General features: G+C 31.1%; 12 protein-coding genes, 1 long non-coding RNA gene and 1 pseudogene across 17 annotated transcripts; 12 read left to right on the forward strand and 2 right to left on the reverse strand.

Annotated features, from left to right (window-relative positions):
* Nucleotides 1-6,822: 6,822 nt before the first annotated feature.
* LOC126682260 (bZIP transcription factor 44-like) lies at nucleotides 6,823-8,319 on the forward strand. Its single transcript, XM_050377866.1, has one exon. The coding sequence runs from the start codon at nucleotides 7,535-7,537 to the stop codon at nucleotides 8,003-8,005; it is 471 nt and encodes a 156-aa protein (XP_050233823.1). The 5' UTR covers nucleotides 6,823-7,534; the 3' UTR covers nucleotides 8,006-8,319.
* A 17,049-nt stretch (nucleotides 8,320-25,368) lies between these two features.
* Nucleotides 25,369-30,683, forward strand: LOC126682478 (chaperone protein dnaJ 10). Of its 2 annotated transcripts, none has more exons than XM_050378193.2 (10): nucleotides 25,369-25,485; nucleotides 25,822-25,924; nucleotides 26,529-26,588; nucleotides 26,922-27,004; nucleotides 27,438-27,603; nucleotides 27,721-27,850; nucleotides 29,013-29,171; nucleotides 29,595-29,767; nucleotides 30,243-30,333; nucleotides 30,434-30,683. In XM_050378193.2, the coding sequence occupies exons 2-10, from the start codon at nucleotides 25,838-25,840 to the stop codon at nucleotides 30,439-30,441; spliced, it is 957 nt and encodes a 318-aa protein (XP_050234150.1). In that variant the 5' UTR covers nucleotides 25,369-25,485; nucleotides 25,822-25,837; the 3' UTR covers nucleotides 30,442-30,683. The 2 variants fall into 2 exon arrangements, with proteins under 2 accessions (XP_050234150.1, XP_050234149.1); XM_050378192.2 differs by having other exon boundaries at nucleotides 30,243-30,323.
* A 3,101-nt stretch (nucleotides 30,684-33,784) lies between these two features.
* Nucleotides 33,785-35,346, forward strand: LOC126680284 (protein CASPARIAN STRIP INTEGRITY FACTOR 1-like). The gene is made up of 3 exons (XM_050375384.2): nucleotides 33,785-33,894; nucleotides 34,468-34,523; nucleotides 34,921-35,346. The coding sequence occupies exons 1-3, from the start codon at nucleotides 33,816-33,818 to the stop codon at nucleotides 35,059-35,061; spliced, it is 276 nt and encodes a 91-aa protein (XP_050231341.1). The 5' UTR covers nucleotides 33,785-33,815; the 3' UTR covers nucleotides 35,062-35,346.
* An 18,935-nt stretch (nucleotides 35,347-54,281) lies between these two features.
* Nucleotides 54,282-60,550, forward strand: LOC126681157 (uncharacterized). Of its 3 annotated transcripts, none has more exons than XM_050376581.2 (6): nucleotides 54,282-54,408; nucleotides 54,856-54,918; nucleotides 55,382-55,829; nucleotides 58,125-58,174; nucleotides 58,286-59,254; nucleotides 60,289-60,550. In XM_050376581.2, exons 3-5 carry the CDS (start codon nucleotides 55,514-55,516, stop codon nucleotides 59,231-59,233), a joined length of 1,314 nt encoding a protein of 437 aa, XP_050232538.1. In that variant the 5' UTR covers nucleotides 54,282-54,408; nucleotides 54,856-54,918; nucleotides 55,382-55,513; the 3' UTR covers nucleotides 59,234-59,254; nucleotides 60,289-60,550. The 3 variants fall into 3 exon arrangements, with proteins under 3 accessions (XP_050232538.1, XP_050232541.1, XP_050232539.1); XM_050376584.2 differs by having other exon boundaries at nucleotides 54,283-54,408; nucleotides 58,128-58,174; XM_050376582.2 differs by lacking the exon at nucleotides 54,856-54,918 and having other exon boundaries at nucleotides 54,285-54,408.
* Nucleotides 60,551-62,318: 1,768 nt separating this feature from the next.
* On the forward strand, nucleotides 62,319-63,553 carry LOC126680660 (late embryogenesis abundant protein-like). Its single transcript, XM_050375817.1, has 2 exons — nucleotides 62,319-62,675; nucleotides 63,248-63,553. The coding sequence occupies exons 1-2, from the start codon at nucleotides 62,319-62,321 to the stop codon at nucleotides 63,464-63,466; spliced, it is 576 nt and encodes a 191-aa protein (XP_050231774.1). The 3' UTR covers nucleotides 63,467-63,553.
* A 978-nt stretch (nucleotides 63,554-64,531) lies between these two features.
* LOC126683361 (embryogenic cell protein 40-like) lies at nucleotides 64,532-65,565 on the forward strand. Its single transcript, XM_050379229.2, has 2 exons — nucleotides 64,532-64,919; nucleotides 65,368-65,565. Exons 1-2 carry the CDS (start codon nucleotides 64,629-64,631, stop codon nucleotides 65,557-65,559), a joined length of 483 nt encoding a protein of 160 aa, XP_050235186.1. The 5' UTR covers nucleotides 64,532-64,628; the 3' UTR covers nucleotides 65,560-65,565.
* A 768-nt stretch (nucleotides 65,566-66,333) lies between these two features.
* On the forward strand, nucleotides 66,334-70,024 carry LOC126683119 (bifunctional phosphatase IMPL2, chloroplastic). Of its 2 annotated transcripts, none has more exons than XM_050378952.2 (9): nucleotides 66,334-66,872; nucleotides 66,971-67,049; nucleotides 67,251-67,345; nucleotides 67,447-67,496; nucleotides 68,345-68,481; nucleotides 68,626-68,692; nucleotides 69,074-69,163; nucleotides 69,579-69,690; nucleotides 69,791-70,024. In XM_050378952.2, the coding sequence occupies exons 1-9, from the start codon at nucleotides 66,506-66,508 to the stop codon at nucleotides 69,859-69,861; spliced, it is 1,068 nt and encodes a 355-aa protein (XP_050234909.1). In that variant the 5' UTR covers nucleotides 66,334-66,505; the 3' UTR covers nucleotides 69,862-70,024. The 2 variants fall into 2 exon arrangements, with proteins under 2 accessions (XP_050234909.1, XP_050234910.1); XM_050378953.2 differs by having other exon boundaries at nucleotides 66,339-66,872; nucleotides 68,345-68,469.
* Nucleotides 70,025-72,406: 2,382 nt separating this feature from the next.
* Nucleotides 72,407-76,090, forward strand: LOC126682180 (pentatricopeptide repeat-containing protein At1g05600-like; annotated as a pseudogene).
* Nucleotides 76,091-80,162: 4,072 nt separating this feature from the next.
* LOC126682181 (uncharacterized) lies at nucleotides 80,163-81,040 on the forward strand. Its single transcript, XR_007641417.2, has 3 exons — nucleotides 80,163-80,288; nucleotides 80,373-80,695; nucleotides 80,844-81,040. It is a non-coding gene; the product is annotated as an uncharacterized LOC126682181 (long non-coding RNA).
* A 1,395-nt stretch (nucleotides 81,041-82,435) lies between these two features.
* LOC126682179 (probable receptor-like protein kinase At4g39110) lies at nucleotides 82,436-85,564 on the forward strand. Its single transcript, XM_050377772.2, has one exon. It carries the CDS (start codon nucleotides 82,570-82,572, stop codon nucleotides 85,132-85,134), a length of 2,565 nt encoding a protein of 854 aa, XP_050233729.1. The 5' UTR covers nucleotides 82,436-82,569; the 3' UTR covers nucleotides 85,135-85,564.
* A 1,190-nt stretch (nucleotides 85,565-86,754) lies between these two features.
* Nucleotides 86,755-87,726, forward strand: LOC126682949 (protein OXIDATIVE STRESS 3-like). The gene is made up of 2 exons (XM_050378738.2): nucleotides 86,755-86,904; nucleotides 87,283-87,726. Exons 1-2 carry the CDS (start codon nucleotides 86,840-86,842, stop codon nucleotides 87,491-87,493), a joined length of 276 nt encoding a protein of 91 aa, XP_050234695.1. The 5' UTR covers nucleotides 86,755-86,839; the 3' UTR covers nucleotides 87,494-87,726.
* A 594-nt stretch (nucleotides 87,727-88,320) lies between these two features.
* LOC126681863 (SUMO-activating enzyme subunit 2) lies at nucleotides 88,321-94,220 on the reverse strand. The gene is made up of 11 exons (XM_050377416.2): nucleotides 94,021-94,220; nucleotides 93,846-93,935; nucleotides 92,417-92,500; nucleotides 92,110-92,328; nucleotides 91,726-91,827; nucleotides 90,752-91,210; nucleotides 90,396-90,625; nucleotides 90,055-90,148; nucleotides 89,795-89,977; nucleotides 89,589-89,686; nucleotides 88,321-88,791 (listed from the first exon to the last, which is right to left on the reverse strand). Exons 1-11 carry the CDS (start codon nucleotides 94,051-94,053, stop codon nucleotides 88,500-88,502), a joined length of 1,884 nt encoding a protein of 627 aa, XP_050233373.1. The 5' UTR covers nucleotides 94,054-94,220; the 3' UTR covers nucleotides 88,321-88,499.
* Nucleotides 94,221-96,086: 1,866 nt separating this feature from the next.
* LOC126681860 (protein CHROMATIN REMODELING 35-like) lies at nucleotides 96,087-101,817 on the forward strand. Its single transcript, XM_050377414.1, has 7 exons — nucleotides 96,087-96,242; nucleotides 96,336-96,399; nucleotides 96,587-97,092; nucleotides 97,303-97,521; nucleotides 98,202-98,360; nucleotides 99,698-101,445; nucleotides 101,540-101,817. The coding sequence occupies exons 2-7, from the start codon at nucleotides 96,348-96,350 to the stop codon at nucleotides 101,541-101,543; spliced, it is 2,688 nt and encodes an 895-aa protein (XP_050233371.1). The 5' UTR covers nucleotides 96,087-96,242; nucleotides 96,336-96,347; the 3' UTR covers nucleotides 101,544-101,817.
* Nucleotides 101,818-103,602: 1,785 nt separating this feature from the next.
* LOC126681861 (BEL1-like homeodomain protein 7) lies at nucleotides 103,603-109,097 on the reverse strand. Its single transcript, XM_050377415.2, has 5 exons — nucleotides 108,254-109,097; nucleotides 106,774-107,735; nucleotides 105,315-105,694; nucleotides 105,153-105,213; nucleotides 103,603-104,455 (listed from the first exon to the last, which is right to left on the reverse strand). The coding sequence occupies exons 2-5, from the start codon at nucleotides 107,665-107,667 to the stop codon at nucleotides 103,754-103,756; spliced, it is 2,037 nt and encodes a 678-aa protein (XP_050233372.1). The 5' UTR covers nucleotides 107,668-107,735; nucleotides 108,254-109,097; the 3' UTR covers nucleotides 103,603-103,753.
* Nucleotides 109,098-110,384: the final 1,287 nt, after the last annotated feature.

A 110,384-nucleotide genomic window follows, 5' to 3' on the forward strand; every position in this document is an offset into this window, starting at 1 on the left:
AAAATAATTAAATAGAAGGATTATATCATCGTTTTTCTGTTTGAAAAAATACAAATAAGTCCTTCAACTTTAAAAATGTTTAAATAAATCCAACAAATCAATTATATTTAAATTTTTATTAAAAAAACTAAATAAATTAAAAAAACATTTCCGACAAACCACCGTACTCTTTCAATTTATACATCGCTACAGAATTTTTTACAAAAAAAATTATTTTTTTATTTTTTTCTGGGTCGCTCGAAAGGAGGAGCGAGCCGCTCTTCCTCCATGGAGGAGGAGCACAGATCTGCTCCTCCTTCATGGAAGGAAGAGCAGATCGCTCCTCCTTCCATGTCAGGGAGGAGCAGATCGCTCCTCCTTGGCAGGTAAGGAGGAGCGATCTGCTCCTCCTTGACAGCAAGGAGGAGCGATCTGCTCCTCCTTGCTGTCAAGGAGGAGCAGCTCCTCCTCCATGGAGGAGGAGCCGCGGGCTCCTCCTCCTCCGAACGGAGAATTCGATTGTTTTTTTTTAAAAAAAAAATTATATAATTTTACGGTTTTATGTTTAAAAATTATTTATAGATAATACAAATTTAATAATTATTATAATTTTAATTTTATAAAGAAGAAGGTATTTTTGTATTAATAATAACATTAAAGTCTAATTAGAATATAGGTTAAAAAACGAAGGACTATTTTAAACTTTTTTTTAAAGAAAAAAAGTTCAATTTAGTGCTTTAGGGTAGAGTTGAAAACGAAAAATCAAAAAAAGGGTACAAATGAATTTTTTCCTAGGTCGGGGTATAAACGAAAAAATGTTACAAGGTGGGGGTTTTTTAAATAATTAGGCCTAAATTAAACTATAAGGATGTATGATTAAATTTTAAATTGAACTTTTTTTCATTGATATAAAGAATAAGAGGTAAGATGCAAACCCTACCAGCTAACTCACATCACATCCAAAGGTAAAACAAAAAGGATTGCCGTGTGATGAAATACCTTAAAACTTGAGTTAGTGTTGTAAAATATGAATCATTAAGCCACCCTTTTGACCCAACATCATAAAATCATCTTCCATCACCTACCACTACCAATTTTCACCTTTTTTTTCCTTTCAATTGAACATAATATCAATAATGAGCTATGTAACACAAATAATTAAACGCCGAATTAACAAACCTTTCATAAAAATTTCATAAAAGTTCAAATTTTTTAATTTTATACAATTTATTTTAAAACGCATGATTTCGTTTCAATTTTGTCTAATTATATAATTTTACTCATGTGACGTATACGTGGCGCTGATGTGACATATATCACACATCAGCGCCATATAAATAAAATTGTGTAATTGGATAAAATTGAAATAAAATCATGCATTTTGAGACAAATTGGATAAAATTAGAAGATTTTAACTTTTGTGAAATTTTTATAAAAGGATTAGCCTTTTTTAATCATTTGGCCATAATTAAACTATAGCATAATTAAAACTCTAGCATGCGATGATTTATTCATCGCAAAGTCTAATCTTAAAAAATATTTCTTACATTCTATTTTTATTTTACTTTTAAATTTTAAGAAACATATTGGACAGGTCCGTTTAACCAAGTCCATCACAAATCGAAGGTCAATTTGGTTCAACATTTTTTCCTAACAATTAAAAATATTTTGATTTATTTAACCCAGAAAAACTGTAAAAATGAAAACAATTAACCATAGAAATCATATTATTTTTAGTTTTCAAACCAGATCTTTTGTATTACTTTTTTAAATTGTTTAGTAGTTACAATTTTTTATATAAAAATACTTAAATTTAGTTTTAAAATATATAAAAAATAATATCGTTTTGAATGTTGATGAACAGAAAGGGCAGCTCTGACGCATTCCGTGCAATAGTGAGAAGTGGCACCATCATGGCCTAAAAAAAGAGTACCATACAGTTGTCCATTAAAATAATACAATACCAGTTCTACTAAAACTCCCTTTTTTTATGCTAACAATGCAAAATCACATTCCATTTTAGAGATTTGATTTTGATATTTATAAGAAAATAATAATTGCTCAACTCTTTTTTAAAATTATCAATTAAATATTTATATTTTTTATATATATAAAGTTGAGCTATAAAATATCTTAATTGATAAAAACATTGGGTTCCATAACATTTTAGATATAAAATTTGGTTTCATTCTAAATATTCCACCTTTGAAATCCAATTAAACCACTTTAGAATTTAGTTTTGCATGGTAGTATTTTATGAGTTTAAGATCGGGTAAAAACTCTATTTGAATAAAAAGAACTCGCATATTGGAATGGTGTGAAACTTGTAGTACTAATTTATCATTTGGTATGGCAGTAAAACAAATTAAATTACTTTTTAAATTTTAGAGACGAAGAGAAAAAACATAAATTAAATGGCATCTAATTTCTTTTTAAGAGAATTGTTGCCATGTTTTTTTTTCTTTCAAATTCCATACATTAATATAAAGATATAAAAATGATTCTAATATCACTGAAGCATAAAAATGACACTAAAATTTTTGGAGCGGAGAAATAATCCTAATTTAACGATATGATAAAATATTGTCCAACATAAAGGTCTAAATCTCAGTCTTAACGACAGTGGAGTCTTTATAAATATACTTGTAAATTTCTATACCTCGAAAATCATTAAAATAATTTTGCACTTCAATGGCAAAATTAGAGTCATTCCATACATTTTCCCAATTCACAATAACATATTAAAGAGATTGATATTTCGAGAAAATTAATTGTTCAACTCTTTTAAATATTGCCAGCTTAATATTTTGATTATTTAATACAAACTCTTTAAAAGTTTTGCATACAATTCAAAATTAAAAATTCTATATTAAAAGTCGTAAAAGTTTAAATTTAAAAAGTGATTGTGTATACTTTTACTTAAATTTGATTATGCTTTCTTTTATCTTTAGCATTTTACTACTTATGCTGTTTTCATATTTAAACAAAATAATCATAATCATTATTAATCGGTATACTTTTACTGAAGTTTGTGTATCATTAATTAACTTTATTCTTTTATAGAATGCATACAATTCAGTATCTAAAATTAAATTACATAGCACAGATTGCAAGAGTTTGTGCAAGAGTGGGCACATTTATGTCTGTAAATTTTGCATTTTACTATGCAACTCTCTGGTGCCAGCCAATATTTTGGGATGTGGATTCTGAATTTCTGATTACTTTTCGTACTCATGTCTTCAAAGTTCAAACTACTCCACTTACAATACGACGCCGTCTCATAATTTTAGTGGATGGAGATTTCCAATTTGGTTTGATTTGATGCTCTTCTCTAACCATTGGATTACATGATTAGGAAATTCTGCTTATTACGTTTATGTTCGGTTCATGTTTGTTCAAACTTTGAACGCGATAAGTGTTTATATTCGGTTTATATTCAACTCGTATATGTTCGTTTAGCTATTAAATAAACTGAGCTCATGAAGGAATATACGAACTAGTTCAAACTAAAGCTCATTTAATACGAAGAACGATTACAAACTCGACTCGTTTAATAACTAAACAAACACGAGCCCAATTAGTTTAATTAGTAACATGTATAAAGCTGACCACAAACTAAATTAAGTAAGCTAAAAATATTATATTAAATTAAAAATAGTAATTAATATAAGTATGAGACAGATTACAAACCTATAACTAAATTTATATATGAAATAGTTTGCGATAATTTTATCGAACTCTTATACGAGTCAGTTTGTGAACTCCTTTTCAAATTTATATATGAGCCATTTTATTAATTTCTAATTGAGCTCAAAGCTCTTTGAATAATAATTTATATATGAGGTATTTGTAAACATAAGCAAGTCGAACACTTGTTTATTCATGATCGGCTCGTTTAAACCAATAAACATAAAATCAAGTGAAAAATCGGCAAATCTAGAATATAAACGAATACAAATCAAACTTTCTATCGCAGAAAGCCGAACTGCTCGGTTCACTTACAGCTTTATACGTTTCTAAAATTATTCAACTTACAATACAACGCCGTCTTAAAACTTTGATAGATAAAGATTGATTTAAGTAGCGATTTGTAATCAATTTGTAAACAATGGACAATTAACACATAAATTAACTTTGTTAGCAAATCAGTACACGAATTTGGTGACTATGGACAATTAGCCCATTTTGGCAAATTAACTTATAAATTAAGAGGACAAATTGCCAATTTAGTAGACATTTAACTTACAAATTGAGGGGGCAAATTGCCAAAATAGGACAAACTGCCCATAATCATTAAATTCGTGTACTAATTTGTCCATAAAATTAATTTATGTGTTAATTGTCCATTATTTACAAGTTGAGGTGGCATATTGCAACTTATATCGATAAAAATTTTCAATTTGGTTTGATGTGATTTTTTATTCATTTTTTTGGAAACCCGATGAGACCATGGGATTAGATGATACATTAAGAAAAGGTAAGCTTTTGGGAATAGTCTTTTTACTTTGCACAGACCACCGACTTTGATGGAGGAGAAGCCGTCTGATTCTTCCTCCGAGATAGGAATGGCAGATCCACGGAAAAAAAGTGAAATTTCAACCTCGAATTGAGTTTTTAATTTTATATTTCAACAAGGAGATTCATTCTGCTTCACTATTTAATTCTTTAATTTTATTATAAAGTCCGATTCTCCATATTTGTATTAGTATAATTATGTATAGTTATTAGCAGTTGAAGCATTTACTATTAAGGGAAATTCTGAGTGTTTTAAAATCTGTGTGCTCGTCCGCCGGTTTAAATCGGTTTAATATTCATTTCACAAATTTAAATTTCAAAATCACTATTACTATGAATTTGAAAATATAACTTTTTTATTTTAATTTTTTATTCATCTAATTTCATAAAATTAAAAACAAAATTTATCTATCGATTTAGTTTTTTTTCTTTCAAATCTATCGATTTAGTAAATAGACCAAATTTCAATTAATAAATAAAATATTAAATAACTTTTTACGATATAATCAATTCAATAATTTTTATGTTTAAAAAATTTCTTATTAGAAAAAGATCAAGTTAAATTGATCTCTAATCCACAATTGAACTGATCACTTTAATTTAATCTTTAAAATACTGACACGGCAATTATTTTATTTATAATCTATATTATTGTTAATTGTTTGATATGAATAATTACATTTTATGATAAGTTGACCATACAAATATTGTATTTTATAAAAAAATAAAATACATTAAATGTGTCTAATTTTAAAATAATATTTATTTTGTTTAAATTAATAAAACAGTTTTTAATTATAACTGTTGTTTTAGTTTTATCATTTTATTTATTTAACTTTAATTATAAGTTTATCATATGCTTCAATTTTTTAAAAAAAATATTATCTGCATATTTTAAAATTAATTTCAACTTCAATGTTTTGAAACTTTAGTTACTATTCTTTTTACTATCAGTCAGAATCTGGTAGTTTTTTTCTTTAGTATATTAATGAGAGATTAGATCATTAACCTACCCCAATTGATCCAAAAGGACCAAGACAATTTATTTCTGCCGCCAGGAGAAAAACTTGAGTAAAATAGCGTCACCGTAAATAAAAGAAATTCGCTGCTGTCAGCATGTATCAAAGCCTTAATAAATTGAATTAAAAAAAAGGAAAAGTAAATATTTAGATTCCTATATTGTTACACTTTTCTAAATTAGACCCTTCTACTTTTAATTGTTAATAATATACACTTTTAATTTTATAGTCGGTAGGTCCCTTCTTTACTACTAAAATGAAGTGCTTGATCTCCACGAGACATTAATGCAAATGGAATTTCTATATTTAATTCATTTTTTATATTGATTTTTTTAAATTAGGTCCTTATGTTTGTCTTTAATTAAAGGTAAACGGTTTTTTATACAACTTAACACCGTTAGCACTTTTTATAATTTGAAGAAAAGGCAAAAATAAATAAAAAAATTGATGCGCTGTCATAGTTTTATGAATTAAATCCCTCTATTTTTATTTATCTATAAACATTAAATCCCTCTTTATTGACATGAAGCCCATGTACTTTATGCATTGTTAACGCGAATAAATTTATTCGTTTTGTAGAATTAACTTTTTGTATTTTAATATCGTTCCTTTTTGAATTGAGATGCTATCAAGTTTTAATGGAAATAAAAATCGGTTCACTTAATTTATATCCTTCATTTAAAATGAATGGTACAAATTACTTTAATTTACATATTTTTGATATACATCAATTATATATTTTTATGATAGGTCTAAATTATATGAATTTGAAATTTAATCTTTTTCCGGTATGACTTGACATTGTTTAATACTTTTATAACAAAAAGAGCTAACATCTATAAATATAAAAGTATAAAAATCTAATTTATCTAAATTATAGTAAAGGAACCTATTTAAAAAAAAAGTATAATAATTTAAGGATCCAAATAGCTACATAAACAAAAAAAAATACTTTGCTTCACAGTCCACAGTGAATGAAGGGTATAAAATAAAAGTAAATTTAAAGAAGCCAACAATATGACCACCCTTTTTGATGTTAACCTAAAAAAACAATAGTTGGTTACCAGCTGGATCTTGGACACTTGTGGACTCCTCTTCTTCTCCCCTACCTCACATGTCCTAATCACCTTTTTCTTTTTTAAAATTTTTAAATTTTCCCTTTTCCTCTCTGAAGAGATTCCAATTTTTTTTTATTTTTTCCCCCACTTTTTCAGATTTTTATTTTATTTTCCCATAATCTTTTTCTTTTTGACATCAACTTGTTGTTGGGTTGTCTCCTTTTTTTTACCCTATAAATCACTCCTCTTTCATGCTCTTAATCCCTCTTCTCTTTTCCCCTCTCCTCCTCTCTTCCTTTTTTTTGTTAGCTTTATTCTCAAGCTAGGTTTATTTCTAGCAATTCTTGGTTCTTTATCCTTAGTTTTTGTTTCTTGATCCCAAAATCAAGAACCCATTTCTTGAATCTTAAGAAATTTGTTCTCAAACCACCTTATTTTCTTGCAATTCTTGAATCTTGAATCTTGAGTTTTAGTTTCTTGAATCCAAAATCAAGGACTTTCACAAGCCACCTTCTTGAATCTTGAATCTTGATCTTGAGTTTTAGTTTCTTGAATCTCAAGAAATCAAGAACCCTAGTTCTTGTTTTTATCTCTCTAGATCTTGATTAATTTTTAAAGATTAATCTTGATGCTAAATATCTTGTTCTTGATGTTTGAGATTCATGTCTCCAATTCTGAGTGAAATTTTTTGTTCTGGGTGTATGATAAATTCCACTTATAGGCGCAGGACCCATCTTGTTCAATCTTTTTCAGTTGTTTTTCTTTACTTTTTATACTACGTTTCATGATTTTTCCTCTTTAATTAATTACCCTATACTAATATAATTAGTCTTATATAATAAGATCTACAATAATAATAATAATAATCTTGAGTCAATCTTAATTAGTATTACTATTAGTATAAAAAATCTGTCGCTAAAAAGCTGTTTTCTAGTAGTGAATTAACTCTCTCGTCTCTTAATAATGGCGTCCTCCAGCGGAACAACAACAACATCATCAAATTCGAGCCTGTTACAAAACTCCGGGTCCGAGGGCGATTTACAGGCCGTAATGGATCAAAGAAAGCGAAAAAGAATGATTTCGAACCGGGAATCAGCAAGAAGATCAAGAATGCGAAAACAGAAGCATTTAGATGATTTAATGACTCAAGTTTCTCAATTAAGAAAAGAAAATCAGCAGATAATCACCAGTATTAATATCACATCTCAACATTTCTTGAATGTTGAGTCTGATAACTCAATTCTTAGAGCTCAAGTTGGTGAATTAAGCCACAGATTAGATTCTTTAAATGAGATTATCAGCTTCTTGACCACTGCCAGCAATGGAGATTATGATTTTAATGAACCAGCTGCTGATAATTTTTTTAGTCCATTGAATATGTCATATTTGAATCAGCCTATAATGGCATCTGCAAATAATATTTTTCAATATTAGATCACCGGTCGGACTGCAGGACCGAGCCAGCGCTGGACTATAGACTGAGCCTTGGATCGGAGTTGGAATCAGATTTGAATGAATGGTGAAGAGATGAAGAGAGATATTTAAGAGATTATGGTGTTTTTATTTTTGTGTTTAGTGTTTAATTAAGGTTAAGAAATTATTAATTAAGGAATAAGGTGATTTTGTTTTTTTTAAGAACAAAATGGGATTTGTAATGGGATTTTGGTCTGTAAATTGTGGTTTATGCTATATGTAATATCATGAATTATTGATGCAGTTATATAATATTATATATTTTTTTACTGTTTCGAACATGTGTAAATACTTTTTATAAGCTTTTTGAGGTTGCGGAATCAAATTTTCATACAAACGCTAAAATTAAATGATGAATGTTATTTATAAAAAATAGAATTATTATTTGGTGATATGATGACAATTATTTGGTTTATTTGTATTTTAACAAAAAAGTTTAATTTTTTTAAGAAATTAATTAGGTAAAGTGACCTCTAATAAAAATGATAAAGTAGACTTTCAGCACTGATGTTGATTCCACCGTAATTATTCAATTAAGAGCGCAGTAGAAATATTAAAAATCAATATCTTATGAGATCATCTGCCCACAAGTTGATCAGTACACCAAGTTGCATACAAAAATAAACAAAATCAGCAGCCTTTTTGTGAGTGTTGTAAGTAAAAAAGATCCTTGCAGTCATTTAGAAATGAAAATTGCTTTATAACCCACTATTTTAACACAACTCTTTTAATCCACCTTACGTGCCAAGGTTTTATTCGTCCAATTCCCCTCCAAAAGTGTATATCTCAATTTTCCTCTTTAAATTGATACACTCTTTTATTGCCACGTAAGGTGGTACAATAAGGAGGGACAAAATTGGTGGGTTAAATAGCACCACTCGATAGAAATACTACATAAAAGTTTTTAGTTTTTTTAGACCATCCTTAATATTTTTAAATAGTGTGAATAATTAGCATGCTAAAAAAACCACAAAAATTATTAAAAATATGAAGAATACAATATAAAAAAAATAAAATGAACGAGTTAAGTACGTAAGTGCTCTCGGAGTATCCTTCTAAAAGAAAAAATAATGTGTCTATCAAGTTCAGTTTTTTTGTTGGATTGGGCGGGTTCAACCAAAAACCAATTTTTAAAAAAAAATTACAATGTTAAGAAACATTAAAGACTCGGTGGAATAAAAAAAGGTATCCATATGCTTTTTATAAATAACTTAAAGAATCTATCTATACTTTTAATCTATCAAATGATTTGGCAAACTTTGTAAATATTTGTATCTAAATTTGATTGATGAATAATTCATGAAACTATCCAATTAAATGTTAAAAATGAGAAGAGTTAGCGAGAAGAGAAAACTGTGTTAGATTTTTTAATATTTGATTGAATATATTCCGAATTTTTTATGAATTAGATTTAAGTAAGAAATTATTTCAATATTAATTGGTATTATCTAAAATTATGGGCATTTGAAATTAAAAAATTACTTTCTTTAATACAAATTGACAGATAATATTCTGTTTATTTATTTTAAGTTATAAACAATTATTTATTAATTAAAAATAAGATATTAAATCTGAAATACAAAAAATTACTTTATCATATTTATAAATAAATTTTATTTTATTAATTTACATTTATTAATTTATAGTGTAAATTAATACTATTGACTACCGTGGCAATTGCCGTTTTGGCATAGGAAACATTGAAACAATAGCTAATCTGTTTTTGTCTCAATATGAAAGGAAAAATGAAGCCATATTTCCATCCAATCAATTATTATAAAATACAAAATATGGAATCAAAATGAGCGATCCATATTAAATTAAATTAAATTAAAAAATAAAACAGATACTTGAAAATGCACAGTATTCTATTTATTCAATTATGTCCTTTAACGATAGGAATTTAATCGAGCTATTTGTCTAATTAAAAAAATTGACAATGCACAATACTTGAAAAATATTACTCCTAGTTTAATTATTTATTATCCCCATTGCAGAAAGATAGGTAAATTTTTGTTATGCACATGAATTAAAAATATAAGAATTTATTTTTAAAAAATTTGTTAACACTTCTAGTTTAATTATTTATATCTTTAAATTATCATTAATCCATATTTTGAAAATATCAATATCCTTTTGAAATAAAAAAAAAACTGAAAACATAAATGTATTAGTATTAATTTATATGTTAAATTAAATAGTAATTAATGATGATTAATATAATAGTATATATGTTGAATAAATATAGATTAATTATAAATTAAATCACGAACTATAGTATATATGTCGAATAAATAAGAGTTAATTGTAAATTAAATTACAAATTTTAGCGTAATTACAATTACAACACGAAATTTAAAATTTGACAACGCCAGTAACCAACTTTTATTTTTTTGCAAATTTGTACATCGACCAATTATGCAGTAACACATGGCTGGATATTACAATGTCCACACTAGTATTTTTTAAACTCGGTGTACTAAGAGCATCTCTAATGCAATGCTAAAATTGAGTGTTAATGCCATAATTTAGCATTAATTCTTAAAATGCAACTCCAATGCAATACTATAGTGTGTGTTAAATTTAGCATATGCTATATCAGAGCATCTCTAATGGGATGCTACTTTTTATACTAAATTTAGCATGAAAAAGTGGTAAAATGCTATATATAGCATAGCATTTCAAATTTTACTCCAATGCATAAAGTTAAAAAGAAATATTATAATTATTTATTAAGATAATTATCTCTTAATTTTATTAATTGATAATTATTTAATAATTCTTTTAATTAAATATTTTAAACTAAAATTTATATAATATTTTTTTTTAATTTAATAATGAGCTTTTCAAAAGATATAATTAAAAGAATCGATGAATTATATAAAAATAAATTATTTAATCTTTTTATTATATTGATGTATGGTCTATATTAAAAAAATCAAATCGATGTTGTAAAATTAAATAAAAGCACAAAATTTAAGATGAAAATAAAAAAGTAGGTTAAAATAATAAATGTAAAAAATGACCATGGTAAAATTGTAATTAATAGTGAATTGCTATTGGTTGTTGAATTTTAGCATATGCTATAGTCTGTGCTAAATTTAGCACGTGATATAGCACATGCTAAATTTAGCACAAACTATAGCATTGCATTGGAGATGCATTTTAAGATTAAATACTAAATTATGGCATTAACACTTCATTTTAGCATTGCATTGGAGATGCTCTCACATGCTAAATTTAGCATAGACTATAGCATATGCTAAACTACAACAACCAATAGTAATTTATTATTAATTATAATTTTATCACGGTTATTTTTGGCATTTATTATTTCAACATATTTTTTTTACTTTTTTATTTTCCTCATTTACATTTCTTTGCTTTTTTTTAATTTTACAATTTCGATTTGATTTTTTAATAGTAGACCATACATCAATATAATAAAAAAACTTAAATAATTTATTTTTATATAATTCATCGATTCTCTTAATTATTTCTTTTGAAAATCTCATTATTATAATTTTATATTAATTTTTACTTAAAATATCTAATTAAAGAAATTATTAAATAATTAAAAATTAATAAAATTAAAAGATAATTATCATAATACATAATTATAACATTTATTTTCAACTTTGTGCATCGGAGAAAAAATTAAAATGCTATGCTATTTATAGCATTTTAGCATTTTTTTTTTAAGCTAAATTTAGCACAAAAAATAGCACTCCATTTGAGATACTCTAATTTGCCAAAAAATAAAAATTGGTTACTGGTTGCCAAGTTTTAAAGTTCGTGTAGTGATTGCAGATCATAATAAAGTTCGTAATTTAATTTACAATCAACCCAATAAATAAAGGATAAATACACCTTTAGTTGAAAAAAAATTATTGCACACAACTATTGCGCCATGTCATTTGTGCAACAAATCAATGCTCATTGGCTTATTGTAAATACGACATGACACAAATAATGTATGGAATAAACACTCTTAGTTGAAATGATAATTTTAAATGAGTTTATGATTAATTAATTTTATCGTAAAACAATTAATTCACGTTGCATTTTAATTTCACATTTAGCTGTTTTCATTTTTGCTTAACTTTAGTTTTCAATTTTACTTTCATAAAAAGCTAACAAAAGTAATGTAAAATCAAGGACTATTTAAGTATATTATTTAATAGTTGGCATAAAAAATTTAAATTATTAATTTTTCTACATAAAAAAGCCCAACCTTTTATATTTTGGCATTTTATAGGCAAATGTCGTCAGATGTCATTTTAGTCATTCAAAATGGCCAAGACAACATCGTTTCAGGCGGAAAAACGCCTAAAATAGCACTAGATTATCAGATAAAAAATTTGTAAAGACTAAAATATGGAGTTGTACATTTTAAATAATATACTTAAATCGTAAAAACGTGAAAGTTGAAATTTTTTTATATAACACTATTTTTATTGCTTTTTTTATATTCTTTGATGTATATATTTTTAATTGTTTCACCCTACATTGTTATTTTGATTAATTTAATTCAAAAGCTAGATAAAAATGGATGAATATTAACATATGATTAAATAATATTTTTTCTTTTCCATAAGTTTCATTTTTCTATGCATAAAAATTAAACGAATATTTATTGTAATACCATTCTTTTATATTTTATCTTTAATAATGGTACTAGAATTTTCTATTTTTTTTTGCTTAAAATAACTCTAAATAAAATAAAATAAAGTAATATACTCCCTCCGTCTTAATAGAATTGTCCATTTTGAAGAAAAAAAATTGTCCTAAAATTTTTGTCCACTTTTAAAAAGTAACTAATTTTTACACTTAGTTTTTCTATATTATCCCTATTTAAAATCCACTAATGACTAAATTGAAAGTAAATAGTCAGTGGGCCCTATATTAAATAGGAGTATGACAAGAAAAGTAAGTAATATTTCACAAAACGCACAAACGATAATTTTTTTCTTAAACTGTGTGATAAAGGCAAAGTGGACAACTCTATTAAGACGGAGGGAGTAATTCTTTTCAACTGATACATATTTTAAAATAGAAAATGGGATTGGAATTCTTTCAAGTTTATTTTGAACTTGAGAGCGTCATGTTTACGATCTACACCATTTATTATAAAACAATGTAGATTAAAAAAGTACAATTTTAATCAAATTAATCTACACCGTTTATTTCAAGTTCATTTGAACTTGAGAGAATCTCAATCCTAAAAAAATGAGATTTTTGAAATTGTACGAAAAGAGTATAAGATGGAATTAAAAGTAGATCAAAGAAAAGAAACTTTAATAATTTTAATTAATGATTAAAGGGTTTGTTTTGTAGTCCCTTGAAATTTGTGGAACAAACCTCACGTGCAGGGAACATTGAACAATGTCATCAGCGCAAGTACTTAAGGTCACATGATCCTTAATTTTAATTAAAGCTACGATTTCAACTCTTATTGCTCAATTTAATACACAAAACTTTTAGATTCATGTCTACCTGTACTTTTTTTCTTTTATTTTGGAAATAGATTAAAGAGCTACAAACATTAGAATATTACAAATGAAATTGGAGAAATATTGATTTTAAAATATTAAATTATATATAGAATATGATGATCCGGCTAATAAATAAGTCTCGTTCGGGAGTGAAACTATCTCTAGATTAAGGTTGGCTACAACTCTTGCTTCCGCTGAAATTAATTTTTTTAAATAGAGATAGATTTATAATGAATTTTGAGTTAGAGAAAAGTTAAAAGGCTATCAAAAATTCAAAAGTAATTAAAAATCAAATTTGAACTAAAGGGAAAAAAATATCAAATTCGTTGATCTATAAGTAAAAATCAAATTGACATTTACAAATTCATTAAGATGAGATTTATTGTCTTGAATTAGAAAGTAATAAAGATCCCAATTTTTGTTTCTCATTGAATTGACAACATCCAACGAATCCTAATGTTTTTGTAGGTTTAATTTATGAGAGTATTGTTCAAATTCTAACATTTTAAATCAATGTTTTCTCCTATTGCGCTAAGCTATACAAAAATCATAGTAAACTGAATCACAAATTTTAACGTATTCCGAAATATCAATATAAAAATTTAATCTATCAAGATAAATCACAAACTATCAACTCCAATTCACAACATCAACATGATGATAATGCAAACGATGTTTATTTATCCATATTTATTGAAAAAGTACCTGAGTTGTGAATTATCGATAATCCGTATTTCAAATTGCCAAAATGAATTAAAATTAAAAAACACGTCAAAACTTACATATTAATTTATAGTTAATTCTATTAAAAATATCATCTTTATTAATATGTTTTTTTTAAAATTACGTATTTAAACATCAGCTCAAATGTGTAGATCTTGCAGTTGTTGATTTTTATTTCTCCTTATGGCCTAAAATATAGTTAAGTTTATTTAAATTGTTTTTTATCTATTTTTTTATTTTTAACATTATAATTTTATAAATAGTATATTAATAACTAATTATTCTATTGGTACATCCTGTATCAAATAAATTGACTATTCTAATTTATTATGCATTAGTATAAAAAATAATATTCGTTTCATATCAAATTATAAAGTACAAGTTTTTTTGCCAAAGACAACGTACAATTATTTTTTGCCATAAAAATAATTAATTCATTTGGAGATATTGAGGATAAATAAGATTTTAATTTTTAAATAATTTATCAAAAATAAAAAACTAGTATGATTTAAAACATAAAAATTAATAAAATTATCTACCAATTTAAAACATAAAAAGTATGTTATCATGATCGGCTTTCAACTAAAGTGGAAGGCCAATTTTTTTTAATCAAAGATGGAAATCGACTATTTCGAGTCTCATTTGTTAGTTGTTAGTTACCGAGATTTGTTTCGAACCCACAACCTCTTGATGCATTTAGAGGTGCCTTAGCCAATTAAGCTAGACCCACATTGGCCAATGCCAATTTCATAATAATGTAATTGCAAAATCTATTAAAAGAACACTCGTTGATTATTTTTTTGAGCAAAAACACATTGGTTGATTGATAACAATATTAGCTAAAATTAGGTAAAAGTTACAGAAAAGTATTGGTGGCCACGGTTTATAACCGGCGGTTTCGGTTTGGAACCGCCGGGTCACGGTTCAAGAAAAAATGGAACTGGCCCGGAACCGTCTAAGAGACGGTTCCGGTTCCGGGTTAGAAAAAAATTAAAAATAAAATTAATATTTAATTACTAAAAAATATAATGTAACAATAAAATAACTCACGGAGATAGTATTACAAGAAAATAACGATTTTTTTTAAAATTAAAATATTAACCAAAAATTTAACTAAAGCAAATATAACATATATTTTATTGTAAAAGTAAATATATTATATGATAAAAATATAATATATATTTTAAATATATAATATATATTTTTTATCAACGGGTTCGACTCTTAAACCGCCGGTTCACGGTTCAACAAATCTGGAACTAGCCCGAAACCGCCTTTTATACAATTTCGGGCCGGTTTTAGTCCGGTTCCGAATTTGACCGGTTCCGAGCCGGGTTTGACCGGCCCGGTTCACGAGCTGACCCGGCCATGGCCACCTCTACATAAAAGAGTTAATGCAATTCCCTTTAATTTTCGTTACAAGACAAATGGACAATTTTTTTTTATTTTTTCAATTGTAGTTCAAAGAAAATGCCAAGAGATCATCATAGACGTTAAGGTTTCTCAAAGATTCCCATTTACTTTTGCAGTATTTTGTTTTCTTCAAACAATAGAACAAACAAGTAAAGAAATATAAACATGGTTGAGTTCCCACTTTCTACTTTTAAACTATGCACATGAGTTTTCAACCATTAGTTAAAAAAAAAAGTTAATCCAATGATTAATTTAAATTTGTAAAATTACCAACGAGCTGCAGCTCAAATGGTATAAACGCTGGACATAAAATGTTAAGATCGTGGGTTCAATTCCTCCCACAAGCGTTCCCTCCAATTATAAAAAAAAAGTTGTAAAATCAATTGAAATACTAGTTTCTGCAATACATTTAATATCAATGATACAAATGAAAAATAAAAAGTGAAAAGTGAAAAAAGAATCAAAAATTACATTAAAATAAATATAAATGTTAAAAAACGATAAAAAAAATATAATTATATATAGGTCTAGTTACTTAAAAAAAATCCACCTTATAATATTTTTCGTTTATACCATGACCTAGGAAAAAATTCATTTATACCGTTAGAGGTATTAAAATGAAAATAATAATACTTTCTTTATAGAGTTATTAAATTTGAAATTAGTTTGTAGAGCCTCTAATAAATTGTAAGCATCTTGAAAATAAAATTTGAAGCAACATTTAATATTGCAAGGATACAATATAAACATGGATATTTTTTATATTTCTTTTGTATATTTGTTTTTAGAACTCTTGCCTGTTTCTATAAATAATAATATTTATTTTTTTATTTGAAATTTATTAATGAGCTATTCCTTCCTTTCCATTTAAACAATCTCATTTTTCATTTTAAAATATCCCATTCTAAAATCCTGTTTATATTTTAAGTCATTTTTCATTAAATTTCCATTTTTCCTCTAGTCATTTTAAAAAAAATTGTATAAAAACTTTCACTACGATTAATAAGATAAATCAATAATAAGTCATATTTTTAAAATGGCACATAGAGGAAATAATTTATATTTTTAACCACATAAAATACATACATATTCTCCTTCTCTATATATAGTTGTCCACTTTTTTTCCCTAAAACTCTCATTTATTTTTGATAAATTTTTAAACTTTATTATCATATATTATTTTTATTTAAAATTCATTAACAAACTATTGTTTATTATAACATATCGAAATATGTAAGTAAATAAAAATTAGTAATTACATTAAATAAGTTCAGTAAGAAAAGAAATGTGTAATAATGAAAAAAATTACAAATTTACAGAAATATATGGAGCATGATAGAATAATAAATATGGTTTATTCACATCTCTATTTGTCCTATACTGACTTTTTGCTTTCAAATGAACATAATACATTGTAAGGAGACATAAACTGTCATATTTTAGTCACAATCTTATGTACTAAATCAAATTAATATATTCTCAAAAAAAAAATCAAATTAATATGGTTTATGTAACTTATATTCATCAACCATCAATTCTCTTGTGAAACATACACATTAAGTAAATAATTAATAGACTTCTAGAACATCAAGCAACAAACAAAAAGAAAATCAGGCAAATTGGTCAATAATTATGAGGCAGGTGGAGCAGTATCAAGCCAAGAAAATGGCAAAAATTCTATTTCCAATTATTTACAATGTATTATTACTAACAAATATTGTCCCCAACATATATAATAATCTAATATTGTTAGGAACTCGTCTTCAAAGCACAATTGATTAGCAAAATAAAAATATTATTCTTTATTTTTTTTAATATATATAAAGAATAATAATGGAACTTACTAAATGAGACGGAAGGAGTATATAATAATCAATAATCAATGAGATTTTATTACATGCAATTAAAACATTAGTTATTTATTTGGTGCAAGTGGTAAACGGTTTATTATTGCTTAAGTAAGCTCTCGGGTTCGAGTCTTGTGAATGCAGAAAATCTCCACGAATAGACTCGCCCACCATGCTAACTGGGCGACGCAGGTCGGATCCGGATTAGTCAGAGCAAACCTTGGCAACCAGATGAGCTTACAAAAAAAAAAAGACATTAGCTTAAAATATATTTAGGTAATACAAGCAAATACTTTTTTTAGAAACTTAAATACTTCTTTTTTACTGGTATATCATTACATTATGGAAAGTTAACATGGAATTACTTTCTTTAATTATAAATATGATTCTTGTCATCATATAAGTTAAGTGATCAATTTATCCGACTTATTTTATTATCTTAAGCTATTTTGATTTGATAAATTTGAGTAATTCGGTTCGATCAACAAAAAAAATTTAGCTATACTACGGCAAAAAATTTAAAACTATTTAACCGAATTGACTAATATATTACATATTTCATTTTATATTTCATTTTATATATTATTTCTAAAATACTTGTTTGGACCAAATTAGCAGACCAATTCATCCGATTCGATTTTATATTTTTATAGATTTGGCTAAATTAATGTCGATTAAAATTAATAATTCAACCCAATTAATTTTAAAAGTAAATTAGTTCACTTAATTTTAATTGATTTAATTATTTTTAATCGAATATACCGTTTTCTCACTTTTTTATATACCCCCTCTGTCCCATTCTGATTAACCAATTTTTTTATTTTAGGTGTCTCATTCTATTTGAAAACTTCTATTTATAAAATATTTTTCACACTACTTTTTTTTTTTTACCCTATAAGTTAATATATTTTAAAAGCATTTTTTAAAAAATTTGGAAAGCATTTAATGTAATATGAGAATATAAAAGACAAATTACTAAAAAAATTTAAATAATGTGCAATGAGAACTTTTTCAATTATAATGAGACAGAGACAGTAATTGAACCCACGGTTTAACAGATGTCTAACTAGACTTGATCGTTACTGTTTCCTCATTTATATAGACAAATAACTAGCTCAAGTATCAAACTCAGGGTTATCATTGGGAAATTGTAAACCTAACAAGTAAAAGATCCCATACGATATTAAGAACTATAGTGCAATGGACCCATGATTGAAATGGGTAGGTCCATGAGTTGATGTATTCATAGAACTTTGTATTATAAAACGACATTAAATCTATTAAGACAAATTACCATAATGGCAAGCCGGATTAAATATTGCTACTACGCATGCTTGTAAAATATTTTTTAGGATTTTTGTCTCTCAACTTACTTTTCCACCTTAATTAATCCAGTATTTTATATACATTTCAACTATCCACTATTTGAATAATAGCTTAGTCAATTTAGAGTTTGATATGCTAAATTTAAAAAAGACAGAGACAAAAATTATATATAAATTTTTTATGAATTACATATAACTTCATTTTTTAATATGTTAGTTGTGTAAGTACAAAATTGTAAGTTTAAATTAGTTTAAAAGGTTAATTATTTTTATTTATACCATTTTCTTTTAAAAAAATTCTAAAAGGGAGCATATGATATCTGCAATTTATTTGAAGTATAACAGTTATTAATATTAAATTTTATTAATTTCATTAAATACTTATAAAATAATATATATTTACTATAAATTGGATCAAATGAACATTTATTTAATTGATCCTACACACAGTAAAAATACTACACTATTTTAATTCTTGTTTTGACATAAACACCTTTCATATGAGTGGAATTTACATTTTAATACATAAAAAGATTGAAGATAAATGGATGGCGGCGTTTACTATTTCCATGCAAACAATTTTACTTTTGCACGAAAATATCAGGAAATTTTTCATATAAAATTGTTTCTTTTACAGATAATCACCGTAAAAACAAATCAGGAGAATTCCTTATATACACAAAAATATTAGGAAATTTTTTGCACGAAAATTTCCTTATATACAGATAATCACCGTTAGCATATCAGGAAATTTCGTTTGAGACAATAAGCAAAAACAATGCTGTTTTGATCGTTATAAAAATTATTGGTCTTATGTCTTAGGGTTTATTAAATGCAAATATGAAAATTTTAATCAACGATATTTTTCATATCAGTAACGACGGACTTCAATTTCTACAAGAAATGCATTTCTGACTAAGGCAAGCACTCAAACCGTCGTTGTGTAAATTAATACATTTGCTCAATTTTATTCCCTGATCATCAAATGTTTAATTTTTCAAATTATAATTCGCGAAAAATACAACATAGATACAAGAGTTTGTTTTCTTTGTAAAAATAATGCAGGAGATAAATACATTTTTTCTTTTTTAATATGAAGTGTAATTTTTCCAAAAGATTCATCAATATTTTTTCAGAAAATTAGGTATTTTTTAAAGAAATGAAGAACTGTACTTGGATCTTAAAATCGACAAATATAATGCAAGAAAAAAGGAATAAAGATGTTGAAATCTCCCGTCTGACCTTTTTCCTTTTAAAATTGTTGCATGTTACAAAAGAAATAAATACTTAATAAAAATATTTAAATTGGTCCAAGAGATGTTGATTGCATGTGGCCAACCATGCTAATTTTATGATTCACATGAATATAGAAAAAGATGTTCCATATACAATAATTAGTGGCAAAATCGTAAACTTTTCATAATTAAATCAGCAAAATTTAAAATACTATAAACTTTATAATTCTATAAAAGTGTAAATTTTATTTTTTTAAAAGCTGTGTACAGTTATATTATTAAACTTCATATTAGTAATTAATAAGATAAAAAATTATCATGATAAGTTCTATATAGATCCATCCATGTATATTGTTTTGTTTATAGTAACAAATATCTCATTAATGAATAATTAAGAGTACAACTAAATTAACAATTACATAGAAAAATAAATTCAAGAAATACCAAATAAAAATCTCAATTAAATAACAATTTTTTTATAAATATTTTTCAATCGCGTTGACAAATTTAATTCCCATCTGTACGCTCTACTCAATAGTTATCTAAATTGCAAACCTACTCTTGGATTTTCGAACGAATCTAATTAGAAAAACATAATGTTCATCAATAATAATTCAAATATTGGTTCCATCAAATTATATTCAGAAAGAAAATAATAAAATATACTAGAGATATATAACATCCACAGAGAAAATTTTTATAAATAAAAAAAAGCAGATTTAAGATATGTTTTTATAAAAATACTAGACTGCATGGAAAAATTGGTCCACCGCCGATGAATATTACTAGTCACCGGTGGCCAAATTTTGTCCATGTATTTTTTCAGTCTTATGATAAGTGGAAGATTGGATTAATTAAAATAATTGATTTGCTACCTTAAATGGGTTTATTTGTAAGCAACTTAATGGTTGGATGATGTTAGGTTTTGGCTTTTGTTGGCCCTTAAAAGTATAATTATATGATTTGCATTAATGAAAAGTGAAATTCTCAATTAATTAAATACTTAATCACCTTTAATTAACAATTTGATGCCTTCTTAGTTGAGTACAGATGGTAGTTGTTCGTGACGTGTAGCTACAAAAAATAATTAGGAAAGTGATTAACAATAATAAAGTTTGTTTTGTATCTACATCTTTGATGTGAAATCCCACCCTAATGATTTGTAATTAGAATAAAGGAACAACACAATTAATTAGTGTGTTCAGTTTTTTTTTAAGTTATCATCTAATATGAAATGAAATTTGATACCTTTTTATTAAATCTTAAAACTTCTTATTTTCATAATATTTTAATTTCACTTATAATATTTGAAATTTTAAAAAATATAAATTAATCAGAAAACATTAATTTTTACTATTTTTATGAGATTTGAATTCAAAATTCATACAAATTTTTATAAAACAAAAATATGTCTCATTTAACTTTGTCTAGTGATTAATTTATTAAGCTTAGACAATCAGAATCAAGCAACTCAATTATTGTGAGTATTTACTAAATTATTTTATGTCAAGATCATCTTGCCAACATTTTCATAACTTAAGATGTTGTTGTACGTATCCTTTAAATTAAGGATTAATGCTTACATTTGTCTATGTGAAGTGAACGTTCATTCTAATTTCACTAGGCATCTAGAACACTTTATATTTTTTTTTTCAGTTTTAGATAAATAATTAGTATCCAACATATGATATATATACTTTATATTTTTAAAGAGTCTTGAATTTAATCACTTTATGATACAAGTGAAGTGATATATTTACGTATTTTGTTTATCGTGGTATAACATTTTTAGGCTTTAGTCCATGTTAAAGAACAAAACGTTAATACTATTAAATATTCAAATTAAATAATTAATTTAAAGTACATATAAAGAGCAGAGTTAACCATAAAAATTTACATATCAAATTTTAATCTAAACTTTTACACCGATTAATCATATTGTTTGATTTAATTTTTTGATTTTAGTTAATTCGGTTTTCTTGCTCAGTCCTAATTAGGGGTGCATGTAAACGTGTTATGTTGCACATTTTTGAATGACCATGGGCTTAAGTTAAAAAGTGGCCCATGGATTGTGGTCAGTGTTCTTGTGCTCTGCATGTCCCAGCCCAATGCTATAAGCAACAACATCCCAAACAATTAATTAAATTATTTTAAGAATTGAAAATAAATGAGTTAAATAAGATTTTAAAGATATTTTATTTAAAATCGATTATGATCATATCCTTTGACAATACCATACCTTTTTTTAATAAACGAGGAGGAAAAGCGCTAGTAAAATTGAATCCACGACTTTAGTAGAATATTGCTCGCTTATATCATATAAAGTCTTTTTCTTTTGAATACTACCAATGTTTTTAAAAGTGGACCGGAATGGAAACCGGTTTCGTGAATTTATCAATTTAAAAGAGTAGGTGTTTCGTGAATTTATCGGTCCATTTGTAGAAGGCTTCCCGGTCTTGGTCTCCATTAATGTATTCATCGTCAACTGCTCCTCTCTCAAGAACATGCCCTATCTTAAATTTCATGCTCTCGTACATGTCCTGTGCCAAATCATACCAATTCATAATGTTCATTATGCATTTGATTCTCTAGACCTTTGTTAAGACTATTATTTTTGTTATTGGCTTAACCACCAAAAAAACCCTTACCTTTTAGCCCATTTTCAATTGCACCCTGACGTTATAATTTTGTGAGTTATTATTAGAGAGAAAAAAGTGTGTATATGAGAGATAAAAAGTAAAATAAAGTGTGGGTAAAAGTAAAATGTGTGTAAGAGAGAGAAAAATAAACACAGGAGATGTAGACATGTGTAAAATGGGACCACAAATATTCTTTGGACAAAAAAGAAACTTTTTAATCTAATATTTCTGAAAACCGGGTTTGGCCGGTTTTCGTTAAAATCCAGATTTTTCCGGTTCAATCCGGTTTTTGACCGATTTTTGAAAAGGTTGACTTTTACATTTAACCGGGAACCGGACTCTGTCCGGTTCCCGGTTAACCATGTCGGACCGCCCGGTCCGGCCCGGTTTTGATAACATTGAATAATGAGGAATTTGCACAAAACACTCCTTTTTTTAACTTATTTGTTCTAAATACCTCAATTTCAAAAATTTACTTTTTTACTCTATTTTTCTATTGTTTTTAGTTGTACCTCAATTAGCAAAATAACTTATTTGTATTTTTACTCTCCTACTTTTAAACACATGCATATCTCATTTTTTTTTTCTCTCCTTTTTCTCTTTCCTCTTTCTTTTTTTTTTCTCTCCTTTTTCTCTTTCCTCTTTCTCCTTTTTTTCGTTTTTTTTCTTTTCTCTCTCCTTTTCTCTCTCCTTTTTCTCTTTCTTCCTTCTCATTTTTCCTTTTTTTCTATCTCTTCCTTTTCTCTCTTTTCTTCTTCTTCTTCTTCTTCTTTCATCTACAATTTTTTTCTTCTTCGTTTTTTTCGAATCTGCTTTTTCTATTTTCCACATTATATAAATGAACTCTAAGACAAATAAATTCGAATAAAAAAAGAGTTTAAGAGATAATATGATGGTGATAGATGAGAAAGTTCTTCTTCTTCTTCTTCTTCTACTTTTTTCTTTCTATGTTGTTTTAAATTATTGTAGCATCGTTTTTTTGAAATTTTTTACAATTTTTTTTGAAAAAATCGTAATGTTCTTCATTAATGATATTTTGATCTGGCTTTCAAATGTTTTAAATTAATTTTAGAAATCGTTTGAAACTGTTTTCTCGAAACTGTTTTATACTGTTCGAAACCTTTGTAAACTGTTTGAAACTGTTTTATACTGTTTGAAACTGTTATTTTTTAAACTGTTTGAAAGTATTTTTTAGAAACTGTTTTAGACTGCTTGAGATCTTTGGAAACTGTTTGCAATTGTTTTATACTGTTTGAAACCTTTGTAAACGGTTTGAAACTATTACTTTTTATGTAAACGGTTTGAAACTGTTTGATACTATTTGAAACTGTTATTTTATAAACTATTGGAAAGTATTTTTTAGAATCTGTTTTAGACAGTTTGAGACCTTTGTAAACGGTTTGAAACTGTTTTATACTGTTCGAAACTGTTTTTTGAAACTGTTTGAAACTGTTATTTTTAGATTCTTTAAAAGCGTTTTTTCGAAACTGTTTTACACTGTTTGAAACCTTTGTAAACGGTTTGAAACCGTAATTGAAACTGTATTTGAAACCGTAATTGAATTTAAGCGAATGAAACAGTTTGCAACTGTTATATAATTTTTATTACGTTTTAAACTATTTAAACATCTCGAAAATCTTTAAAACCTAATTAAACATACTAAAACTGTAAAATAATTCGATTGAACAATTCTATATCCTTTTTTTTCACTGAATCCACAGTTTTTATTGATCTATGAATTTGAATAATGAAGCATTAATTCGAAAATATCTGACAGAATATTGAAGAAAAAATAGTGAAATTTGAGAAAATTTGAGATCTGAAAAAGAAAAGAAAAGATGAGATGAAAATTTTGAGGAGAAAGAAGAAATTTGTTATGATAAAAACAGGTGGAGTAATTTTTAGGTATAAAAACAAATAGGATAGGGTATAAAAATAAATGGCTGACACAGATAGGTATGTAAATCAAGTCCAAACTTTATGGTAGGTAATTGCTAATACTTTTCTTATTTAGGTAATTCTCTAATTCTCTCTTGAATAATACCATATGAAGTTATAAACTATAATTCACTGGTTTTACAATCTATTTTATCTTTACGATTCATGCGAATTATACACTTTAAAATCTTTTTGTACTAAGAACATTCTTAATAGGATGTTTTTGAAGATTTATTCTTCGGTTGATCGTTATATTCTTCATAAAATGTTGTAGATTTTTAATTTAATTTCGTCGGTATAGAATTTTAAACATCAAAAATATAAAAGGGACGTTATATTTGCAATGTATCTCATTTTCATTTAAATTATATAGTTATTTAATGTAATAAAATTTGAATAACTAATGAGTTACTCAAATGGTATAAGCAGGGGCAGTAATCTGCTAGTTTACGGGATCGATTCCTCCCACAAAAACGCTCTCTCTCCCTCTAATTATAAAAATAAAAATAAAAATTTAAATATTATTTTATATTTGGAACCTTTGTTCGGACAAACCACGTGAGATGGCAATTTGCATCTCACGGTTAAAGTTAGTTACTTACGGTTACGGACACATTTCACCTCATTACCGCGAAGCATCGTTCTAAACAAAACAAAACGGCACCGTATACTAATGCCTTAAACCATGCTTTAATCAGCCAAACTTTTAAGATAAGCTCAGGTCACAACATTTTAATCAATCAATAGCTAACAATTTGTGAATTGTGAGTGTAATTTTCTTACAGTTCAAAAAACAATATTAAATCCTAAATCTTGATTTTATAAGGTAGTAACTCTAATCTTTAGTTTGTTTGTTATTTTAATTTTATAATGTAAGTTTATTGAATCTTGATTCTTAATTCTGTTATTTTAATTGCTGTTATTTCTGTTTTGTTTTAAATTTTTCATTACCTGTTTAAATTAATTGTTTGAATTGGTTGATATTGGTTTAAGATCTAGGTATTCCATTTTTTGGAAGCTAAAAAAATTGATTCTCATTTTTAATTTTTTCCTCTGTGTTTTGTTCTTTGTTCTTATTTATTTCAATGTTTAGTTAATGTTGTTTTATAATGAGGTTGTTCTTGTGTCCTGGTTTTTCTAACCCTAAACACTCTGATTTTAGAGAAGCGCCACCAAAAATGGTGAAAGATACCACCTACTATGACATTTTGGGTGTTAATGTGGATGTCTCTCCAGCTGATATCAAAAAAGCTTACTACATCAAGGTTAATTTCCCTTTCAACCTTAAATTTGCCTCTATTTAACGGGTTCATCGCACAGTTTGTCCGCGATGGCTCACGTTCAACATATTTATCGTTGTTAGTTGCGTATAGACCCGCGTTCTAAAATATAGGCTGTAGAGATTGTAATATAACTTTTCTTAGCCACGTCTGTTGTATCATAACTCGCTTAATGTATAGTTAGCTTACTGATTTAAGTATTGGAGTGAATATTGAATATGAGAACTCTATTTTATCTATTTTTCTACAAAATCAAATTGCTTTCTGTCTCAACTAGTTTAACGAATTGTATGCATAAAGGAGACGTTGATTATTCGTCTTGTGCATTTTACTCTCAAGATCATAATGATTGAGATACTAGCTTAATGCATCTCTTGTTATCTATCGTGAATAAACTTCAGGCTGTTCAATAGTAATGTTGATATACATGTAGCTAAGTCGTCGTCATTTTTGAAGTTGATCTTTTGCGAAATTCATATTCAAAAGAATAAATGTTAATTACCTAAAATAAAGTGATGGAGAAGTAGTGATGATGATTATGCTAGTATCTGTTGCATTTATAATGAAGGTTCTATGTATTTGTGTACAGGCAAGGGTAGTTCATCCTGATAAAAATGTTGGTGACCCAAAAGCTGCAGAAAATTTTCAGGTTAGATGATATATCTGATTCTGAGGTAAAGATTATGTTTTTTTTTTCATGTCAAGTTACTATGATAGACTTGTTGTAGTTTCTTGCACTCAAGGATGAGGACTCCTCTTGTTATAAGATGTAACTTTTGGTTGTTAATTTATTACTTAGAATGCTTTTTCTTAGTTTTCTCTTCTTTTTTTTCATTGTCTTTATTTCGCTTTCCTTGATTGCTTATTAATCTAAAAAGCTGTGCTTAGAAATGAATGATTCGACGCCTCTCTTTCTTTGTTTTATGAATTTTCTTTTTCCTTTCCATGTTCTTATTGTCTTCTTTATGGAATATGTGTGAAGAAACTTGGTGAGGCATACCAGGTCTTAAGTGACCCTGACAAGCGGGAAGCATATGACAAGCATGGGAAGGAAGGAATCCCTCAGTAAGTTTATATGTTAAAGAGCTGTTTCAGAATTCCTTTTTATTTTTACCCAAGTTGATTTCTGTTATATTGTTATTAAAATTCCTTGGAATTTTTGGAACACCATTTCAAAATAATTACTTCTAGCTCGTGAAAATCACCTTATATAGTAACTTATAATCACCTTTGGTTACCTTGGGGACTCCGTTGTGTGTTTCGATCAAACAAGAAAGCTCGCAGCAGAGACCTTTTTGTCATTGCCAAAACATATAAAAGAACTTTAATTGCAGGACATGAATTAGAAAATTATCTTTGGAGCCTTTATATAAGGACAGTATCTTCTTTGCATACCTTTTGTTTTACTCGTAAGCTCCATTTCGTTTTCTTTATTTGCTTGTATCTTCAAATCCTGTCTGCTGCTGAAGAAATTTTGGGAATACCGGTTCTTCTTCAGGGACTCAATGGTGGATCCTTCCGCTGTCTTTGGGATGTTATTTGGGAGCGAGTTCTTTGAAGATTATGTTGGTCAACTTGCTCTTGCTACATTAGCATCTATTGAGATTGAAGAAGACAGTGCAGACGCTGAATCTCGCAAGCAGAGAATTCAGGAGAAGATGAAGGTATTCCCCTCCCACAATGCACTCATAACTTTGGCGTCTTTCTTTTTTCCAAACTGCATAATAGCTTTTTGGTTCATTTGATTGAAGCTCGTGGCTATATGTTTTTTTATATTGCAGGAAATACAGAAAGAAAGGGAAGCAAAACTCATCACACTTCTGAAAAATCGCCTTGAACCATTTGTTGAAGGTCAAGTGGATGAGTTTGTGAACTGGGCAAGTTCAGAAGCACGAAGCCTCTCTGCAGCAGGTATGGTTTCTTTTCTTCCTCTAATAGCATGGTATATAAGTTTAAAATCATAACTCTAATCAGTTTTGACTATGGAGTACTTAATGATGAAAATTATGTTTACTTATATTAATGTCAACTTCATACTGGGAAACAACTTTTGTGGACACTGTAACCAAAATTAATGATGTATCAACTGCTAAGGTCAGAACGATACTCTCTAACGAAGATTAAGGTAGAGATTCTAGTTTCAAAGGGCCTATTTTCTTTTCACTTGATTGTTCTTTTTATTGCTTATTAAGGAGTATTCATAAAAAAAGTAGTATTTAGCGAGAGATCTTCTTTTATACTTGGACAGTCGGACTTGGTTCAAGTGTTGAATGATGAGGTGCTTGTAAGAGTTATGTTTGGTTTGATTCCCACCAATCAATTTAAATTCTAAGTAGTACATAATACATATTGTAATCTGAAAAGGATATCATACAATTCTTATTGCTTATGAGCAATCAGATAATAATATACACTTAACACTTTGCATATGCTAGATTCATGAAAAAACTGCAGTAGAATTTTGCACTAAATCCTTCTTCAACTTTTTAAAGTCTTTTTTTTATTTGTTTCAAGAGATGTCGTGCTTTGGCTGGTGATTTCTTCTTGAACACGACTGTAATCGAGAAATTTTGGAGAAAATCGTTCTATGAAATAGTTTTCACTTTTCCTGCCACTAAGTCTTATCCTATCCCTTCATTTCATTTCATTTCTTTAAATTTTATTTTTATCTAGCCCATGTAAACTCTAAGGAATAGTAACTAGTAATTCTGATACCCGAAATTGTTCATTTTCCTTTCAGAGACAATTTACTGAACCCTATATGTATCAAATGGAAAGAAGTCAAAACAGTTATCTTGTATGTTAAATATTCTCTACTTTTAATGAAAAACGAAACATAAGAGGTGGAAAATATCTGAAAAAATCTCCAATTTGACATTTTTTTTGAAGCAGAAGCTCTCCATTTACGACCTTTTATTTTCAAATTTAAATCTGGTAGTTTTACTTAATTTTCAATGTGACAGAAGATCTGAAGTATGTTTTGGGTCATATCTTGTTTTGTATCGCCATCTGTTAGTGCTTAGTGGCTTAAAACAATGATCATTACTTCTTTACTCATTTCTACGATCTTCAGCATTTGGTGAGGCCATGTTGCATACCATTGGCTATAATTACACAAGGAAAGCTTCTAAAGAGCTTGGAAAAGATAAAAGATACATGAAGGTGCCATTTTTAGCCGAATGGGTGCGCGATAAAGGACACCAGATTAAATCACAAGTCATGGCAGCTTCAGGTACAATATGTTAATTTTCTAGGCTAAACCCACCCAAGAGTCCATGTACTTTTAACTTTTCTTTTACTTGGCTGTTACTAAACTTTTTAGTTTTAAAGAGTCTCTTTATTGTTAGTTTTTTGTACACGTGGTCCTTCTTTGGACGGGATTACAGAAGACGGTGTCGTCTCATGCAAATCAAAATGACGGCGTTTCGTGCATAAAAAGGACCGCGAGTATACAAAATTAACAGTAAATGGACTCCTTGCAACAGAAAGTTTTTTGGCAAGGACTAAATTAAATTAAATCTAATATACATGGACTTTTTGATAGGTTAAGCCTATTTTCTATAGTTAAGTTATACATGGTAAGACATTGTGTCAGGTTATCCGATTTAAGTGTACCTCGAGTGGAATCTATAAATACATCTCTTTTTTTCCGCAGGTGCTGTTTCTTTAATTCAAATACAGGAGGATCTGAAGAAGTTGAACCAAACTGAAAACAAAGAGGAGAATTTACTAAAAGCCTTGGAGTTAAGGAAGGATGCTATGCTTCAATCTCTTTGGCAGATCAATGTGGTTGATATTGAATCGACTTTATCGCGCGTCTGCCAAGCAGTAAGTTGCTATTTTTAGCCTTTTCTAGCTTATCAAATCAATTTTTTTTGCTGCAAGCTCTCACATGTAAAAGTAACAAATGAATTTGGGTTATTTTCAAGTATATGGACACTTTATGGTGATAGTGTAAGTATTAGATCACCCTTCGTCGTGTACTAAGACCTGAAGAGAATCGTATACTAATTCTTTAGTTTTCATGTTTTAAACTTTTAATGGCCTTTGTTAAAGAAACTCGAACTGTCCCGTGTTGTTACCATGAAAAGAAATAAAGCAAAGGAACCTATGTAGCATGGACACGGATACGGAAAAACAAGACACTTGGACACGAACACAGCAAAACAGTGTTATTTTAAGGTTTCGTTTGTTAAAATGAAGTTTCCTGTCTGAAACGCCAGGTTTCCGACACGTTTGCGAAACGGGATACGTTGATTGAATGAAGTATCCGTGCAATATTTAACTACATATTCAATTTCAGGTACTTAAAGACCCTAGTGTATCGAAAGATGTTCTGAGATTGCGAGCCAAGGGATTGAAAAAACTCGGAACAATTTTTCAAGTGAGTCGTGGTATTTTTTTAGTCTTTAAAATTGCTATATCCTTGTGGAATTTCTTTTTATCATGCATTGAATACACACCTCACAGCGTCGAACTTTAACCGCTTCTCAGGGTGCTAAGTCTGCCTACAGTAGAGAAAACAGTCTGCGCCATGAAAGCGACAAGATAGTTGCGGGTTCGTCGTCATAGTCATAATAATTTTTATTCTTTTCAATCTCCTCTTTGTAGATGCATATTTATAGTGTTTGAAATGATTGCTTTTGTATCTGTAGCTTCATATTCTTGTGTGGACCTGTGAACATTTTATGAGGTGACTATTGTGTACTTCGTATTGTGTTAAGAATGAAATGTTGATTCATTATGTGCAAAAGTGATTAGATTGAAGTTGGAAATGACTTCTCTAAGACTTTCGAACCGAGCTGAATAATCGTACTAATAATGTTATCCAAACTGAATTTGTATTTAGTATATGTCAGGTCCGATAACGATTCTAAAAATTTAAAATTCATGAATTTACTTCAGTTTTAGAAGTTTGTTTATTTTTGTTATTATCTCGAACCATGCTCAAGTTGGTGTGCTTCACCTATGATGGGATTACGAGAAATTTTTACATAAATCTACTTCGCTACGTAGGATTACGAGTCATTTCAGTGAACTGTAGTTTAGGAAATATTTTTGTGAGTGATTATTGTACTGGATAATATCGATTTGCTTTCTCGTTTGTTTAATTAATGCACTAATGATAATGCAATTATTGAACAGTTAGTGGCTATGAGGTATGCTTTTTAGAGTGGCAGACACTGAAATTCTGAAATTACAAACCAAGCATGCCATAATAGAGATTTAATTATTCTTTATCTTCTACTAATCATATACTACACTTTATAACTGTTGTTTTTTTGGGGATTAATGTAAAGCCATCGAAAATTTGTTGTTTCGGTTTTTATTTTATCCCCAATTATAATTTTTTACTGTCTCATTTCTACAAAAATTATCTAAGTCTAAACAAACCAACTTTGGCTTGTATAACCAAACAACACAAGTCTTAGAAAAACTAAGTTATAATTAACTGGAGATAACATCATAATATAAATAATTAAGCTAAGAATAAGTTCAAGATAAATGCAAATCAAAACACAAGCCAAGATATAGCTGGAATTATTGTAAATTGAGACTCGAGCTAGGGATATCTTCGATCAAGATAAAACAAAGATCGGAACAAGGAACAGGTCGCACCAAAGCTAAAGAACCCGCGTCGCGTTTTGCACATTCTTCTAAGCACAATTGAAAAATACAACTCTACATCAGTATACAAATTAGTAAGAAGAGTCTTTTTTAGTCACTCGGCCTCATATTTATGCTATTATACAAAATTTCAAATATTCTTTTTCTAGCTAAATATTTTTTTTATATTACCATGAGCATTGAAATGAAATATCAATTATTTTATGTGTTCTCTTGACGTTTAAAATTTGATCAATAAATACTCTCCAGTCATATATAAACATTGAGCATACATGAAAGTAGCTTTGCTTGGTATATAAAAAAAGAGGCATGTCAAGTGATTAAGTAGAAAGATAGTTGAAGTTGAAGAAGGGGAAAATTACAGAAATCAGGGAGATTTGTCATCATATCAAACTTTTTATTTTATTTTATTTTAATTTAAAGAGAAAGCAAAATTAATTAAAAAGAAGAAGGATAAGGGTTTATTTTAATATAATTAAAAAAAAAGGCTAAAAAGGCTTGTTTGCTTTATTCCCCACCACACCACTGTCTTCTCATAAGTTGTATTTGGTGGGTTGTCCTTGTCTTTTAGGATAATTGGAAGCACTAGTCATCCATTAATCCTATTTTATGCTAACCTAATTCTTCTTTTTTGCTTAACTAAATGACAAACATCCATCTATTCACTGAGCAATCTTTCCTTTGTTTCCATTGCTACCCCTTCAGAGCTGCAAACATAACTTGAAAACCATGACGCACAATTCTGCATGAAGTTATTTTTTTTATAACTGGCGAGCGTGAGCGTTTGTGGAAGGATTTAAACTCACGACCTACCAGTTTGCTTTGCTGCATGAAGTCATTCATATATATATTGATAATCATTGTGAGATTTTTTAATCCTTTCTGCAAATTTAACATTAGGCAACATTAAATATTAAATTCATATGGCGTACCGAGTGGCCGAATCAAAAGAAAAAGAAATACCACCGGAGATTAAAAAGAAATATATAATGAGACAGTTAAAAGACGATTAAAGAGATAAGAGACAACCGATCCGATCCCTCTGGTTCAGTTGGATTTATAGTAAGATCTATATATTCAAAAAATGTATATAACTATAATTGCATGACAAAGAATATAGTGTAACTATCTCATGCAATACATTTGTCATGCCATTTTATAATGCTCATTTTCAATATTGATAAATTTTTATTTTTTCTTTAAATAATCAACATAAACCTAAAATTTGACTCATATATTTGTAAGTTGTAATATGGAAGATGTGTTGTAAAATAACGTGACACGTCAGTTGCATTGAATAGTTTTTTGACTTATTTAATGCCTTAAAAAATTCCGACCTTTCATCCCTTTTTCAATCCTATCCTGACGTTGAAAATTTGTCAATTTTATCCCATTTTATATTTTTTCATTTCAATTGTACCCTAAAACATAAAATTGACCTTTATATATTTGACAAAAATTCAAAAGAATTCTTCAAAAATGGTTAATTTAATATAAAAATTTAATCTAATGCAAAAAATATCAATTTAGAGAATTTTTGTCAAATAAAAAAAAATCATTTTTATACTTTATTGTACAATTGAAATGAAAAAAATACAAAATAGAGTAAAATTGACTGATTTGCAACATCAGGATAGGATTGAAAAAGGGATGAAAGGTCAGGGTTTTTTTTAAGACATTAGGCCTAGTTTTTCAAACATCATAATTCATAGTATTCTCTAGGCAATGTATTGTCTGTGCATTGAAGATTATTAATTCAACCCATCATAACTATATAACCTCAAGATTTTGGTTTTGATCTTAAATTAAGCAAAATTATTTGATATTTACTAACTGGTTAATTATATCTTAATTTTGGACACATATTGATATTTTCCAGTAAAATGCATGTCTAGGAATGAAGTGAGCTTTGAGTTAAGGGAGATTTTGATAATTTCCACTCTATGGTCATGCTCAAAACTGTTAGCTTAATAAATTACTAATTATATGAATCCACTAACTTCATAGACTTATTAGTGCACCAACAACAGAAAAGTGGTCTTCTTTGCCTTTTCTATTTTATATAATAATCTATTAAAAAAAACTAAAATTATTCAATCTCTTTAATTTTCGACAAAAAAAAAATCTCTTTAATTATTTTCCAATTTAATTAGTTCTTTAATTGGTGACTTGAGTGTACTTTACTTTGAAATATGAGTCCACAACGCAATTATATATAGATACAAAAAGCTTCAGTTAGGGCACAAAAATGGGTCTCAATCTCATCAACAAGTTCAGTCTTCTCTTTCTCCTCATTTCAGCATCATTCATTTCTACTTCTTTTGCAGGTTTGGCTCTTTCCATGCACCATTTCTTCCATACATATAACAAAAAAAGGAAAATTATTATTATTATTATTATCATTATTATTATTATTATTATTATTATTATTATTATTATTATTATTATTATTATTATATATAAAACATTGATATTCATGGTTACCATATCATATAATTGGTGATTTGTATGATTGTATCTAAATACACAAATCATTATTCACAAATTGCAAAGTATATATGCATTCATGCTTGCTAGGGTTTAATATATATAATCTAATAACTTATATTTACTCGCATTTTTTATTTATGTTGCATGAAAAGTTTATCAGAATCTTATGGTTTGGCGTTTGGTTTCTATAAAAAATACTTCTGAAACTTTGAAACTATATATTATGCATATTTTTCAAAAGCAATTAATTATTTTATCGTTTTCTATTCAATTTTTTTCGTTTCATCGTTTTTGTAACAGATACATGCTTCTTAATTATAACTAAAATATCAACCCTTAATTTCTTTGTAATGTTTTAAATATCAATCAGGAAACACAATTTTCAAGTTTTAATTTTATTTTCTTTGTAGGTCGACGATCCAAGTTCGCTGAAAAGTTAGCTATCCAAGTGGATGATGCTTATGAGGTTTGTAGTTGATGATCATATACAACACGAGAAGCAAATATTTAGGGTTAACTTTTATACGGTTATTAACTTTAATTTTTTATAAAACGGTTATCATTTTCATTTGTTATATTTTTGTTACTAAATTTCTAAAAAATGTTACGGTAGCAATTCAGGTTAAAAGGCGTTTATGTACAACGAACACTTGGATATATAACCACACAAATTTCCGTTGTCAAATAGCGATTTATTTTGTTTTTGATGTGAAATCTATCATATTTTCACAATTTTTTTTATCTTTATTTTTTTTGATAATTTGGGGAAGGGGGAGTGCTTGTGGGAGGAATCAAACCCACGACCTGGCAGTTTGCTGCTTAGCGCTTATACCATTTGATAATTCTAGCTAATTATTTGGCAGGAAAATTCAAGCAAGCCATCACATAATGAAGAAGCAGAAATCGTTCGAGAAAGGGTTTTAAGAGCTAACACCAAAGATTATGGAAATTATGATCCTGCTCCTGCTCTTGTTAGGCCACCTTTCAAGCTCATACCAAACTGAAACATGTAGCCATGCATGCAATTAAGTTCTTAATGAAGTCCAATTAGTATATGCACATATATATAAATAATTATTATATATATACACATAATAAATAAATTATGAAAGTGCTCTACCAGATGTAATATATAGTTATATATGTGGTGTATGGAATATGCCCTAGCTAGTATATTCTCAAGTTTTGAATCCTAATTATACATATAATTAAGCTTGTTTTTAGAGAGAATTAAGTATGTATAATTAATTGTTTAAGTTTTGTTACATAATAAACTTTGATTATCTATATATTTTGAGATTCTCATATATTTACATACATGTTATATAATGATGCAAAAATTTAAACGTTTGCCGCTTTTATTGATTTTAACCAAATCTTTTAATTTTATTAATTATAGTATAAATAAAAGGATTTTATTTTAATTATAGATAAATAATCCGCTCAAGTGATTCATGTTGAGTTTGATTTTTTTTGTCAATCGCCAAAAATGTAATTATATTTTTATTTCTGGTAAGCCAAATTTGATAAACAGCTGCATCGAACCATAACTTCCTCACCACATATAGATTTGATGGATCATCCTTCGGTTCTTCTGGATATATAGTAAACAAATCTCTTTTTCTCCACCCGAATTTAGTTTGATTTTATTGCAGCATATCAGTAAAGCCTTCAGCATTGAAGACTTTGTAATTCAGCAGCAAGTTTGGTATTTTGATTACTTCCTCAAGAAGCAACTTCATCCAACTGGATCCAGCTCATAATCCAGCTCATGCCAGCTCATGCCAGCTCACCTATCTCAGTAAAGCAAGCAACATGAGGATAGTGTGCTTTCTTAGGAAGAGTTTGTTACAAAACGGTTATTTTGTAATGTCTATAAATAGAGAGTTTACTCTCAAAACAATGTAATCTGTTTTTTACAAGATTAATAAAATTCTCTCTTTCACTTTTCTTCATGGTATCAGAGCCTTGAGTTTCTTTTCCTTTCTTAGCATCCAAACAGATTTCTATCATTTTTCTTAGCATCCAAACAGATTTCTTTTCTTTTCTTTCTTCGATAAGCAGTAATCTTTTTCACAGATTCTTTCAAAGTTCAACCATGGCAATTAGACCAGAGGAAACAATGTCAAGTCCTTTCTTTCTACATCCTAATGAAAATCCTTCATTAATTTTAGTTTCTAATCTTTTAAATGGTAGTAATTACCATCCATGGTTTAAGTCTATGAGAATGGCTTTAATCTCCAAGAACAAGTACAAATTTGTTGATGGAACAATTCAGATTCCAGATATTAATGATCCTCTATATCCTGCGTGGGAAAGGTGTAATACTATGGTAATGTCATGGTTATACAGATCATGTACTTCTACTATTGCTGATAGTATTTCTTGCATGGATTCTGCTTTTGAAATATGGATTGATCTGAAGGATCGCTTCTCTCAAGGAGATGCTTACAGAATTGGTGATATTCAAGAGGAAATTTATGCTTTTAGGCAGAATACAATGTCTGTCACTGAGTATTTCACACATTTGAAATCACTTTGGGATGAACTGGTTAGTTTGAGACCATTCCCTGTTTGTATGTGTATTCCAAAGTGTATTTGCAATGCCTTACCTCTGGTAAGAAAGAATCAATCCAATGATCAGGTTATAAAATTTTTGAAAGGACTGAATGATCAGTTTAGTACTGTGAGGCAACAAATCTTGATGACAGAACCACTCCCTCCTATCAACAAGGTTTTTTCAATGGTTATTCAAAATGAAAGGCAGTTTGCTGGTAATATCAGCATGAGAAACATGATTGATTCAAATATCATGTTTACTAAAGGAGAGTGTGATGAAACTGCAGAATCTTATGATCCTAACTATGAGGCCAATGTTTGTTATGCACGAGGGAGAGGCTATTTTAGAGGAAATAGCAATTTCAAGAAGTTTGCTCCTATGCCTGGGTTCAAACAAAAGCTATGTTCCTATTGTGGATTGACTGGACATACTGTAGACATCTGCTACAGGAAGCATGGTTACCCTCCAGGTTATCAATCCAGTTCTCAAACAAGGTTAAAGACTGATGGATCATATGCAAATCAAGTAGACTTTGAAGGTTTTCATTCAACCAATGATAACACTGATAAAGGAGCCTCTACTACTCCACCAGGAACAGTCTTTCCATTCACAGCAGAGCAATGCCAGAAACTGATGGCTTTAATTCAAAATGAGTCAACTGGATCTAGTTCTCAAAATCCATTTGCTCATGCCAATGCATTATCTGCTACTTTTCAACCCAATTCTGAGACAACAGAAGGTATTCCTCATTGCCTTTTTTCATCTGTGTCTTATAAGAATAAGTGGATATTGGACACAGGAGCTACAGATCACATAGTCTGTGATTCAGCTCTTTTCAAAACATACAATGTTGTTAAGAATGTCCATGTGAAGTTACCTAATGGTCATCTAGTACCTGTTACACATATTGGAAAGATTCACATTTCTGATAAGTTGATTCTAGAAAATGTGCTTCATGTTCCTGAATTTTCCTTTAACTTGATATCAGCAAGCAAGTTAACCGATAATCCACAGATATCATTGATTCTTCATCATGATTCTTGTTTTATCCAGGAATTGACTTCATGGACAATGATTGGCTTAGCTAAAAAGCAAGGGGGTCTTTACATTTTGCTAGAAAAACAAGCTGGACAAGCAAAATGTAATAGTTTAGCCAAAATAAAAGAGCCAAGATCAATTTCTGATCTCTGGCACTATAGACTTGGTCATTTGTCTCATAATAGACTACAAATGATTAAACAATTTGATTCAAATGTCAATGTATCAAAATTAGAAGTCTGTGATGTATGTCATTTGGCAAAACAAAAAAGATCTCCTTTTCCTGTCAGTACATCTAGTACTAAGTCAATTTTTGATTTGGTGCATATAGACATATGGGGCCCTGTTTCTGTTTCTTCAATTCAAGGGTACAGGTACTTTGTTACTATAGTAGATGATTATTCAAGGTACACTTGGATTTTTCTCATGAAGCACAAGTCAGAAACTAGAGGAATTTTGCAGAATTTTGTGGTTCATGTTCAAACTCAGTTTGACAAGACTATTAAAATAATGAGGACAGACAATGGCATGGAATTTACTTTCCCTGAGTTTTACAGCAGATATGGGATAGTACATCAGACCAGTTGTGTGCATACTCCTCAGCAGAATGGAGTGGTTGAGAGAAAACACCAACACATTTTGAATGTTGCCAGGGCATTAAGATTTCAGTCAAGTTTGTCTATGACTTTTTGGGCTCACTGTGTTCTGCATGCCATACATTTGATCAACAGAATTCCATCCCCTGTGATTAAAAACAAAACTCCATTTCAATTACTACATGATAAAGTTCCTACTTATGATCATTTGAAGGTGTTTGGTTGTTTGGCCTTTGCTGCTGTCACTGAATCACATAGATTAAAGTTTGATGCAAGAGCCATGAAATGTCTATTTCTTGGATATCCTTTACATACCAAAGGATACATCATGTATAACCTGTCAACCAAGAAACTGTTCTATTCTAGAGATGTCACTTTCTATGAGAACATTTTTCCATTAAAAACAGTTTCTACTGAGAACCAAACCACAAAAATTCATTCTGATCTAGATTATCCTTTCCTTGTTCACTCTTATCCTTCTACAAATCTAGATCCCTCAGAATCACCTACTCAAATATCCCAACCATCACCAACCCCTTCTTCACCTTGGAATGTTGTTGCATCAGCAGACCCTTTACCTGCAGTTCCTGTTTTTCAGGATACTGAATTTCCTGAGCTTAGAAGATCTCAGAGGACTAGTCATTTACCTACTCACCTGAATGATTATCAGGTTACTTTACCACATACTACCTCACCTCACTCTCTTTCTTCTGTTCTCAGTTATGACAGGCTCTCTCCAGCTCATAAGAAATTCTGTTGCTCAGCAGCTTCTATTACTGAGCCTAAAACCTATAATCAAGCTTTGCAGTTTCCTTGTTGGACTGAAGCAATGAATAATGAAATCAATGCTCTACAGGCCAATGATACTTGGCTACTAACAGATTTACCTCCTGGAAAAAGGGCAATTGGTTGTAAGTGGGTCTATAAAGTCAAGTACAAGTCAAATGGTGAAATTGAGAGATGCAAAGCAAGACTTGTTGCAAAGGGCTACACACAGCAAGAAGGCCTAGATTATCTTGAAACTTTTTCTCCAGTGGCAAAGATGACAACTATCAGGTTATTGCTTTCTTTATCAGCTATCAACAAATGGCATTTACATCAATTGGACATTAATAATGCATTTCTGCATGGAGACTTAGAGGAGGAGGTTTATATGCAGTTACCACCTGGATTTAAGAATCCATCATCCACAGCAAAGGTGTGCAAATTACAAAAATCTCTATATGGTCTTAAGCAGGCTAGCAGGCAATGGCATGCCAAATTAACATGTGCTTTACATAGCCATGGTTTCAAAACTGCAGCTGCAGATCCTTCTTTGTTTATAAAACAAACTGCAGATGTTTTTCTTGCTCTATTGATATATGTGGATGATGTCATTATTGCAAGTCCTTCCTTAACTGCAATTCAAGAGATTAAACATGTTCTGCATACTGAATTCAGTATAAAGGACCTTGGTTCCCTCAAATTCTTCTTAGGATTGGAGGTAGCTAGATCAGACACAGGAATAAATCTCTCTCAAAGGAAGTATGTTCTGGATCTTTTGACTGAGACACACATGCTTGACTGCAAACCAGCTCCTACACCTATGCTTGCTTCACAGAAACTAGTAAAGGATTCCACAGACTTGTTACCTGATAACTCAGAATACAGAAGGCTTGTTGGTAAACTTCTCTATCTATGTCATACCAGGCCTGATATATCCTTTGCAGTTCAGCAGCTGAGCCAGTTTCTTGATTGTCCTACAAGCACACATCTGCATGCTGCTCATAGAGTGCTGAAATATTTGAAAGCTTCTCCAGGCAAGGGTCTATTTTTATCTGCAGCATCATCAGCTAAGATACAGGCTTTTACTGACTCTGACTGGGCAACTTGTCCAGAAACCAGAAGATCTATTTCTGGACACTGTGTTTTTCTAGGACACTCTTTAATTTCCTGGAGATCAAAGAAGCAAACTACTGTTTCTCGTTCTAGTGCTGAGGCTGAGTATAGAGCTTTGGCCAGTCTGACTTGTGAGTTACAATGGCTCTCTTTTCTTCTCACTGACTTAAAGCAAAGTTTTGCTATGCCTTTCTCAGTTTATTGTGATAATAGCTCAGCAATTCAACTGGCTCATAATCCAGTTTATCATGAAAGGTCAAAACACATTGAAATAGATTGTCATATCATTCGAGAAAAGATTCATTCTGGTCTCATTCATCTTCTGCCTGTCAGCAGTACTAATCAAGTGGCAGATACCTTCACCAAACCATTAGCTCCCCTGGTTTTTCATAGTGCTATTTCCAAGCTGCATCTACAAGACCTGTATGATCCAGCTTGAGGGGGTGTATTGCAGCATATCAGTAAAGCCTTCAGCATTGAAGACTTTGTAATTCAGCAGCAAGTTTGGTATTTTGATTACTTCCTCAAGAAGCAACTTCATCCAACTGGATCCAGCTCATAATCCAGCTCATGCCAGCTCATGCCAGCTCACCTATCTCAGTAAAGCAAGCAACATGAGGATAGTGTGCTTTCTTAGGAAGAGTTTGTTACAAAACGGTTATTTTGTAATGTCTATAAATAGAGAGTTTACTCTCAAAACAATGTAATCTGTTTTTTACAAGATTAATAAAATTCTCTCTTTCACTTTTCTTCAGATTTTGCTCACGTGACAGTCGATAAATAATGGTATTTTGTTTGTTTGTCTTGTTAGATTTGTTTTGATGGATTTAACTTTAATAGATCATCACATATTCAATGACCGCCGCGTGACTAAATTCATGTTTAATTTATTTACTAGAAATATCTGGTTCTAGTTGAAGAAGAAAAAAAATTCTTAAATTAAGTTATAATTATAATTACAAAATTTAGTTATATTTGATAAAAGTGATAACTTTTATTATTATTATTAGGCCTATATGTTCTTCTATTCAACGTAATTGAATAATTTAATGATGAGTATACATTGGGTTCCTTTAGTAACTTTAATGATGAATTATATATGCTACGAAAATATATAATTATTTATGTATAGCATATAAAGGTTTTAATGATTAAAACAAAAAAAATAATTATTTACTCTCCCATAACAATTAATCAAACTTATTTGACAACAAAACATGATGATTTGATCTGCTTTTGGAGTATGATAATTGATATATAGTTTATATTTCAAAAGCAATCACAATAACTAATTAAAGTATTGTTGCTACTTTATTTTCTTTTTCCCTCTATTATCATATGGAAAATAATTATTTAAGAGTTTATGATGGGATTAATTATAGACACTACTTATATGAAGTATAAATATCCACAAAAGCAAAATTAAAGGGCATGATTGACCTTTAAAAGAGATTGGGAAGTTAAAATATCCCACATATATAGGAAAGCAAATTTTGCAGTTGATCATCTAGCGTCCCTGGGTGATGATTATCTAATTGGTTTCTCCGTCCACGAGCATCCGCCGCATAGTCTGCTGCAATGGCTGACGCATGATTTAGATGGCACCCCATATTATAGAAATATTCAAATGTAATTGTGTTTAGGCTTTACCTCATCCCTTATGATTGGCCGTCATTTTTTAATCACCGATTATTTTTAACTTTTTGTATTATTTTATCTTCATACAATCTAAATTGATTTACATGTTTTATTTGCTAGGTATTAATGAAACATTACTCATGTACTTTGCTTTAATTCATTCAACTTAGATCGTAAATTTAAAGTTTGTATATTCAACTTTTCAACAATTCACGATATTCTAATGTATATTTTTCTTATTTTATCTAGGCTTAAGGTCTGAAAAACTACCGACCTTTTAAATTTTTTTCAATAGCACCCTCACCTTATAATTTTTTCAATATCACCCTATTTTGTATTTTTGGCTTTCAATAACACTCTAAATTAAAAAAATTAGATGATTTGATTATCATAAGGATGGAAATTTTCAAAAAAAGTAAATTTAAAGGTGAAATCATACTTTTTTCTACTTGGACACTTTTAAACAAGTCCTTTAACTTAAAAAAAATCAAATAAGTCCTCGATAAATGAGTTTAATTTGATGATTTATGGTGCTATTGAAAGTCAAAAATACAAAATAGGGTAAAATTGACTGTTTTACAAGGTCGGGGTGCTATTGAAAGCCAAAAATACGAAATAGGGTGCTATTGAAGAAATTATAAGGTGAGGGTGCAATTGAAAAAAAATTAAAAGGTCGGTAGTTTTTCAGACCTTAAGCCTTTTATCTATCATATTTTTTTGTCAAGGTGTAGCCAGTAGAAAATTAACTTGGATTTAGGCCCACGAGTCGAGCAGACCATGGTTATTTGGATTATAAATAAAGCCCATTATATAATTGGCCACTGCAATGGGCTACAACAAACATCAAATGACTATTTACACACTTTGCCCATCTTATTCCCAATAACACAGGCCTAATTTTCAAACTTAAATATTACGGATTTGTTTTTCTGATTTTGAATTTTAACTTTTTTTTTTGCCAATGTGGGCCTAGCTTGAATGGCTAAAGGCACCTCTAAGTACATCAAAAAGTTGTGGGTTCGAACCACGCCTCGGTAACTAACAACTGAGACTCGAAAGAGTCGATCACCATCTCTGACAAAAAAAACATTTTAACTTTTTTCTTATTAAAAATATACTTTTCAAAGCTTGCTGTCAGATTACTATTTATTCCTAACCTAATTTTCTTTTTTTATTTCAAACCTCTTTTCCATTTCTATTTTTGTTTCTATTTCTATGTAGGATAAATCACAAGTTTAAATTTCTGAAAAAAGAATAATGACGGCGGAAGAGTTTTGCTTTTCTAATTGAGGCGGCGGCGTTATTCTTCAATGGAGACGGAGGATCGCTGAAATTGACAGAGACAGATGACGATGGAAGAAGAGGATTAATGGAGGCGGCTGTTCTGTTTTTCCAATTAGACCGGCGACGCAGATCCACCGTGTCCGGTGGTGCTTCAATTTCATCTTCTTCGCTCTTGAAAAAATGGCAGCAACATCATCGTCGGCAGAAGCAGCAAAAGATCGAAGAATCAATCTCAATTCGAAATTATTAATGGTTTTCCTTTTTTTGGCTAGTGGTTAAGGTAGGGTTTGGAGTCTAATAAAATTCAACAATTTGAAATTATTAATGAGTTGCAAGAGGTGTCTATAAAAAAAGAAGCTTGCTTCTAAACTAGTAGATGAATTTGATTATTTTTATAATGGTTTTATTGTAGGTTAACCAATGGTTTACTAATGGTAAATCAATAATTTTATTTTTAGTACACTGTTTGTAAACGTTGGGTTAACCGTTGATAAACTTGTAATAATTTTTATTTTGAATATATGGTTAATAAATCAATGGTAAACTTGAATTGTGTATTTTAAACAAACTATACTTTTTAAAAAAATTAATAATTTTATTTTTAAAAAACTGTTAGTGAACCGTGAGTAAACCACTGATAAATTTATAATTAATTAATTTTTAGCATATCGTTAATAAATTTTTAGTAAACTTAAATTATGCATTTAAAACATAAATTATTTTTAATATACCGTTAGTAATGTGTTAGTATACCGCTGGTTAACCAAAATTATATTTTTGAGATTAAAAAAAATATTTTCGAGAATAACAAAAGTTATTTTTGCAAAAATAAAAGTATAAATTGTATTTTGTAAATACAAACTTTGACGTTGTATTTTTTAGAATATTTTATCTTTATATAGGTACTTATCTAATGAGGCCACATCAAATTTGAGACAGTTTTGAAACAGAATCCGCCAGATCCCTCCGGATCATGACTATCTTATCGAACCAACTTGACCCAGATATAGTTTTATGTTTAAACAATAAAAGATCATTTCACCCTCTAATTTGGCACAAAAGATCAATGTAGTTCAATAATATAATTTTAAACAAAAAAACTAAAGTTAATCTCATGTCAGTATTGATAAAAGTATAATAGATCTAAAATTAACAAACTGTAACAAATTGTAACAAATTGTGATTTATTTTTGACACAAAACAAACAAAAATCACACCGAACTAAAAAAATAGAAGCAAGTTGCCAGATTTGATTTGGAATATTAGAAAATTAGTTTGATTCAAGTAAAAATAAACATCTTATAAAACTACAGTTTAAAATTTTAAGTTAAAATATAGAATTAATTTCATACCAACATGAAGTTGTATTTCAAAGAATTGGACTTCCCAGATCCTAGGCTAATAATCACCGACGGTCCTCGACTTTTACCCCAAACTTCCCTAAACCCTCTATATTTTTAAAAACTTCCCTAAACCCCCCAATTTTTATGGCGGCGCTCATTCATTGTCCTTATGGACAAAAATACCCCTCAGCGACGTCATTTTTTGGCGGCTGTCATTTAAAAAAAATAAAAAAATGGGCGGCGCCATGTCAGCTGACACGTCACCAAAATACACTAAAAAATTGAAAAACCCAAAATACCCCCAAATTAATATTTGAAAAAAAAATCTACCCTAACCAAAATCATCAACCCAACACCCAACCCACCCGACCCATTCCATCCGACCTCTCTGGTCGTCTTCTCAGGTGAGAAGACGACCCAGCTGGGTCGTCTTCTCGTCTTCTCAGACAAGCTGAGAAGACCAACCGGTCTTCTCAGCTCGTATGAGAAGACGCTTGAAGGAACGACTGTTCCTTCAAGATCTGTTGCTGAGAAGACGCTTGAAGGAACGACTGTTCCTTCAAGATCTGTTTTTGAAGGAAGAGATCGTTCCTTCAAGAACAGCTTGAAAGAACGATCTGTTTCTTCAAGAACAGATGCCCGGAGGGCGGCGGCCGACGGTGGTGGACCGTGGCGGCGGGTTACGGTGATTGAAAAATTGACCGGGTGGGTTGGGTTCGATTGGTATGGTTCGATTTGATTGAGTGTTTAGGGGTATTTTGGATGTTTTTTATTGAGATATTTAATAACGTGTCAGTGGACACCTGGCACCGTTTTTTTTTCATATATATATATATTTACAGCCGTAAAAAAATAACGGCGCTGAGGGGTATTTTCGTCTATAAGGGCCGTGAATGGCGCCGCCACAAAAGTTGGGGGGTTTAGGGAAGTTTTTGAAAATATAGGGAGTTTAAGGAACCTTGGGGTAAAAGTCGAGGACCGTCGGTGATTATCAGCCCAGATCCTAACATAAACAAATACTATATTGTTAGCAATGAGTCACTAAAATTAATGATTTATAATGAATAAACTAAAAAATATGACTTGACCTAACATTATTAAACTGTAAAATAAAATTGATAAAGTACAAGATAAAATAGTTTAATAATGTTGAGATGTTAATTTAGTTAAAGATGGTCACTTTAATCATACTTTAATACTATATATTAAGAAATTACACTCGGCTGCCAAATGTCTTTATTTTAGGTGCAAATTATTATACCCCTCACATTTGACATAATTTATAGTTTAGTCCCTCTTATTTGAAAATCGAACAATATAGCCTCTCACTTTTGGTTTTGTCAACGATTTCGTCTTTCCGTACGTTTTGAATGTTAGTTAACAAAGTTAACAAAACTATTTGGTCTCTACTTTTATTTTTTGTAACGATTTCATCCTTCATTTTTATTTTTGTAAACGATTTCGTCCAGAGACGAAGTCATAAATTTATTTTTGGGGGTAAAAAAATTATATCTAGCATTCATAAATTATTATAAAAAATAAAAAAATTAAATTTAACTCCATTAATAAAAATGATTGAATCTAATTTGATATTAATTAAATTATAAAAATATTAAATATTAGTCGTGAAATTGGCTAGCTTTAATTGCAAAACTTTCCATTTTAGAGTAACATCCCTAGAGTTTAATATGTATCTGGTAAATTGTCTTTAAAAATTGGCAGCTTTTACTTTTGGAGTACACTAGATTTAATTTTTTTGTTTTGATTTTTTGGGGGAGGCACATGACATATTGCATGCCTCCATGTATATCCGTCCATAATTTTGTCTTTCAAATTTAAAAATTAATTTATTTTTAAATTTTTTTATTTTATTGACTAATATTAAAAATAGATAAATGGATTAAATTGTTGATAGAAGTAAAAATAAAAGTTATATAATTTAATTTTTAAATATAAAAAATTAAAGTGTGAATTATGTTAAATATGAGAAATTTTATAGTAATTTGCTCTTGTTTAGTAGGAGCAGAAGTAATCTCTGCACTAACGGTGACGTACAATCCGATCAGAGTGGCAAACTCTCTAATATAAATTATTTAAATTTTATGAGACATTATACTAAGATTTTATTATTGATAAAATTGTAGCATTTACGTGTACACTTCAAAGTTTGATATAAAATAAAAATAAATTTTCATTTGGTAGCATTTGGCTCAACTATTGCCACTTAATGATTTACTTGCGGTGGCGTACAATTTATCGGCACACGTGGATCACTACACTCATCACAGACACATAGGTAGATATTTTTATGTTTATTTTTTATTCATGTAAGTCTGATATTTTTATTTTTATTTTATAATTATATAGGTGGAATTTTCACTTTTGCATAGAACAGTAAATTTTCAAATGGTTAAAGTTTTGTTTGTTTCTTAGTCGAGTGTTTATCTCATGTATTGTTTATGCCATGTGATGCACGAAATTACAAATGAACAATATCGATAAACAAATAATAAAATAATAAATATGAGTCGAATCCATAAAAAATTGAATTTAGAACCAAAATAGTTAACTAATTATTATTTGAACTAATAAATTTGAATTGATCGATTTTTAACTAATTAAACTAAAAACAGAAAATAAAATAAGGAAATACGATGATAAAAAGCAAACTTAAATATTGTTTTCATATGGACAATCCTTCAAATCTTTATTCTAGTTTCTATCAATCCTAATTTTAATCATTCTTTACAATGACAGATATATCTAACTTCGTTAACCCTCTATTTCGTAGACGATGTTAATTTATTGTTTATAACCTGATTACCCAGAATCGTCCTTACTGTCACGGTTTAGAAAGTAATAGAAAATAACCCGACAATTATAAACAAAGCATTGAAAATAGTTATCCACACATGCCACGCAACACAAACATAAAGGACAGACTCATGTTTTGTAAGTACGTTCTTATTATCTCTTCCAATCAATTTGTTTTAATGACGTTTACTTACAGACCAATTTAGTATCATATAATTGTTAGCTATTCAATTATAAGCATTAAACTCAATAACAAGAATCGCAAGGATAATAAAAGATTGAACATTAAATTTCATATTTGAATTAAACTCATACTATTCACAATATCCTAGATGTAAAAGATTTAACTAAACATAATTAAAGAAGTCACTAACTTAAAAGTAATAAATATAATTAAATAATATGAACGAAAAATACTTGAATTAAAATATAAAATTATTCGGAACACAAGTCTTCTAATCAAAGATTCGAAAAATTAAGTCTTGAAATAACTCTAAAAACTAAAACAAAATTAAGCTAAGACAAATTGTTTTCAAAATAAAATTAATGGAAAAAATACATAGCCTTAAGACGTGCTGGAAGAGTTTGTAGTTACAATCGGGTATAAACCCATGGAAAAGGTTTTAAACTTTTTAGATTCGTAGGAAACTCGTGCCTGGTTTTCTAAAAGTGTCTGTCGTCACTTTTATGGAGCTAGGCACTGAAGGCTTTCAGATTGCTTTTTCGTTTGGTTCCACAAAATCTAGTTTCAGGAATTAGGCACATTCAGGAAACTGGGCATTTTTTGCCAGATTTCTCTATTTTGCTCCGAACTTCGTGATTTCGCTCCGTTTCACTTCATACGCATAACCCTACAAAATAAACATCATTCCAAACATAATATCCTCTAAAATATGCAATTATACTTTATCAAATACTTGAAAAATCCTATATAAAATATGCATATCACCATGTTATATTTACAGTAAGTAAATGAACATTAACGATAAGAATTTTTTTAATTATTATTTATTTTTTTTATTATTGATTTTTTTACATCATTAACACACTATTAATGTGTTACACGAATGACATGATGTGGCAGTTTCATGTAATTATTTTTCTTGTTGATAGTTTGTAGTATTAGTTCTCAAACAATTTCATCTGATATTTATGAAATATTATTACTGAAATCCTAAATCAACCAATAGGTATGATTTGAGATTAGAATCTAAAAATTAATTAGTGTGGATTAAAAGAAAAAATCAAAGTTAAAAAGAAGATATGGACAATTACACTAGTCCACTCAAACCATAAGATTTTTTTTTTTTTTTTTTTTTTTTTTTTTTTTTTTTTTATCAAAGGTGAAAATCGACTTTTTAAAGTCTCATGTTAGTTGTTAGTTACCGAGGCGTGGTTCGAACCCACAACCGTGGTAAGGGATTTTACAAGTTGAAATTAAATTTTCACACCCTGTTTTTTTCTTTCATAAATATAGAATATATATATATATATATATCATAAATTAATTATTACTACTTATTGTTATTATTATTTTAATTAGATACATCAAAATACAAAATATATATTGAATTGAGAGATTTTAGAATAAAATAATTAAATAATTAAATTCTTTAATTATACTAAAATCTATAGTTTTATGTGATAATAATTAATAAATTTTAAAATTTGTCATCGTTTAAATTTTTCAATTAAAATTCTACCTTCAAAATTAAAAAAATCAAAATTCTTATGTTTTATTTTAATAGTTTATCAATCTAAACAGTTAGGTTTTTAAATTTATGAACTTCATGTTTCATAGATTTTTATTAAATTTATAAATTCTTGAAATGCTTAATTCAAAGTGTTTTATACGAATAACTTAGTGCACCATTCACAAAAAAAAATAACTTAGTGCAACGATTGCATTGAATTATTTTTTTAATTCAAAAGATGTGTCGATTAATGTACGTTTTTATATAAGATAGATCTATAATTCTATATCAATCTCCTGCATCCTTTTTTTTAGGCCAAACCCATATGAAAGTTCTTGTACTTTAGACTTTTTTTTCCCGGAGGTCCTTTTACTTCAATTTTGTATTACTTGGTCCTTGTACAATTATTTTTCCAACTAAAATACATTTATATGAATGGAATTTGGAGAGTGTGTCACACTCTCCGTTATTGAGAGTGTGAAACAAAAAAAATATAACATTTAAATTTTAAAATAAAATAACAAATACAATAAACTCTTATATTTTATCTATAATATATTTAAACCCTTAAACTTAATTTACAAATCAAAATCAACTCAAATTTTAAATTAAATTATTTAATAAAATTATTATAAATTCATATATATATATTTCATAAATAATTAATATTTTTTAATTAACTTATTAAACATAATTTTAACAATTATAATTCATTTATTAAATTTTAATTTATCTCGAAATTAAATTTTATTCCGAAATAAAATTTAGTCTAGAATTTTAATCCCGCCGCCATCTTTTTTTCTCAGTTCCCGTGGGTTCTCAATTTTTTCATACGGAAACGAAAAAAAATTCTGGCCAAAAAACCACAAAAAAGAAAATTTCAGCCGTCCACCACTGAAAAGTGGTGGCCGGCCTGTCCTCCATTAATGGAGGAGATCCCAACAGGTTTCTCCTCCATTAATGGAGGAGACTACTCAAACGAGCAGCAGCTCGTCTCTTCCATTAAATGGAGGAGACGAGCAGTCTCCTCCCTCTCCTCCATTAATGGAGGAGATGTCGGCCATCATTTTTCAGTGGTGGCCGACTGAATTTTTTTTTTTTTTAAAGTTTTGTTTTTTTTTTATAGAAAAAAGTGCTAATTGGTCCATGAAATTATTTATTTTTTGTTTAAAAAATTGACACGTCATATTTAACGGAAGTTTGCTGTTTAACGGAGAGTGTGGTACACTCTCTGTGTTCCATCCACTTAAGGGCATTTTAATTGGAAAAATCGTTGTAAAGGGACCAAGTAAGATAAAATAAATGTTTAAGGACCTCCAGAAAAAAAAAATCTAAAGTATAGGGACTCCCAGATGGGTTTGGCTTTTTTTTTTTTATGAATAAAAATAGTTTTTTTGATAATTTGGAGAGGGGGAGGTTTGTGGGAGGAATCAAACCAACGACCTAGCAGTTTGCTGTTTAGTGCTTATACCATTCAAGCTATAGGTCATTTTTTTCCAACGATAGTTTTATTGATGAAGATAACAATACAAGGATGAAAACTATATAACAATGATATTTTTTCCATATGATCTTTCAAGGTTGTAGCAACAAATAAAAGACAACAAACGTGATACAAGAAAAGATTAAAAAAAAAGTCTAATCACGGATCCCGCAAACTTGACACAAAGATAGACCGTCGAACGGGGATTTTGATCTTCTTCTTCCGATGAGCCGGAAAATCCGCTCGAACCGTTGAAGCGTAGTATTTTTGCTGAACAATCAATCATCTTCATTTAGATTTATAAAGATACTATTTTTAGATCTACAAAGACATGATTTTGAAGAACGATCAAACACTAAAGATACTTGGTAGATCTAAAAATTAAAATAAAAGAGGTAGCAAAGACTTTAAGATTTATTTCAATATGATAAAATCATAAAAGACCCAACTCGAAATTAAATTTTTGATAAAGATTTATTGAAATAGAAAGTAGATATATACTAATTAGTAGTTTGGGTGGAGAGAAGATAATTTTCCGGCTAGCCAGAAAGATCATCTTCTCCCACCCTTAGGAAGATGAGTGAATGAAATTTTTTTTTAAAAAGAAGAGAGAGCTCAAATATTAGAGAGAGAAGGGTAGACCATTAGCTATAGGTCATTGGTTCCTCCATTCTATTTATTACCGACATCACAAATTAAATTTAAAATGTTACTTTCTTTTTCCTTTTTCTTTTCTAATCTCTCTTTAGGCAGCTTTTGGTAAATATTGACAAACATCTTGCTTTTGTTAGTTCAAACTCCTAAAAGGAGAACACTCATGTAAGTGTATTTCATTTGAAAATATATACTACAATAATAATATTAACAATATATTTTGAATAGGGAAAATAGTTAAATATATCTCCTATGTTTGGCCAGTAAATTAATTTGACCCTTCATATTTAAAATAAAAATAATATACACTTAATATTTTGAAAACAGCTCAGTAAAACCCCTACCTTTAACACTTCAACGATTTTATTTCTATTACATAAACTAAAAAACTTGCTGCAATAGCTATCAAAACCTATTGCAGCGGCCGTAAATGTGGCTGATTTAAAACCGTTGCAATAGACTTACAGCAACGGTTTTAGTATCTTAAGCAATAATTATCCACTATTGTTGAAAGTGACTTATGTGGTAGTGAATTATAAAATTAATACAATCTTTTAAAAGAAAATGTTTGGAAAAAATGTATATATACACCATTTTTTATTTTATTAAATACAAATTTAAATAGTTAAGACTAGAAATTACAAAAATAAAATAAAATAATTTTTTTATATATGGAGCTATATTTTTATTAGTTTAATATTAAAAAAATTTAAAAAAAATTTGATTTTCAGATATTAGTTATTTTTATGGTTAATTCCATAAAAAGTCACGACCTTTACACGAATTTTCATTTTAATCACGACTTTTAAAAATTGTCATATAAAACTATGACCTTTCATTTTTTTTCAAATCTATCACCGACTATTTTTCCGGTAAATTTTACCTTTCATTTTTGTTCAAACCTGCCAGATTATGGTGGTCACATCATCAAAAATAGACTAAAAATGAATTTGGTGATAGACTTGGAAAAAATGGAAAGTCGTGGTTTTATATGACAATTTTTAAAAATCGTGATTAAAATGAAAATTTGTATAGATAACCCTTATTTTTAACTAGGCCCTGTGAATGCATTTTATTAGTCAAGCTCCCTGGAGGGGGATAGACTTTAGATGCAATAAAGCAATTATCTACAATTTTCTTTTTGAAAATATTACTATTTATTATCTTATCCCTTTATTTCCTTTCAGCGTAATTTATGACTACTTTAGGTAAATGATAATTTTATAATAATCGAATCTTTTCCAATTATAAGTTGGGTATCCAGAAATGAAAAAAAAATCAATTTTAAATAAAATTTATATAAAAGTTGGCACGCACTATCGTAGATAAAAAAATCATTATTAATAGGCATTGGCTGCATTAATGCAACATGGGAAAGAAGTCTCTTTATTTAAATATATACACTTAAAAAAATATTTATTTATTCCACAATCCACTTATATACAAATACAATAATACGCATCTATCATTATTCAATTTTATAAAATATTAACTCAAATAATTAATTTTATTTCATACCATGACAGTATAGTTTCTAGATTGTACTGTGCTATCATAATGGTCAATTTAAATTTACTATGGTTAGAAATTTTTAAAATACACATGCAATATGATGGAAAGCAATTCATTAGAAGTCAAATTACCAATTGAATAACAAATTATTATCTATTTTTAACCATACTAATGTATATTAATTCGAAATTATAACAGCTATAAGTGTAAGTTTTGAGATAAATATAATGACCTAATATAGAATAATACATATATACTAGAAGAACAAACATTTTAATTGCAGATCGCCTTACAAATTTTAAAAAGTTAAAATTATATATCTGACTTGGAGGTAAAAAATCTTTTGATCCATCAAGAATGAGCAACATGTAAGCTTTTTTTTTTTGAGGAAAGCAACATGTAAGCTTGAATCATCGTAAAATTATTAAATCAATAAAACTTTAAAGGAATAAGCCTGAACCATCATAAGAAATTTAAAGTAAACCAAAAAAATAACAATCATACACGAGTCACCAAAAATCGGTACAAGTGAATGTCCAAAACAAAACTATAAATTTTTGATAGAATTTTCAAAAACATCAACAAATAAAAAACATAATGAGCAAAATAATTTACGCTAAAAGAGTGTTAAGTAATTGAAATGTTAGGGTGTGATTTATGATTTATTGGCTATAATTTTATTTTTTTAATAAAAACTTTCGAATATTAAGTATGATATATTGATATTAATCTCTTTCGACAATTATCACCACAACAAAATAGATGCTTTCTTGTAAAGCATGCTATGCGTACTGCGCACTCTGCTTATCCTGGAAGGCAATGTATCTAGGGACAGGTTAAGTGCCTCTTTATTTTACCTTTATTCTATTTTTATTATTATTTTATCGTGTAATTAATTATTAATATTAGAAGATAATTTTTTTCTCAAAATAAACGTTAGTATTTTATTTGCTTATCACCATCAAATAAATAATTATTATTTTTATTCAATGATTAAACAAATACACTTAAAATAAATATTATAAATTTTTTCATATACCAGTACAACCTAAACCTAATTTTTTATATAGATTATTTTCTATCACATTATATGTGAAAAGTAGTAATAAAATTATAATATTTTACGAGTGATGATGATATCAGAGTAATATTTTATAACGAGAGAACAAAATATTTCATTTTGACAAGTACTCTTCTTTATTGATAATATAAAAATGGATTAAAATTAAAAAAAATAATTTTATCAAAATTAAAAAAATTGGCTCCGATCTTATCAATTATTACTCTGAAAATAGCGTCACTCAACTTTATTATAGCTCAAATGTTATAAGCGCTGAGCAGTAAACTGGTAGGTCGTGGATTCGACTGCTCCTACAAGCACCCCCCCCCCCCCCAAGATTACCAAAAAAACAAAATTAAAGTTACCAAAGTTCATTATTAACATTAATTTAGTAATATTTTAATTCATTTTATCCACAAAGAATGGACCAAAACAAAGTAAAATTACTACATCATTAAATACTACTATCTTTTTTATAAAAAGCATTTTGTAACCTTTACTTTTATTTTAAATTTTACCGCGAATATTATAGGAGGGAAATTAAAGTAATAAAAAAAAAGACGCACTAAAACGTGCGTTACCTAACTCCGTCAAAAACTGAACCGAATAAAATAATAAAAACCAACGACGTTAAATTCAAACCGTTAAAAACGACTCTCTTCTTTTTCTTTGCAACGAACAACGAACAAGCAGCAGCCTTACATTTCACACACTAAATTTTTTAATCCCTAAACTTTCTCTCTCTACAAAAAATTTACACTCTCCTCAAAACGCTGTCGTTTGTGAATCCGATCGAGGTATTACGTCGGATTTTAATCAATTTTTCCGTTTAGTGAATAATTTAGATTTGTTCTGACTGAGAAGCAGGTTTTCCGGCGATAAATTCGGATCTCTTTTGCCACGTGTCTGTTTGTGTTTGCTATTTTAGGGTTTTTTTGTCGCTGTCCTCATTAGTAGCAGATTATAACTACTGAAAATTAGTAAATAATTATAGTTTATTATTTATTGAGTTTTTTGTAGTATTTATTTACCGATTTTTTTGGTTTGATTTGGTGGTGGTTGGTGAGAATTAGCAGAGTGTTGCAGCTTGAGAATTTCTTTAAAAGTTAATTTTTAATTCAACTTTTTGTAGAATTAGGTTTTATGAACTCTATTTTGATTTATTTTGCCCATATTTTGGTTCATTATTGACCGTTGATTGAAGTGGAAATTTTGACTTTGAATATTTGTTCTCTTGTTATCAGTATTCTACTTTGCAGAAGAAAAAAAAAGGCTTCACTATCTCACCGAAATATTGTTAAAATCTGGTGAGAAAATAATCTTGTCATGTGTTTTATTGGGTTTGAATTTTTGTTTATGGAAGCGTTTGTAGCTCTAAGTATTGTTTTGAGAGGTATGAAGTTATTAAGAATTAGCTTTAGTACTTTTAAGATTTAGAATTGATGTAGGATTTGAGGAATTGGGTATTAATAATCATTTGTAGTGTATGCAAAGCTTCTTGTTGAGCTTTTTATCTTGTGTTTTTCTTACATGATTGAATTTTATGTGATTTTAAGGTAGGTAGCATGGACAGTTCATTCGATCAACCTTTCCCATTTTTGGAACGTGTTGGACACTTGGCGTTTCGGATACGAAACTTCATTTTTAACATAAGGAACCTTAAAATAACACAGTTTCGCCGTGTCTGTGTCCATGCTACCTAGATTTTAAGTGTTTATATTACAAATTAAGGAATACGTGATGATTCTTTTTCTCTTATTTTTTTTGCAGAGGGACAATAACCCTTGGTGTTTCCTTATTTACTCTCGGTGGAGTGATGGTGATAGACTGTTGTACTTGAACTTCAGAGCATGTGAGTGAAAATTTTGGATTTTTGTCAAAACTCTGAGACTCTGGTTTAGCATGGGGAATGCTTGTTGTGTTGCTGCTAGGGATAAAAATATAGTAAGTGGACCAAGTACTGAGATTTTGCATAGGAATATTCGCTGTTCGCCGACATGGAGTTTTAGGTGGGATAATAGAGGGCGAGTAGCAGGGGAGGATACTTCAGTAACTTGGCTTTCAGATGCAAATAGTAGGAATGATGGACCAAGTATTAAATATGAATCAGCCTGTACATCTGAGGATGGATTCTCCATGGACAGTTTGCAGAGATGTACATGGCAGAAGTCCCCAACAATGTCTGAAGGTACTGCACATACAACGACTCCTGCTTCAGGTAAATTGCTGGTGCATGGTGCTTTTAGCTAATAAGTGTCACTTAATGTCAAAATTAATTCTGGAATTCGATCAATATATCATTCCTAAGAGTTACATAGTCTCATGCACTTAGCTTCACTTGATGTATATGATGTATGCATGTAAAAGCTCGTGTAGTGATGAAATATACTTCAGCAACAATATAGGTGAGTTGTTAGAAATGCTTATAGTACTTTTGTATTTGTTAAAAAGAGACTGGCGACTAAGGGTTATTAAATGAAAATGAAATATTATTAGAGAAAATGTGAAGCTAAATCTAGTGGAAGCCGTCTCCGGTGCATATCCTTATCCTGGAAATTTATGCAAAGAATGATAACAAATAGGCTCTTACTTATTTGTGACCATCTTAATTAAGTTTTGTAAAGGAATGTGACCTAATGAATTCGAGGTTTGGAAGAGAAGTTTGGAGGCCGGTCTACTGTTGGTGGCCGGTCTACTGTTAATATTGTTCAAAGTCAAACTTGAATTGTAATGGCTTAACTCTTGAGTATTAGCCTATTACAATTAAGTACTCCATTTATTTGAAAAAAAAAACCACTTATATCAATGTAAGATGACTGCAGGTTATTCTGTAAGTGAATGTGTCATTGTCCCTTAGTTTCTAACCTTACGCTTATGATGGATAACCTATAAGCTCACATGTTAGAATTTCTCTTTTAAGGACGCCTGCTTCTATTTAGTTTTTCTGCATGAGATGTTATTGTGGGTCTAGTGGCACTTTGTGTTGCTTATGTTAAGCTTGTCGGTTCAGAATCAGGATTCAGGATCCTTTTTGCATGCTAATCTATTACCGTCAGGATAAAATTAAGATGAAGATGGTAGAGAAGTCCCTAATGCAGGAATGATATCCAAAAATAAAACTCTTATCAATTTGCTTACAATGAATAATTTTAGTCTAGTTTCTGTCAGAATGATAAGTTTAAGGTCTGTGCTGAGCGAATACATTTCTTAACTTTCACTTCTCATGGCCCAGAAAGTAAAATTTCTGGAAATTGTCAAAATAATAAATAGTTATCTTAGCTACAAGCAAAAACATAGTCACACTGTGGTAAAGGCTGAGATTTCTGCTGGTGTGTATATTTTTGTCACTTGATGGTTGGCTGTGCAATAGTCATTGTGGAAAATTCAATGGTTGAAGTTTTTCAGGTTCATAATTGTATATGTTTTCCTTTGCTATATGAGTTTCTAGCAAACATAGTTGCCTGGTAAATTTAATTAGCAAGGGGTTTGGATGTTTAAGATTTGTGAAAAATTGATTAAGCACCTTTTATTTGCTTTTGGGATGTTTTTTTTGGGCATTTTGTTAATTGAATTGATACCTGGGAGGTTCAATATAATATACAAGGATGCTAATGTTAAGAGTGCAAAAGTGACAAAGTATGATGCTAATAAAAGTTCTCCGGCAGCATATTGTTAAGTTTCTTTAATAGATATGTGTATTATAAAATTATTTTATTAATACATATAGAGCTTTATAATTTTACATTTATTTGCAACGTTTTAGCTAATACTTTCAAAATTTTCTAATGATAATAAATCAATAATACTAAAAAGTATGTTTAGGTATATTAAGAGTTTTACGTGAATATCTCATCATCAAATCCGCTATTGTAGTTTTATGTATAATTGAAGTCTACGGGAAAAACTCTTAGCTCAAACTGAGTGTCTAGCAAAATGGCCGAATTTAAACATGCAATTGGTTTGTATGCGTTGCTATGCGAACTTCTAACTACATACGAGTGAAACAAAGCATGTTACAGCTCAATTCTGCTTAGATGCAGCTCTAGTTGCTGTATGAGAAGTAACTTTTCAAGTTGCAGAACTAGATGATTCGAAGATTGGAGTTGCAATATTCTGGTTCAAGTGCTGTGGCTACTTTTCATGTTCTTTTTCCAGAATTTTAATTTTTCATATTGATGCTTTTATGCTGTCATCATTTTGGACTTCCAATATTATCTCATTCTCATGTTCAATTTGGAAATTTTACATTTTGTAATTGTAGATATATGCACCTTCTTTAAATCAACTGCATACAATTTCCCCCTAATTGCTTTCTGTTAGATTCTTGGTATTTTTGTATTTTGCTCAACTAGTTATTTCTTTGAATGTAGCAATTTTGGTCTAGTTGCTTGGCGTGCTGCATGGTTGAATGATAATTAACAAACTGGCTGTTGTTGTTTCTTTTTTACCGGTATATTTTCCTTTTAACCTTTTCTTATTTCACTCCCCATCTGATGTTTTACTTTACATGTAGCAGATCAATCTGTTTCAAGGACTATCTCCATGGACACAAGCTTAGAACAGGTAGAGATTCTTCTCAAGAAAAGGGCTTCCTTGTTCTGTTTTTAGATTATTGGATTTGACGCATGTCTTACCTGACTTTGACATACTTTTTTCTGTCTGTTTACTTTCCAGTTGAACAAATTAACAGAATCCCCAGCAGTTTCAGATCTATCTGCAACTAAATTCTCTTTCATTTTGCCTTCAACTTCATCTGGAACTTCTCCAGTTTCCTCTCAAAGTTACATGCGTCCTGCCAGCCCAACCGCTTCAAGTGGCCCTCACAATTCTTCGGAGAAGATAAAAGGGCAGGTGTCTGATACCCATATTTCAGAATTGAAATCATCAGACAGCTTTGCAGTTCCAGAAGGGAGGTCCTCAATCCCTTCATGGAGTAACGAATCAACTCGAGGATCCCATGGCGGATCTTCAGATGGTTGGTCTATGCATGCATTTTCTGAGCTCATGGCTACTTCTCATAGAGAAAAATTGAGTTTTGATAACGATTCCTTGGGATTTAATCACGAGAAAGCCAGATTTAGTGGTCGACTATCAGCTTCTCCCTCTGTTGATCTTCAAACATGTGGGGTTTGCACCAAGCTATTGACTGAGAAATCTTTATGGAGCAGTCAGAAGCTTGTTTTAAACAATGAGCTCCCTGTTGCTGCTGTTCTAATTTGCGGGCATGTTTATCATGCTGAATGTTTGGAGACTCTGACACCTGAAACACACAAGTATGATCCATCTTGCCCTGTTTGTACAATGGGGGAGAAGCAGACACGTAAGCTTTGTCAAAAAGCTTTTAAAGCAGAATTGGATTCCAAGGCAAAGAGCAAGAGATCGAGGAATCGGATTGTCAGTAGTGATTTCGACGGTGATTCTATCATATTTGATCGTGTAAAAGGTAGCCGGCATGAAGGGAAAGATTCGAAGATGACGTCCAGTTCCAGCATGAAGAGCTCCTCAACGAAGCCTTTCTTGAAGAGACATTTCTCATTTGGATCAAAGAGTAGTAAACCCTTAACGGAGAACCACTCCGTCAAAAAGAAGGGATTCTTCTGGACAAGGTCCTTAAAAGTGTGAGGTCTTTCCAGCCATTTAAAGGTAAGCACATCTCATTAATAGACTGCTTTTATCATCAAAATTCACTGCACTGTTTTGCACTAGTGTATTAAGGGATGATTGTAGTTTTTGCGCCTAGGGTTGAGCAACCAGTCGGGTAATCTCTCTATTTTGGCTAAAGTTTTTGATTAATTCAGTTCGGTCAATAAAAAAATGTAGTTCGGTTATAATAGTTTCAAAAATTTAGTTAACCAAATATTTTATTGTTTTATTTATTTTTTATTATTATAAAAAATGATAGATGCGTATTATTGAACTATATAATCAGATTAACCGTTCGGTTTTTTATCTTTAAAATTTGGATGAATTTTTAAAGATATAAAGTAATTTGATTAGGGTTGAAAAAAAATTGCGGTTATTGAACTATATCGCTTTTACATAAGGGTTACTATAGTTTCATTTGTTATAGCAATTTAGACAATAAAATTCTAATGTTGCAACATAAAATTTTGGGATTAGGATTCTCTCATGTTCATTTGAACATGATGGTTCCTGTTCACTAATATACACCATTTATTACAAAATGGATGGTGTAAATTAATTTAATTAAATTTGGACTTTTTTGATCTACACCGTCCATTTTGTAATGAATGGTGTAGATTTAATAAACGTGACCCATTATGTTCAAATGAACATGAGGGAATTCCCATCCAAATTTGTGATTATCTGACATGTTCGTTGCTACATAAACAATTATTTTGCCTAATGATATAATAATGAAAGTTGAGTGACCAAAATATAACAAAGAAAACAGCGGTAACCATTATGTAGAAAGCCTATAGTTCAATAATCATAAAAAAAACTTTAATCTAATTTTGTTAATTTAATTTTGATTAAATCAATCAATTCTTAACCGAATTAACTCATTTGCTCACCCATATTTGCGCCATTATTATGCCTCCCAAAGCCAAGTCCTCTAAGTATACTATTGTGCTGATTAAAAAATATTTTAAGATAATTTAGCCATTCGGTTAATTGTTAAATTATCGGAACCTGATCAAGCTTTGTGCATACAGATTGCTGTGTTGAACATGTCTGCATTAGGAAAGGGATTGTGAGGACCAACACAGGGTTTTGTCCTCCAGGTTTGGTTTACGAAAATTTGTGAAATTATGTCAACGGAAATAGCTTGTGGAGTTACAGTGTAAAGACAGCAAAGAAATTGATAGAAAGAAAATTGTTATATTTGATAATAGAAAGTAAAATTAAATGCATCATATTGAACAGATGATCTTATTCTTATGTTGTACATATTATTTTGTTTCGTTTTCTTGCTTAGACGATTCTTGAATTTCCAAATGATTACTGTATTGCTAAAAATAGGCGCATGGCGGATCGTATTCATGTGATGACTTGTTTATTTTGTGTAGGGATGTTCGAATACGTATGAACTTTGGACGAGACAGTACTTTTAGTACAATATTAACGATCCGATTCTTTTTTAAAATATTAATCAATTAAAGTACACTTAAAACTCACATAAGCTAAATTTGTGCACCCCTAATTTTGTGAATGTATGGGTGGAATTATGCACAAGATTAAATTGGCTTTAGTTCGGATTGTTGTGGGAAGTTTTTAAAAGTAGAGTTTGCAGTGAAGCGAGGATCAGAAAAAGGTTAATTTTTATTTTGATCGTTGAAAAAGGTTAAATTTGAATTGCTGAAAAATTAGAGATAGATTAAATGGTTCGCATTCATTTAAGATCAATTTTTTTTTTATATAATTTTGCCATTGTTAATGCGTTATATGTAATTTATTTATTTAGATGGATCGAATATTATTAATATAAATATGATATTAATTTATTTATTTTAATAAATAAATATTAACAATTATATCATAATATAAATATAATCTAAATAACTGTGATTATTTAGAACTCTTTCCGTTTCATTTTATTTGTTACTTTTTATATTTTAATATCACAAAAAAGGAAAAGAATATCGTTTTCGTATTACTAATGCACTTGTTATTTCTTATCTTTGATAATTTTAATGAGTTTAATAAATAGATTAGTGAGTAAAATCAATGATATAGCTCCAAGATTAAATGAGAAATATAAAAAATAAATATCGTATGATATTTAAAGTACTTTTAAGGAGCGGCAATAAAAATAACAACTAAAATGGATAAAAGTATCTTTTGATGCGTTTTTTCTAACATTTTTTTTTTTAAAGAATTTCAATTATGAAATGACATCCGTTAGTTTTTACATTCAAATTTATATTATTCGAGCTGGATAATTTTTTTACGGAAGGTAAAATTTTAATTTCAAATTTTAATGCATGAATAAGATTTAAATCCCCTATCCCGTATTTAAATTTAAAAATCGTCTTAATCTCATAAATTCTTGATGCGATGGTAAAAGAAATCCAAATTTTTATAACTTGTTGCAATTTAATTTAATTTTTTAATTTTTATAATAATAGTCAAACTGTATTTTTTCTGTTTCAATAACTGTTAAACTGAAGATAATAAATTTGACCATTAATTTGGATAATTATTACAATAAAATGTACAATTTAACTATTTTTATAAAAATTAAAAAATTAAATTAAATTATAGTAATAAATAGTAAAAATTTAATGACCATTAAATCTAAATTCTTTATGGGCTTTTTACATTTATGGGAGGGCTCCATTTCCTGCCAACAATGCAAAAGAAAGAGGCAAAACAGTACCATTCAAACTTTTCTTTTTCTTCTTGTTTTTTGGATCTTTGGATCACTACTATCTAATGACCTAATCCAAAAACTTTTTACACAACAACTGATCATCATCATCATACGGATCATCACAACCCTAAACCCTAGCCATATCATCCAGCTGAGTCACACATACCCAGAGACGTGTCAACAGCCCTTTTCATCTTCAAAAACACGTGTACAGTCCTAGTTCCATGCATGTCTGCATGAAACAATTTTACGTCTGTCACTCACCGCCAAGCCAAGCATTTCTTTTAAGACATAAACCTCTGCGACCATAGTTTGCTCAAAACTGCTGTTTAATATTATTATTGTATCACTGCTCGAGACACATACATATACATGGCTGCTGATTTAAGAGATGAGCAGGGCAATCCGGTTCAACTGACAGATGAACAAGGCCACCCCGTTAGCCTAACTGATGAACGTGGCCGCCCGGTTCACATAACTGGTTTAGCCACCTCGAAACCTCTGTCCCAGCTCGGTCATGTTGAAGAAGAAGAGCCAGGTCAGGTGCCACCTACTGGGCAATTGGCTAGTAGTGGTGAGAAAGATGAGGATATATCCAAGACTACAGGTCATGATGATCGGACCAGAGCCGCCGGGGCCGATGAAGATAAGCCTATATTAGAAGAGAAGCCGGAAATTCATGAGGCTTCTAAGGAGGTTCAGAGGTCTACTAGTTCAAGCTCCAGCTCGGTGAGATATTTGTTTATCTTATGAGTCATTCAGGGATTATTCATGAATAATTAAAATTGAATATTAATTTTTTTTTTAAAAATACGTTTCCTAAAATTATCCAAAAGTTTATTTATAAATAAAATTACATGTAAAAAAATTGATTAGATATTGGTAAGTTATATTATCACTATTAATAATAATACAAATAAAAAATCTTTATTATACCTAAATATATAATTTTATATTTTAGGTTATTATTGCATAGATTTAAATTTTAATTATATATAATTTTTTATCTCATTACCGCTCATAAATATTGTGTAAAACATTTTATATACATATATTTTATTTAGGTAAAATTTTGTAATTAAATTTGTAATTTTAATATTTATAAATATGCGCTTATATTGTTATTATTTATACGTTTTTACGACGTTGGAGTCTTAGAATTAAAAAATAATTTGTGCAATAAACTAATAGTAAACGTTTGGTAATTATTAGAATGAAAAAATATTTACTCAACTAATTAGATGATGCTTTCATATATGTTTATTAACTAGTTTTATATTGGTTTAATTTTGTTAAATTAGACATCTGAGGACGATGAGCAAGGAGGAAGAAGGAAGAAGAAGGGATTGAAAGAGAAGATAAAAGAGAAATTTACAGGAGGAAAGCACAAGGACGAGCACGGCCACACCGCCACTACAACCACCACCACCACCACTGGGACCACCACCGGAGAACACCATGAGAAGAAGAGTATGATGGAGAAGATCAAGGAGAAATTGCCTGGCCATCATAACCACTAAGAAATTAATTATGTGACTATTGGTGGGTTTGTTTTGTTGATTAGTTGTAATGTGTGAATTTAATGTTTGAATTATCAGTTTGGTGCATGTGTTTGCCTTTTTAATTACTGCTGTAAAAATCCTGTGTTTAGTTGTAAAATAATTATATTAATGTATCTTAAATTTAATCAATTTGAATCCTGCCTGGAAATTTGAATATCTGATCATTAATCATTGATGTTAGTTTTGTAGTATACTTAAAGAATTTGATTGTTCTTTCGATAATAACCTTCTTTCATTACTAGAAAGAATGATGGCTGATTCTTCTCTGGAAACAGGAGCAAATTCTTATATGATCCGAATACATTGTAACATTGAATAGTTATTAGATAAAACATAATATAATTGTAATTTACTATAATTTTGGATCAAATAACTCGGTTGAAATTTTAAACTCTAAAATCTGATAAAATAATTTCTTCCATCAACATATTTTATATATCATGCACCAATTTTATATAAATAAAAGATGTTTATATAATTTTAAATCATAAAGTTCGAAAATCAAGTTGGACTATCGATTATATAATATCCCATGCCGTCCTAATGGAATTGTCTTTTTTTTTTTTATATATATTATTGGTTCTAAAGTACTTATTTATTTTGAATAAATAATAAAAATTTATTATTTTTTATTTAAAATCACTAATAGTATTTATTAATATCTACAAGTAGGAATTAATAGTTGGATATAACAACAAGTTTAAATAAAAAATTATAAAAAAATATAACACTAGCTATGTTTTTTAAATAATGTAAAAGTAATAAAGTAATTGAGACGGATGAAGTAACTACTCTTCTATGGAGATTTTTATAATATTAAAATATTTAATTATATTGTTTATTTTTTATAACTAAAATATATTGTAACATTATTAACGTTTTATTAGTTTGTCAAGGTGGAAAAATACTGCGGTGAATGATTTCTTACAAGTTCATGACCTCTTTCATCTTACCAACACGTGTATAGTTCTAGTTACGTGCATGTCTGCATGAACTCCCATTTTTCTGTCTGTCACTCACCGCCAAACTAAGCAAATCTATTTAAAATATAGTTGCTCAATATTCTCTGTTCATATTAATTTGTGTTACCTGATCCGAATACTGCAACTGCGGAAGCTACATGGCTGATTTAAGAGATGTCCGTGGAAATCCGGTTCAACTAACAGATGAACATGGAAACCCGATTCATGAAGTAATTGATGAAAATGGTAACCCGATTTACATCACTGGTTTAACCACCTTCAAACCTCTTACCCGGCTCGGTGATGTTGAAGCAGAAGAGCCAGGGCAGGTGGCATCTATTGGTAATTTGGCTGATACTACAGACGACGACGATCGGACCACCAGAGCTGCCGGTGCCGACGATGGTTCTAAGGAGGTTCAGAGGTCTACTAGTTCAAGCTCTAGCTCGGTGAGACTTATTTTTATGAGTTTGTATCTCGTACAAATAGTTGCGCAATGTCATATTTACATCTAGCTAATAAGTATATGCGGAGCTAGTGTGAGCCTAATCTAGATGGTTAAGGCGTCTCCAAGTAGATCAAGAGATCATGACTTCGATTCCTATCTCTGTAACTAACAACTAACAAACTGAGACTCTAAGAGTCGTATTCTATCTTTGACAGAAAAAAATAAATATATGTAAAAATAAATATATAAGGAAGAATTTTTTTAGTTATTATTTATTTTTCTAATCATTAAAAGTTTAATATGCCTAACGCATTGCACGAATTATATGGCGCGTTTTATAAGTTTTCTATTTTATACTAGTATTGGGAAGATATTAGAATGGAAAATATTTAGTTAATTAAGACAAAGTTTTATTTGTTTGATGTTGGTTTAATATTGTTAAATTACAGTCGTCTGAGGACGACGGGGAAGGAGGGAGAAGGAAGAAGAAAGGATTGAAAGAGAAGATAAAAGAGAAATTTACAGGAGCAAAGCACAAGGATGAGCATGGCCATGCCGGAAACACCACCGGAGAACACCATGAGAAAAAGAGTATGATGGAGAAGATCAAGGAAAAATTGCCTGGCCACCATAACCACTAAGAATTAATTAATGTGATCATATGTAGTACTCCCTCCGTCCCATTTAAAAAATCCCATATTCTATTTTGCGATGTCCCATTTAAAAAGTTCCATTGCTATTTTTAGAATATTTTTCCATTAAATACCCTATTTTACCCTTATTTTAGTCATCTTAAAAGAGTTCTATGGAAAATTCCACTATCATTAATAGGGGCAAAACATGAAAAAACATGAAAAGATAAGAATAATTAATGTTTTCTTAATCTGTGTGTAAAGTCAAATGAGACTTTTAAAATGGGACGGAGGGAGTATATATTATGTGGGTTTGTTTTGTTGATTAGGTAGTTGTAATGGGGGAATTTAATGTTTGAATCATGTCTTAATTTGTAAGTTTGCTTTGCTAATTATTGTAAAATTTTGTTGTCTCCTTGTAAAGTAACGTGCAGAGTCAATTTAATGGGCTCAAGTATAAATTTTTGCTTTTTTAAGTCGATTTAAATGAATGACATGAAATTTAAATAATAAAAAAAAATATGACATTAGATATCATTTTATCTATATCTATTATATAGACTTGAATGAAATGGAGAAAATTTAAATTTAAAGAAAGGCCTTCTCAAATTTAATTAATTTGATTGCATCGTTCCAAATTAAAACAACGTATTTTATGAAATATTTAGTTTTTTGAAATATTTTTCGCCTAAGACAGTTTTTCCAATTTGTTTTTGTTTTGGTTGCCCAAAGTAAGACAACAGTTCCCTCAAGAAAAGAAAATAGCACAACAGTTAGCTGTGAAGAACTAATTCAGCGACACGATATTGAGTCCGTAACTAAAAATACATGGGTCGGATCGGGTCGGATATCACATGATACCCGCTTCTCTTTTTCACTCCTTTTCTTCTCAGCCGTCGCTCTCCACTTCAACTGAACCTTTTCACGTGCACTCAGTCCGCCATTAACGAACCAAATGCATTCTCTCTCTCAACCTCACACTTTCTCTCTCTACACCTCTAAATCCACCTCCTCCTCCTCCTCTAGAGGCGGAGGAGCATCAATCTCCGCCGCTCTCAGCCGCCTCTCATTTCAATCCGCGAAACTACAGTCTCCGATTTGTCTCAAAATCAAGAACTCGAGCTGTAATTATAACAGACTTAGTATAAAAATGAGTTCCAATTCGAAACTATCTGACAATTCTGATACTCTACAGCAAGAGATTACTGACACTGAGCTCGATCGATTTTCTGACGTGGCTAATAAGCTTGCTGATGCTTCCGGCGAAGTTATTCGCAAGTATTTTCGGAAGAAATTTGAAATTATTGATAAAGATGATCTCAGTATGTCTGTATTCTTTTAATTTTATTCAATTGAAAAAAATAATTTAATGAACAAACGCAATGCAGTTTAATTTAATTTATCGTTTTTTTGATTACAGGTCCGGTAACAATTGCTGATAGAGCAGCGGAGGAATCTATGGTGTCGATTATTTTCGATCATTTTCCTTCTCATGCTATGTGAGTAATTCTATTGCTTGTGGCGGAACCAGAAATTTTATTTAGGCATGACTCAAATTTTTTTAAAAAATATTATTAGATACTTTGTAAAATAATTATTCGATACTCATTGATTCGACAATTGATAACTATGCGAATGAGCTTTTTGTCATTCTTGTTAAGCTTATCGTCTTTAGGTTGAATTGTCTTCGTGATTTGTAGTTACGGAGAGGAGAATGGTTGGATGTGTAAAGAGAAGTACTCTGACTATGTTTGGATTTTGGATCCAATCGATGGAACTAAAAGTTTTATTACTGGTATGCTTCTTTCGGTTCTTGATCTCATATCATCAACATCTCATCTTTTTTGAAAGAACAAAATTAGTAACTAAGTAGTAAGATGTTTTCAATTATTTCAGGCAAACCTGTTTTTGGCACTCTCATTGCTCTACTACATAGGGGTAAACCAGTAAGACTCGTCTGCCTTGTTTAATTGCTGAGACGAATGATTTCCATTTCCTTTATATTAAAAAAAAGTAGAGCTTCTTAGAGATAAAGATTGAGGCATAGTTGGTTGTCTCTCATTTACAGCTTTTCACATAAATGATGATTGTTTCCGCCTCTCAAGTTAAATGTAAAAATAGTAAAGCACATAGCTGAACATTCTAACCCTAACTCTAAGAAACATTCTAACACTTTTGTCATTTCAGTTTGTATAAATTTGACACAACTACTGGATTTTGGTAAAAGTGCAACTTTTGCTAACTATGAGTGAGCTAGATAGAATGCTTCTTCTCCTGTAACTATTACAAGGCCATGTTTGCATCAGTTGTGGGCTTGACAGTTGTATTGTTTACCAAGTGCACATCATAATAGATCTAATGGCCTCTTTTTATTTTGTAGCTCGACATTTTCTTATTACTTCCATATTAGGAGTTATTTTCCTTTTCTAAATGTCTTTGCAACATGCTAGTTGCTGGTCTAACTTTTTACGCATGAGAACAGCCAATTTATGCTAAATAGTTAAGGACGAAACTATCTTTAGAATTCTATTATGTAAACTTTGTTTGATGAAAATTGAAGTTGGTGATCACCTTGTTTACTATACTGTCCGAGTATTATTATGAATGATTGACTATGTTATATGTATCTTAATGTTATGCACGTTGTTGGTTTATGTATTCATAATGTAAGTAGAATTGTAAACTCATAAAAATTGGTTTGCCGAAGAAGTGCATGGTGATTATTGAATTGCATAGTTAATATTTTGCCCTATGAGTGTTATACTATTCCTAAAATGCCAATTTTATTTTGCAGATTCTTGGGGTGATTGATCAGCCTATACTTAGAGAAAGATGGATCGGTGTAACTGGGAGGAGAACAAAATTGAATGGGGAGGAACTGTCTACACGATCTTGTGCAAAACTGTCACAAGCATATTTGTACTTTTCATGGTCTTGTTTGCGTTTTCTAGTGAAATAAAAAAAACCTGTGATTTAGCTAAAGCAATTGTACTTCCTGTGGCGACGTTAGCTTTTACTCTCAGTTTCATGAGGGCCTATCTATCAAATCCTTAAATGTCTTTCTTCCCCTCTTAGGTACACCACAAGTCCACATCTATTTGAAGGGAAAGCGGAAGAAGCATTTGCTCGTGTCAGAAGTAAGGTTAGTATCTATTTAAAATTAATTTTTGACCTAGTGTTTTTCGTCCGCTGCAATATTAATAGTTGATAATACCCAAATACAAATAAAATCTTGATTTCATACTTGCTTAACCATGGGAGTAATGTTGTTAAGGTTCAAGTTGGAGTCTAAATCAATCTAATCCCACAGAATCTTGTCTTTGCTGATTTATTTCATAATCACAGAAAGCAGCATTGAAGTTTGATAATTTTTACAAGGGAATTCATCGTCAACCATTTAAGTTTTCCTTGCATCATTTACTGGTGCTAGTATATAAACACTTCTCCGACTTGCATCATGATCCCTTTATATTATCAACTTACGTATTTGAACTCTTTGCTTCCCCTTTTTTATTGCTTATAGGTGAAAGTACCATTATATGGCTGTGATTGCTATGCATACGCTCTTTTGGCTTCTGGCCATGTGGATCTTGTCGTGGAGTCTGGTCTCAAGGTATGCTTGTAATAATATATCATTTGTTAAATTAATCGATTCGCTTGATAAATGCCTAGCATGAATAGTTCACTACCGACGCTGCCACACTAGGGAAATTTGGTATTTGCTTAACATTTCAGAGCTTGCACCAGACCTTCAGGACATGAATAGTATAAGGGTGTATTTTTTAGAGAATATCCGGGCTCCCTTTTTTCTCCATAACTAGCTTTTTAGGCATCTATTCGTTATTCAGATTATTGTGAAACTGCGCAATTCGCTACTCAATAAAATTCAGATCGGTTTGGCATTTGCATATCCATTTGCCTCTTACAAAGAGAGGTGTAGTTTGATTGAACAGTACAATACCCTGTTGCATAATTTTCATTCTTTTTGATGTTTTTTATGATAATGCTGTTTTTCCTTTTTGTGCCAGCCATATGATTTTCTTTCACTCGTACCTGTAATAGAGGGTGCTGGAGGTGTTATAACCGATTGGAAAGGGAATCGTCTTTGTTGGGATGTTTCTCCGGATTCTCGTGCAACAAGTGAGTCCACTTTCTTTCAAGCTCGCATTATTCTGATTAACCCTCAATTGACACCCACATGACTCATTCTGAACAATTGTTTTTCATGCTATCTATTTAGGCTTCAATGTCGTTGCAGCTGGAGACAAACAGATCCACCAACAAGCACTCGATACATTAAAATGGCATTGAACATTTATAGAATTACTCGTAGATAACCGGGTATTTAATTTTCAGTGCTAAAACTAGAATTGGTTAGATCAAGGCTACAATTGAACAATCAAGATGTACTATATTTTTTTTTCTATTTCACTTGTACTATGAATAAATCAGCATGCAATTCTTACTTGCACTAGTTAGTTCTTACTTGTCAAACCCTAAAAACAAAACAAACTATACTGATAATTCGGTTTGGCTTCAGTCTACCAGTTTTTGTTATAATTCTGTAGGCTTGGCCGGTGATGCTGAGTGTTGTTTTTCGTTAACACTAGTACGGAGTGTAGATTCAACTCACGAACTAGTAAGAATTAACTCGAAAAATATGTGAATTTGATTTGATATTAATCGAATTGGGCTATTCGAAACAATTTCCAAGTTGAGTTCGAGAATCAAAATATTAAATTTGATAAGCTTGCCAATCTAGTCAAGCTTTATATAAATCATTTTTTTATTATCTATGATGATGCAAGATAATTTTAAATATCTATATAACTTGAACCATTTTGATAAAAATATTTCTAAAACTAATTGGACAAAATGGGTCGTTAATTTAGCGAGTTTGACAATTATATTCAAAACCTTTGATTGAATGCAGTTTTTAAATATATGCAAGTAGTGCATGCTATAAATTTAACGATTAAATTATCAATTTTTTGAAGGATTTATCCATCTGAACAATTAAAGTTGTTACATTTAATCATTTTGCCTTTATACTTACATATATACATATTTTATAGGCTTAATTTCTTAAAAAAACCCCACCTTGCATTTTTTTTCGTTTATACCCTGATCTTGTAAAAACACCATTTGTACCCAATTTTGAGTTTTTATGTTTCATCTCTACCCAAAAGCATTAAATTGTACTCTTTTCATTGGAAAAAAAGTTTAAAACAATCCTTCATTTTTAACTTATATACTAATTAGATATTAATATTATTAATAATACAAAAATACCATCTTTTTTAAAAAAATTAAAAATAATAATAATTTTTTTTAATTTTTTTAAAATATTTCCGACAAAAAATTAAAAATAATAATAATTTTTTTAATTTTTTATTATTTTATCAAATTAGAAAAAATTAATTAATTATTTGGATGTATTTGATTATTTTTTAAGTTTAAGGATTTATTTGTATATTTTTAAATAGAAAAAAAGTATGTTTTAAACTCTTTTTCAAATGAAAAAAGTACAATTTAATGCTTTTGGGTAGAGATGAAACATAAAAACCCAAAATTGGGTACAAATGGTGTTTTTATAAGGTCAGAGTATAAACGAAGAAAAAGTGCAAGGTGGGGGTTTTTTAAGAAATTAAGCCTATTTTATAATTGTATTTTCATTTTTATACTAAAATTTAACTTTTAAATGTTTAAACTAAAATAAAATTAATAACTCCGAGTTTGAGTCTCAATTATTCTATGGAGTTGAGCTTCTTAAATAAAACTCAATCGAGTCAAATTGAGTTTCGAGTTTGATTTTAGAGTTAGCTCAGCAGTGTTTTCGATTTGACTCGACTTGACTTTATCATACTCCCTTAGTTAGGGGCGAGCATTAAACGGTCAAAACAGAATAACCGAACCGAACCGAACCGAATTAATCAAACCGAAATATAATTTGAAAATATGGTTCGGTTACGGTCCGAATTTTTAAAATTTTGACTATTCGGTTCGGTTTACGATTGTTACAAAAAAATAACCGTAATAACCGAACCGACCGTATTTAAAAATTACGTTATTTTAAACTTTCATATACACACATTTATATATTAAACTTGTTTAATTTTAAAGTTTTATAATAAAAAACGATAAATATAGATTTAATTTAAAGCACATGTACTCTCTAGGTTAAATTTTTCCATTTTTTTTTTATTTTTTAAAAAACTGTTTTTTTTCTTTTCTAAAAACCATACAAAAAATATTACGGTTTTCGACCGAACCGAACCGAACCGAACCGTAATATTTCGGTTTGGTTAATACGGTCTTGATATAATTTGGTTAATACGGTTCGGTGATCGAAATTTTTAAAAAACCGAACGGTTTTGAATTTTTGGGCGGTTCGATGACCGAACCGACCGTTGCTCACCCCTACCCTTAGTTATGGCTGTTTAAAAACTAACACAGCATAATTTGTTACTCGAGCTCGATTTCCTATAAAGAACAAAGGGTGCATGTCACTGAAACTTTTAATCGACAGTTTGTTTTAGATTTTTTTTTTAAAAAGACAATTATAAGGAAAAAGCGAGAGTAATTAAATTTTTTTTATCGCAAATAGTGACTTCTTGTAAAATATCACAGCATAATAGTTGTATGTGATAAATTTTTTTTAGTTGATACTCGAGTAGCTCGAGCTCGGTTCTTCTTCTTGAGTCGATCTTAAGTAACTTGCGAGTATCTTAACTCTCTAATTATAACCCCTAAACATTAGGGTTACTATTTTTTAATTTTTTTTGTGTTTTTGGGGTTTTTAAATCATAGTTTTTGTTGTAGGCTTATCAGTTTCATAGCTTTCAAATTTGATGCTATGAGTGTAAGATGGCCAAGAATTGTTACACCAACACATCTCTCTCAAATCATAAAAAACTAAAAAAATCCATTAACAGCTCTGCATCTATTCAACGAAGCAAAGCACAAAAACCCCAACTATCATCACAATGGTCCAGTGTACGCCACCATGATTAGCATCCTTGGAATCTCGGGTCGAATTTCCGAGATGAAAGACGTTATTGGTCAGATGCGAGATGATTCTTGCGAGTGCAAAGATTCAATCTTTGCGTATGCAATCAAGGCTTACACAAATGCAGGCCTTCTAAATGAAGCTATATCTCTCTTCAATAGCATTCCGCAATTCAATTGCGTAAATTGGACAGTGTCTTTTAATACTCTTTTGCAAATGCTGGTCGAAGAATCTAAGCTCGAATCAGCTCACCGTCTCTTCTTGGAGAACTCGTATGGCTGGGAAGTGAAGTCTCGTGTTCGTTCGTTGAACTTGCTTATGGATGTTCTTTGTCAAGGTAACCGCTCTCACTTTGCTTTACAAATCTTTGAAGAAATGAATTATCAGGGCTGCTACCCGGATAGGGATAGTTATAGAATTGTTATGTCGGGTTTGTGTAAAGATGGGAGGCTGAATGAGGCTACTCATTTGTTGTATTCAATGTTGTGGAGGATATCTCTGAAGGGAAGTGGTGAGGATATTGTCATTTATAGAATTCTTTTGGATGCTTTATGTGATAATGATATGGTTGAAGAAGCTTTAGACGTTCTCGGCAAGATCTTAAGGAAGGGGCTGAAGGCTCCTAAACGCTGTCACCCCCGTCTTGACCTCAATAAATGCAATAATAATGAAGACAGAGAACTCACCAAGCGTTTGATTAATGAAGCTCTAACCAGAGGTGCCATCACTAGTTTGGGTAGCTATACTGCTATGTCTATTGATCTTTATGCTGATGGTAAGATCGGTCAAGCTAATAAAGTGCTTGATGAGACACGGGATAGAGGCTATAGACCATCTCTTTTAGCTTATGAAGCAAAGGTGGCAGCATTGTGCAAGGAAGGTAAAGTTCAGGAAGCAGTCAATGTATTCGAGGTGGAAATGGTGGAGGCAAATTGTGTGGCAAATGTCAGATTGTACAATATCTTGTTGAAAGGCCTGTGTGAGTTGGGGAATTCAGCAACAGCTGTTAAGTATTTGAAGAAGATGGCAAAGCAGATTGGTTGTGTTGCCAACAAGGAAACCTACTGCATTTTAGTGAATGGGTAGATGGTGCATTTATTGAAGCCAGTCGACTTCTGGAGGAGATGTTAACTAAATCATACTGGCCTCCTGTTGACACTTTCAACATGCTTATACAAGGTCTTTGCTCAATGGACAGGCAATATGAAGCTGTTATGTGGTTAGAGGAGATGATAAGCATGGGTGAACTGCCACAACATTCACTATGGAACTCCCTCGTGAGTTGTGTGTGTTCTGACAGAGCTGACATCGATGTTTGTTATGAAGCATTTAAGCGGCTTCGCATATGTTCATAGTTTCTGTAGCAGCATTCTCATGTTTGTAGTCTATACTGATGGACAAATGAGAAGCAATCAAGCCAGTGGAGATTGGGGTTAATTTAGGTAGAGCAAGAATAGAAATGCTTCAGGTTTGAGATTCACTAAATACTCATATGAGTTTGAGTTAACACGGATGATTCCTTTGTTGAGGTAAACCGTAATTTACATGTAATGTTTATGAGAAATAAAAAAAATGCGAAATGTTTATTAAATGATTCTTTTCTACTTTGATTACTCGTACTTCCTATCTTCCTAATTGGACTTTAATCTTGAACTTGGAAAAAATGTCTACTTGGACAACTATTGTCAATGAAGAAGTAGGAGATAAGAGCTACAACTAAAAATTTAACTGCAAGCTCTAATTTTAATTGATATGAATGGGGTCTAATTGGATGATAAGCTCATGGCCCATATTTATTTTGGCTACATTATGTCTTAATTCATCAGCAACTAAGTTTTGTAAGGGAAAACGACTGAAAATAAGAGGGAGCAGAGAAAAAAGTTAATTTTCAAGGAGGCTATGGTTTTTCTTAGAGATACCTGATGCTTATGCCCTATGCATGGATTCTTTATCAATCAAATAACAGAGATATTGTAGTCTCGAGTAAGGAAGAATGATTTGGCATTAAAATATGAAATGGATTTTGCATTTACTCTCTGTTTTTATTTGTACACCCTTGATCTGTTGCTGTAGTCATTAATTTGTTTGCCTGTATCCTTCTGCAGATGGACATGGACACAATAGAAGTCAGCAACCTTAACAGGCAATTTTTGTTTCGGAAATCACATGTTGGCCAGTCAAAGGCCAAAGTAAGTGTTTTCATCATCATTTACATCATTGATCCTGGGCAATTTTAACTATATAGCTTTTAATTTTCTGACCAATGTTTGACTAGGTTGCTCAGGATGCTGTGTTAAGATTTAAGCCTCACATTAAATTACACCATACCATGCAAATGTAAAGGATTCTGAATTCAGTGTGGATTTTTCAAGCAATTTAGTGTTGTTCTGAATGGTCTTGACAACTTAGACGCAAGGCGACATGTGAACTGCCTTTCCTTGGCAGCTGAAGTTCCTTTGGTTGAGAGTGGGACTGCTGGATTCCTTGGACAGGTGATCCTTGTAGTCTTTCATTGAGAATTCACTAAAGATGGCCTTCTATCATTGTTGGATAACTTTGTTTGTGTTTGAACTCTGCTTTTATTTTCTCTTTCTATTTCTATTCTTTCTGAATGTATACACATTAATCCGAAGTGGTTGACCGGTTGCATGACAAATAGCTTTAATATTATGAATATGTTGTGCATTTTATTACAAATGAAAAGAGTCGATTCTTCTTGTTTTAGTTCAGTTGATATAGATAAATTACATCCTTTATGTGTTACAAGTCTTAACACAAAGACACACATTCACTAAGGTTTTCATGTTTGTAACTTGTAAGCCTATTATCCAGGTACATTGTGGATCTTATAATGATATTGTTCATTTTTTTTTTGCCTTTGCTTATACTAATCAGGTCACAGTGCATGTGAAGGGGGAAACAGAGTGCTATGAATGTCGGCCTAAACCCGCTCCAAAGTCCTACCCTGTCTGTACAATTACTAGTACTCCATCCAATGTACATGGTTGTTTGCTTTTGCTTATAGTTGATGGTGTTCACCTTCACAAAGTACCAGCATATTTAGTTTTATAATGTCATTTCAGCATGGAAAATAGTTGATGGAGCAGTGATAAGAGGGTATTTGGTTTTAATGTTGTTATGCCAATGTTTTTGATTTGTGGTCATTGTTTAATGATGTAGTTTGTTCACTGTATCGTTTGGGCAAAGGACCTGCTTTTTGCAAAGCTATGTGGAGACAAGAATCAGGAAAATGATTTAAATGTGAGGTCTACTGATGCTACTAACTCTTCAGAACATTCGGAGGATGTATTTGAACGAAGAAAGAATGCGGACATTGAACAAATAGGGATGGAGAATTTATGATGCACTTTAAATTTTCTCATTTTCGCTTTGCTTTACCGATGAGCAATGAACTTTTTTTTATTGTTCTCCTTTCCATAACAGGAATTATACTAAGCTATCACAATAATTATTTTAAATGTTTTATTTGATTTTTTGTTTAATTATACTAAGAATATAATTTATTATAATATTTTAGTGTCAAAAAATTATATTAAGAAATAACAATAAATTTATAACGTAGTATAAATAAACAAGGGGTAATATCATAAAAATTCATCGACTTTACATATCTTTTCATTTTAATCATGCCGTTTAAATTTTTTTATTTCCATACACCAACTATCAATTTGTTTTCAAAACCATACACTGAGTGAAAACGTGTCACTGTCCGGTTCGTTTTGACATGTCACAATCCGGCTGCCAACTCAGCAATTTTCACTGCATTTTTGAACGGTGTATGAATTTGAGAAAAATTGGTAGTTGGTGTATAAAAATGACGATTTTAAACGGCGTGATTAAAATGAAAAAACATGTAAAGTTAGTGAATTTTTATAACGTTAACCCAATAAACAATATACTTAATAGTTTAAAAAAATTTTAAATAATAAAATAAATTCAAAAAAAAAGTCACTAATTTAGAATAATTTTATAATAACCAAAAATTATTTTATCTTTAAAAAGAAAATCTGACTCATTTTAAACTGTTGGGGCTTAAATGTTCTAATTTTTTTTTACCACAGAGGCTTATCTAGACTTTTTATTTTTAAAAAATGGTATTTTTAACGGAGTTAACGGTATGGTCCTTTTTGTACCATTTTTTATGACCATAGAGGCTTAAGTGAGTCACTGTCCACCTTAAGGGTCTAAATATTTTTTTACTCTGATTATAAGGGTCAATTTGAACCTTTTGCCTTTTATGTTTGTTTTCAAGTGGCTGACTAATTAGATGATGTGATGTAAGTATGTGGAATTTTAACTAGGAATATTTAATTTTTTAGGCTATGTTGATGGAATTGGAATGTGTTATGGATGTTAATTGGCTTATTAATGTTCATTTTTAATTGTATATGATCTTTGTTTTTATTTGATTACTGGTATGTTTATATGATATTGTGAATTGAAACCTTTTAAATTGAGGAGCTTTTAGGGAATGGGTATTGTGATTTTGAGAATTTATATTGACATTTAAATTAATTTTGAGGAAAGGATGGAACTTAGTGTCCATATGTTTACTATTTACTGTTCACCATTTAGTAACATGGTGTTTATGATTGGAATGACTGTTTAAACCGTGTGAATTAGACGGGATGTGCTAGCTTAAGTGATAAGAGCGTCTCATCCAAATAAATCTCGGGTTTGAAGTAATTGAAATGAGGTGAAATCCGGAATGACTATGTACACTCTAATAATAATTTTTTTATACTACTTTCATAGTGTATTTTCATCTTTTGATTAGCAAATAAAAGGAGTGTAATTTTTTTTCGGAGTTCATTTAGTCTTTGCTGGTAAAATCTTTTAATCTATATCTATATCTATATCTATACTATATATAAAAGTACGGTTGTAAACAACCAATCCAAACGTCAACAACGGTAAGGCGACAAACAATCCCAAATTCTTCGAAAGAACATTCGAAGCAACCCCAATAATCATCACAGTCAACTCAATTCTATGCCAATTAGCCACAAAAATCCACACAACAATACCAATAACCAAAAACACAAAAACCAACAATAAAATCCTATAAGCCAAGGGAATTGAAGTGGAATTCAAGAAAAAGATTGAGTACTTAAAGATTAATGATCATTACTAATTACTATAGAATTAATTTGTGTTTCAATTATTAAATATATAGTACAGTAAGATTTGATTTGAAAATTGATGAACTTAACTTGAATTGAAAATCATAGTAATTGTCCAATTTTTCTTAATTTACTAATTAGTTATAGAATAAAAATATATATCTATTTATTTAAATTAATGTCTTTTTATAACAGTAATTATGTTAATATTTAGTATTATAATTATACGTAACCGGTCATAAAATAAAAAAATTAATCAACTCTACTAATTTAAAGATATTATTGATATTATTTTACGAACTTTAAAATTAATATTAAATAACTCTTGCGTACTATATATTTAATCAATAAATTACTGACACGGGCTATATAATATATTGTGAAACTTAATGACTAATTTGTACAATTATTCATAACTAATTATTATTATGATTACTATGGTATATGAATAATCTTACCAAATATTAGAATCTCATATTCTATATTTTTAAACGTAGAATATCATAAAAAATTAACATCCACATCATGTTGTATTCCCAACAATTTAAAGACAAAATGAAAAACTATAATGCTAATTTAGTTTACTTTTTCTATTTGCGATTTAATTGTAATATAATAAGTTAAAAATAAATATTGTCGACATCAATTAATTTAAAAAATTAATAAATTAATATATTGTATTTACTTCTTACAAAAATTCTAACTAATTAATATTGATTATAAATAGTATAACTATGATGTATTAACTTAATATAAAATATGCAAGTCACATTACGAGCCATGTGCATAACACGTAATGCAATGATGTATTAACTAAATATAAAATATGCACATTACGAGCCACATGCATAATATGTAATGCAAAACTAGTCTTAATTAAAGGCTCCATGACAAAAAAAAAACAAACATTTTGCGAGATATCAATTTTATTCAAATTTGTTAACTATACTCATATTTGTTAATTTAAAATAAAATCAATCAATCAGCTAATAAGTTTGGATGAATTGAAATTTTCGCTAAAAGTTTAGATTTATCTGGTCATCAAGATTAAAAAGTAGGAGAAGAACGTGGGAATTTTATGTTTACATGTCTCAAACCAGTGAATTGTATGCATTTATTTATCTTCCAAGTTTATTGGAGGTTTAATGTTTAGTGAAGTGAGAAATTTAAGTGATACTACCTTTAAATAGTGGTCCTTAACCATGAAATGATTTTTTTTTAATCTACGGTTCATCCAGTTTTGCAAATTTATAGAGGCGGGCTACATGCCCACGCCTACTTGAAATGATCTTCTGTAATACTCTTTATATTTTTTGGTGTTTTCGGACAAGTTTCTGGTTGTATTTTGAGGTTAATTTGAGGTTTAGTGGTTCATTTTATGTTTTGGTTCAAAGTTGAGTTGATTAAATGATGGTTCAACTGTTTATAATCAAAAACTCTGACACATCACGTGTTGTGTCAAACCAAAATCTTTTGTTGCAAATATTAATGAGAGCACGTGATTTTTCTCTTCCTCTTTAAGCTAATCAAGTAATCAACGCATGAATGAGAAGTACATACATTTTGATGTGTATTTTGTGTTTTTCTTTTTTATGGATAGCCCAGGGGTGAAGACCCAATTTAGCTTAGACAGCTGGATTTTCTGATTGTTTCCGAAATGAAGATAAAAATCAAAGGTGAGTACGGTCGCTATTTGTGTATAATTTGCCCGTGAGTTCTCTTTCATTCCCTTTGCAAATCAGATTTACTTTTTGAGACTAAAATAAAATAGATGCTTTGGTGGTGGATGACGATAACACCTCTCGAGAGGTCCAAGCAAAGCTCCTGAAGAGAAGGATGTTGCTATGGCCTCGGATAGAGAAGAGGCTGTGAGAATGTACGAGGCAGGAGGCGGGTATCACGTCATTCTGATGGACTTTCATATGCCCGAGATGAATTTATATGTTTACTGCAGGCAACTGAGGAATTTCGTCGAATCACTCGCCAATACACCAATAATAGAACTACTGCAGGCAACTGAGGAACTTCGTCGCTTGGGATGTAGTAGTTCTATTATTGTGTATCGACGAGTGATACTACCTTTAAATAGTGGTCCTTAACCATGAAATGGATTTTTGTGATTTATTTTACGGTTCGTCCAATTTTGCAAATTTATAGAGGCGGGATACATGCCCACGCCTACTTGAAATGATCTTCTGTAATACTCCGAATATTTTTTGGTGTTTTTCTACAAATTTCCGTGTTTCGAGATTAATTTAAGGTTTACTGGTTCATTTCATGTTTTGGTTCAAGGTTGGGTTGATTAAATGGTGGTTCAACCGTTTCTAATCAAAAACTCTGACACATCACATGTTGTGCCAAACCAAAATCTTTTGTTGCAAATATTAATAAGAGCACGTGATTTTTCTCTTCCTTTTTTAAGCTTATCAAGTAATCTAACACATGAAGGAGAAGTACAAACATTTTGATGTGTATTTTTTGTTTTTCCTTTTTATGGATAGCTCAAAGATTTCGAGGTGAAGACCCAATTTAGCTCAGACATCTGGATTTTCTGATTGTTTCCGAAATGAAGATAAAAATCAAAGGTGAGTACGATCGATATTTTTGTGTAAATCTTTGTTTATAATTTGCCTGTGAGTTCTCCTCATCTCATTTCCTTTGCAAATCAGATTTACTTTTTGAGGCTAAATAAGATGGATGCTTTGGTGGTGGATGACGATAACACCTCTCGAGAGGTCCTCCTGAAGAGTATGGTGAGTTCACTTTCATTTAAAATAGTTAGCATTTTTTTCCAAATCTTTTCTTTCTAATATGTAAGGTGAATTTTTCACTCAGATTTTGGCTCTAACACGGGCATGTAAATGTTGTATCTGATGAAGAAGATAAATGTAGTCCTTCAAATTTCGTTCTTTCAAACCGCCATTTCTAGATGTCCTTATGTTATTTTATTAGTGTTATACTAGTCAATTTTCTTGGAGAAGTCTCAGATCTGGTTAGTGATTCCAAATACCATTTGCTATCAGAATCTCATGGCTTGTTACTGAACTGTTAAGAAAAATGCTTATTTTTCAGATTTGATGTATGCAATTTCATATCCCGACATGATAATTGCAACTGAGATTTATCACTCTTGCTTACAGAGACGAATTTGACGAAGAAAAATCCCAGTAACCACTGTCCACTGCTGTGCTCCAAGACGTCGATCAGTCAATTTTCATCATATTACTAATTTAGTATTATCACTAGAAACCTAAGATCTGAATTTCCATTAGGTGCTAGAGACTCTTCATAGTTGCTTTCTTTTATAAATCCCTTATTTGATGAATATAGCGAGACTATTTATCATCATCAACTTTCAAATTTATAGTTTAGTATTGCTGACATAACAAGTTGTGAATATACTTGTTAGTTTGAACTTATATTCATTTGCATTTATATTTTCAATTTCATCCACTTCTAGATTATATAAACAAGGGGCTTACAACTGATACACGAAAATGAGAGCTAAAGATTAATATATAAATTCATCAAGGTTAAATAATCGAATTGGAAATTAAAATTGTTATGCAATTAAGACCTCAATTGACAACAGAACCATAACAACCCAATATTAAAACTACTGAGAATGTTCAATTTTAACTTGACGTGTCTTTGGCAACACTGATAATTTGTTTAAAAACTCTTCTTTGAATAGTTCCTCGGAATCGTTAGAAGAAAACGCTACGATGTTAAATTTCTTCAACGCCTTTACATTTTTCAGGATGTATTCTAGAATTTTCACATCGTCTGAACAGCCTGAATAATCTTTATATTCAAACTTTTCGATGGATGATTTCAAGCACTGGGGCACAGCATTTTGTTCATCATCCCAATATTCTGATGAAAAAAAAAGTCCATAAATATGCAAAAAGAGATAAATTATTGCGGTTGATGTTAATTAACATAGATTGACATTGAATAGCAACAAGTAATTTGCAGAGGAACACACAATGTGGGAATAACTACACCAGTTTAATATCAGTTTCAAAAATATTTCAATAGTATATAATAAAAATAGAAAATATGACTATTATTGCGGCATACAGAAAAACATGAAATTTACACTCATATCAGCATATGAGTATAGATGATGGCACTAACCTTACTGAGTTCAAGAACTTTTAAATTTGGTGAATTTCTGAGCATATCAAGCTGTAAGTATAGTGAGCTTCTTGTAAGTTTGAACTTATATTCATTTGCATTTATATTTTCAATTTCATCCACTTCTAGATTATTTATTGAGTTAGAGTTTAATTAATCTTTCTCACTCGAGCTCCAATTAAGTTCGAGTAGAGTTTCGAGTATGAAGTTTAGTGTTTTCGATTCGACTAGACTTGACTTGATCATACTCCCCTAGTTATGCCTGTTTAAAAACTCCATCCGGACAAACTTTGCGTGCTGAAAAAACATGTAAGAACCACTTGCAGACAGGATCAAAAAGATTAGAAAAAACTATGAATTTTGATGAGCAGAGCCTGAATTTTCAGCATCGCAGAATTAAAATGCAAATCAGAAAAACAAACTTTTGCCCAAAGGAATGGTATTTGACCAATTCAAATCACTAATTCTCTCTGTAATCACCATCAACCACTAAAAATAGCTTCAAGAAAAAAAAACTGCCTATTTCTCGGGAAACAAACAACCCCCATCTCCTCCATCTATATTCAAGAAAATAAAAACTACCCATCTTCCCATTATAGCTAAATCCATCATTACCCTTCTTTAATTCCAATTCTTGAAAAAAAAATCTAATTTTTCCAATTCTTGAACTTGTTTTTTTCTAAATTTTTCTTGAACAATTCTGTCTGCCACCCTCATCCAGGAGGGATGGAGATAGAATTAGAACAAAAAAAACATAAAAAACTTATTCTATCTTCGTCTTCTTCCATGGCTTTCCTCCTCATTTTAACTCTCTTTTCTTTTCTTTCCGCTGCCGCCGCAGGCGGCGGCGCTAGTACATTTGCTCCGGCTGATCAGATTCTTATCAGCTGTGGCGCGAAGAGCTTGTCTGCTATTCCTGACGGCAGGGTTTTTAAAACTGATCATGAGGCTCAGAGTTTGCTTCAGACTGATGAGAATATTTTAGTTTCGGTTCCGGCGGCGGATGTTCCGTCGCCGATTTATCTCTCCGCCAGGATTTTTGTTAAGGAAGCTGTTTATGGGTTTACCATGAAGAGCCCGGGTTTGCATTGGGTTCGGCTTCATTTTTACCCGTTTAATAATACGAGATTTGACCTTCAAACGGCGACGTTTTCGATCTCGGCGGATAAATATGTTCTGTTGCATAATTTTAATGTTAATAATCAGAGTAAGCCTTTTCTTAAGGAGTATTTAATTAATGTGACGGATCCGAAATTTTCGTTGAAGTTTCAACCTATGAAGAATTCTGCTGCTTTTATTAACGCGATCGAGGTCGTTTCCGCTCCGGATATTTTGGTTGCTGACGAGGGATCGAGTTTGTTTCCGGTTTCGAGCTTTTCGGGATTGACTAACTATGGATTCCAAGTTGTTTACAGGCTGAATGTTGGGGGGCCTTTGATTACTTCACAGAATGACACTCTTTGGAGAACTTGGGAGAACGACAAGCCGTTCCTGAAGGATCAATCGTTGGCGAGGAGCGTTTCGATTCCGACTAGCTCGATTAAATATGGACCTGGAACGTCTCCGCTTGTTGCGCCAGCGACGGTTTACGCGTCTGCGCAGGAGATGGCTGACTCGAAAACGGCCGCGCCAAATTTTAATGTTACGTGGAAATTTGATGTTGATACAGCTTTTAACTATTTAGTTCGGTTGCATTTTGCTGATATCATTAGTAAATCCCTCAATGATCTCTATTTCAATGTGTATATTAATGGAAAAACCGCGATTTCGGGGTTGGATTTGTCGTCCATTACCAACCAATTGGCGGCTCCATATTTCAAGGACATTGTTGTCAATACTACTCTTATGTCTAACGGACTCAATGTTCAGATCGGTCCGATGAACGAGGATACCGGCTCGACAAATGCTATTCTGAACGGTCTTGAGATTCTGAAAATGAGCAATTCGGTTGATAGTTTGGATGGTGAATTTGGAGTTGATGGTAAATCTGCAATTTCCAGCAGGAGTACGGTTGCAGCAGTCGGTTTCGCTATGATGTTCGGCGCGTTTGTTGGTCTCGGAGCAATGGTGATCAAGTGGCATAAAAGGCCTCAGGATTGGCAAAAGAGGAATAGCTTTTCGTCTTGGTTGCTTCCGATACATGCCGGTGACACTAGCTTTATGACAAGCAAGACATCGCTCGGGTCCCACAATAAGTATTCGTCGACGCTTGGCCTTGGCCGATACTTTTCATTCTCAGAATTGCAGGAAGCCACCAAGAATTTCGATCAGTCCGCCATAATCGGAGTTGGTGGGTTCGGTAATGTCTATATCGGAACTATTGATGACGGTACTCAAGTTGCTGTCAAGAGAGGAAATCCGCAATCCGAGCAAGGAATTACAGAATTTCAGACAGAAATTCAGATGTTATCTAAACTCAGGCATAGGCATTTAGTGTCGTTGATCGGATACTGCGATGAAAACGAAGAGATGATCCTTGTTTATGAGTACATGTCGAACGGTCCTTTCCGAGATCATCTATACGGCAAGAATTTGCCTACATTGACATGGAAGCAAAGGCTAGAGATCTCTATCGGAGCTGCTCGCGGACTTCATTACTTGCATACTGGTACTGCACAGGGTATCATTCATCGCGATGTCAAGACTACAAACATTCTGCTCGATGATGCATTTGTCGCCAAGGTGGCAGATTTCGGCCTGTCAAAGGATGCCCCAATGGGTCAAGGACACGTAAGTACAGCCGTGAAAGGAAGTTTCGGGTATTTGGATCCTGAATACTTCAGGAGACAGCAACTAACCGATAAATCTGATGTGTACTCATTCGGAGTCGTCCTGCTTGAAGTACTATGCGCAAGGCCTGCCATTAATCCACAGCTTCCAAGGGAGCAAGTTAATTTAGCAGAATGGGCTATGCAATGGAAACGAAAAGGGTTACTCGAGAAAATCATCGATCCTGTTCTCGTTGGCACAATTAATCCTGAATCAATGAAAAAATTTGCAGAAGCTTCAGAGAAATGCTTGGCTGAACATGGAGTTGATAGGCCTTCAATGGGAGATGTTCTGTGGAACTTGGAATATGCTTTACAGCTTCAAGAAGCGTTTACGCAGGGAAAAGCTGACGATGAAACAAACTCAACAGCAAGCGTAGCTGCTCCCGCTCCCGCTACTCCAACTTCTGATGACCGTCCTGTTTCGGTTCCCGAAGAGAATCCAAGTCCCGCTGAAGTCGAGGCAATCGATGTGCATTCCGGAACTGCAATGTTTGCTCAATACGGGCTGAACGGAAGATAAACTGAAATCAAAAAACCGAGATTCTGATGATGGAATGAAGACTCCTGAAATCTGAAACCACCTTTTCAATTCTGCTGCTTCTACACTTAGCATTTTCAGAGGTTTTTAAGGGCTAGGATTTGCTCGTATACTTTATATGTGATGATCATGGTGTACTATATTCATACTCTTCAATTTGTCTGTTTTTTTTTTATTTTTATTTTTGTTGTTGTTTTTAGTATTTGATTTGGTGGTTATAGAGATATATGTATGTATTATTATGGATTTATTAAGTGAGATGGATAGGTAGATGCATTCTTGAAACTAAGTATAAATTATGCATATGCATCTATTTTCCATTTCCTATTATATGTCATGACCACAATTTTGTACATTTTTTTTATTTCTTGATTTAGCATCAAAGGCCATATAAATTAGTGCCTTCATTTCTCATGGTGTATTTGTTATTATCTATATTGCACGGAAATTTCTAAGTCCAAAAATGCTTTGGAAATTTCAAAATTTTAAATTAATTAAAAATAATTTTTTGCTATTTTTTTATTTTAGTATTTTCAGTTTGGAAGTGATCCCGTATCTGTGCAATATAGGTTATGATTTCTAAAGTTTGAACTTAATAAAGTTGCTATACATCATAGCATCCGATTTTATGATATAATGTGCAAGGTTTAATTGAGAACACAATAAGTATGTGTGTTTGGTTTAAATAAATATTAGTATTATTTTTAGTTTAATTAGAATTTTTTAAAATTCTATAGAAAAAATCATATTTATACTAAATGGATTATAAAATGAATTCATTTACAAATGAAATCAATTTAAAAATATAATTGAACTTAATCAGGGGTAAAGAAACAAGAAATCTAACAAGTTCTATCATAATTTTTTGATTAATATTCATTAAATAGAATGTTTTTTTGGCCAAGCAAGGACAAAACTTGTGCTCCTTTGATTTGATTGTAAAACCAATTGATGAAGTGGTGTTCCTTTATGAGCATATTATTGTAATATTATTATTATTATTATTATTATTAATCATTTTTTTGTTTTTACAAATGCTTAAAGAATAAAGTATAAATTCACATGAACTTTTAGCCAAGATAAGAATGAATTAGCTTTAAATGAACTACCATATAGATTATAATATGTATTGTTAAAAAGTTCCTTAAAAAATATAACAATGTATTGTTAAAAAGTTAGCCAAAAAATGAATGCATGATTGAGCTCATCATTAGGTTGGATATTCGTCCGGTTCAGTCTGCTTCCTAGACTAAACTTGGACATTCTTTTACGAAGGCCAGCTCATATCTGAATTCATGTAAAGCCCGTTTTTTAATGTGCAGGATTGAATTTTTAGTCAGTTTTATGTAGTTCTAATAAAATATGATCCAAACTCGTATAAATTTAACATATAAGAAGGTTTTGAGCGATAATTATTAAATTTGAACCGGATTCAGGTCCGAGTCCGTTTAAACCCGGCCCATGAAAAGGTATAATGCATAAATAGGTAAGAGCCAAAGTGAGATGATGCTTGAAAAAAGAGGCAAAGAGAAAGAATAGATAAGAACATATTAAGAATGGATGACTATTTGATTTTAGAGGCTGCTAACCAACCCACTTTTATAGAAGCTCCTCTAATTTTTTTATTATATATCTTTTCTTGCATAAAATTAAAACTCATTTGCAAAATACTCAACTTTCTATCAAGATGGAGAATTCATCTGAATCAATGATATTCGACATGGAAATGCTGCGAAATAATCTCCCTAAAAAGTAAGCATCAATTCATTTTTTTAATAGATGATCTTGGAAATAAGTATTTCTTTCGTGTCATTTACGTATAAATTCACCTAACTTTACGCTTTTATAATTTGATTACATTTTTAAAAGTCGGTAGCTATATACACAACAACTACTATTTTTTTGACAAATTGATAACCAATTAAAAATTACGTAAATGCCAAATTTTCAGAACAATACTTTTTGATGTGAACATGGTCTTACATTATTTTCAATTCGTATATCGAGTTACCAAAAAATAATAATTTATCAACTTTTCAAAAGTGATTAAATACAAAAAGAAATTATGGGAGTTAATTAAACTTTTCGAATAAAGATAAATTATGGGTGTTAATTGAACTTTTTGATCAGGAGAGGATTGTCAAGGTATTATTCAGGAAAATCAAGATCATTTACGTGCATGGCAGATGTTCATTGTCTTGAAGATTTAAAGAAGAAAGAAAATCCTGATGCAAAGAAAAGGAAAAAATATTCTGACAAGAAGGATTTTCTTGTTCCTCCACATCCATGTCGAAGGGTTTCTAGTACAACCCATTGTGCTTCACTTTATGCTGGTGTGTAATTATTCAACCTCCTTGCTTCTTAGACAAGATAACAGTTTTCTATCCCCGACGAACGCAGCCGTAACTATAACGGCAATAAGATAGCGAAAACCGGGGATTACTACACATGAACATATTATAAGATGAGTTGATAACTTTTTCTTTTTTGTATTTACAATTTTGCAATCACCATGTAATGAATAGTGTTGTGTATAATTAAATATTGTATATAATTAGTTTGTTTATTCTCAAATTATGAATTTGTTCCAAAATTATGAACCGAAAGGAGGTCAAAATGACCGCATAAACGATAAAATTCCTACATAAATTCAATTCATTACTTAGATTATGAACCCTAAAATTCAACTCACCAATATCAAATACCATATATATGCTTAAAGATTCATAATCCTACACTACTAAATGAATTCAAACACACATTTAAGAACATAAAACAGCAAGCAAAGGGTCATCGTAATTTCTAATCACGTTTTCTATTTTTAAGTCAACTAACCTTTAACCCGATTTGAGGGTTGATTAATCTAAAAATAAAAAATATTATCACTAATTGATTAAAATGACTAAATTTAAATTAATCGACCTTGACACATAAATTCAGGAACCGCAATGGCCTTTTATTCCATAGAACTCCTGAATAAGAAACCATGATATGAGCATGCATCTTCTTTGAATGTTATGAAGTTGCTTTTAAATGTTATGAACACATGGTTTGACAAATGATACAACTTTGAATAAATTCCTAGCATAATTTAACATTTACCCGTGTTACAAAAAAATCTACAGTTAATTTTAGCTGCACGCGTAAACCACAAAAGGGAAATGGAGATGCAAAAACTAGTATTTACTCCATCAAAACACTAAATAAGCTGCAACCTAGTAACATGTATGACCACCAAAGAATCACCATTTTCTCCCTAATGATACAAAATTAGGATGTAAGAAGCCCTAACAAAGTTAAAAAGTAAAACCTATTGTAGCCTCTTCTTGCTGCTAACTGTACCCTATTTAATCGAGCATCACAAGGTCATCGTCGTCGTCGTCGAGCTTTTGGACTTTATTGTGATCAGTAGTCGTATCCAGAGTGGCGTCTGTTGATAGGTCTGGCTGTTTTCTCTTCTTCCCAGAAATTTCGGTCCCTTCTGAGATTCTATCCGACTGGTCATCCACCGTTGGACCAGAACTTGATGTGCTCCCGCCGTTTCCGACAGAGATGTTACCGTTCTTATCCTCGGAAGGAACTTGTGTCCATCCAGAGAGAACCATTCCCTCGGGTTCTTTCTCCTCGTCAAATTCGTCTCTGTAAACAACAGTGCTAAACCTCAGTTGCTATTAGTAATGTCAGGATATGGAATTCCAAACATCAAATCTCAGTTGCTATTATAATGTCATTTTTGACTTAATAGTGGTTTCTCTAATGACCATGCACCCTAAAACACAAGCATATTTATAAGTGCAACTTGAATGCCATTTTTTCAAAAACAATTGAAGGACACTCCACTGCTTGTGGCTTCTTCATCAGATACAACTTAATGTAAAAAACCATAAACATAAATCCTCAACACTCTTTGCCTATGTTAATGCCAAAATCCAGGTGATAAATTCACCTTACATATTAGAAAGAAAGGCTAATTCTATTTTAAATGAAAAAAGACCAACATGGACGAGTCAAATTAGAGAGCAAACAAATTCCAGGGCAAGATCAATTCATTCTTTCTTGATTTGGAATTTGGATAAATATAAAAGAATACTTGGGGACATTTTTAACCCATACATGCACTTGATATCATGTAATCTAATCATCAGAAAACCAATGTAATTTAAGAGGGTAAGCTTAACGATAATAAGTGGGTAAGAAAAAGCAATTAAGTGGTCAGCAAGTCAAAATGCAGCAACAATAAAGTCCATAAATTGCACATGCATGTTCTGCAACTTCAAGTGCAAGTCAAAGAAGATGAAAGAAGAAACAGCATAATGCAAAGCTGTTCATGGAGGACACCCTCGTCAATGAATTATAAAAAGATCGAGCAAAAGCAACCTTTCTCCAGCAAGATATGAGAAGTATGAATGACTAATATCCATAAGAAAGGAACCAACCTATGCTTGATATAAATACTGCAAGTGAACTCTTGTTGAAGATCTTCTACTGTCAGTGTTGACCCACCAGTAACTGAAGAAGGAAGCTCTGACAGTACCTGATAGTGAATGATGAAAAAATAAAAGGTTGGAATTAATTTTTTAGAAAAGCCATATTGCTTGCACTTCTATCGACCTAATATTCAGCAGCTAAATGTCAGATATACCTTTTCAAGGTTAGCAGCATAATTTGCCACCATAGCTTCGTCAAGATCATCACCAACTTCATATAGAAGAGCTGAACCGTGCATAATTATTGGAAAATTCATGCCAAGCTTGGCTTTGACTATCTTCTCAACAAAATCCCGCAGCTTTGACCGCCGTGTATTTATCTCCAGCGATAGTGGTGACTGTAACCATGACAAGCAGAAACCGAAAAATCAGAACACAAATAATGAGAGTTGAAGGAGTAAAAATTTAGATCTACCTCAGAACAAACATAGCATGACTTGTTAGGCGCACAAGGTTCCACGGGCAGAAGAAACATCTTTTTAGTTATATGTTCTACACAATACGTCATCCTGCAAGGATGTTCAGATAAAGATTAAAAGCTGCCAACATAGTCCTAGGTAATATTTCAGAATTCATGTTATCATTACTAGAACCCACATGCCAGTAGCCTTCCATGATATATGAGAACTAAAAAGAAGGCAGGTCTATCTTCCAAAAACAAAAACAATCTTCAAGGGTGAAAAGGAAGAGGCCTCTAAATATATTTCGAAAATGGACAACCAAGTTTATATCGAGAAAATGTGAATTGAGCCACACCTGAAATTGTCAGAATCCTTGTCCAACACCTTGATTGCTTCAATAACAATTAAACCAGCTATAACAGCATTAGTTGTCGCAACAGCATGCACAATATTTCCAGCAATACCCTTAGCTTCAAAAAGGCTATGCAAAGGAATCCCAAACGAAGCAGCTCGAATATTTGCAGCAGCTGTAACAAGTTCTACTGCTAACTGATCATCTTTATCAAAACTCAGGTTTCCAATGTCCTGTTATGGAAAGGCGAACAATAAAAAAAAAAGGTTCATTGCTCATTATTGGTAAAACTAAACGAAACCATTACACAGTTCAAAGAATTTATCAATCACTTCTTTAAAAATAAGAGATCGGCACACCTTTTCTCTGCTGACAAAAAATAATTTCAACGCCTCAAAGAAAACTTTAGAATTTTCTGAAAGGCTCCATATGTCCTGCGGATTCTTCAAACCCAAAGATGCCATGGCAGACACTGATGAAAGGTCATCATCAGTGGAACTTTTATCAAGATTGCCATTTTGCTTGCTTGGTTTGTCAGAAAGAACATCCCTACTGTATATTGGCCTTGGCCTATTGCGATTTTTCCAAGTCTCTTCATTAGACAAAGCTACCTCAATGTTGTAACCAAAAACGTGATCATAAATTCTCCTTCCATATTGTTCAATGTCCTCATTTTTTCTTCGTTCAAATACATCCTCTGAATGTTCTGAAGAGTTAGAAGCTTCACTAGACCGCACATTTAAATCATTTTCCTGATTCTTGTCTCCAAATAGCTTTGCAAAAAGCAGGTCCTTTGCCCAAACGATACAGTGAACAAACTACAGCATTAAACAATGACCACAAATCAAAAACATTGGCATTTTTTCTTGCTAATCAAAGGAAGAATAAACATCAAAAGAAAACAAATATCCTCTTATCACTCGCTCATTTGTTTTCCATGCTGAAAAGATATTATAAAACACAATCTGTCGGTCAATTGTGAAGGTGAACGTCATCAACTATAAGCCACCAGTCTACTACCTATCAGCTCTGTCCAAGCCCCAAAAAATTCTAGCAAATTATAAAGCCCACTTAGGGGTGTTTACTGTATAGTAATTCATTTTGTCATTTTGAGTTACTGGCTCTTAAGAATCAAAATTGATGTAGGTAGACCTCTAGGGTATAATATGATAGCTGTTGAGAACAGCAGGCCAAACAAACCCAAGAGAGAACTGAGAAGACACCTCCTTCCACCCTGTCCCCAACAACTATCACAATAATAATATCAAAGATAATAATAACAATAGTAAAGAGAGAATACAGATGCAAGAAGAGAACTTTGACAGCTACGTACCTTGGATGGAGTACTAGTAATCGTACAGACAGGATAGGACTTTGGAGCAGGTTTAGGCTGACATTCATAGCACTCTGTTTTCCCCTTCACATGCACTGTGACCTGATTAATATAAGCAAAAGGGAAAAAAATCATCAAAATCATTATAAGAACCCACAATGCACCCGGATAATATGCTTACAAACACAAAAACCTTCGTAAATGTGTCTTTGTGTTGAGACATCGCAAAGAATGTAATTTAGCTATATCAACTCAACTGAAACAAGAAGAATCAATTATTTCATTTTTAATTAAAAAATCACAACTTGTTCATAATCTTAAGCTATCTGTCAAATAACCAGTCAACCACTTCGTGAATTCTCAATAAAAGATTACAAGGATCACCTGTCCAAGGAATCCAGTAGTCCCACTCTCAACCAAAGGAACTTCAGCTGCCAAGGAAAGGCGGTTCACATGTCGTCTTGCGTCTAAGTTGTCAAGACCATTCAGAACAACACTAAATTGCTTGAAAAAATCCACATTGAATTCAGAATCCTTTACATTTGCATGGTATGGTGTAATTTTTATGTGAGGCTTAAATCTTAACACAGCATCCCGAGCAACCTGGTCAAGTATTGATCAGAAAAATTAAAAGCTGTTAAGTTAAAAACTGCCTAGCATCAAAGAAGTAAATGCTGATGAATACACTTACTTTGGCCTTCGACTGGCCGACATGTGATTTCCGAAACAAAAACTGCCTGTTAAGGTTGCTGACTTCTATTGTGTCCATGTCAATCTGCAGATGGATACAAGTTAACAAATTAATGACTACAGCAAAAGATCAAGGGTGTAGAAATAAAGTAATAGAGTAAATGCACAATGCATTCCACATTTTGATGCCAAATCATTCTGCCTTACTCAAGACTACAATTTTTAAGTTAATTGATTAATAAGAAATTCATGCATAGGGCATAAGCCTGCAGATTTTTGGCCCACATAATCTGGTATCTTTGAGAAGAATCATAACCTCATAAAAAATAACCATTTTTCCCTGCTTCCTCTTATTTTGACGTTTTCCTTTTAAAAAAAACTCAGTTGCTGATGATTTAAGACATTACAAAGCCTGTAGCCAAAATATACAAGGGCCATGAGCGTCTCATTCAGTTAGGCACCATTCAGGTCAACAAAAATAGAGCACGCCAAGCTGAAGCCCTCACCTCCAAGTACAACTTCTTCATTGACAATAGTTGTCCAAGTAGATATTTCTTCCAATTAGAAAGATAGGAACTACAAGTTATCAAAGTAGATAAAAGTCATTTGCCGGTTCATGCAAACGTGTAACTGGTTTTTCCTTTTCTACTTCCCTTCTCTTCTCTTATAAAAGCAATGGGGAAAGTAAACCTCTTAGTTACTACATCAAGAGAAATATTCTAGTACTCACTTCACTGCCACCATTAATTAACACGCAACTGGCTAAAACCACTTCCACCACTATATTCGATGCAAACAAAACTCCGAACAGTCCAGTGGCTCTCACTTGTAAGGACATATAGCTATCACTGATTGCTGTCATTTCCCTATTTTCTTTAGACCTCCTTAAACACCTCCTTTGCTAACATATTATTACTATCTCCAAGCTACGGACCACCTGTATAGAAAACCGCCTCAGCACCTAACTGTGGCCTCAAATCCTTCAACCTTCACATCTCACATAGAACCAACCGCCCAGCACACCATAAGCAAAACCCTTTGCTGACAGAAACCCTAATCACAACTGCCATCACCAACTCACTTGTAACCCATGCCAAAGTATTACATTGGAAAAAATCACCAACCGTAAACATTTCGGGTTTTTTTATTTCTCATAAACTTATATGCAATTTATGGTTAACCATGAAAAGTTCAACAGCACTGTTGTTCCCAAGAGTATGTGAGACCAAATTACTTTATTCAAAAAATTAAGCAAGCAGAATAAACAAAAACCTAAAATTCTCACAAAAACTAATTCCAATTTGAAAGCTACGAAACTGAAAAACTTACAATAAAAACCGCAAATCATACGATTCAATCAATTTAAAACCCTAAAAACACAAAAAAAAATCAACAAACAAAAAAGACAATAAAAAAAAGAAATCACTCACAATATGAATATCTTGAAAGCCAGAGAGAGCCAGCGTCTTCAAAAGCTCACACCCAATCCCACCGGCTCCCACCATTAAAACTTTCGCGCCCTATCAAAACAAAACAAAAACTCAATCAAAAACTCACCAAATAAACAAATAAACTGATAAAATCCAAAATTAGCTGTTAAATTACCTTTATTACAGATGCGTGCTGAAGAGAGGACATTTTTTTAGGAATTTTGAGAGAGAAGAGAAGAGAGAGAGACGGGGAAAAAATGAAGAGGGAGAAGTTGAAGTGTGTTGAGTTTATTTAACTGGTGAAGCTGATGCACACGGCGGATCGAACTCGGGACGTGAACAAGTGGAGAGAATCTCGAATTGATGTGAAAAGGGCGGCGGCTTAGCTATATAGTCGATTAAAATAATGAGCAACTGAAGCGCCAAATTATTGAGGGATTGTTTGATTTGGCCCCTCAACTTTTTTAGGGGATCTAAGTTATGCCTTTTGGAAGATTATAAAAATAACCTTAATGTTTAATTAGAGATTATTACGAATCAAACTCTATCATATTTTTTTAATTTAAGTGATTTGCCCCCTAAATTTGTAAGTAGCGGAAAATTAATATATAAATTAGTTTTATGAATAAATTAGTCACGAACTTATTGATTATGGACATTCAACTCTATTTTATTGATTCACACCTCAATTTATAAACTAATTGTTCTTTAAGTTGTCAATTTCTCCTCCCTATTTATAAGTTGATTCACCTTTAAAGGTTATAAAACATGCGATTAGAAAGTTTATAATCGTAGCATACATTTTGTCTATAAAATTTGTCATGAATTTTATATGAAATTGTTTTACGTCTTTAATTTATACAAAAGCTGTCATGTTGCTTTTAAAATTGTTTTTAATTTACTATGTACATAAGTATTTACGATAATATATTGATTGAGATTTTTTAAAAGTTTTAATGGACATAGAGATAAAGTGTACTTAATTTAACGGCCACGTCTATCTCAAATGAGTAAAAATTATTCAAATGTATTTATGAGTTTAAGTTTAAAGTTATAATAAGACCGGTATGTTAATTTCAATTTAAAAATTTACTACTAACTATTAATCAAAGATTACTAACGTATCTACCAGTGAGTTATACTTATAGCATAAATAGAATAAACACTTGACATCGATATGCTAGATTGTAAATTCAATTCTTCCTACAAAACGTTATCTTTCTTTGAATATATAAAAAAAAGCCTAATACCTTAAAAAACTGACCTTAGAATCCTTTTTGATCCTACTCTGACGTTAAAAATTTATCAATTTTACATTATTTCGTATTTTATCGTTTCAATTGTACCCTTAAATATTATATTGACATCTTTTTCATTTGGAAAAAAAAATCAAAAACGTTCTCCATGTATAGCATATATTAATTGTACATATTTAAAATTTATTTAGATTTAATTAAATTAATTAATAATTTAAATTAGTTTTAATTTGATTATGATTTTTAATTAGTTTTCAAAAATAAAAAACTTATTTGTATTTTTTTGAATGGAAATAAATAATTTTAGCGTTAAACATGGTTAATTGAATGGTTTCATTATTTAATTAAAAAACTGACAAAAAATTATATTTTGGGGTACAATTAAAACGATGCAATGCGAAATAGATTAAACTTGACAAATTTTTAATGTCAGGGTAGGATCGAAAAGTGACTAAAAGGTCGGAGTTTTTTTATAACGTTAAGATTATAAAAAATACTAACATAGCTAAATTTTATCTCTATCGAAGAAAAAAATTATTTACCACCAATGAGCTATAACATTACCTCTTTTTTCACTTATTAAAAAAATATTTAATTTATTTTTTACGTGAGTAAATAAATTTATGCTCATAACCTCTGATTGTCCTCAAATTATAATTTGTCTGATTTAACTTCAAAAAATGCATATTAATTCTCTCTAACTCCGCTAATAACTAACAATAATATGTTTACTAACTTATTTATCAAAAATAAGAAAAGAAAAAAAAACATTTTAAGATGACACATAAATGTGGGACCCGATATTCCACACACCTTCTCGACGAGTGTACAATTTATTCCCATGTAAACTGGACTTGGCAGGAACAAAATAATCCCATGTAATCAAGCACACTTTCACATTCCGCACCTCGACGCTCTCAGCCCTTCGTTATACATTTCATTGGACCCCACCAATACAAACCCATTTAAATTCCGCCACGTCACAACATTATATTTCCAAAGCTTCTCTATACCTCAGAACTCCCCTCTTTCACTTGAGAGTGTCAACCTAGAGAAAAAAATAAGCGTAAATTTTTAATCAAAATTAGCAAATGTAAATCATCAGCACTGATTTTAGGGTTTCAAATTGCTGTTTACAGTGGTAAGTTACAGTTATGGCGTATCTGATTTTGTTCCGGTTTGTTTGTTCGGTTTGATCGGTGAGCTGACCGTTTGATTTTTTTTTTATTTTCAGGTTTATTTAAAAATGGACGCTGTTCCTATTATGATTCTGCCTCAGAATCGCACTCCTCCTGATGGTACTCTCTCTAATCTGATAATCTCTACCATTTTGTTTTACATATTGTTATTTAATTTCACTAGACGAAGAATTTCTGATTTTTTTTTTTAAATTTTTTAGTGTAGTTTTGTTGAATTTAGGGCTCAGTATGGATTTGTTGTGTGATTTATTGTAATTGTGGCTGTGTTTGTGTTCTGTAATAACAGAGTCGTATTCGCGAGAGCGTAAACGGATAAAACTGTCTAATAATGGAGAGGAATTTAGTAGTTCATTAATTAACAGTGGAACTAGGGAAAACAACAAGTTAAAGGCGACTTGTTCGAAAGCTGTTGATTATTCTGATCCATTGGCTATATCGAGTATGATCAGTAAATTAGATTCTGGTAAATATGGAAGTGTTACGAAAGACATAGAAGCTCTCATTGCTCGAAAATTTCTTGTGCTTTCGCCCTATCTTAAGAAGCATCCTATACTTTCTGGTGTCTTATTTGATGGGAAAAAGACATCAACTGAAGAAGAGGGTTCTAAGGCGCAGCCGGATTTCATTGATTTGGAGGATGATAATGCTGTAACTTGTCGTCCAGCTATAGCTAACCAGCCTGTTGTGATTTTGGATTCGGATGACGAAGATGATGTAGACTGCAGGCCAACTCATCCATTCCAAGATATTTTCTTGCCGAGGCCTGCACCGCAACTTCTCATGAATACACCAGTAAGTTTCTTTTAGCTTTGCGGTCCTGAAGTTGCATATAACAATAAAAATACGATGGCATTTATGCTAGCGATTAATGTATGCATAGATATTGATCTGTGTTACTCCCTCTCTGTTCTTGTTGGATTAGGTTAATATTTGATATGTGCAATTATTTTATTTTTTAACTGCACTAAGAGCTGTTTGGATTGGTTTGATTGCTATATACAGGTTAGGGTTAGGATTCATGGGAACAGCCATCAAAATATGATACTGCCAAATGAAATTGATATGAAGAGTGAGAAAAGTCTGCCAAATGAAATTGATATGAAGAGTGAGAAAGGTGTTTATGTTGGTGTAGAGGAGGATGATGACTGTAAATCTGAGCCTGAAGATGATGGTCTTGGAGATATTTGGAATGAAATGTCGGTAGCAATGGAATCTTCTAAGGTATTTATTTCTTCAAAACAAAAGCATAAGGTTTAAAGGAATATATATTTACGTAAAGCCATTCTTTCGGATCATTATGGTTAAGAAGATCGCACTCAGTTTCAGTGATTTAACAAAGATTAAACATCTCTGGTTTTCTTTAAAAAATGATTAGTTATTCTATAAAGTTTTTCAATCATTTTAGACTTGGAAACGCTCTGATCTTCTACACTTTCTATTCTTTCTAAATATTTTTTAGGTATAGGGGTAAGGTAAGGGTGGGTAGGAGATTCATGATTTTTTATCTGGATTTCTCTTTTTTTCTCAAGTAAAAAGAGATACTTTAGCTGATCATGAATGTAAGTACGACTAGTGTCGAGTTAGTTGTGGTAGAAGAAACATAATAAATTAAACTACTGCTTCTGGTGGTTAAAAATTGTAAAAAGTGATTAAGGTATGCAGAGATTAGCTTTACACTTTTGACCATTTTTATTTCAAAAGCCCTTTTCATGTATATTATTTTGTCATTCACGGCAATTAAAGGGCATAGAATTCATACCTACTTTGGCAATTTACATTATTTGCTTGTTTAATATTCATTCTAGTTTCATTTTTTAATTTGCACTAGTAATTTTAGTATTTCTTTGAAAATATTCCTCGCCATGCTTTTAAATTGCATAGTTATTCTACTGGTCTGGTAGGATGTTGCTGAGAATCCTGCATCAGATGAACACTCGCAAGAAGATGAAGACTATTGTGATCACTCTTTTGTGCTGAAGGATGATATTGGTTATGTTTGTCGCATATGCGGGGTTATTAAGAGAGGAATTGAGACCATTATTGAGGTTCAGTATATCAAAGTAAGTCTATTACTTGTATTTTCCTTATAATTTTGGATACAGTTCTTCCTAATCACTTATCTAACTGAGTATTATTCTCACAATTGATTTTGAACTGTCTAGTAATATATATGTACTCACCGAGTGATGACATCAAAGATATGACCTGTTCTATATTGATTATGTCTGTGTTCAAAAAATTGTCTTGGTTAACGAGGCTTCATAAATATCTAGGACTTAGCAGGTAGCCTAGTGCATGTTTCTCCTGTTCATGCACAGAGCAATGAATAAACATAACTAATATTTCTTGGGGATAGAGAGGGGTTCTAGCAATTGGAATTTAGGTTGATGCTTCATAATGTCAAAATTCCAGGATGTCTAACCACTTAACAGATGCTTGGTTATCTTGCTGTGATCTTTAAACTAATTATCTTGGCCAGAAAATAAGCTTTGGGATTTCTCTATGAGCATGTTGAGATGTGCTTAGCAATGGAAACCTGTAGTTTTACTTGATGCATTGTGTAGCACTTCTAACAATGAGTAGAGTTTGCTAGAAAAAGAGTAGTCCTGCTGTGTGGAATTGCTCACTGGCAGTTGGAAATGGCAAAAAACAGTTCTAGCTATTTTTCACAGTAAAGGCACTGCAGAGTCCAAATTAATCTTCTTGCTTTACTTATTACACATGCTGATTTATAGTTTTGATCTCCATAAGTTATTTTTTGGTTTACTATGGTTTTTGTTGATGTATTATTACGTACTAGAATATTATCTCACTTGCCTGTTGATATGTGAACTTATAGATGTTCCTTTACCCGACACAACGACTGTTGGCAAAATATGAAAATCTTTTGAGAAAGAGCTAGCTTTATGGCATGGTCAAGATTAAGCAACAGTTACAACAACTTGAAAATGAAGTTTGTCATATAGGCCAGCTTTTGGCGTAGGATAGAAATCATGGATCAGCTGTCTATTAACATGACACAAGAGCAGTGTCACATTGCTAATCTTTGCCCAGCCAAGTGTTGAAAGCAAGCTAGCGAAATTTGGCATATTAGGTTATAGGATGGATTTGTTTTTTAACTCATCATCTTTGACTGTTCTTGCATTATCCCAATTCTAAACGAAATTTTAATTTATCATCCTTGATCATGGCAGCTACAACATAACCTGATTAAATTACTGTTTTTTCGAGTTGTTTCTTTTGTATTTTTCTTTATGCTTAACAAGTTCTGAGAGTGTTAAGTGTGTCATATCATTTGCTTATATTAATTAATTGGGATTTTGTTGTTTTAGTTAATTGCTGTTTGGCTGGATTTTTTTTAAAATTTCTGCCTGTGATCTTCTATTTCCTTAATCAGAAAAAGAGTATGCGGACATATGTATCTGAATCCAGAAATGCCAAGGACAGAGATTCAAACTCTATGGTTGGGGTTGAATTGTCTGCAGATGATATGACAGTAACTGACATCTCTGCTCATCCGAGGCACATGAAGCAGATGAAACCTCATCAAGTGGAAGGTTTCAATTTCCTTCGAAGTAACTTAGTGACAGATAATCCTGGAGGCTGTATTTTGGCCCATGCTCCTGGATCTGGGAAAACGTTCATGATCATCAGTTTCATGCAGAGTTTCCTAGCGAAATACCCACATGCTCGACCACTAGTTATACTTCCAAAAGGAATTTTGTCTACATGGAAAAAAGAGTTTCAAATATGGCAAGTTGAAAATCTTCCGCTGTATGATTTTTATAGCGCGAAAGCAGATAGTCGATTACAGCAACTGGAGATCTTGAAACAGTGGGTGGAGCACAAGAGCATTCTTTTCTTGGGCTACAAACAATTCTCCTCTATTGTTTGTGACGATTCAAACAATAAAGTTGCAGCTAATTGTCAAGAGATACTACTCAAGCGACCTTCAATACTAATTCTAGATGAAGGGCACACGCCAAGGAATGAGAACACTGATGTTTTACAATCCCTTGCTAAAGTGCAGACACCTCGAAAAGTTGTTCTTTCAGGAACCCTTTACCAAAATCATGTCAAGGAGGTATTCAATATACTGAATCTTGTTCGTCCAAAGTTTCTGAGGTTGGATATGTCTAGGGCTATTGTCAAGCGCATCATGAGCAAAGTACATATACAAGGTGTGAAGAAGAATCTCAAAACGGGGGAAACGGTATTTTATGACTTGGTAGAACACACAATACAGAAAGATCCTGATTTTAAAAGAAAAGTATCTGTCATACGGGACTTGCGTGAAATGACCAGCAAGGTCCTTCATTACTATAAAGGAGATTTCTTAGATGAGCTTCCTGGGCTGGTTGATTTCACTGTAGTGCTCAATCTTAGTTTAAAACAGAAGCATGAAGTTCAGAAGTTGAAGAAATTGGCTCGGAAATTCAAGAGAAGTTCTGTGGGCAGTGCCGTTTATCTTCACCCAAAGTTGAACACAGTCTCTGAGAATTGTACCTTGACTGATGACAAGATGGATGAGTTCTTAGAGAAATTAGATGTGAGAGATGGAGCCAAAGCTAAATTCTTCCTAAATATGATGAGCCTATGCGAGTCAGCTGGGGAAAAGTTACTGGTTTTCAGCCAGTACCTCCCACCATTGAAATTTTTGGAGAGACTAGTAGTGAAAGTGAAGGGTTGGGCTTTAGGAAAGGAGTTCTTTGTGATCTCAGGTGAATCAAGTTCTGATCAACGAGAGTGGTCCATGGAACGTTTCAATAAATCCACCGATGCCAAAGTTTTCTTTGGATCAATTAAGGCATGCGGAGAAGGAATATCTTTAGTTGGGGCATCGAGGATTATCATTTTAGATGTTCATCTGAATCCGTCAGTTACCCGCCAAGGAATAGGACGTGCTTTCCGACCAGGGCAAACGAAGAAAGTGTATGCTTACAGATTGGTTGCTGGGGATTCACCAGAAGAGGAAGATCATAGCACATGTTTTAGGAAAGAGGCTATTGCAAAGATGTGGTTCGAGTGGAATGAATATTGCGGTTATCAGGATTTTGAAGTCGAGAAAATCGAGTTGAAAGACTCTGGTGATTCCTTCTTAGAGAGTCCGCTAGTTAGGGAAGATATAAGGGAATTGTACAAAAGGTTAGCAGACTTCTATATTTGTTATAGTGATATCTTATTTACATCGCTCGGTTGCACTGCCCTTAAATTGTTTTCTTTTTCCTGCATTTTTCAGGTAGTTTCTGACTTGGGAGATCTGAAGCAGTATAAAAGGCGGCAACGGTTTGTTACTTGTTTTCTTGTCTTTGACCTTCATCGAGCCTGAAACTTGGTGGTTCTGTGGATGATCTTTTAGCATAATAGGATCTAGTTTGTTAATACCGTTACAGGTTCAGTTTAACCTGAATTTCTTGGTAGACTTTTCTGAAATATCTGTGCTTATCAGCCTTTTTTTTGTCTCTGTACAGGAAACATATGCATGAAAGATGTAAATTGCAGTTTTGATTTTTTTTCTTCCAAAGTGCACATATAATTCCATAGGCCGATTTTTGGGTGTTTCAAATTATAATAGACTTATTTCTATTTTAAAAGTTGGTTAATTAAATTAAGTTGATTATGGCTTTTAGATAATTAATGATTTTTGATAATCTTAACATTAGAAGCATGGTTCCTGTTCGACTGAGAATACGGAGGCCACTCTGATTTGATTATATTGGAAAACTTAGATTTTCGGTTCAACTTGTTTGAATCAGGAAAATCGCATAAAACTGCAAAACTGTAGGAGCTTGTTAAACATTAAAAACCAAACTTTAGTAGTACTAGATGAGAAAAGAAAGAGTAGAGACGGGTTTCACCTTTTTACATTGCTTAAAGCAACAATTATTTAGTTGGAATTATTTTATGTAATTGGTTGAACTGGTAGACAAACAAGGTTGAAGCGGTTGAATCTTAAACCGATGGTTTCTCAGGTGACATCACCGGCCACACCACCGGTCACAATTTAGAAACACTGATCAAGTAGTTTTATATGCTTTTCATGAGTTATTTTGAATCACTATCAATAAAGATGCTTTGGAATGGTGAATGCATCAATTATTTAATAAGGCTTTTGCGGACCGGAGGAATCTTACGGAATAGATCAAAATTACAGTAGAAATGACAATTAACAAATTTCCAACCAACGTTAAAAAAAAAAAACAAATTTCCAACCATCTTTATTGCAAATCAGAATGTATTTTGTTTTCATTTTGATACAAAAGTAATCATCAATTGTACACTTCCCTTTCCAATTATCAAACAAGAATATGTATCTTTGCAATATGCTAATCTTCCAACCAATTCTTTTCAATATACAACAACTATGTTTTAAACACAACCTTCAAAAATGACCTTTCGATTATTTCACGCTACGAAATCATGTGTGTGTTTTCTTAATTAAAATGTTTTATTTCTCAGTTTTTTTAGGAGAGTAAGTCCCTGATTCTGTTGCTGCTAGAGTCAATGGCAAGTCCAGCTAAGAAGTGAGTGTTGTAATTCGTCTTGTATTAGTTAGATTAATGTAGCTTTTGGAAGTAAAATAAAAAATAAAAAATTTTCTTTGGTGTTATTTTCGAGTTGGTTGTTTTTATTTTAGCTGTTACTGTAATAACATTTTATGATGTATTGATATATGCATCTAATTGTTATTGTACTACTCATACTCTTGGTTTAATTCTTTTTCTTGATTTGGTACAAGATGTTGCCTCCTGCAAAATCACCAAAAATATAAATGCTGCGAGTAGCATTTGAACTATGACTTACATTGCTAAACTAGGATGTCCAAAAAAATCAAGCCAAACTAAATCAAACCAAATCAATTGCAACAATTAATTATAATCAATAAAACATGATGAATCCCTAACTTATACATCAAGTAAACCACAAATTAAAAAAAATTGGATTGAAAAGTGACTGCAATCTACTTAAAAGGTTGTACAAAATTGACTGCAATCTACTCAACAAACTGAATCTAGATGAATTCTAGAGAAAATAATGCACACCGATCTAAATTCCCTTCGTTTTTCAATAAATTATTCTATTAAAGTTAATTAAAAAAGAGCACTGCCACAGCTTATAGAATAACAAAGGTAGTTAGTATAATTTTAATTGAAAAAAATCAAATTTTTTAATGTATATGAAAGTCAAAAATAAGTCCATCAATAATCACAGTAGAAATGACTATCAACCAATTCCCAATCATCTTTATTGCAAATCAGAATGTATTTTTTTCATTTTTTTTTTCTCTTTTTGATACAAAAGTAATCATCAATTGTACACTTCCCTTTCCAATTATCAAACAAAAATATGTATCTTTACAATATGCTAATCTTCCGACCGATTCTTTTCAATATACAACAACTGTGCTTTACACACAACTTCCCAATCTTTCAAAAATGATCTTTTGATTATTTCACGCTACGAAATCATGTAAAAAATGGGAGGAACTGAACCTATGTTGCCTGTTCCCCGAATTCAGACATTCGAAATCGGTTGTCTCGGCACCTACTGAAGATGCTGTTGCGCCGTAAATCTCATCCCCTCTCATGGGAACGAAACTGTGATGGTTCGTAGCAGACATTGGTAAGCTACCGTCCTCACAGTGCTGCAAACCCAGTGTAAGCGACACTCCGCTTCCACTCCCAAACCTCCCTACCTCCGACATATGATAGGCTGCAGTCGCTGCCGCCATGAACCTATCACCGCCCCCGTCAGGGTGAACCATCGCGTCGGGGAATAGACTGCAATCGTCCATATTACGCCTTTGTTCCTCCCTTAGCTTTAGCAATTCGTATTCAGTAATCACCTCGCCACGTGTCATATTATGAAAATTGTTTCTTGTAGTTGATCCCGCCATTTCTATATCAGACACATGGTCGGATTTCGATTCCATTAACGGTCCAATGCTACATCTTTCGGTCGCTGTTGAACTTGCACTTTGTTGCATTTCTTCCCCTCTATCTTCAGATGTTCCGATATCGCCTTTCGTTGCTCTTATAGCATTTTCAGAAGAGGAATTAGACTCCATCTCTGCATCACCAGCCTCTTCTTTATACATTTCTTCTACCATAGGCTTCCAAAGACGCACCCGTGCATTGATAAACCAATTTGAGACCTGAACACAATAACACACATCTCAGAATTTTATGAACAACGTACGTAAAAGCGCGCAAGTGACATTGCCTAAAAGGTGCCGCATATTGGATAAAGATTAACTATTCTATAATTCTTATCAGAAATAGATGATCACATGCATATGTAGCAAACAGTTTAAACTATCGAGTGTCTCAGAATGATCACATCTGTCAGGAAAAGCTGCCAGCAACTTTTGGACAGTGACGCCAAATCTTTACTACTTTGTCACACAAGGATCACATACAAACTCAGAAGCTGACTCATGTTTTTCTAAGAGATGCCAGTAGCTGCTCGTGATAGACACTAGCAACTCCCGAATCCAACAGGATCCATCTGCTTTCGGAACTCAGCAGCTGTTACTTTAAAACAGCTTAATAACTTTGAGCCTATTCTCGGCTGTTGACATTATCAGCAACCGTTTAAGAGCTTGGGAAAGTGATGCCGAGTCTTCACTACTTATTGTATGAAGATCGTATATTAATCAGAATTTGACTCGTGTCTACTCTAAGAGACAATAGGAACTAAAACTCCAACTCAGATAACGAATTATGTCGTTTTTAACAGACACCAGCAACTGTTAAGTCCATTATAATGCATGATCATAGATTTCTCTAACTCAAACAAAGGCTCTCTAGTTTTCTATAATGATTGCTTAGTTAAATGCGAGTTAACTTTACCTGACTTCTTGTCAAGCCTGTTTGCCTTGCCAGCATGATCTTATCGGAATCCTTAGGGTAACTGATCAACATCAGCAAAAGTTAGTACTAAAGTTGTAGATGATTTCTTCATAAGAATAGCGATAACATAATTGAAAGACAAGAAAAAGTTAGTGGACTTACGGATGAAGAAAATGCTCAAACAGCCAAGCACGAAGAATTGAAACTGAGCTTTCAGGTAAACCCCTTTGTGGCCTCCATGCATGTTGCTGCATCATTCCAAGCTGCTGAAGAGCCCTCTGTTGCCTGAGCTGCTGATCCACATATCGCAGGCGAGTTATTCCAACTCCTTTACCATTTTCTGATGTTTCTTGCTCCCCGAGGTTCTTGCGTGTTGCTCGAATTTGACCGCTTATTGCATCACGCAAGCACCTAAAGTGGCGAGATATAGTCTGGAGGGCAAGTGATGTGTATGGTTTAGCTGCCCCACACCCGGCTATCACATCAAATGACGAAACCACAATTTGCATCTGGTGATAGTACTGCTTGTACCTTCTATCGACCTGTGAAAACAATTGTAAGCATGGGTCCTTTATCATGCATAATTAAGATACACCACAGAATTAAATGAGAACCTTTTATATTTTGGAAATCTATATTTTTGGAAAAGCCTACCTCGAAACAAAATATGATTAGAGAAGGGAAAATATAGTAACAATTTTGTGAGATGTCAAATGCATGAGGCATTGATCTGGACCTGGCTACGATGAATGATTATGTACAAAATGAACAATGAACTCCAATTTCTATTGCAGAAAAGGAAGAAATTACAACTAAGAGAACCACATGCATCTGGAAACTTAAAGTTCAAGTTGCAGCACTCACTCCTTGTACCAAAAGAAAATCAGCATCTTGGCTAAAGTTCACAAAACACATAATATCTCAACATCTCTTTGGGGAGAAAAACTTTTATGTACTAATTCTAGCTAATGAGCATAAATACCACGAAATAAGGTTTGATCATCCTATTTATGGGGATTTCATAAATATTCCATTCCAAAAAAAAAAGTTCGAAACAACTGGGAATTATTTTGGAAATTACGTGCATTCTTAAGTGGACCAATACGTCTGATCATGAGCAAACCTATTCTTGGTAAAGGTTTCCAAAAGAGAGAACATTGTATTTGTAGCATTACTATAAGTCTATAACAACTACAAATCGATTAAAGAACATATCATAGCTTGAACATCACATGCCGTCTGCGACTTTAAGGAGCAAGCAGTAATTTAACTAGAGACTTCTAGTATGACAGCTTCTCAGCAAAAAGGCCATAATGGCTTTAGCTGGTAGCAGTTTCACTTTGTTCATAGTTCATAGTTGACAGACAAATATTATAGCAAATCATGGACATTGTAATTGTCCTTTGGTTGGTTACAAACACATTGAAAGACATAGAAAGAGAGGACACTAAACATTGATCAAATATAATTTCATTGGTCAAATAAACAAAGTATAGCTGTTTATAGGAAATTATGATTCAGTAACCGCTAATTCTGCATTAAATTGTGGAAAAACAGTTCTATCAACAAACAAGAAGGAAAAATAATGAACTGTAGAGAACTAATAACGCGCTGGACTTACCTCCTCTAACATGGACAAAAGCTTCGTCAGCTTATTCTGCAATTCTTGACGTTCAGCATGAGAAGGCTCATTTGGCAAGTTATTGGTTGATTCTTGATGGTTGGAAGACTCGTCTTTCGATCTTCCATCGCCTTCTTTAGAACTATTCATCTCGTGCTCATTTGTGCTTTGGTTTTTTTCTTTATCAGGCTGCTTGAGAGCTTTTCGAACATTGACAACTTCATCAAGCAGTTGTTGTGCTGCCTTAAGATACTTAGAACTCGGAATAGTTCTTGCAAAACTAGTCAATCCATACGGAGATAAGTCCCCTTTATTCAAATCTTGATTAGCTCCGGAATAATTAGGAGACAGATGATATTCAGCATGTTTCGACTGCTCATCTCTAGATGAGTCATTCCTGCCACCATCCTCATCCATGATTGTTGGAGTAGGACTTAAAAATGAAGCCAGGCCTGGATTTTGATTCCTGTACGAGATGGAGGGCATTTGGATTCCGGAAGGAATTTGTGTGCCGAGGCTGAGTGACAAGCCCTGACCTTGCAAATTCTGCCCATTGTGAAGAATCCCAGATTGTCCATTCATTGACTGCATAATCAGCAAATCATTTCTACCATCTCTCCATGCATTAAAATTATGCTCCCCCATTCGTGATCCACTGAGGCTTGACATAATACCTTGCTGCTGATGATTTGAATCCGAAGTCTCCGCATTCTGAATTTCAATACAATTGTTTTGCTGCTGGGAATGAGCAGCTAATGTATCCGAATATGATCCAGAATTCACATACATCATCACATTCCCAGGAAGAACCGATGTATCTGAATACGAACCTGGTATATATACCATTTGTGCACCATCTCTTTGGTTATTTCCATTAGCATAATATGTAGCCATATCTAATTCTATAGTCTTTGTCTTCCTCCACTTATCAGTCAACTCAAATTACATAATCATCTGAGTAACTGTAAAAAGCCATTGAAAACCATCACCAACAGCTCTTAATGACACCAAAACAAGCAATTACAAGATTATTAAACAGAAAAATACTAACATTAATTATCGTCAAGATCATTTAGAAGTTATTTTTTACATAACATATAGCTCAGGCACAAAAATTTCATCAACAAAATCCAACTTCACATGACAAAGAAGAAGGAAAACATTAAAAAATCTGAATTTTAAAGAAAAATATCATTAAATTAATGAAGCATAAGAAAACTGTTTAAATAACAAAAGCTAACACTAACAGGTGCCCAACTACCAAAAAAAAATATGTAGATGATAAAAATTTATTAAAACATGAAGCAAGACAAAACCATTATCTGCAAATCCCCAAAGATATTCACTTAAAAATAAAAAGTCAAGTTATAATCTTTAATTCACCATCCCCAAGATAAGTGAAAAAGCAAGAACAATAAAATAAGAATTTAGCTAAAAGAAAAGCATGAAAAAGTCCAAGATTAGAGCAATAAAAAATTACCTGAAAACCAGTAACATCTGTGGGTGTTTTGGGGAACAGAAAAAATCATCAAAAACACAAACTTGATCTCCAAATCTGATGATCCCAATACATAAACTATAACCACCCTTCACTTTTTCAATACATACACATACGAGAAATTATTACGTGAACCAAGTTTGACACGTAGAATTAGGAACATCCGCTCATTCTCTGCACAAACACACTCTAAATTTCAACTATGCATACAAATTATACAAAATCATAAACAAAAATTCTTCTTTTTTCCTCCTTTATTGAATAAATTAGCTCACTTTTAATCTTTTTCTCCAACAATCATTTCACAAAAACCCCACGTGAGCACTTCACTTTCTCTCTCTATCTCTAAAAAAGAAAAAGAAAATGATAACTTTCTCTTTGAGGGTATCTTTGTAAGCCCATTATTGCAACTTTTGGAAAGATTTAAGCTTTTTTGGGTAATCTTTTGGCTAATTTGAGATTGACCCAGAAATAATTAAGCAAGTAAAATAATGAAAGTTTTGATCTTGACTTATAATTTCTTCTGTTAGGGCAAATTGTTTGGTGTTGGTGGTGATGTTGTTGCTGCAATTCTTGAATTGGGTTAAAGAGTTCAATCTGTAACTACCAGTTGGTAGACCTAAAACCCTCTCTTAAACCCCATTACTTTCTCTCTCTAGCCAGTTAACAAAATCCATTACTTTCTCTCTCTAGATTCTCTCTCTAACTTGTTAACAAAAGCCATTACTTTCTCTCTCTAACCAGTTTCTATGTATGGCTTCTTCATCTCTCTCTCTGTCATCCTTAAGCATGGATGGATGAAAGGTCTGGTTTTTTGCTGCAATATGCACCATATGATATAGCCCATACAGATTCTTTTTTTTTTCTTTTCTTCTTTTCCATAATTTTTAGTTTTTCTTTTTTATCCATAAAAGATAAAAGTAAAATAAAATTATAAATTTATAATTTTTTTTTAGTATTTACTAAAATATACTCACAATATATTAGATTTTTAAATATTGTTAATTTAATCTATTTTTTTTTATATTTGCTGAATATACTTGTAAGTCATTTGAAACTGATATGACGTATGATTGTATATACCACGTAGAATAAAAAAATTATATATATAATCGAATAATATTACACACATCAAATCAAAATAAGTCGTAAAATATATTGGTAAAGATTGAAAAAATAAGAGATCGATATTATAAAATTTCAAAATTGTAATCCATTTGATAAATTATTGTTGTGAATAGATAAAATCATTTTATTGTAAATAAACTATAAATATATGTTGTACATTCAAATTTTGTTTATTTATTTGTTTGTTTTTTAACTCCTTCAGATTTTTGAAATTTAAGGAAGAGCCCCAATTAGGTACCCATGTCACTGTTTTTGTCCTTTTGTACTAACTAATGTTTCAGTTTTTGCATTGAGGTCTGTATTTTGTTGTTTTCCTATTTTTCTCCCGTATTATTACCCTTTAATTATATAAGTAATTTTTCTGTGAAATTATTACGAAGACTGTCTTTAAATTTATATTTCAGAATTAACTAAATATTTTTTTAAAAAATAATAAAATTCTTAATTTTGTATTTTCGAAGCAAATAAATTATTTTTAATTTAATCAATTAATTAGATTTATAACTCTCTTAATCTAGGTCAAACAATCCTAAAATTGTATATTTCACACGGGAATTTAGTTGTTCTTAAATATAAATTTTAAAATTTTATTTATTAAAGTGATTTATTTGATCCGAAATCATAAGTTTTAGGATCTAATCGACCCAAAAAAGATAATATATATTTATTTAATTCTGAGACACAAGTTTGAGGACCGTGTTGACTTTTTATTCGAATTTTAATTATATTTTTTTAATTTGAAAGGAAAAATTAAAAAAATTATAGTATAACTGGTGTTTTAAGAATCAATTAGTTCAATCTAAAATCAATTTAGTTGTTTTTTTTAAGTAATAAATAATGTCAATATTAAAAAAAACAGAATGTTAAAAAAATTAATTTCTGCTACCAGGAGTATTATTCTTAGCTCTTTCATGTCAAACTTGATTTTTTTTTCATCTATAGGATATTAAGAAATAAAATGCCGGTGGGATATGAATCATTTTTT

The sequence above is a fragment of the Mercurialis annua genome, linkage group LG5, assembly GCF_937616625.2.
Source record: "Mercurialis annua linkage group LG5, ddMerAnnu1.2, whole genome shotgun sequence".
Classification (NCBI taxonomy): Eukaryota; Viridiplantae; Streptophyta; class Magnoliopsida; order Malpighiales; family Euphorbiaceae; genus Mercurialis; species Mercurialis annua.

Coding starts and splice junctions, on each gene's coding strand:
- LOC126683361 (XM_050379229.2), top strand. CDS start 64,629: ATGGCTGATTTAAGAGATGTCCGTGGAAATCCGGTTCAACTAACAGAT. Junction 64,920..65,367: donor CTAGTTCAAGCTCTAGCTCG/GTGAGACTTATT, acceptor GTTAAATTACAG/TCGTCTGAGGACGACGGGGA.
- LOC126681157 (XM_050376581.2), top strand. CDS start 55,514: ATGGGGAATGCTTGTTGTGTTGCTGCTAGGGATAAAAATATAGTAAGT. Junction 55,830..58,124: donor TACAACGACTCCTGCTTCAG/GTAAATTGCTGG, acceptor CTTTACATGTAG/CAGATCAATCTGTTTCAAGG. Junction 58,175..58,285: donor TGGACACAAGCTTAGAACAG/GTAGAGATTCTT, acceptor TTTACTTTCCAG/TTGAACAAATTAACAGAATC.
- LOC126681861 (XM_050377415.2), bottom strand. CDS start 107,667: ATGGCTACATATTATGCTAATGGAAATAACCAAAGAGATGGTGCACAA. Junction 105,695..106,773: donor TTTTGTCCATGTTAGAGGAG/GTAAGTCCAGCG, acceptor TTGTTTTCACAG/GTCGATAGAAGGTACAAGCA. Junction 105,214..105,314: donor TTTGAGCATTTTCTTCATCC/GTAAGTCCACTA, acceptor GATGTTGATCAG/TTACCCTAAGGATTCCGATA.
- LOC126682179 (XM_050377772.2), top strand. CDS start 82,570: ATGGAGATAGAATTAGAACAAAAAAAACATAAAAAACTTATTCTATCT.
- LOC126682260 (XM_050377866.1), top strand. CDS start 7,535: ATGGCGTCCTCCAGCGGAACAACAACAACATCATCAAATTCGAGCCTG.
- LOC126682478 (XM_050378192.2), top strand. CDS start 25,838: ATGGTGAAAGATACCACCTACTATGACATTTTGGGTGTTAATGTGGAT. Junction 27,604..27,720: donor GAATTCAGGAGAAGATGAAG/GTATTCCCCTCC, acceptor TTTATATTGCAG/GAAATACAGAAAGAAAGGGA. Junction 27,851..29,012: donor ACGAAGCCTCTCTGCAGCAG/GTATGGTTTCTT, acceptor TACGATCTTCAG/CATTTGGTGAGGCCATGTTG.
- LOC126682949 (XM_050378738.2), top strand. CDS start 86,840: ATGGAGAATTCATCTGAATCAATGATATTCGACATGGAAATGCTGCGA. Junction 86,905..87,282: donor CGAAATAATCTCCCTAAAAA/GTAAGCATCAAT, acceptor CTTTTTGATCAG/GAGAGGATTGTCAAGGTATT.
- LOC126681860 (XM_050377414.1), top strand. CDS start 96,348: ATGGACGCTGTTCCTATTATGATTCTGCCTCAGAATCGCACTCCTCCT. Junction 97,093..97,302: donor AACTTCTCATGAATACACCA/GTAAGTTTCTTT, acceptor TGCTATATACAG/GTTAGGGTTAGGATTCATGG. Junction 97,522..98,201: donor TAGCAATGGAATCTTCTAAG/GTATTTATTTCT, acceptor CTGGTCTGGTAG/GATGTTGCTGAGAATCCTGC.
- LOC126683119 (XM_050378952.2), top strand. CDS start 66,506: ATGCATTCTCTCTCTCAACCTCACACTTTCTCTCTCTACACCTCTAAA. Junction 67,050..67,250: donor CATTTTCCTTCTCATGCTAT/GTGAGTAATTCT, acceptor CGTGATTTGTAG/TTACGGAGAGGAGAATGGTT. Junction 68,693..69,073: donor TTGCTCGTGTCAGAAGTAAG/GTTAGTATCTAT, acceptor TATTGCTTATAG/GTGAAAGTACCATTATATGG.
- LOC126680284 (XM_050375384.2), top strand. CDS start 33,816: ATGGGTCTCAATCTCATCAACAAGTTCAGTCTTCTCTTTCTCCTCATT. Junction 33,895..34,467: donor CATTTCTACTTCTTTTGCAG/GTTTGGCTCTTT, acceptor TTTTCTTTGTAG/GTCGACGATCCAAGTTCGCT. Junction 34,524..34,920: donor AAGTGGATGATGCTTATGAG/GTTTGTAGTTGA, acceptor ATTATTTGGCAG/GAAAATTCAAGCAAGCCATC.
- LOC126681863 (XM_050377416.2), bottom strand. CDS start 94,053: ATGTCCTCTCTTCAGCACGCATCTGTAATAAAG. Junction 89,687..89,794: donor ATGCTGCTAACCTTGAAAAG/GTATATCTGACA, acceptor ATTCACTATCAG/GTACTGTCAGAGCTTCCTTC. Junction 88,792..89,588: donor AGTATTTATATCAAGCATAG/GTTGGTTCCTTT, acceptor TGTTGTTTACAG/AGACGAATTTGACGAGGAGA.
- LOC126680660 (XM_050375817.1), top strand. CDS start 62,319: ATGGCTGCTGATTTAAGAGATGAGCAGGGCAATCCGGTTCAACTGACA. Junction 62,676..63,247: donor CTAGTTCAAGCTCCAGCTCG/GTGAGATATTTG, acceptor TTGTTAAATTAG/ACATCTGAGGACGATGAGCA.